The 121,896-nt window shown below is 39.7% G+C and overlaps 2 protein-coding genes and 1 long non-coding RNA gene across 4 annotated transcripts; 2 read left to right on the top strand and 1 right to left on the bottom strand.

Annotated features, from left to right (window-relative positions):
- The first annotated feature begins 8,911 nt into the window (after positions 1–8,911).
- RBM24 (RNA binding motif protein 24) lies at positions 8,912–19,600 on the top strand. Of its 2 annotated transcripts, XM_065667311.1 has the most exons (5): positions 8,912–9,354; positions 9,891–10,014; positions 11,087–11,141; positions 17,488–17,682; positions 18,308–19,600. In XM_065667311.1, exons 1-5 carry the CDS (start codon positions 9,187–9,189, stop codon positions 18,327–18,329), a joined length of 564 nt encoding a protein of 187 aa, XP_065523383.1. In that variant the 5' UTR covers positions 8,912–9,186; the 3' UTR covers positions 18,330–19,600. The 2 variants fall into 2 exon arrangements, with proteins under 2 accessions (XP_065523383.1, XP_065523382.1); XM_065667310.1 differs by having other exon boundaries at positions 17,488–19,600.
- A 22,374-nt stretch (positions 19,601–41,974) lies between these two features.
- On the bottom strand, positions 41,975–108,367 carry LOC136008293 (uncharacterized). The gene is made up of 4 exons (XR_010610045.1): positions 108,331–108,367; positions 92,762–92,868; positions 78,609–78,666; positions 41,975–42,052 (listed from the first exon to the last, which is right to left on the bottom strand). It is a non-coding gene; the product is annotated as an uncharacterized LOC136008293 (long non-coding RNA).
- Positions 48,570–118,665, top strand: CAP2 (cyclase associated actin cytoskeleton regulatory protein 2). The gene is made up of 13 exons (XM_065667312.1): positions 48,570–48,675; positions 60,387–60,511; positions 64,057–64,157; positions 80,730–80,807; positions 93,246–93,389; positions 93,622–93,707; positions 95,444–95,549; positions 109,023–109,215; positions 110,055–110,230; positions 111,388–111,511; positions 111,736–111,818; positions 115,355–115,495; positions 117,055–118,665. The coding sequence occupies exons 2-13, from the start codon at positions 60,388–60,390 to the stop codon at positions 117,136–117,138; spliced, it is 1,440 nt and encodes a 479-aa protein (XP_065523384.1). The 5' UTR covers positions 48,570–48,675; position 60,387; the 3' UTR covers positions 117,139–118,665.
- Positions 118,666–121,896: the final 3,231 nt, after the last annotated feature.

Here is a 121,896-nt window from a genome sequence, read left to right on the forward strand (position 1 = left end):
AAATTATTGCTCAGATTCTAATTTTAAAAAGTAACTAATTGGTAAACCTCAGTGAAAATAGCAAAGGTCTTTTCCAGAGGTGAAAAAGGAGGCATTAGTGTACAACACATTTTCTGTGTCCTACTTCATAACCTCACACCTTAGATGAACTGTGAAACTTAAGACTAAGGGACAAACATCACAAACCAGCCAAACAGTACTATTTTTATTCTCATGACAAACTCAGAGTCGTTTTGTTTTGTTGGGTTGGATTTTTTTTTACTTCTTTTTAAAGGCAAAAGTCTTTTCCAACTGAGGACAATAAGGGCTGTAAGAACGCTTAAAAACTTCACATTGCCTTACTGAGTTGCAGCAAAGAGTGTGTAGATGCTACACTGATGAAACTCCCACTGCTCAAGCAGTAACACGTCCAAACTTTCACTTGTACTGCAAAACCAAACCAAAACCAAAACAACCTGCTGCAGAGTTTTGAGGCTGTATACCTCAGAGCTAGGATCTTACAGGTTAAACAGAATTTTTGACAGAATTTTACTTCTAAATTTGTAGGATAAATATAGAAAGCAATGGTGATTCAGTGCAGGCAGAGCTCCTCCCTTCTGAGTCACTTCTGTTCTGATATCACAGGAAGGTGGGAGAAGTGCTGTGTACCTGCAGGTGTCACCTTGCCAAGAGAATGTACTACAGAGTTCCTGACCTTTTGGACGGGTACAGAGAAAGCCTGTATGATTTTTCTCAGCTGGAGGCTCATTCTACTTTAGTGTTTGGGCCAAATTATGACCTACCTCATTCTATCTACCAAAAGAATTAAAAAATACCAGCCAGAACAAAAAAAACCAACCTGCTCTGAACCAGAAAAGATAATCTGCTCTGACAGTCCTTGAAAAAGATGAATTAATTCTGTGTCACAGTGGAGAGCTAGCTGTACCACAGCAGCAGGTGGTGAGACTCAGCACAGGCTAGTAAATCCCTCCAAGATCCTTCTGGAATAAAGGCACTGAACTACCATCACATGTCACTACTTTCCCTTAACAAATTCCATCTAATCCAAAACGTGGAACCACCTAAAAGCTATTGTTGTCTTGGAGCTATTTTTAGTTGAAGAAACCAAGACTGCAAACTAAACTGGATATTAAGAAGCTCACACTAAAAATACTTGACAGCAACATATAATATCGTTGGATCAGAAAACATGGTTGAACCAGTAAACAAGCTACATACTCCTACAACACAACTCACCAGCACATTATGGGTGAGACCGACAATATAGAATCATAGAATCATAGAATAGGGTTGGAAAGGACCTCAAGATCATCCAGTTCCAACCCCCCTGCCATGGGCAGGGACACCTCACACTAAACCATCCCACCCAAGGCTTCATCCAACCTGGCCTTGAACACTGCCAGGGATGGAGCATTCACAGCCTCGCTGGGCAACCGATTCCGGTGTCTCACCGCCCTAACAGGAAAGAATTTCCTCCTTACATCCAATCTAACCTTCCCCTGTTTAAGTTTTAACCCGTTACCCCTTGTCCTGTCAATACAGTCCCTGATGAAGAGTCCCTCCCCAGCATCCCTATAGGCCCCCTTCAGGTACTGGAAGGCTGCTATGAGGTCTCCACGCAGCCTTCTCTTCTCCAGGCTGAACAGCCCCAACTTCCTCAGCCTATCTTCATACGGGAGGTGCTCCAGTCCCCTGATCATCCTCGTGGCCCTCCTCTGGACTTGTTTCAACAGTTCCATATCCTTTTTATGGTGAGGACACCAGAACTGCACACAATACTCCAGGTGAGGTCTCACAAGAGCAGAGTAGAGGGGCAGGATCACCCCTTTGACCTGCTGGTCATGCTCCTTTTGATGCAGCCCAGGATACGGTTGGTTTTCTGGGCTGCGAGTGCACACTGAAGCCAGCTCATGTTCATTTTCTCATCGACCAGCACCCCTAAGTCCTTCTCTGCAGGGCTGCTCTGAATCTCTTCTTTGCCCAACCTGTAGCTAATGCCTGGGATTGCTCCGACCCAGGTGTAGGACCATGCACTTGTCATGGTTGAACTTCATAAGGTTGGCATCAGCCCACCTCACAAGCGTGTCGAGGCCCAAGAAGAACTAATAAGTCCTTTAAGAGAAAAAAAAGTGTTGGGTTGAACTTGGCAAATGAGGATGTGGTCTCTGCTGGCCATAAATTAGAGCCTTTCAGCTCTCTGACAGAAAAAGAGCAAGTCACTCCTCTGGAGGGTTGAGAGTGCATGAGGCCACAGAGAAGGCAATTCTTGAATCCAGAGTACTGCAGTACTAGGATATTTATATGACAGGTAGTTAGTTGCTTAGTAAGAACTTTCCCCAGTAGCATTCCTCCAACATGTCTGAAGAACTGGAGGGGCTGAAATGTGTTTGAATGAGTTCTTTGCTTTTCTATTCACCTATCCTATATTGTTTTTCTTTCTACTAACCTACTTCTACTAACACATGTGCACCATTCTATGAGGCTAACGTCTAGCATACACTTGTCAACTGTCAGTTTAATCCCCCATAATAATAACTGACTAGGGTTTAGTGGCTCTGTCTTTCATCCCCATATTTCTGTTTCTTTTTTTCCCTGTTTGTATTGACTGAAGGCCAGATGTAACCTGATAGAATTTGGTTAGTTTCTTTGCTTTTAGCAGAACTCCAGCAATTTAGACTGGCTGAGATTTTTTTTTGTCAACAATATTCTTTGTACCAGGACTTCTTAATTTGTATACAAAAGAAAAGCAAGCAGTGAGTTATGTGGTTGTATCAGTCCCTGCTATGTGTATATGGCTCATTAAGCAGCTCCGAGGTTTTCTCATTAGGTATCACTATGGGGGTGGGTGTACAACATTTTAAAGATGCATGGGAGTGTGCTTAGCATAGAGTTATTCAGCTATTATGCCACACAAATCAATATCAGTGGGGTTTTGCAAGTTTGTTAGTTGTCTGTCTCTTAGTTGCCTGTAACCAGGATAGGTAAGTATGACAGTCTGGTGTTCCACACTCAAATTTCTAAGCTTCAGGGAGTCTGCAAATCCACATTTAGTCCTTCCCCTACGCAACTGCCTTGCTTGTTGTCAACATTAAGAATCATTGTTCTCCTGCCTCTGTGTGTGTCACATGGTGGTGGGGGAGCTTTGTGATTTTGGAGGTTCAGCCTCTGATGTGAGCACTCCCTCCACTACAGCAGCATAAGACAACTTCAGCTCATGTCAGGCACTAGCCCCATTCTACCTTCTGACATGTTCTAGCACTGGGAAGCTCTATTCAGTGTAACACTCACGATTTGATATTCATAAACCTTTTCCCTTGTTTGGTTGGTTGGTTGGGATTTCTACCACTCTTTTCCACCTGTTCCTCTACCAACATCATGCACTCATTGTAACCTTTATGAATGCATTCAATCTTCTGGGTACACTTACCATTCACCCCTGCTTCACTTGACGTGCCAATTACTTTCCCGTATATAGGCAATGTCTTGCATCCACAGCTTCACAAACTTTGACCATCGTTTGGTGAATCACTGAAATTCTGCATCACCTCCTTTACTGTCCTTTTAAGGGAAGAATATTCCCACCAGAAGCTATCCATGGTGGTCTACATTTGGTGATTTAATTGGGAATAAGGAGATTAAAATAGTTAAAGATCATGTAGATTAGTGCTCAAATAATACAGCGAAAGGGAGTTTGGAAAACAGTAAGGTTAATAGGTTTTGGGGGAAAAAAACAGTGATAAAATCTTTTATAATGGGGACAATGTCAGAAGAGAGGTGGTGGAAGCTTCCCCAGTTAGGAAATATTTAGGGGAAATTGACAATTCAAGAGTGAATCATAGATATAGATTGTACATCACCAAGAAGAGTGAGAAGATGATGAGGTTTCTAAGTTTCTCACATTGTGATGTTTAAGAACATAAGTGTATTACCTACTATTGTACTTCATGCTTCTCCAGACAAAGTCAAACTGTTGGCCATGTAATATACAGTGACTAGAGTAGGGGTTAGACATTCTGCTCCTCTCAGTAATGGGATGTGGTTGGTGGAAGAGCACAGATTAGCAGACAAAGACATGCCTAATGTTATTAGCTGAATGCTTTCATGGAGCTATGGCATTATGGAACTTCAGCAGACATGTAAATCTCAACAACCACATTGACGGTTTTACTAGGTTAACAGGAAAATAATTACTTTTATTTTCAGCCCTACCTAAAATTCATTAAGTTCTAGGCATTCTAATAAGATTGTTAGCAAATAAAATGTGTGTATGTGTATGTAAACATATGGAGAAATTCCAAATCCGCTTAATAGGTGGTGTACTGGATGTTCTGAAGACCACTATTATTTACCGAAATAAAGCCCTAGCAAGAACGACTGGTGTGCAATATAATCAGGGGTCTTTGTTGTTTTCAGAAGCTAATGAATGAACACATAACATCCACTGGTTTCTGACATGACAGGCATATGGTGCTCATAAATAAATAAAAAACATGGTATTACAGTTACGATGATACCAGTGATGGTAACATTTGGTAAGCTGGCACATTGTTTATTCTATCTTACCTTGACAGCAAACCCACAAAATCTCTGAGTAAAAACAATTAATTGTAAATGATGGCTTTTGGGGCTTCCTCCCATTAAGTCATTTTACTAGGTTCCTTTAGAACCCAGTAAAGAAACTAGGTTTCTTTAGAAAAGAAACTTTAGACCACTTTTCAATGTATAGCTTCAGATACATTTTTTTAAACCATTAAGATTATATAGAAGGTAATTGTCAACTACAACTGCCTTCAGCAGTAATATCGACATACCTGGAAGAGGCTCATGGCAATATAAAAGAGTGCAGCAGGACCTAGGTGCCTATATTCTACTTTGATTCAAAGTTGAGATCCTGAAAATGCCAAAATAGTCACCTACCGGACCAATACTTCTCTCAGATTTTACAGTGGTCTACTGGTTGTGGTAATTATCAGAACATGGGTGACCCAGGTTCAACTTCCAAATGTCTTTATGGGTTTAGGAACCTCAGTTCCACATCTCTCCCAGGAACACCCTACCTATACATCCTTCTTCCCACATGTTCTCACTTCTTGCTTGAACTGTCACTCTTTCACCAGTGGCATCACAACTGCAAAATTTGCAGGCTGTAGGAATAAATGTTTTTCTTTCACACTTGCATTCCAAAGTCACAACCAGTAAGCAGTAAGATGATGTACAGTCCATGACTAAATCTTCAAACCCTTTAGTCTGACTGCAAACTTAGACATCCAGCATTCCCATGTAAACACTGTCCAATCAACAACTAACTCCAGTCTTATTCTCATCTCAGAATTCATCCAGCTTTATCAGTTTCCTGTGGTATCTAGAGGTACCATAAATGAACTTCTCTCTTTAAGCTTCACTGTACTGAACCCTAGCCCTAGCACAAAGACACAAGCCCTAATCAAGCCAGAACATACCCAGACTGGGTGATCTGAAAGAACTACTCTCCTGAGGTGTTTCAGGTATTAACCTTTGTATTAAGACTAGTCCAAAATTTGGAGTTAACATATGGTTTAGGAAAGAAGTATACAATATATTCCTGAACATTAAAATGTTCAAATTATCTTAATTCACTTCCATATGACAGAGATCACCTCTCTTTGGATAAACCTAGAGTTAAAGTGATGATTAAGACTAAGAAACAGTTGGAAAATATTTTTATTTCTGAGGGCTGCTGAAGTAATATATAGACTGGTGCTGGTAGCACCAAACTGGCCCCGATTCCATCACAAGATATTAAAGATCATCCATCCAGGAGATGGAGGCCTGTGTTTGTTTTTCATAGGGTATGCCATGCAAAAAATAAAGGCTTGTGTTGGCAGTGGACTGAATGGACTAGTTAGTGGCAGAATGGCAAAGTGTCACCTCTCTGGGATTTAGGATTCCTGAGGGATCCTAAAGCAGGAAAATTGTACCCTAGAGTCTGCCAGGACCACCAAAGTAGGAAGAGACAGACCTAATGCTGGCAGGAATAAAAGTGAAACCTGAGTTTTGAGGAATCACCGCTCCTGTGACAGTGTTGGTGACACAGCTGGGTTAGAGAGAACAGTGGGCCGGAGAACTGTTCTTATTAGGATGTCTATCTTAAACTGAGAATGCTGATACAGTACTAGAATGGTTGTAGCATAGTTACAGGATATATTTTGACCTGTTAATGGCCAAGTTCACTTCTGGTTTTAGAAAAAAGGATGTGTTAGCCTGCCAGAATAGGATAAAAACTGTACTGTACAGACTTTGGATCGTAGCAGTAACAATTCTTGTGTTAAGGCTACAGTTAGTGTTTGATCTGGGGACAGAGTTAAGGTCTGAGAGAGAACTGGATGGAGAATTGTGTGACAATCTTAATTCTCTATAGAATATCAAACAAGGACAGTACTAGTGAGACTGTGCAGGATCCTCACAGGATGGCAACTCTTTAAACTATGCTTAGGTTGAAGACTGGGAGTATGTTAGGAGAAAAATGACACTACCGAATTGTGGTTCCAGGAGTTTTGCGATGGCTGTGGTACCGATGACAGTTATGGTTCTATTTCAGGTCAGGAAAAGAAGGGCAAGGACTGCTGATATTATATGTAAATCCTGTAGGTGACACTGCAATAGAATGATGATTGGCACACAGAAAAATCTAATGGGCAACAATCTGTTCTGAAGATATATTTTCAGTTCTTGTAGGGTCTGTAAGTCTGTAGCATGAAGGTAGTAGTGCATTGCAAGTTAGGTCTACTGCTGTGGGGGCTACCTGTCTTAGTTTAAGGCTATGCTTGGCTGGAATCAGGCTTGTCCCTTAGGGAAGAAGGACCAGAAAAGGCTTGTTAATTACAGAAACCTGCAAAAATAGTAAGCACATTAGAGACATCTGAGGTAAATAACTGGGGGGGGGCGGGGAGAGAGCAGTGCTTATCAAGAAATGCATCCTGGACCTCAAGGTAATGATGGTACTGTGGTTGTGTTTGGATTTGTGATGGAAGGAGGCAGACTAGAGCAAGGGCTGCCTTAAACCCTATCTAAATGCAAGAAGTTTGTCCTTTGTTCAGACATAGATGTGGAAAGTTACGGTTTGTTTCTGGATCCTGGAAGACTTGCTGTTGCTTTTAGATCAAAAGGCTAAGTTTTGGGTTTGGGTCTGTCAAAGTAATCAATTTTCTACTTTGGCTGAAAGAGGTGAACTCCTAAATACACCTACAATTAGTTTTGGGGTAGCCAAGCGTTGCTTTTCTGGCCTTACTACAGGAGTTAGTGCAATGACTGCAAAACTAAGCTAATTCATTGTTCCTGAAGATGCTACACAACATGCAGGAGAGCTGGGCACAGCAAGGGAAAAAAATGTGATAGGATGGGCTATGTGAAGTTCATCTTTTAGGTCCACAAGGAGCTGAGAAGTGAGCTGTGTGCTGCAGTGCTCTACTGAGTGATCACCTTTAGTTTGGCTAGTATTTCAGTCCAGGTCATTGGGCCAGAGTTTAAGGTTATTATTACCCCTAGCAGCTGGAGTACAGGTTTTAACACGGTGTTCTAGGCCAACATGAGAGCCATGCTGGGAGAAATTTTGGAGCAGTTAGGCTGGCCTAACTGTATTCCAGCCAAGGTTAAGGCCTTGAGCTGAAAAACAACATCTACATCTGGATCCTGCTGGGGTTGCCAGGCTTCAGCCTGAATTAGTCCTAACATATTAAACCAAATTATTTCATCTGGAGAATCTGAAGGATCAAGTAGAGTTTAGTGTCATCATAGCTTCGTATTGTATAGGCCATTAGAACTGAGAAGATGACTGCTAAAAAATCAGATGGGGCCAAGGTCAGATACGGGGCAAGCAGGGCCCAAGTTTAGGACTAAGTGTTGTCATTATGGTTAACGTTTGATAACGGAGGGGCTGAAGAACCTTGAAGTCCCTCCTGCAGCTGAGGCTTTGCTCTTTTTTCTAAAAGAGAAAGGGACTTGACAGGAAAAAGTCTAACAGAGGAAGTAGAAGAAAGCGGAAAAAGAGACACCAGTATAGTATCAAGACTTTGGGACCACAAGAGAATGGTTTAGAAGTGTATACACATGTGCACATCTGTTTTCCCCAATCTTTAACCTTCCTTCCGTCCTTCCTGTCTCCCTGAGTCTCCCTTCCCCCCAACTCCCACAGTCCTCTGCCTCTCCATGTCACACAGACCTTCCTTTTTGTTTCTCTGAATCCTTCCCAGTTCCAGAACAGAGCAGAGGCAGCGAGAGAAAACCAAGGGAACCAGCTTTACCATATTGTGGCCAAGCCAATTACAAGAACCATAACCACCATCAGCACTGCAACAATAATGGCATTCCTGCCGCACGGTAGCCTTGCTGGCCTGGTAAGTGAGGGTGGCAGGGGTTTCACTACAAGTCTGCAGGGAGGAATGGAAGCATTTGCGGACTGCCAGCTCCCAGTGAGCAGGCTCTGCCCGCAGGCTCTCCTGCTGGCGGGGCGGCTGTGACCCCACAAGACCCTGCCTCCCGGCACCTCCTCTTCGCAGAGACCCGGGGCAAAGGTGCCTCGGAGGCACCAAGCCTCCCCGCGGGCCCTTCTGGAGCAGCGCCTTTGCCCGGCGGCTCTAGGTGCCGGCTCCCGCCGCACCGGGGGGCACCCAGCTGTTGCCAACAGCTGTGTGTCAGCCCCGGCTGGGCCGCTACCGAGCGCGAGGTCCGCCCCGCCGCCGTCCCCGCCCCTGAGAGAAGGAGGAGGAACCGAGAGTGCCCGACCCGGTGGCTTTTAGGGGGGGAGGCCACTCAGTTGTTAGAGCCCAGGCCCTGCGCTCATCTTCCAGCGGCTGCTTCTGTTCACTTCCAGCGCTATTCTCGCCAGGCTGGCTGCTGCCCGGCCTCTCCTCCTCCTTTTTCTGGTACCTACCTCAAAACCTCCGGAGGCTGCGGGGCTCTGCTCTTGAAGGAGGAAGAAGCTGGGTTTGCAAAAGCAAAAGGGAATTGCATTGTAGCTGGGTAGCGGGGGGGCGGGGGGGAGGGGGGGGGGGGGGAACGGGAGGGTGGAAGAGAGGAGGAAAAGAAAAATAGGAAAGGCAACAAGAGCGGGGCGGACTCTGGGAGCGGGTCTCGCCGCGCAGGACCCGCACGCCCCGGCAGCCACGCGTGGGTGCAGAGCGCGGCGCGGCGAGCAGGGCCGGGCGGAAGATGCACACCACGCAGAAGGACACCACTTACACCAAGATCTTCGTCGGGGGCTTGCCCTACCACACCACCGATTCCAGCCTGCGCAAGTACTTCGAGGTCTTCGGGGACATCGAGGAGGCGGTGGTCATCACCGACCGGCAGACGGGCAAGTCCCGGGGATACGGCTTTGTAAGTGCTGGGGCGCTGCTGCGGAGCGCGGCCGGGCAGGGGGCAGGTGGACCGGGACCGGCTGCACGGGCGTTGCGGAGAAACTTCTGCGGGGCCGCTGAAAGGAGCCGGGCACCACGGGGGATGGTGGGGTGGGGAAGGGGATCGGGCGTTTGGGTTATTGCTTTTCTCTTTCTTTCTTTTCCCCCTCCTCTCTCTGCTGGGGAGTTTGAGAGAGGCGGGGGGGAGGTTACTGGAAAGGAGATTGAGGGGGGAATTGCCTCATTTCTCCCAGCGCCGCCAGCGCGCCTGTTGCTCCCTGATACGGCCGCGGCGGGGGTTATCGGCCGGCGGCGGAGCTCTGCCCGCGTCCTCCGCCCTTCCCCGGCCTCGGTGCCCCGCGCCCCTCGGCGGGCGGGAAGCGGACGGGGCCGGGGTCCCCTCGCCGCCCCAGCTGTCCCCCAGCGCCGCCCGGGGGTTAGCTGAGCTGCTGCGGCGGGTGGGAGGCTTCTCCTGCCCCGCGGAGAGGGACCTAATTCACAGCATCGCCCGTTAAGGTCACCATGGCTGACAGAGCTGCTGCGGAAAGGGCGTGCAAAGACCCCAACCCCATCATCGACGGCAGGAAAGCCAACGTGAACCTGGCGTACCTGGGTGCCAAGCCGCGGATAATGCAGCCAGGTGAGGAAGCAGCCCTTAGTGGCTTTTCTGCCCGTGCCTCAGATTTCCAGAGGGACTAGAACTTTAAAAAGATCATGCTGCCCTGCATTCCCTGAAGTACGCACTGTTTGTTGGGTGGGCTTGGTTTTGATTTTTAAATGCAGCATGTAGTGACTTTCGGGCTATTTTGTACATGTGCCTCATTTAAAAACCAAAAGCAAACAGAGATAAAATATCTGTGGTTCTCTGGGAACACTTGCACAGCTCAGACACTTCATTGGTTATTCCAACTGCTGGGAATGTGGCAGCACTGACCATTTACAGTATCGTTGCAGGGAAAGATTGGCCTAGGAATGAATCGCTTCCAATGTGTGCGGTCTTATTAATACAAACAAGATCTTAATGCAAACTCCTCAAACAGATGGGATCTATTATGCAGGCTTTAAAATGAAATAGCTCTTCCTAAGACCACATCTGAGCCAATGTGATGTCCTAGCCACTTCCCAAACTGCTGCTTTGCAGTAGGAGCAACAGGACCCCAAAACACGTGCACGTTTGTGCTCTGAAGAATGCTGCTCTGAATTCCCCTGTGCTTCACCTGAGGAACACTTGTGTGAGTAATTAAGTGCCCACTGCAGAAAGAAGAGGTTCATGCTTGAGGAACAGAAATGAAGTTAGAATTTGACCCCCATGCTAAGTCCTCACAAGTAGAGATGGCTCAAATTTAAGGCTGTACAAAATAGACATATACACTGATGCACAGAAAGTACCATCTAGTCCTTCAGAGGCTAAAGTTAGGAACCAGAATGGAGCACAAAATAAAATTTGAAGAAAACCTTGAGCTTGTTTTTTAGAAAAAGACATTCTTCTAAACATCTCTAGGAAGGTGTGCAGTTCACTGGTTTAAGTTTTGGATGCACATGTGTGTGCATGGATTGATACATTTTGCTTTTTAATTTTTGGTTCTAAGAGCCTTCCAGACATTATCACTGGAGGTTGTTAGTGAAGGCTGCTACTCTGCATTTGTATGCATGTGTATATCAGTGGTCAAAAGAACATCAATACAGAGACTGTCATATGGTTTTGTTGGTAGGTTTTGCCTTTGGTGTCCAGCAGCTTCATCCAGCTCTCATACAAAGACCCTTTGGGTAAGTCTGTTCAATGGGACCTCAAACAGGGGTGGAAAACTCTTCTTTTTTCTTTTTCTCTTTTTTTTTTTTTTTTAAAAAAGGAATGAAAAAGTATGATTCTTGAAGGCCTTTTGCAGTAGCATCCTTAAAACTGACCAGCAATGATGAAGTTCTGATACTTATGAATGAATTCCCATAAATGCACTCACCTTTTCAGTCACGTTCTAAATGCCACAGCTGAGTCAAGTTGTGTGGGATGTTTCCCTTCCACCTAGGCAGTCCAGTCCCATATGACCCTATGATAAAACAAGGAGGTATGACTTGATGCAAGATTGCTGTGCCCCATTTCTCTTTTTTCAGCTTGACTCAATGTTATTTATCTCTTTCTAATCTGACAGGGATCGTTTACAGTTAAGATAACTGATCAGAAGGATATGATGATAAGAGGTGGAATAGTTCTGTTTGGAATTAAACTCTGTAACCAGTAGACTCAAACACAAACAAGCTAAAATGGTGATTAACGATGCATGTATGTTTTTTTTCATATAGTCAATAGACCTCCGTGTGCTTTTTATTTATTTATTGATTTATTACAGTAATGAAGTGGTGTTGATAGCTAAACTGTGTGCTTTTCTTTAATTGAAAGAGCTGTAGTGAAAGTTTTTTGGGGGGCTCTTTTTAATTTTGTTTTTGTTGTTGAGGAGTGACTTTGCCATGGGGAGCAAAGGGCCTTTTGTTTTGTTTTTTTCCTTGCTTTCAAGCTGTAGCCTGTGACTTTTTTAACCGTATTTTGTAGTGAGTGCTAAATTGTGTGACTTCTTGGTTTTTTAAGTGAATCAGCTTATTGCTTGCATGTTCATAATTGGGGGGGGGGGTGTTCTTCTTGGGAGGGGTGTGGAGCTCCTTATTAACAATGTGAGTCTATTTGGGCTTTCTAATGTGAAATTATTTTCCTCAATCTCTTTAATATGTAGCGCGTTTCTCCTTTACTTGAGTATGCTATTTCAAAGTAGAGCTAACTCTTGCTTCTTACAGGCACGTAATTAGGAGGTGAAGTCTGCTTTAAACTTTCCATACAGTGTCACTTCACTAATGCACACTGACTGAGAAACTCATTGCAAAATAATGTATTTTGCTAATTAATAAGTAAGCTAACAGTAAAGTAGGGAAAATGTGTAACAGATGTATTTTATTTGACTAGATTAGCTTTAGAATATTGTACCTATCTGTTATTGAGCAATGGTAGTTTGATTTGTCAAATTGGTAGGAAACAGTTCCTGTCCTCAAAACTGTAGGAAAAAAGTTTTCCTGGGAGCTTTATGTACTTTTAAAAGAGCGTGTTGATTCTTCTGAGGCACCTAGGGAGGATGTGGAAAACATTTTGACTTCTTTTAATCTACTTACAATTATCCTCTATCGTATTTTGTTTAACATCTTTGAAGTATAAGGAGATGATGGCGTATATGCAGTGATCAGTTTGTGATCAGGCAGGAGGTGCAGCGCGCTGTCTCCAGAGCTGTTAAAAGCACTTCTTGCAAAGAGGAACCAGTGGATTGCATGGGGATCAGCCATGGAGAGGCTGAGTATTTGCTGAGCACAGTAGAAAGGGAGAACCTGTAGGTAGCAATGCCTTGCGTAAAGGACTGTGCAAATGTAGAGCTTGCTCTTGCTTTCCTTACCCATAACCAACAATAGATCATGTAAAATGTGTTTAAGTAAGGGAAACTCTTCCAGGAGGGTGAATAAGGTTTTATATCTAATGCAATGTACATAAATATGAAGAAAATTAATGTTGGTGGCATTTTTAATCCTTGGCTTTTGCATTTCTCTCACTATGTGCAAACAAAGATTACTAATCCTGCTTCCTCCTCAAAATTTCCAGTGTACCTTTTCTGAAGAATGTAGATCAGATTAAGAAGAACAGCATTCATTAGGATGAATGAACATCTTCGTTCACTATATTCCTTGACAGTAAGAGGGCTTGATTCAGTGGAGTTCATTCTTAGAGGATGATACATGGATTGCATTGAAATACATGGTCACCTTAAAGCCTTTTCTCTTCCTCTTGTGCAGTTGCACTTTTCAAAGCACACTTTACTAACATGCTGTGTTAAATGGGTTGTACCGGTGATTCACTACCAATACTTTGCTAATCCATACAGAAAGCCTCCAAATGGTTGGACTTTTTGTTTCTTGTTTTGGTTTTGTTTTTTTTTTTTACTACCAGAGTGCGGGTTAGTGAGGTGCTGCCATGCTCTGGTATGGGCAGCAGTGTTTTGATACAGTTCCCCACCTACCAAAGAAGAAACTGAAAATAACTGGATTATGCTACATTACTTTCATTACCTTTACTGAGAAGATGCAGAAGTACAATATTCTGAATTAAGTACAACATTATTTTGGTGGAGGGAGACAGAAAGTAGATTAGCTTCCACGAATGAAGCATTTGAAATGCTGGGAATTTTTCTTTATTCAGTGCTGCAGAGATTAGTTTATCCCCCAAATAACACATCTCCCTGCTCTTTACATTCAGCATCTATCTTTACTGTCGATGTGCTTCATAGAAAGCTGTTTGATCACAGCACTGGTTATCTATACAGCTCTGTTTTCAGGATTGTTTATTAAAGTACTATCTCAGGAGTCAGTAGGAATTTATGGAGGGGAAAGATGACTTTGCCTCCAAAGATAGCTTTTCTCATTTTGCTTATGTAATTTTTACTTTAATATTGGTGGGAAAATATGGGGTTATACAGAGGTGCTGGTGTAGGATGCAACTTGTTATGTTTGAGAGATTTTTTTCCCTTTATTTTCTGTCTAAAACTTGTTCCTCAATCAAAATGAGAACATCCCTGCTGATTTTAGTAAGACCAGAGTTAAATTAAAAGTTACTAAGTTCATTATCAAATGGTTAGCTGATACTATCCACTTGGTATTATCTTCAAAGAGACAGGCAATTCTGCCTTTCCTAAGCAAGAAGGAAAAGCCTTATCTTGAGTTTATGATCAAAATACCTGCATAATGATTAATACTAAACTATAGATAATCTGGAAAGAGAGAATGAAGCCAGAATGGTCGGAAGTTAACATGCCGAATGCTAAACGTCCTCTTAGTGATACCAGACACAAATTTAAAAGGAAACATATGAAGGGTCTTGAATGTCTTGATGTTTATGTAACCTATTTCAGCTATAAGGAAAGCTGTGCATTGGTGAAAATTTACTCCTTAACTGTGCTTACAAAACCAGATGATGCCAATGAAGAGCCAAAGCAAAACAGTCTGATCAAAGTTAAATATCTAATTTCACAAGAATTTAACACTGAAAGTTAATGATGTGCTACTACTGAGAAATTTCTTCCATTGAAACATAGCTCTCACTTTATTATTGCTTGTAGTATTATTTTTGAGGTCTTAGTTAAACATAAATCTTCTGTTATAACAACAATGAAGGTCTTAAGGCACACAGCATGAGTGTATGTTATTTGATTTTGAATATCCCAAAGCTACAGTTACTGCTAAAGTTAAATATGGCTTCCCTTTTCCTTTCTTGCAAAAGTATAAAGCAGTAAATACACATTCCAAAATAAAAACTAGTGCCCAGAAAGAAAGCTTAAACCATGTGTAATTCTCCCACTCTTACTCTCAAAAGTAAAGCAGCAGATTTTATTTAAAATTAAGGATACTAAGGATATCTAGGGTAATTGGGAATTGCTTTTTCAGCTTTTGACCTGGCAGAGCATAAAAGCAGTTGGGATCTGAATGGCTGAGATCTACATGTGCTGGCCTGTGCAGTAGGTAAAAATTTACTTTGGCCATATAAAGCCATTTTACTTGACTCAAAACAGTTGTAGCATGACAGATGATCAAAAATAGCACCACTGCAGCTTATGCTGTCAATCATCATGTGTGAAATGGCATGGTGGTGAGGAGCCTGCACAGGTTTTATGTTTATTGTAGGGTAAGATGTGGCAAACAGATAATGTTTCATAACTTCACCACCTGTTGGTTTCTTGGCTTAAATAAAATAAGTCACAAGAGTGTGAGTGGGAGCACATGTATCTTTCTTTCTTGTTCAAGGATATGGCCAAGTGACCTAATGTCTTCCGAAAATCTTACTAACATCAGTTCAAGACAGCACAAGCGGCTAGATAAGCTTGCTTACTGTCTCTTCCGTTAAAATTACCCTCTTTTATAAATGCTGTATGTAAAGATTCCTTTGATGTGGTGTTAAATGGACTTTTAATGATGCAGAAGAGGCTCTTGGTGACTTCAGATTTGGTTTTATACCTCTTTCCTTAATACTTAAAAAAATTGTTGTTATATTTATTAGAATTGTACTTGATTGGTGACCAATACAAACCACTTGTTTACGCACATCCATTTTGTATGGAGAGCTCAGGTAACGATGTGTATTTAAATGCACAGAGCCAGCTTTTTAGTATGCTTCAAATGCACTTCTGGCTAATCACTTCATAAATTAGGTGAGTGTTAAAAACCCAATTTATGGTTTTGTTTTATGTTTTCTTTCCTTTCCCAATCCCTATTTGTCACTCCTTTTTTTTTTTTTTTTTTCTTTTTATTTCATTTCTCCCTTTACACAGTAAGAAATTAATTTCATTGACGTGGGGTTTTTATGATTGTGGTGTTCATGTCTTAAACACGAAAAGTGAACACTTCTCTCTGATAATATTCCTAGTCCATCAACTAAGCTCCTTTTTTTCTTAAAAAGAAAACTACTCTGTTCTAAAGCCTGACTATCACTTACTTTAAACTATGTTTTGGTATGAATCTAACAGTGTCCCTTCTGATTGAAATGTTTCTTTGTTGACCATTTAAGTAAATCTTGAAGTTATTTTAAAAATGAAACAAACAAAAAAAGCCCTCTTTCCATAAATCTTGAATTTGGAGAAAAGACGTCAGTTTTTACCGTTGCAATTTGCATCTGTGCTTACAGTGCGCTAAAAGGTTGCTGCAGTCTTCAGAGTTGTCTGTAAAGTTCAGTATGAAAGAGTAGTAAATCTGCACAAGCAGTTTTTCGTGGATTTATAAAGATTCATTGACTGAAAAAGAGTTGTATGTATGAAGGACTTCTCTGTGGAAATCCAGATGCAAGACAGGGTTATGAATGTAAAATGAGAATTGAGTGTATTATTTTTAAAAATCATATTATATGCTAAAATGTAACTATGAGATGAACTTGTATGTACACTTATGTGCTAAGACAATGATATGATGAATTTCAAAACTGAAGGGCTAAGTAAAGAAGCCAAGGCAGCAAGTTTTGTGACTTGGAGAAGATGGGAAAAGTGTGTATTGATCTGTTCAGAATGGTTATTTCTTAAGCTGTAATTTTATCTATTTTTTTTTTCTGCTTTTGTTAAGCACCAGATCTATTTAAACTTAATCCTATGCCCACCTCCCAAAAAACTCTATGCTGTATGTCTTGCATAGAAATAAACAAGCTGGCACAAAACAGGACATCAGTGGCCTGATAATCAAACAGGTTTGACCCTTGTGTCCTTACCAACTTTTATAAAAGTGTGATGCACATGTACTTAGGAGTCACTGTTATGGATTTTAATAGCATCTATGTAGCTTCCCCTCAATGGCCTCTTGTGACGGAGTGAGCTGCACTATCATTCGTTTGGAAAGTGTGATTCTTGCTGTGTTTACCACACTTGTGAACTTTATTTAAACTCCTTTGCCGCCTGTGTTGGTTTTTTTCTTATTTTTAATAAGGGTGACTGAGGTTGCAGAGAAATTAATGTGTGCTGAGTCTGCATAGCAACTGAAGTAGGGTTGCCACAATACACTCTGTCCCTGCCTCCCTGAGACGGCTTTACATAAAGTCAGGGTTCAAGCATTTTGTTGCCTTGCTGGCTATTGTCAAACTCATTATACTGATGCTGTCAAACCGCTTAGTTACTAATAACGAAAGTATTGCAGGAAATAATTTTACTAAGAGACAAGTAGTTAAGTGAGAAGCAGCATAATAAAAATTACTTGCAGGTGATTTGAAAAACAAGTACCACAATTTTCCAGATGGAATAATCAAGCTAATCCTTTAGAGTTGTCTTAAAACTGGTATCAGTAATCCTGGCCCATCTAACACTTTTAATAGCATTAAACATAATATCCTCAAGGAATATTAAACACTCCTATTTAATTCAGCTTTAATGCTGTGCTTTGGAGCGATGCATCTCTTTGGGCCAGTGAACTGATAATTGGTCCATTAAGTCTAGCTATTGTGGCAACCCTATGCACATAACAACAACTAAATTGAGTTTGTTTTAGTTCGGAGTATGGATATGATGCTTAGGCACTGACTCATGTATCGACTCTAACTCCCTCTCCCATCTTTCAACAGGATACCTGCTCACTATGTCTATCCACAGGCTTTTGTGCAGCCTGGAGTGGTAATTCCCCACGTGCAGCCCGCAGCAGCCGCTGCTTCCACAGCGCCCTACATCGATTACACCGGAGCTGCGTATGCCCAGTACTCAGCCGCTGCGGCCGCCTATGAGCAGTACCCGTACGCTGCCTCGCCGGCTGCTGCTGCCGGGTATGTGGCAGCGGGGGGCTATGGCTACGCAGTGCAGCAGCCCATCACCGCAGCAGCGCCTGGGACGGCTGCTGCGGCCGCTGCTGCTTTTGGCCAGTACCAGCCCCAACAGCTGCAGACAGACCGTATGCAATAGCAGGTGGACTCCAGAAGGAAGCTCTTTCTTTCTCTTCCTCTTTTCAGCCTTCCAGTATAGTAGTTAATCAGAGACAATTGGTATTAAGTAAGGAGCTTTAAGGAAAGCGATGCTATTGCAAAACTAAAGATTTTTATTCCACTGTCTTCATACAGTATGCATCCAAATCATGTTGCTAGAGGGGAGGGGTAGTGCGGCATGTGTAGTTTCAAGTATCGAGCCAGAAGAAAATGAGTAAAACAATACTGTACTGTCATGAAAGAGTGGCAGGAGTAACAATGGGACTTCATATTTTCAAACAAAAAAAGAACCAAGAACCAAAAAAAGCAAAGGTGTATTTCTTACAGTATCAGGGAAGCAAAACTGCCTTTTATAAGTAAGAAAATGGTATTTGAAAACTTTGAACCAGGGAAAAAACTGAGTCAGCAATATGTAATCTCTATCCATTTTAAGAGGAAACAAGCTTAAAGCACTGATTGTCCTTTCTAGCTTTCAGAAATTGTCTTCGTGAGATAGTACGTTCTCTCTGTCTCACTAATGGGCATCGAACAACCCAAGGAAGATGGCCGGCTAGTAAGATGGCGGACAGGCACCAAAGTTATTTTCTTCTCTGTCCTCTGGATGAGTGGAACTATGGAGCAAGTGATGTGGAAGTAAGGGGTGCAACAGCTGTAGAGACAATCAATAACACAGAGAGTTCTGGACAGAACACATCACTCGTGCTCATGTGATGAGCTTGTCACATCCTAATCCCTCCTCCCATCCCGTTTCACTTTTGGGAAACTTTAACTGCTGGTGTCAGCTATTCTGATTCTAAAATAGGATCAGCCCTTTACTACAACAGCCTTCTCTATTTATTGCATCTATTCGTAACATGTGAATAAAGGCAGGAAGAAGCTTAATGAATTAAAACCTTTTAAGAACTGTTTTAAGGGAATTCTAGTTTCTGAAACCATTTGTACAATTTTATTATCTTTTTCAGGATTATATTTAAAATATTTATTAGCAAACATACAGTACACAAGCAGCGACTTTTGTTACCAAGACTGCAGTTCTTGAAGGGTTAATGGTATGTGATTTATACTGTGCCTTAATTGTTATGCTATTTAAAAAGAAATATTTATTTTGAAAGTTTTACTATGCTGCACTCTAAAGAAAGCGACTTTAGATGTGACACTGTAAAATTATGTATTCATCTCATGGCATAAATTATTTAGTAGGCTTAGATGTAGCATATTAAATATTAACCTAATTAACTAAGGATGTTGACTTGGATTTATTTAAATTCAGTATGTGCACTGTATGAGGGTACTCTTAAATTAACACTTTTTTAGGTTTTTACATAAAAAAATTCTAGTTCATTCTTTTTCCCTCTACTAGTCTTTCATGTAGACCTCTCAAACACATTAGTGCTTTTTTCTCACTCATCTGTATGTAGACTGACTATTTTCCCCGTTGCTAGAAAATGCTGCTTTACATTGTCCTGTGAAACTACAATACTTGCAATTTTTATTCTTGACCGAAATGGAATTTAATATTTTACACTGTATTGGATTTTTTTATACTTGAACAATTTCATACAAGGGAAGACAGGATAGCATTTTTATGGACTTTATCCAATGTCACTGGATTTATTTTAAGTATTCGGAATACTAGCCAGTGTTATAATGTAGACATGACTCTCCTGTGCATATTATTTATTCAGTATGTATATTGCTTTACAACATTTCAGATCTTTTAATCTATTCACTAGTATTAAAACAATAAAAAAATGTTGTCGCATCCGTCTAGTGATGTTCTTGCTTGAGTTGTCTTAGATCTTGTTTAGTTAAAACTAAGGGGGTGGCAACCTTTTATGTAATTTTCCTGGTCTGTGGGCTGAATAGCAGCATAGGCACTGACTTGAAATACATAGACTGATATGAACTATATTAAATGGAGGAAATCCCACAGAGAAGATCTATCCTGAGAGTTACCATAAAACAATTCAGAGTGGAAGGGACTTCAGGAGGTCCCAGGTTGCTTATCGCTTTCTCCAGTCAGGTCTTTAAAATCCTCCATGTGGAGACTGCACAACCCCTCTCGGTAATCTGTGCCACTACTTATTATTCCCATACTGTCATTTCTTTTTTTTTTTACCATCTATCTAGCCAAGCTTCTCCTGTTCTTTTATAACCTTCATCTCTCATTCTTTGGCAGAGAGCCCAGCCATATCTTCTTGGTAACCTCCTTTTAGGAACTGGAAAGTTGCTGTTCTATTCTGCAGGCTGAACAAACAGCAATGCCTCAGTCTGTCCCCACAAACCTCATACTGCAACCTCCATCCATCCATCCTGTTGGCCCTCCAATGGAGTCATTCAAGTTTATCAACTTTCATGTACTTCATGTACTTTCATGTACTTCATGTACTTTCATGTACTGAGGGACTCAAGACTGGACCCACTATGCCAGCTGCGGTCTAATGAGTACTGACTAAAAGGGAATAATCAGTTCCCTTGATCTGCCATCTGTGCTCCTGTTGACACAGTCTGATGTACTTTCATTGCTGGCAGAGTTTACCACTGACTCCTGGTCATTGCGAAAGATATTAGACAGGATAGACCCCCAAGGAACTCCACTGTAACCAGCCTCTGGAGAGAGTATGAGCCCTTTTGGCCAATGATCTGCTCAGTTTTTTGCTTATCTAGACTGGGCCATCTGAAGTTGGATACAAGGATTCTATGGGAGACTCCATCGAAAGCCTTGCTAAACTCCATGTAGACAACATTCTCTGTTTTCCCCTCATCAACAGATGAAGTCATCTCATCACAGGAGGCAATTAGGTTTGCCCTTGTAAATCCATGCTGGCTATTCCAAATCACTACCACCTCCTTCATGTGCCCAAAAATTATTTCCAACTTTATTTACTTCAGGACTGCTCTGTAGTTCCTTAGATTGTCCTTCTTACCCTTTCTGAAGCTGGATGCATTATCTGCCCTTCTTCACTCATGGAAGACCTCTCCAGTACCCCTTCAGAGACAACTGTGAGCAGCCTCACACTGACAACAACCAGCTCTCTTAGTACCCTTAGGTGCAGCCCATCTGGTTCCATGCACTTAATGGACTGATATCCCTCAGGAGGTCCCTGAATCAGTCCGCTTCCATACCTGGCAGTTTCTTTGTCCTTGAACCCTCCCTAAATGTAAGTACAAAGTGTTGCTAATAAAATCCTAAAGGCCAGGGCACCTTTTTGCATGTAGTACTTGAACTGGGAAGCACTGAAATGGCTGCTCAGATCCAGTTGATGATAAATTTGTAATCTTTAGGAATACTCAATATTGCAACATCAGTCCAAGCCACTAATGACCATAAGCAGTTGCTACCTGATGCCTGAAAGAAGCCTGTGTGAAATGCATGACAGTTTTAGCCAGCTCTTTGCAGAACTGGGGGAATATTCATATAATCTTCATACTGAAATTCATTACTGCAGCTGTCACTGTATAGAGGCTTCAGCAGAAGCACAAGCTTGACTGCAGAATCTGAGCCATTCTTTCATCCACAAAAGTGGTCTTCTGAAAAAGAGGGCAAAAGTGAAATAGAAGTGACAGAAAAGACTTCGGGTCAGACTTCATTTCACCATGGAGGATTATGAGACTCAGTTGTCCAGAACTGGTACACCCACAAACACCCTGGGCTGATGCTCTCATGTTCTGTTCTCAACAAGTGCTTAGAGCCTGCCTGCTGAGAAGCATTGCCAAACTGCCTTTTGCAATCTGACCTTAAGATCTGCAATGTTGTAGAGTGCAATGTAGTGTTCTTTCTGCTAAGCATATAAACACCCAGCAGGGAGGTGAGTAGGAAACACTTAATAAATGCCATTTTCTGCTCTGTTCTCCTATTTTCCTGCCCTGGTCTTCCCCAGAGAGGGTCTGCATACAAGACTGGATATCAAGTAGGAATTAAACCCAAAGGTCCCTCTGAATGGAAGACAGAGGATACTGATGGCTCAGAAAACCATGTAGCACAGTGACCTATTATTTGATACAGAATAGAAAAAGCATCTTTGCCTTACTTATATACAGCCCTAACAATGTCCTTGGGCCTTCTCCTTCCTCCATCTGGCAGTGACAAGACACCCCAGGGTGGGGTGTGAAAGGGAATGCTTTCTGCTCTGGAGGGGGACTGTATTGTGGTAAGCCACAACAGGAAGAGGACCAAATATAGTAACTGAGAAATAGCAGCTCTTAATTGTGAAATAGGTGACTACTCGGCAAAAAGTGTTAGCATTTTACTTCAGAGATGGCATATATGTAAGCAGTAAGAAATTGCACATGATACAATTTCCAGTTGTGTTTCCAAAACCTTCAAAAGACATTTCACACTGAAAAATGACCACTGCTGAGCACCTTGCAAGGGGAAGAGAGAGAGAAGTTGAAACTTGGAAGTACTTCAAAGGAATATGTAGATTAAAAAAAGGTGTAATACCTTGAAAGGTTATATTGATGACCTGGCTGCTAGAATTCTAGTTTTTCCTAATATTTGTATATTCCTGTTAACTAGTAAACATAGCCTGGCATTACTACAGTTTATTGCATGTAATTTTTCTTCAAACACATAAAAAGACTATATTAGGGTTAAAACAATGACGCATTATTTTATCATCAGGTGTTGAGCCATTTCAGACCAAGCAATTCCCTAGTTATGCTCAAAACTCTGTAAGAGAAAGCATTCTACTCTGAACCTGTGTTTCAGTCCTAAAGAGCCTGCATATCGTGATTTGAATTGTCTTCAGTCCAATTTCAATTTTCCAGGTTTTTAGTATAAACAAACATGTAAGCAAGTGTATTCAGATTGCAAACTATGTAACTTTTGGTTTGTGTTTTCCTGTGTGCTTGAACTTCAAACTATTAGGTTGTACTTCCTCAAACTAGCAATGAAACAGGCTCTGGGCAAAGTCTGCCTGTAAAAATCTCAGGGCCTTAGGAAAGCTTTAATGAAAAATTTTTGAGCAAGTAAAAACTGAAGATTATAATGGAATTTGGACTTGTAACTATCACCAGAATACACACTGCTGTGAATGTGATACAGTAAGAAGAATGGGAAGAATGGGATAATGCAAGAAAAGGAAAGCCACTCAGCCTTAGGTTATTAGTAATATTACCACATATCACAGCCTATTGGCTAGCAAGACCATCTTATAAGAAGCATGCTAGAAGTTTACATCCAGCTGTTCTTCATACATCCCTGAAAATAAAGAGGAAGTCCTCTTTTAAGGTACTTCTCTACATTCACGGCACCAAATTATTGGGCGTAAGGACTCCAAGGAACAGATTCATTATACTGTCATATACTATATTTAGCAAAGCCAAGAAAACACCCGACAGTAGCAGCAGCTAAACAATTTTTTAAGGACTTTGAAAATAGCATGGTTATGTGTGAAATGCTTACTATGGCTGATGATGGGCTTTGGGGGCTTGTTTGCAGATTCTACTTTTTTGTCTCCAAAGCCCAGTGTAAAATTAGGAGAAAAAAGTAAGCTTGAGATAGTGTCAAAGAATAACAAGAAAACTACAACTATGACTGTGTTCAAACATACAGATAGAACACATAGATAGTGCACATAGAACAATTATCAGCTTTTCTCAACATAAAGAAAATTAGGTCGGTAATGTTTCTCAGTTCCATGTGCCAACTTTGCTGAGATAAGCCATGAATCTGGGCTAGCTTATACTATCATTATTTTTGACCTAAACAATCTGGGAACAGGGAGGAACCACCAAAGTCTGTTTCATCACAACACATCTGAAAGTCCAAAAATGCTATCCAAATTAAATTGTGAGAGGTCTCTGAGGTATATATACTCTATAGCTCTGTACCCTCATGTTAATCTTTGGACCAGACTTCATTGTGCCTGTTGCTTCTTGTCCCCTCTCTAGATATGGCTATTGGTGGTGGTGCTCTCTCTTCTACACAGGGCAAGGGCTCTTGCAGGTGCCCACTCACTTTCTACTTGAGACTTCAACTGGGTAAAATGTTTCAGTTACAGCAAGAAAACCCCAAAGTTTTTCATCTCAAATTTTATGAAATTTGTGAAATTCTTTACAAAACAGCACTTCCTATCCACAGTTGACCTTCTTCTGAATTCACTGATGCCATTCAAACTAGAGCAAAAGATGTCAAAATACCAAAACTGACACAAGCAGATTATAAACAACTCAGTGAAGCCATCATCTGTCATTCAGCTGCTAGAAGAGTTTTGTCACTGCACTTGCAAAGGGTGTGAATCAATCTTTATCACACACTTGAAGAATAGAACACATTTTTATCCAGTACTGCAGGTAAGGCATTTTGCCACCCTGTGAAAAAACTTTAATGGGTTTGTCTTGGTTTTTTGTTTTTTTTTTTTCCCTGGATTTGTAGTGATGACAAAATTAACTTAAAGTTTAAAACACTGCAGTAAACAAAATTCCCTTCTAGAAAATAATTAGGTAATTTTTTAAAACATTTTGTGTTTGGATATTAAGAAAAACCAACAACAACAACAAAAAACACAACCAAAAAAAACCCACCACAAACCCACAACTTTTTAAAAAATCATATATTGATTAAAAAAATATATCCCTGCACTTAGAAAGTACAGAAGTAGAATGTTCTAATTTTCTCCTGAAAATTGACTAGTTTTCAGCAGAAACAGATCAGTGTATTTTTCAGCTGCTTCAAAGGGAGGACTGATATAAGGAGGTGATCCTGCCCCTCTACTCTGCTTTTGTGAGACCTCACCTGGAGTATTGTGTGCAGTTCTGGTGTGCCCAACATAAAAAGGACATGGAACTGTTGGAACAAGTCCAGATGAGGGCCATGAGGATGATCAGGGGACTGGAGCACCTCCCATATGAAGATAGGCTGAGAAAGTTGGGGCTGTTCAGCCGGGAGAAGAGAAGGCTGCGTGGAGACCTCACAGCAGCCTTCCAGTATCTGAAGGGGGCCTATAGGGATGCTGGGGAGGGACTCTTCATTAGGGGCTGTAGCGATAGGACAAGGGGGAATGGGTTTAAACTTAAACAGGCGAAGTTCAGGTTAGGTATAAGGAAGAAGTTCTTTACTGTGAGGGTGGTGAGGCACAGGAACAAGTTGCCCAGATAAGAGGTAAATGCTCCATTCCTGGCAGCGTTCAAGGCTGGACAGTGACTTGGGTGACATTGTTTAGTGTGAGGCATCCCTACCCATGGTAGGGGTTTGGAACTAGACGATCTAAGGTCCTTTCCAAGCCTAACCTTTCTATGATTCTATGATTACTTGCTCAAGGCTGCGGATACCATCCTGTTGCCAAAAATTTGGATTCCCTGGCTATTTGTTCAAACCACTGGAATCCATCTCCTAATTTGCTCATTAGTAGTATTTCTGAATGAAGACAGAAATAATGAAATTCTAGAAGCAAATCTTGTTTTCACTAAGAATAGCTGGACAGCATGGGAATGTTTTATGCAGACCTATAAACAAGTAGGCAAGAGGAACCAAAGCACAACCAAGTAGAAGCACAAGCTTTTTTTCAAGGTAAGTTTAAAGCTTTTTTAAGTGATGGCCCATCTCAACTGTATGTAATTTCTTCATTACACTAATGACGAAGGACCCTTAAAAGTGGGCTGTTCTCTTTGTCCACTATGCTCTCTTACTAGCTTGGGAAGATGTTAAGTAGCACATCAGTCCAATAAGAAATGTCCAAAAGAAAATTAATTTTTTTATATACATACTATGGAGTAGTGTGCATTCCTTGGCATGCATGTATATTATGAGCACTATCTGAGGAAAACCTGCTCTTTATAAACCAAGTCTTAGGTATCACAGTATGCAAGTTTATGTATTAGTATTTCCTGATTTTCACCAATGTTGGCTTTTTTCCATTAGAGAACAACTTTACCAAGTAAACTCTTTTTTTCATTTTCTGTAAAGTGCATCCTTTCGTTAACCTGAGTGCCATCATAATTTATACTTTTTTTCATGTAAGAGAGAATACAAAGATCTTCAGGCTTTATTCTTTTGTAAATGTCACCAGTTCCACATACACTGCTGTGTCTTGAAACTGGTTTTCCTCTGACCTTATCAAGAACAGCAATTTTCCTGTCTACTCTAACAACACCTGGGATCTTGCCAAAAGAAATCAGAATCTAACGTAAAGCTCTGAGAGCAGTGGCTGAGTGTGAAAACAGAAGCGTGCCCATCAGCCTTTGGAGGGCTTGTATCAAAAGAGAGCTGCCCCAATGTGACTGCAGTAGCTCAGCTGAGTGAGCACCTGAGAAGGGCACACCACAGTTGGAAAGCTTTATTTTGTGAATGCATTGGTTTAGCTTAATAAAGGCTAGTAGGCAAAGGGCAAACAAAACAGCACTGTAGTGTCTTTCTGAAGAAGAAAGTCTTGGTGCCCACTGGAATTTCAAAGAATGAAGCTGGCTTCAAAGATCTTGTACCTTGTCATTATATTGAAATATAATGCAAACTGTATGGACTGCCTTGGTCTGATCTCAGCAACAGCAGTGGTGCTTGCCAGCAGTTCTCTAAGAACACAGGTTGGCAGAGATACAAACACTGTGTGGAGGAGGCTCAAGGAATCTGGCTTTCCTAAACTCAGGGAATGGCAGTATTAGGGAAAAGCAGGCAGTCTCTACTCTGCACAGTCTCTACTCTGTCTTCTATTGCATTTAAGATATAGTTTATTTGAAATGCAGCTGCACTGTGTTAATGATATTTTGTTTCAGCATGGCACTTTGCGAACTGCCACAGCCATTGCTGCAGAGAAAAGAGAATAGCCAGTTTTGGTCACAGTCAAGATGAGCTTGATACCCAGGGACTGGAGCCAGAGCCCAGACTGAAAACAGAAGATCTCACAAATGCACCCTGAGAGAACTGCTGGAGGCCCAAGGGGTTTACTCTAAAGGAGTGAAAAGTACTCTCTGCTGGGTGGTGGTGGTGTTGAAAGTGCTGTTACTTGCAAACATCAAAAGATTTTCATGGATTCTTGACATTTACCATGGTACTAATGTATTTATGAGGACAGCACAATTTTTTGGAGTTTAAACAACTAAGAGCAGATCTTCCAGGTCTTAACTGGCTGAGAACAAAGGTAGTTGTTGTCCATTTGGTGACTCCTGGGGACAGTCATAAATAAGCCAACATGAAAACAAATTGTTTCTCAGTGGGATGTTATTAAATCTAGGTGGGGTTACCTGCAAAGTCTCACGTCTTATCAGTTATACAGGTAAGAGATTTAATGATACTAACTGACATTCAATTCCTAATTCAGCAATGATCTCAAGAAAGGAACTATTTTACTGTACTGATCACAGATCCTGGTATTTAGAGGATTACCTGGTTTTGCAAGACCATGTGGCTACCCCAGAGAACAACCCGCAAAGGCCTTGTTATTGAACAGAGCAAGCTGCATGTAAACCCTCCAAACAGCGCTTTGCTCTGCTGGGCATTGACTTGCTCTGAAATTTATAGCAGGGGAACACACTCCAGCACCTGTATGTGTTTAGCAGGAAGATAATTCTGCTGCTCAATGTGATGGGCTCTTAAGAAGAAAAGGGTAGGTGCACATTCATGTTTGTGATGAACTTTGGGTCATCTTCTGATAATGACTCGGTGTAGAAAGAGAGGTGGGGAAAAAGAAAGATTAAAGTGATGCTCAGCTTATTCCCCAGAGTCTGAATAAAAATCAGTGGTGAAATCTCTCACGCCATTCTCATTCTTGAGAAGTGGCAGAAAGCACCCCACCTTGGGATTTTTTGAGCAACAATATGGAGTAAGATCACTCAAAGAGCAGCATGTGGGGGAACCATGCCAACTATGAAATTGAAATACTGTACTCTGTTTAGATGGAGCCTCCCAGGTGCATCTCTAGTTTGTAGATTTCACAGCACCCTGTCTGGATTTACAGGTTCATGCTCCTGCTGCAGGAGGCCCTGCAAATTCAGACTCTCCACCACTGAAGTAAAAATATAACTGACCAAACCATTCTTCTTTCTGCAACCAAAATCCACCTTCTTTCTCAAATTCTACAGCTACATGAACCTTGACAGCTTTCTGGGGGGGAAATTCTCCTAAGTCACAAGGTGACGCAAAGCCACTTGCAAAGATCTTCTTAACCTACACACTGCAAAGCAGGACATGTAGAAGGCAGAGTTATTTCAACTATCAAAGACAATGCATTAAAAAAAACCAATGGTTGGACAGTGCCTCCCCCATTATTTCTCAAATGCATTATCTCACTTCTTTTTAGATAAGGGCACCTGCACTCATTTCTCATAAACTCTTTTTTTTTTTTTTCTTTAAACAGAGGCCATCTATATTTACACCAGAATGTAGAATAATAAATTGCCCTGTCTGCTGCTAACCATGGAGAAAATGAGGAAGGGAAGTTGAAATTTCAAATTCTGAGACAGAAACTTACTTAAGCGTAAGAATTGCATGTAGAATTTCTGGTAAGTTTATGCTTTTGTTTAACTGTTCCTTTTAGGGGAATATAATGTCAAGGGCTTTCAAGACAAAAGATCTTCTTTTAAAAAACACAGTCAAAGGCTTTAACGTATCTGAAAAGTTAACCCAAATGTTTTCTTTAAAAGCAATTAGTTTACACCATGATAATTTCTTCTCACTCAGTCCAAGTTTTTTTCCCTGTGCCAGACATGCATAACTTTCCTTGGCAAATGTTCTAGATCTCTCTGTCTCATTTGGTATTTTATCAGAATGGATTGTAAACATTCTGACCTGATGCTTTTATTTTATTTAAATTATTTAGCATATAGAATAGTTAGGATTGGAAAGGACCTTAAGATCATCTGGTTCCAACCCCCTGCCCTGGGCAGGGACACCTCACACTAAACCATGTCACCCAAACACTAATGTCACACATGTATGATTTTGTACACATGAATCCATATTTTGTGGCATATAAAAATCCTGTTCTGACAAAACAGTAAAGGGCACTGTGAGAAAGGTTTTTAGTTCTGAAGTAGTCCTCTGCAGACTCACAGCTTCTCTGGGCAACTTACTCCAGTGCCTCACCACTCTCACACGGAAGAATTTCTTCCTCATGTCTTATCTGAACCTATCCTCTTTCAGTTTAAAACCACTCCACATGTTACACAATGAATTGCATTTCACCAATAATAAGTGGTAAACATTCAGATGTCTTCTGTCAAATGTCCAATTTAACGTATTTTAATTTGCATTTTCATGCCCTCTCCCCCTTTCAATTTGCTCTCCTATTTTATTCTGTGAGTCTACTTTCATGCCCCCCAAAAACGTGTTGCTCTTCCTGGACATAGCAGTGTAGCTCAGGCAGCCTGAAAGCTATCAAATATTTCCTGCCTGATTAGAGTTTTGTTGTTGTTGTAAAGTGATTATTGATTCTCTCCATTCCCTCTTTCACTTTCTTTGCATCCTTCTCTCTGCCTGCTATTTCTTTTTCTCTTGGGCTTCAAGCTGAGGCTACACTCTCTAACATTTTCTAGTTCACTGGAGGTCATTAGCAAACAGCTTTAGAGAAGCTAAACAGCATATCTGCTCTTTTCATGTTGCTGTATTTCTGGTTTTGATGGGACAGAATCTATTAAGATCTGTTCCTGTACTCTTCTTCTTTTCACATAAGCTCTTTGTTCCTTATGATCTGTGAGGGAAAAAAGGACATACATACTGTCTCCTGCTTTCACAGCTAAAAAACAGCAGAGCCACAATTTCAAAGGTAAAGAACATGGTACTGTATACCGATATTGGCATACGTCTTTACATCACTATGATGCACACACCCATGCTAGATTCAAATATGTGATCAGATGCAAGTAAACTATAAGCTATATATAGAATAAAACAGATGCAAAAATGCAGATGCAATTGTAATGCATAAAGCTCTGAAAATCTGCCCCACTGTGCTTTTCTATAGTTTACTTTCCAAAGACACCATGTTCTTATTACAAACTTGTTCTAGACCCTGCCAAATTCTAGAGACTGTTTGTCAGATCCTTCAAGCCTGCCAACTCCTCCAGCTAGCCCTCTGGAATACAAAGGCATCTAAATCTTTTAGATCCTACCCAGAATGAGATTTGAAACTATTAAAATCAACAGCTACCTGCACGTATTCTTCACAGAGAATTGTATTCCACTGAGGGGTTTTCACATTCAGAATGAGTTTCAGGGGAAGTCTTTATAAGGTCAGGAAGCAGAAAAATAAACAGTTAAAATAGTGGCTTAAGAAACTATTAACAAGTGAAGAGTATTGTTCAGAGATACCTATTTTCTGTGGAGGAAACAACCGAAAACCAAAAGATCAAGAGGAGGAGGAGGCAGAAGAAAATTACTCTTGCAGATTCTGCGGAAAGAGGTTTTTTTGTGAAAACAAGAGAAACTTATGAAAGCAGGGAGGAAAAAAAAATCCATTTACTCAGAAGTGTTAGCAGAATCTGCATATCCATCCCTGTTTCAGAGGGTTTGGAATTTTGTTTTTCTCCATCTGTTTGTCTTATCATTTTGTCATGTTTTATCATCACACACAGCCACTTAGCTCTCAGACACTCTCACTAACAGGCTGCTGGCATCTTTCAGCTGCTCTCAGGCCTTCCCTTTTACATCTCCCAGCTGCCTCTCTTACCCCACATAACATGACTGGATACCCGTCTTGAGTACTTTTTAAAAATCATTTCCAGATGCCACATTTAGTGCTCTAGATACTTTCCATTCTATCCCCCAGAATATGGTATTTTGGGGTGTTTCTGTGGGCTGATGGAATGGGACCAGCCTTCCAATGCCTTTTTCTGCCCTAATAGGAATCTCATCCAAGTCCTCTCAAGATTTTCATGCACCAAACTAAAAATTTCTTTCGACTACTGGCAAATGCTGTGAAGCTGAGATGAGGAGGAGAGCATGGTGCTAAATCACCAGGGTGGTAAAAATGCAATGATCAGGTAATCAAATCTCATCTCTTGCTGTTTCACAGTTCTCATGTATGTTGATCTCTATTCTATTAAGCATTGCCCAATCTCTCATGATGTGTGCAAATTCCCTGAAGTTTAGGAGAAATTTCAGCTAATTTCAGCTTGCAATTTGAAATCACTAGCCTAACACCATCCCTAATCTTTACACAGACTGCAGTCTCTGGAACTGACATGGAGAAGTCTCTATGCTTAAGAAACATACTTTGATTTTCATAGTCAAGAGAAAAGCTTTATACACAGATTCCTCTCAACTGTGTAAATGACAGTTTAAACACACACCTCGTGGTTATTCTCATGCATTCTTTAGCACTTTAAGAATAGGGTAGTACTTTCATGTTATGTTGGCTTTGCAGAATTTTGCCCTGAACCTGTATGGTTGTAGGAAAATCTAATTGCTATCTAATTAAATGTACTCAATATTAAATTTCAAAGCCATTTGCTTTTCTTTCTTCCATGTTTTGGCAAAAGTAAAATGAAATCTGGCTATGTAAGGCACTTCAAAGTTACAGAATCCTAACTGGGTTTTCTACAAGCTCCCTTTTAACAATGTCACTTGAATAAACATTCTTGAAGGTTCAGAAAATAATTAACACAACCCCAAACAACAAAAACCCCAAAGATGCTGTGTGCATGTCATTAAGTTTCTACCTGATTCACCCAGAGCTTTTTATTCAAGACCTCTTCTTATCCAGACAGAAGCTTAGATTTACTCATTGGAGAGGCTTGGGTGGAGAACCTGCTCTGCAACAGCTGCTCGCTGTCCACAGATGAGCCAGGACAAAATGTGTTGGCATAAAGCACTTGCTTCGAAATAGGTCATGAACTCATAAAATCCATTTATAAATATTCACCAGTCTGCAGAATGGGGCACATATCTTGAGAAAGGAACCTCCTCTACCACTGTGGAGGAAAGATCATCTTCCTTTCTCCTCTCTGAATCTCCCGGCACATGGAGAGGAAAAAGGACTTCTGGATCTCCTGCTCATTTTAAAATTGTTAGAAGGAAAAAGGAACTGTATCCTGAGGCTTTGAAAAACAACAAGAGGAGCTTGCAGTTTGAGTTTAAGAACCAGTTTGGTCACTACAGTGGTCAGGAGAGAAGTGAGCACAGAACTGGCAGGATGAAGTGGAGGAGAGACTGGAAGAGAGGTTTTAAACAGAATCACAGTCATTTTGTACTGACTGAAAATGGTTTCCTTCTCAAAGAGTCTAAGGCCCTTCTGTATTGCACAGTGAAATCACTGAAAGCTCCCCAGACACTTTCAGAGAACTTTGGGTTAGGTCTTGTGGTCTTGTCTTCAGAGTAGATGGTTTTAATAAAGTGCACTAACAGATGTTTTCAAACACTCCTAAAGTCAGTTCAGCTGTGGGATCTTTGCAAGACATGGGATTGTTACCAGACTTGAGAATAAAAACTACAGGTCCCTCCCCAGTTTAATTTCTGGTGCCTGCAAAAAGCTTCTGTGATTAAAAGAGAAAGAATTTGCAAGTCATCTTATGAAATAAAGGAGAATCTAATTCCACAATTAATTAGGCCATCATCTAGCACATGCAGTTCTCCACTCCTGCCAAGTACTATCAATACTCTAAAAAGAACCCTATTAATAAGAAATGTTGTTATTTGGAATACACTGGGGTTGCCTAGTTCCAAAGAAACCAAATATGCTGACCATGACACAGCACTCTGAACTTTCCACATGAGATCACTAGATATCTTTGACAGTGAGAAATGAGAAAGGGATTACATACTCAGCATACAAAATACAGAATCACTTTCTATATCTGGGGTTGCCTCAAGTTAAATGGCAAGAATGGGCTGAAGTACTTTCCCTCTTAAAAAGGAAAGGGAACAAAAAAGATAGCAGGATATATGTCCTCCCTTTCCTGCATTATCTGATAATGCCAAACACTTGTAATTCTCTATTTTGTGTTTTACCAGCACAGAATACTGTAGTCTGATGCAAAACAGAACTTGTTTCTAATACAGAAAATTGAAAGTAATTTCTACAGGCCCAACTTCAGAAAAATTAATCTCCCTAGTCTTGTTCTATGGTTAAGAGACACATCTGAATTACTGTCAGAAGGAGTCTCTTTCTGCTGAATTACTCCGAATTACTGTCAGAAGGAGTCTCTTTCTGCTACTTGTAAAATGGTGCAAGGGGGACTAGTTTACCTGAGCTAAAGCTTGCTTCTGTAGATTTTTCACCCAGTTTCACTGCATTCTGTGTAGAAGTTTTTCTACTGATGTTTTGGTTTTCAAGTAGAAACATAAGACAGGCATGCCTAGCTTTGCCTCTGATTAAAACTGAACTAAATCCTGAGGATAGTTCATCGCAACAATCATACAAGCAATATAGAAACACGATACTGTGCTACTAACTCACAGAACAATTGCTATCAGCTTGAAAGATGATACAGCCTTAACTATGATATCAAATATTGGCAGTAAGGAATAACAGTGAACATAGCCTGTATTTAGACCATTTGAAACCACTAGAGGAAAATGTTAACAATATACTTCAAATTGTTTCCATTTCAAGAAAATCAAGATGATTTTGTGAAAATTTGTATCTGAAATTAACAAAATGTCTGTTGTAAAAAGTGTCACTTCCAGTAATGAGTTTATTAAACAAGAAAAAATTGTCTAAGAAGAAATAAAAAACAGAAGGAATATATTCCACTACATCCTTCATTGTTTGAAACAAAATTTTCTCTGAAAAAAAATGATTATACCAAAATTATAGTCAATTTAAGTGTTCTTTTATAAGGGCAGATGTTAATGCATAAGGAACTCTAAGTGCTTGGAGAGGAGGACTGTATTTTTGTTTTGGTGAGTTTTCAAGTCTTCCAATAAATCTAGTGTCAGTATCTAGTTAACAGAGCTAACACAGCGTGGATGCTGTACAACATTTATGTTACATGTGATACATATTTCCATGTAGCTTTTGCAAACGAACATTTGTAACTCTCTAAAAGCCACAGACTGTAAGTCAGGAACAGATGTCACAGACTTGAATCCCTATCATCGAACACTAAGGTACAAAAGAATGGGAAGAATTAACCAACTATAGTAAACAATTTCACACAATTGCATATTGAATTTTATTTCACATATGCTATGGAATAGCAAATGCGTATGTAACACATTCACTTTATTCATACAACACGAGGGTTTTGCATATTGGTTATCTTCTTTTAACCAACAAATTCTTTCAGTGTTGAGATGAAGTTGCCTGTTTTCACTTACAGACGCGAAGATGAACACAGTTGTCTAAAAGTCGTTTCTCTCCTCAACATTTGTACTGTGTTTTGTTGCATAATGTTGAGGACAAAGTTCTGTTTGGTCACTTCTGCTCACTGTGGTATAAATTATGTGCATGCGTATGTGTGTGGATTGAAAGCCAGACAATGTGTGGCATGTAAAAGATGCGCTCCACAGGTAACTAACACAAGTGGGGTAGCTTCCACTGAGTTTGTCTATTGACATTCTGTTGTGGTTGTTCTGTGAAAAAAAACCAAACAACTGCTAGAAAAATACAGACATTTTTTCCCAAGGCCAGGTTGGATGGGGCTCGGAGCAACCTGATGTATTGGAAGGTGTCTCTGCCCATGGAGGGGGTTTGGAACTAGATGATCTTTAGGGTCCCTTCCAACCCAAACCATTCTATGATTCAATGATTAAGAGAGAGGAGCAGATTATACATGAACTTTCAAATACTTGATCTGGAATTATTGCTGTTTTAATGGCCATTTTTACCTGGCCAAGACATTGGATCAACACAGAATGTCCATTAAACAACTTCTCTTCAGACAAAAGGCTTTTTATGAATGACTAGTCATAGTAGATCCACAATCTTTAAAAGATGGGTTACTTAAGAACTTGTGAAATAGTGTAAAAAGTTGTGGCATGTATGCAAAATGATTGCTAGAAAGTTTCAGTTCTTCATAAAGCTGCACCAGAATTTGGCAGCTCATCAAGGACCATGCTATACAATTCAGCATTCACTCAGTAACTGAAACACAGCAATTGTAAGCATTATGTCATGCATCACTACTAATATCCCTCTTTTTGCACAGCACCACAAGTGTATTGTCAGTAGATACAACCCACGGAGACAACAAAATGTTTGCTGCTACAACACATCTGTGGAGGTAGTAATGCCCAATCCCATCTCATCCTGCACACCACCAGCCAAAACAGCCAATGGTGCTGCCAGACTCAAAATACCTAACTATGTCCTTCTGATAATACCAAAGGACAGCAGTCCCACAAATTCTGATCTGTCACCTTTCTGAAACAGATGGAACTTGATAGGGAAAGTATCAAAAAATAACCAAAGTGCCAGCTGCATCACAAAACTTGATTTGAGTCAACTGAGCCAACTGAATTGTACAACAACTAAACAGCCAACTGACATATATTCCCTTACTCTTTTATCATGGACAAGAGCAATCTCTTTATTCACTACATACAGAGCTACTGCTATGCAGGTTTGACGACAGGTAGAGCACATAAAAAACTCTAGATGAATGTATCTGTGCTAAGCTACAACACTGCTGAACTGTCCAAACACAGAACCCACAGCAGCAACAGTTATTACTGGGACTCACAAGTGCAAGTTATTCTTACGAAGCCCAGTGCAAAGTTCAGGCACTGAGCTTTTGATCCACAGCATTTTGTCTGTGACTCACACAGGAATCTGACCTATTCATACTTTACTCAGCTGTAAGTTCCTCAACTGAGCCCTCTCAGGTTAACAAAAAATTGAAAGTAACATCTTTGACTCAGATCAGTCCATGATTCACCGATCCCTGTCAGTGCAACCTCAAAGCTCCCACTTACCAATACCACATCTGTGTCCAGTGTCTGAATTTTAGGTCTATTAGGGAGTCTGGCATGACAATGACCTGACAATAATCAGTATAGAAGCCACTGTCGATCAGTATATATTTTTGCTACAGTAGTCACATAAATAAAGTTTTAAATCAGCAGCAGCATACACAGTCCTAGTTTCAGATTATATTTCAGTGAAATAACTGCATGAATGCTGGGTCAGATGTGCTGTGGCTATAAATCAGCAGATCTCTGCAGCTTTCTGTACAGGTCTGGAGACCTGGAAGAACCAAAAATTTGAACTGAAACATGTACTAGGTAAAAATAAGTGTTGCAGGTAAGAGTCTATTTCTAAAATATTAACAGAAATATTCACAAGTCTCCAAAGATTTATTAGCTGACTAATGCTACCCAAAGACATAGTTCTTACCCTAAACAGGTACCCTAATCTAAGATGCAAAGGGACAGACATCAAGGAAAATAGGGGGAAATAGGATACTGGAGAGATTTAATACAATAAAATCTTCAGCTTTTACAGTCTTCTCAGTATTAACACCCATTTCTCACAAAAAGAAGTTTGAAGAAAGAGTATGGGAAGAGTACATATTTGTTCTGACCCAATTTAATCCTCGGTTAAAATGGAAAAGCCCCAAGCCACTGTCAAAGCAAAGCTTCCATCCCAAGCCACTTGCAACTGTCAAAACATTTCTATGACTGTGTTTAAAATAACTGGTAATGGACTGTCCAGATTTTCTATCCCCAAAATATTCCCCTAAAATAAAGGAAATAAACCCCTGATCTTAAAAGCTTAGAAAGAAATAATAAGGTAGCAATAACGAGCTGGCAGTAATGAGGCTATTTTTTGAACCCAAGTTAATTCAAACCGATGGAAGATCATTCCCTACTGTAGCAAATGCATCCCACTCCCCCTCAGCTCTGAGAACAAAAGAAAAAACATGAAAATGGGAGAGTGAGTTTGTACAGAATCAAATCCTATGAATTAATCTAGGAAACCTGCATTCAAACCATTACAATTTGGAGATAAAGTAGAGGGAGCCACAGGATGAATTTGAAGCACTTTTAATACTAAGTTTACTTCCATTGTACTGAAATCACTCTCACTTAGTATGAAACTCCATTCAACACACAAATTGTGCCTGACACAACAAAAAGCCATAGCTTGGCCAAGTTTCCTGAGAGATCTATGGATAAGACCACAAAGCTTTAGTCTACAGGGAAAAGCAGTTGACTTGGCAAGTCTGTCTGCAGCATGCTGACCTTTTTTCAGAAAAGGTCACCACGGAGTCAGGTTCCTGAACTTCCCAGGGATTCTGCAGCTCTAAAGCGAGGGATCTTTTAGACTGTAGCATCATGATAGCCTAAAGCAACATGAATTAATAAGACACTATTTTTCTTTTAGTTTGCACAAAACCTTTTCTAGTCTAGGAGCAATCAGAAGTGATATCACTCCAGTTCTTGGTTAGCAACAACAGTGACCACTGCTGAAAACCTCAGCAAGAGCACATAAAACCAGCTAGCTGCATGGAGGTGAAAGGCTGAAGGTTTCTGGGTTTATGTGAGGAGGTCCGATCATCTGTTGTCTGCCCTGAGTTTAGCTTACAGTGCTATTAAGCTGGCTCTTTTTATTACATTCAATGAACTTGAAAAGAAAAAAAAAACAAAACCCAACAACATGAATGTTTTTTCCCAATGGTTTTTAGTGAAAGAAAAGCACACTATTACACCTCAGACTGCGGGAATCATGATCTAAGCCATGGCAGATTACAATAAATTGCTTTGCTAAACAAGCAAATAGAAACCCTTGAGCTCCACAGCATTTTAAGCAAGAGAATGCCAGACTGAAACAGGTTTAACACTGATACTAGGTTAAATCTTAAATTAGGCGTGCAAAGCCTTTTGGTTTTTCAGGGTGTGACTCACACGTGAAACAGCCAAACCAGTTTTCAAAGAGGTAAAAACCCCATAATTAGAATGATTATTTTAAAGAATCACAGAATAACTCAGATACAGAATTGTAGATGCTATATATCATATTATTATTAATAATTCCAAAGGAATTATAGCTGCTTATACTGTTGAATTTTGTGTCATTCTTTTGGATTAAATGATTTAAAAAATTTTAGAAGTGCATTTATTTTATATACTTATATATATAATTTAGATATCTCTTTGGTTTTTTTCAGGATGTGTCATATAAATGGTTTAAATAAGGCAGAAGAAACTGCATTAAAAGATCCCCTTGTTGAAATGAAAAATAATTTTTGAAAAAAAAAAATTAATTACTAGAATTAATTATTAGAAAAAAAATTAAGAGGTGGGTGGACTAGAGGACTCCAAGAGGTCCCAACAGGAACAATTCTGTGATTCTCTGATAGGTATTTTTATATATTATATGTTGCACATTATATATCTTCTGGTCTATACCACTATATAATATATATTATAAAATATATAATTATGATATAATTATTACACATATTTTTTATATTCTATATATCATGCAAAGAAAATGTAAAGAAAGCTAATGTGGTTATTTTCTTTAAATGAAATTAAAAATTAAAACAGTATCAGCAAAGAAAACTAGTAAGAGAGAAAAAGGGATATTTCTGTGTTCTTGATCAAGTGTATTAACAGCACACTCTGCAATTCAATGTATATAACAACAGAGAAGTAACTACTATGACTACTATGACGGCAATGCCTTACATAAAATAGATCACATGACAAACCAGTCCTAATATAACACTAGCTCATTATATTTATCATTCTCATGTAATCGGGCCTTTCCAGCTATTCTGAAGCTCATGAATACTGCATAAGGAGGTCTGGAAGTGCATTCCTAGCATCCAAAGATTCTGAAAAAGAGAGACTGCAACCACTTTTCACCCAAGTATTAACATCAGGCTGAATCTACTGCTGCTGTATAGAAACTGAGAAATCATGCCCTGTGAAGGTGGACTGTGGGAGGTGAAATCCAGTGAATGAAGTTGCTGGGCAAGACACATGCACCCACACCCACAGAGCAGCTGCCACTGCTGTTCTGTCAATAGCCCAAACATCTGAAGCTTTCTTCAAAGGTGAGCTGATTCAGCTGCACAAAGGTTTAAAGACATTTTTACTGACATTTTTTGCTAATTATTTGCTGAATCACAGCAATTTCCTATTAAATAAAGGTATTGACTCAGTTGACTTCATAAGGTCTGCCACCTGCTCCTTCAAATCCATGGATAAACTTGTGCTGACTTCAATCATCCCAGAACAAGCACACCTTTAAACCTGAGGCTCTCCCTCAAACAAAACTGGACTAAAATCAGCAGGTGTTTTGCTTAGAAAAGCTCCTGTATGAACTCCCAATTGCTGAAACAGTCCTGGGACACATACAGATGTGTATTGGCACTGACAACTGTCTAGTGTCTGTACTGAAATGTACTTTCCTAAAAGACCTAAACACCTCTGAGGATTTGAGTTATTTATCATCCTCTTCCTGGCCAGTATCAGGAAACGTGAATATACATGTGTATTTTAACTTATACATGAAACTAACTGTTCTAATGCTTGTTATTTGTTGGCATCTGACCAACAGCGACATGTTAACTTTCAATTCTAGGTTTTGGTTGTGCTCCCAAGTATGAATATTTGCATTTCAGAAGATGAAGACATTAGAAAGGTTGTAATCAATGCCCTAGAACTGACATCCAAAATGACGAGAGTGGAAAAGGTAGTAACAAATATCAAAATTACTAGCAAAAGCAAACAAATCATAATCCCTTCTGTTCTGCTTTTAACAATTCAAGTAAATGATCATGCAAGACATACAACCTTTTGGCTGGGTACCTGTATCACACAAAAATCAGAACAACCAATGAACAAATCAACCTTGAACAACTCTTGTATGTGGAGCACATCAGGTTCTCTACCAAATTTGTTCAATGGCGCTAAAAAAAGGATTTAAGGAAGATCCACTATGAATATCATGAGGATTACTGAGAAAGCTACACTTCAGAAATATTCCAACTTCTTAAACATTAGCACATTAACACTGGTGAACTGTTATAAATACTGATGGATTACTTGGGAAGAAGGGATTGTATGTGTTGCTCACCATGACTGCTGATGTTGGTCAGCTTATGGTTCCGATGTGGGAACCATTTTCTTTTTCGTATCCCAAAAGGATTTCAGTCCACTGTTCCTCTAACACATTTTATTTTAGTGTTTTTATTAAGTACTATACAAAAGAATACTCAACAATTCATTCCTTGCTGCTGATGAAATGGAGCCCCTGAGGTCCCCTGATGTAGCCCCTAACTTTGCTTGTTACTGAGGTGCATGCAGGAAGTCAACAGAAGCCACAAACAAACCACTCAACCACGCTGAGGCAACCAACCACAGGTAAGCATATTAGGTAGGGCTGATTATTGAAGGCTGAATGAAGCTGGCGGCTGGAAGAGGACGACTTTTCAGGATCGGTCAGCTCAGATACACGTAACAACCTTTTATATGCTGTGTCACAGATGTGCTCTTTTAATACTGGTTTGACTTTGTAAATACATTTTTCATGGCGATACACAACTATTACTATTTATTATTTTATAAACACCACAAGATACACAGCTTTTAAACACTTTATACAAGCTGTAATGCCTACCTTATACTGGAAAAATGAGTGGAGCTGCTTACAACAAAGTTTTTGAGCTATCACAGCTCAGCAGCTGGGCAGTACAGTCAGGTGACCTCCTACACATCAGGGGGACAAGATGGAGATGAACCTCGCTGGGATGCTGAAAGGGCTCTCACTAATCTGACCAGTACATCAAATGTAATCTAATAAAAGACTGTGCAAGTGCTCGTGGGCCACAGATTCTCTGTAAAGGTACTCCTGGGTTCTTTCCTTTGTATTTAAAGTACTTTATTTTAACCTAACAGGATATATAGGAAATTGTATTAAAGGCTCTTTTATCAACTATTTGTTTGTTTCACAAATATTATAAATTGCATTGTATTTACTGTTGAATCTATCTTGTATTCTAAGTATTTCTGTTTTCTTTCAAATCCTACATAGTCAGCAATATTAGCTCAAGGCTAAATATCTTAATCTTCATCCTATTTCTCTCATATACTCCTTTTTTCATACTCTGTGATGGCTGTCACGTTAGTGGAAATCTGGATACAACAAATAGTACTGCTTCAGAGGTACTGATATAACTGAACCAGAATGTAAACTGAAGTTCTTATTTATACCAAGGCTTTATATATTTTTAATGTTCATGGTCTAATTCATAAACAAGCCTTAGAGTGTTGTTTTCCTTTCTTTCCCTTTATGAAGATACAGGAATGGCACATTTGATGGAAGATTAAAAGAGAACTCCATGATGAATTATTCAGGACAGCAAACAATATTCTTTCCTAAAGAAAATGATAGCTCTTAGAAATACAGTGCAGTATGTACAGAGCTATGCAAATACGGGAAAGCAAGAAAATAAGAATGAAATAAACAACTGGACTTGAAACAAAAAGAACATTTCTGAGACTTAAATCACTGGCCTACATTTATTCAAGTGAAACATTAATTCAGAAATGTATGGTGCAGTGCTGACCCTGTTAGTCAGTGACAAGACACTTGCTGACTTGAGGGGAACCAGCATTTCACCCCATCAGTGTGAAATATTTATAGTTCCTTCTAATCGATTTTAGGCATTAAGTTTAAATAATTTGCTCTTCCTTTCCTTTTGGGGAAACAAAAAAAAAAAAAAAGAAAGACAGGAAGATAATCTGGCTACTTGGAGTAGATGATCACTGTAGGCCCCTTCCAACCAAAATTATGTCATGTATTCTAGTCTAGTCTAGTCTAGGCTACTCCACTCTAGTCTAGTCTATGTTATAATTGTGTTATATTGTATTAGCCTAGCCTAGCCTAGCCTACTCCGGTATTCGTCTTGACTAAAACCCTTTTTGGCTTTATATTTACAAAGCTCTAAAAGAACAAACCCTTCCTTACTCAACAGAGGAAATCCTTTTGCCACATCTGTATGGGAAACACATGTATTGAGAAGGACAGATTTTAGAAAATGGGGGCTGGTCTTAAAAAGGTCTGAGAATACTGTGAAATAAAAAGATGCCACTTCATGTGCCATGGAGAATATGAAAGGTAAATGACTGTGCCAGGCTCTGTACTGTTGTGCCTGATCAGCTCCTTGTACCAAATCTAGGTAGTCATCATTTGTAAAATAATAATTTAGGCTGACAAAACTGCATATTAATATAAGTAATGTACTGTACCTAGGGATCCTTGCCAGCAGTCTCATTTTGCAGGTGGATACAAAACCAAGATATCCACAGTCTTCAAGTCCTCAGCTGAAGGAGGAGTTGAAGGAGCAGATGAAATTTCATGCCGCTGTCGCCTCTGGCATTCCAGTTCTGTGTTGGAAAAGCATATATCACCTCAGTATCTTTCAAGAACTAAGTAAAAGATTTCAAAGACTCACATTCAAAACTCTTGGTCTTTCCCCCTCTATTCTATATTAGGGTAGAAAGTGCATTTACAGAAGGTATCAGCAGTCAATAGCTAAATGGCTCCTTACAGGACAAGCACAAGCATGGTGAATATGACCTAAGTGAACTGACCTAAAAAGGACTGAGTGCTTATCTTGCTTTCCCCTCACCCATTCAATGCAAAGGAGCTTGGAGATAAACAAAACCAGGTAGATACAGCATTGGCAGAAGCGGGTAGCAAACTGTTGTGAAAGAACAGGAATTCTGCCTCTGACTGACCTGGCCTGCAAGGACTGCCACTGAGGTTAAGCTACTTATGAACCACTCTCTGGATAAGACACAGTCTAGCTAAGTGCTTGGAACAACACTAAATATATAACTGTCACAATACACACTGGTTATCTGCCCACACTGCTATTTGATTATAACCCACAAAGTGTTCTCTCAGAAAAAAATTATGTCACCAAGTTATCTATCTATCTCTGTGATTCTAACACAAATTTTTCACAATTTGGTGTTTTCCTTAAAGCACCATTTCATAGAATCAAGTGATTGTGTAATTATTTCAAACAAAAATCAAGACACAAGCCCAGTGGCCTGTATAGTAAACTGAATTCATTACTTGATTATCCCCCAATTTCTCAGAAATAGCATCAGAAATAATCTCAAATATCCACAACTTCTTTTTTTCTCATTGTATTTTCTGTGCATCTGGATTTTTCAGTACTTCTACTGCACCAACTATCCGGGCTTTCCTAGGCAACAAGCACATTGATCTCAGGGAATCATTAGTAAGTCATGAGATGAAAAAGTTTAGAGCTGTCTCTATACTTCCTACCTGTAGGGGCTGAAAAAATATCTGCAACCTGGATTTATTGGGAAAAAAAGTAAGTCATGGCAGAACATCCTCAGTGATAAGCAGAAATTACTCTTATTGAACACTATGAGAGGGATTTTAACCGCTAGAATAGCACATGAAAAGGGCTGATGCATTTTACTAATGATGTAGATGCAACAAGTCTTGACAAGTTCTGGTCATGACATTGATGTCATCATACACATGGTGATGAAAGAAACATAGTGGCAGACAACAAGGAAAAGAATGTCATCTAGTAAGAGAAAACTGCAGGCACAAGGAAACACAGGTTAAGGCACCAGGCTTTCATGCCTGACCCATTCTGAAAGAGACTGGAGCTCCTAAGGATGCTTGGACATTTTGAATGAGTCAAAGAAGCTGTGGCATGACGACCACAAAACATTTTTAGGTGGTTTTGACTTTTGGCAGTATTTGGGCACACTTGCATCTTCCTCAGACACAGATGGATTACAAAGTACTGACAAAGACAAGGTCAAGGGCACTGACATTTAACCAGCTGCAATTATCCTACTAAAGTGCTTCACAGCTCACATTTGAGGATAGAATGGTGGCTCAGCATCACAGTAAAGCTGTCCTGAAAATCTGTCAAAGCTGAACTGCATATTCATCTACTAAACTGGAACCAGTATCTCACTCTGTTTAGTTGTACCCATGTGTAACTCAAGGACGCTGCCAGTCTCTTAAAGGATCCCCTGCATCCTATGTTAAAAGAAAGATGAAAACAGAACTAAGAAGCTAACGATTCTAAAACAGGAAAACTAACATTGACCAATGAGTAAGACTTCATCATTCCTTTTGATTTCTGCTTCCATCAGTTTCATATATAGCAAAAGAGTAGTCCAAGGTGACATAACACTACACTTACATGCTTGAAAATTTTGCTTTCCTTCCTCCCTCGCTTAAATCATTCTCACTCTAAGTTCGTTGCAAATTTCTGCCTATAATTAAATGAAAATGTGAAACTTCACTTGAGATCCATATCAAAACTCAGTACTGTATAAAACAGGATTTTTAGCAAAAATACAACACAACCTTGTATCTCATTATTATAAATTGGGCAGCGTAAATCCTTAGGAGAACTGAAGCCCAAGCCTACAGTATTCACTGAACAGCTTTCCCAAAAGAACAGCTGCACAGAACTCAAACAGCAAAACTACCACCAGTAAAAGCAGTCACAATGTTTAGTATTTGTAAGATCAGGACATTTTCCCCTTGGATTCAGCAAGGCCCCTAAACATATACTGAATTATACACAAGTGAGTAATTCCATCCTGATGCGACAAGCTGCTTACATACAACTGGAATGCCTAAGTACTCTGCTACATGGGGATGCCATTACTCACATACTTAATGATAAGCACATGCTTATTATTTAACTTTTTATGTTGCCATGCCTAAAGAGAAGCATACAACTAATTAATGTACAGTTATGAAATGAGAATCCACCCCCCTGAGCTTACTGCATAAGAGAGAATACAGAGAAGAGATAAAAAAGCAGTGCAGTGACAACTATGAAACTAAATTTAATTTTGATCTGCCTTATTTTATAGGTGATGCAACTGAATGATGACAGATTCAGCCTTATTTCACACTAGTCTGAAAGAGGAGAAATAGACCACTTCTTTGGCAGAATCTTCCATGTTTTTCCTGTGTGTTTTGACACTTGATCTGTACAAGATACCCACAGAGTGCTCTTCATAGATTCATTTAGTCAATTAGCTATATGCCATTTTTCAAATTCTGTAGACTAAACAGTAGATTGGGTAAGCAAAATGCATCTTGAGATGTCCTGAATGCACTCCAGTATTATTGCAGCAGATCTAGCAAGTCACGTTACCAAGATATTCATGATATTCCAATTTATTTTCACATCAGTAAGTGCTTGTGCAATTTTGATTAATGTTATGATTTTCTGCATTACCCCAGCAAAAACAGACTTCATAAAATAAGGGAAATGAGTCACAATATTTGTGGTTTTCTCAAAAATCTATGGATGATATGCATGCATCTATGAATCATTTAGATGCAACTTATATCAATAGGGAAATTTTACAATCAGATATCTTAAGGTCCTTTCCAACCCTAAGTATTCTATGATTCTATGATTCTATGTTGAAAATCCATTTTCAACAAATACTGGGAAGGTAAGCATTAACATTTTCCAGAGTTCTCCTTGGTGAAAAAACATGTATGCAAATAAAAGATGTCCCAGAGTATTTTTTTCTAAGAAGATTACAATGCTGTCATTCCATAGAGATTTTGATAGCCTATCTCTACAGCATCTCACATGTACTTTGGGATCCCTGCACAACTTTAGAAATACATTCTTCTATAAAATGGAATAAAGCATGCCAGCCTTGTCACAGACTGATGGCAGCAGCAAAGTAAAAACGTAAAACAATAAAAAATTACAAAGTTATACTAAATGCCATAGACTACATTCCATGGGCTACTACATTTTAATTGGCTGACTTCCCACAAGAGGGCTATTACTGCACTTCTTGCATAAGAAGAGCTCCTCATAATTTCAGGAGGACTATAGCATACATTGGAAATGTAAGGGGTTTTTGAATGTTTGGGTCCTGAAGCTGGTGACTCTGTCCCCATTAAAAGCAAGTGTACAAATAAAACCCTTTAACTTTTAATGTTGCAATTACTGGTATCAATGTACTTTCTGCACATACATCTAAGTCAATATATTAATGCATTGTTAGACTGAGGGCAAAATGCTCAGCCCAAAGTCTGATAAACCAGCCACTCCTTGCTCAGTGTTTCACTTGATGCCAATGCCAGGCATTTGCAAAACATATTTTTCATTGCTGTCCAAGCCTTCTTTTTCCTTGATGGAATGAAACAATAGCATGGCAGCCAGTCAGTATTTTTGCACACACAGTATATTGCAAAGTCTAAAATTTGCACATCTGTCATTCCTTTCTTCTCTTTAGGGGGCTGCTGCTTGGCCTAAGTGAATAACTACAAAGTTCTTTATAGTACCACCTTTTAAGATTACCTTTACCTACATAGAACCTGCAAGGTTCTCTTCTATAATGATTTCAAGCACTGAATCTTACATCTTTACTTTCCACTGGGTTTCCTCTGTATTATAAGGTCACTTTACAATTATTGAATCTCCCTATCCTATCAATTCTTTCTGTTCCTTTTATCTGAGTCTTAGCCCTTTATGTTTGGCAACATTCTCCTGGGGAAGAGAAAAGACAACTTGTTTGTTTCCTGAAGAAAGCACTAGAAAACAGGAGCAGGGATGTATTATAGGGAACTTTAGACATGTAGGGTACCTGCCAGTTTGATAGCCTCCTAAGACTTTCCACAGACAGAATCATAGATAGAATTATAGAATCATAGTATTATTTGGGATGGATGGGACCTTCAAAGGTCACCTCGTTCAACCCCCCTGCAACAAGCCATCTTCAACTAGACCAGCTTGCCCAGAACCACATTCAGCCTGGCCTCAAATGTGTCCAGGGACTGTGCATCCATCACCTCTCTGGGCAACCTGCTCCAGTATTTTTCTACCCTCACTGTAAAGAATTTTTTCCTCATGTCCAGCCTGAATCCCTCCTCTTTTAGTTTAAAATCATTGCCCCTCATCCTATTGCAACAAGGCCTGTTTAAAGTCTCTCCCCATCATTCTTACAGGCCCCTTTTAAGAACTGAAAGGCCACAGTAAAATCTTCCTCAGGATGAACAACCCCAAATCACTCATGAAATGGCCAATGCTTTTTCCCTCTTTTCTGCAGTGCCTGTACTGTGAAAGGGTGATGTGGAGTGCTTGACTATATGCTTACAGTAAAAGCTTGTGAAACTTTTCATCAGTTAATTACAGTACATTTTTCTCAAATTAAATTGACATTCTACAGAAATTCAATTGCATGTACCACCCTAAACTTCCAACTTAACATGGTGACACTGCACAGGTGTTGGGATTTTTTCTTCTCTCTGAGCTCTATGGAATACTGCACCTTGAGTTTTAATCTAGATGTAGTAGTCTCACAGTTTCTCAATCCTTCGGGGTCTTCTTTCCAGAAAGAGTCTTTCTGGGCTTGTTTCTTGCTTTTCTTAAGTAACTTCTGTGTTCTCTGCATTTGTGCAATCATGTCTTCAATTCCGTACTACCTTTTTCTTTTCTGCAAGGTTTGGCAAGACCCTCTGGTTTAAAACCTGTACTGTTCTATTGATTTCATCTGGCTATGTGTACCTGCCAAGGAGAAGTAGTTCTTTTCACTGTGTATTGGAAGCTGTGGCAGTGAGGTTTTTTGCAAGTTCCAGTCCCAATTACATTGTCTGCACTAGTAAGTATGGCTCCCAGGCAGACCCTTGCAGTCTTTTTCTTTTCTTGCAGTCAGTTTTCTGTTGCTTGATCCTGCCTTTAGGTATGGGAGGTCCATGAGCTGCTGATAACCATGGCTTTTTTGTTAAAATACAACTTTGGCTTTCCTCAGCCCCAACTGCTGCACAATTAAAACAAATCCTTATGTTCCGGATTTTATAGTGCTGTCAAACCATCAGAAATGAAACACAAAGTCTCCTAAAATAAGCTATATATTTGATAAGGAAAAGTGACACTGAGTTTTGCACAACCACATGGTGGATGTGAAAAATACGTGGTCGTTTCTACTAGCACTAAGGAATTCTTTTTCTGTTCAAAAGCAAACTGTTCCTTCAAAGCCTGTGAATCCACGGTTTTCTCACAGGACTTCCGCGCAAAAAACCAGCTCTTTCAATACCTGGAGGTGAAGCAGATATAAGGTGGATGATCAGATGCCTTTTGGGACCATGTGGTGAAGAGCACCACGTAACTGTGAAACATTTGTACTCCCGTTCAACCATGGGCACGGATTAGTGAGAAGCCCATGGAGCCTGACAAGCGAGGCTTAGGCACTAAGGTTTGCTTGCTGGGAGAAGTCCTGATTTTGTGACCACACTGAATGAAGGAAACAACCCCTCCGTGGGCCCAGCTATGCCAGTGGCTGGTTTGGCACAGTTTAGCCTGGCTCGGAGTAGACCATGAACTACCCTGGTGTAGATGCTGCTGCCCTCAACCTTCCCTGCCCTGCGAGGGGTCTGCTGGTCTCTACAATTGGGCCACTCTCCATTCCCAGCATGGGGTGGGCTACTGTGGCATGGGGTGCTCACTGCCCACTCACCCGAGCTGTGCCTTATGGGCAAGTGGGTCTACCCCACTTGAGGCCCTGTGTGCCCCTACCCTGAGTGCCTGTGCTCTGCCCGGCTCCTTCGCCATGCTCCACCACTGCCATTTCCTCTCTAGCTCCGAGCCGCCGCACCACCACTGCCGAGACACCTCTCCCTCTCTCTCTTCATTTTCACACTCCACCCACTTTTTGCTTGCTTTCTCCATCTCTGCCGCCGTCTCTCTCTCTTTCTGGACTTGTCTTTATTTGGCACTCCCGGAACCTGCTGGGCATTTCTGTCGCTGCCTGGCCGGGCAGCTGATGTGACTGACACCGGCTCCAGCTGAGAAGAAGGAGGAGAAGCAGGAGAAGGAAGAGGAGGAGGAGGAGAAGGAGGAGGAGGAAAAGGAGGAGGGAGAACAGCGGCGAGGCGAGGGAGGGGGGAGCGAGTGACCGGCCACGGATTTTCATTGCAGAGAGGAGGGGAAGGGAAAAAAAGCCTACACGGGTCATCAAAACAGGTAACTCAAGAGCAGACAGCGGCTGGAGGGGCGGGATGCGGGGAGCGGCCCGACCCCTCTGCCCCGGGCAGGCTGGGGCGGGCCCGGCCCGGCGCGGTGGGGTCGGGGGTGCGCTGGAGCTGGTGGTGGGGCGGCGGGGCCCGGCCGCAGCGACAGCGGACATCTTGGGGAGGGGGTGGTGGGGAGGGGACGCCCGCGGGCTCGGGCCGGGGCTGCAGGGCGGCGGCGCGGGTGGTTGAGCGCCCGTGCCCTGGGTGCTATGTGGGTCAGGACTCGGGTCCCGCTGCTCCCCTCCGCTCCCCTCCTGTCACCTGGAAAGCCTCAACCCCAATCCCTCCGGATGATAAGTGCCAAGAGCCGCGGGGAGGAATTAATCGGAGGTGGGAGAAACCCGAGCAAAATAACACAGCAGGTGAGGGACCCTCTCTAGGACTGAACCCGGACCTCTGCCGCGGAGCCGTCCCCGGCTCCCGGGGGGTGCTTTGGCCTTTGCTCCAGCCCCGGGCCCGCAGCCCGCAGCCCAGCTTTGCGACAGGTTATTAAGAATGCCCCCCGTTTGTTTATGCAGACCTGGCTGTGTCAAGCGATGCCAACCTTGAACTCTCTTTATCAGCGTGCCGTTGAGGCAGAATTCTGAGGGAGGCAGCTGCAGGGCTGGTGGGCAGCTGGGTTCAGAGTCCTTGGTTCCCCCCACCCTCGGAGCCAGAGGTGTGTTTGTGTGAGTGTGCGTGTGTGGTGGAGGTGACTGAGGAGCCTACGGGTTTAGCCCAGAGTAAAGGGTTAAACAGCATCCTTGGGTAGGACACCTGAGGACAGAATACAAATATATAAGGGATTCTGCAAACACAAGGCGACATTCAGTGGGGCAATAAGAAGGCAGAGATGAAGAACTGTGAAGCTGAGATGCTGCATTTTGCAATAGCTTGACATCTGAAAGGGGTACTCCCCCAGAGATACAGCCAGCACAAAGCTGAGGAGAACTTGTGACCCCACCTAAAAACGTGAACCCTGTCCTTTGCTCCGGGCATTGCTATAGATCTGTGTCTTAGCATTACAGCACAACAGCGAGGATTTTTACCAAGTAAATCCAGATTTCATAACGCATAGGGGCAGTCTTAAAGACAAAGACCATCTGGGGGAAGCAAGCTTTCTTCATATGCATTACCTAAATGTGGTTATTTTTCCAATGATGGAAAATGTTTTGTTTTGTTTTGTTTTTTTTCCAGAAGAACACCAATGGAGGCCAGCCCATTAGGAAAGAGTGGGAAGGAGTCTGCTTAGCAGGAGGGCTGGCTGGGATCAATACTGCAAATTATATTTATTTATTACTAAGCCAGGCAAAAGTGGCAGTGGTCCATGGACTACCTTGTTTCATTGTTCTGTGAGACTGGAATCACAACACCAGTCCTACTTCAGAAATATAACTTTACAAACTATTTAGAATAGGAAACTGGTCAAAGCTGGCCTCTTAAGACATTACTACGAGTTGGATATCCAAATTTTATGGAAATTTTATCCTAACATTTCTTTTTAACTACTTATTATGCAAATGATAAACTTTTTTTCTGATGCTATACATTTTCAACACAAGGATTTCATAACACATATTCTATTTTGAGCATGTTTGCACCTTCTGTAGCAAAGCCAGGTACATACAACAGTATGGCCCATTTAAGGCTTGGGCATAACCAAAATGCCAGTCTTCAGAATATTCTTATGATTCATTTGCATCTTCCCCCTCAAATGGATGCTGCGCAGATGTGGAAGGTGGATAGGCACAACTCCAAATTTAATGAATAAAATACATTTTCTTAATTAAATAAAAATGAAGAGGATGTGCATTATTTACTATTATGGCAGAACTAATCTATAAGTTTTCATTATTCTTGGTCAGCTGTGGTACTCACTTTAGCAGAGAGGAGTGCTTCTTGATATACCATAAGGAGCAAGGATACAAAGATTACATGTATTAGACCCCTTTATAGATTTTCTAATCCCACCGCATATTTTTTATTAACCATGTAAAATATATTTGGAACCCTAAGTTAGGGAAAAAAAAAAGGAATGAAAATTCCCCCAGGACTGAAATTCATGGGAATCTAAATTAGTAGGTACTGGAAAGGAAGCAGAGTGCAGCAAGGAAGACTGGAAACTAGAATTGTATTCAGCTCCCAGCTTTGACATTGACTTGCAACATTACCTGCAGCAATCACATAATCTTTCCATGTTTCAGTCTGGCCTGTCAGTGACAATAACGTTGCCAGTGCTTTGTAGTTGAGAGAGAAAAATGGTGAACTGCCAAATATGTTAAAGAAATATTCTTTGTGGTTCTGCAAGAGTTTTAACATCATGTGCAACAGGAACAAACTTAATAGCTGCAGTTGCTGCCCAGTAGAACATCTGACTACATGAAAGAGAACATTCTGTACTTATCATGCTTATTGGGGCAAAACCAAAGCAACACCTACAATAAATCAGATATAAATGATCACAATTATTTAGACAACTGTTTTGTTATGAATTGGTTAAAAGATTTTGCTTGATGAAGCACCCCTAATATATATATAAATAATTTTAATTCCTTTCTCTAAATTTTAAGTGAGTATTTTACAATAGTGGGAGCAGTTGGGAACTTGTCATTTTGCTGAGGTACAGAATCAGCTCCAGTTGCTTGTGTATTTCTGAATAATGAGTAATTTTGGCAGATGTGGTTTACTGACCCTTCAAATAAGACATGCTTTGAACTGTAAGCTGTTCTTCAGTATGTCACCACTAGAACTATACCAGAATCAATACTTTTACTAAGCAGTGCACATTGAAATGACAAAAGCACACATAAGCACAGGTGCATAAATGGCAGAGATTATGCCAGTTCAGCTAGTTCAGCAAGAATATGGGTTTTGGTGCTTAATCTTGAACCTCTCAACATAAAAAGGACATGGAACTGTTGGAACAAGTCCAGAGGAGGGCCACGAGGATGATCAGGGGGCTGGAGCACCTCCCATGTGAAGACAGGCTGAGGAAGTTGGGGCTGTTCAGCCTGGAGAAGAGAAGGCTGCGTGGAGACCTCATAGCAGCCTTCCAGTACTTGAAGGGGGCCTATAGGGATGCTGGGGAGGGATTCTTCATCAGGGACTGTAGTGACGGGACAAGGGGTAATGGGTTCAGAGTTAAACAGGGGAAGTTTAGATTGGATATAAGGAGGAAATTCTTTCTTGTTAGGGTGGTGAGGCACTGGAATGGGTTGCCCAGGGAGGTTGTGAGTGCTCCATCCCTGGCAGTGTTCAAGGCCAGGTTGGATGAAGCCTTGGGTGGGATGGTTTCGTGTGAGGTGTCCCTGCCTATGGCAGGGGGTTTGGAACTAGATGATCTTGAGGTCCTTTCCAACCCTAACTATTCTATGATTCTGTGATTTTAGCCAGACTTTATGGCATAGACATGGCCTTAGTGCATACACATACTACCTACTCTTGTCTTCATTTCACCTGTGTATGTAACATGTTCTGACTGTCAAATTTCAGGGACTCTGTTACTAAAAAAAGGCCCATTAAGACTATTTTCCTGAGTATGGAACTAGATGATCTTGAGGTCCTTTCCAACCCTAACTATTCTATGATTCTGTGATTCTATGATTCTATGATTCTGTGATTCTATGATATGCTAATGGAAATGGTGATGTGACCCACAATTTTTCACAGAACAGCCAGCTAAAGAAATGGCTTGCAAAATCCAAAATACCAGTAGTAGTATGCTAGTAGTAGAATGATGGGAATCAAAGGCTTGATGCTTTTGTAGCATATATTAAAAAAAAGGTAAATGCTCAAGTACATAATGGAATAGTGTCATATTCTTCCAAGAAGACATGCTGAGGTCTTACTCATTAATGTTATGTTTTGTATTAGTTTAAATATTCAACTGCTTTTTGGAAGGAATGCAAAGAATGATTTACATTTCTGTGTGTAATTTGGCATTGTTTAGAGAGAAGAAAAAGCAGAGTAATTCACCTAACAGCTCTGGATCCTCTAAAGTAACCATCATAGCAAAGGCTAACTTTACAAGCATCTAGGATGTGTTGAGTTTGATCTTTCTGGGTTTCACAATACCTCACAATGAAACAGAGGAGGGATAAAGAGCTGAATGTCTCAGATCTTGTAAATGAGCAAGGTTGCATGGGTTATCATTAAAACTCAGGACTTCGAAGTAGTAACCAGGTTATAGCAGGAAATAGAAAGGTCTTTTTTAGTAGCAGGTGGCCCATTTCATCCTGAATCAGAAGCAAAGGCACATCTCATTGCAATGCTAGCAGTATTGCAGTATTGCAGAATCAGTGGGTTGAATTTTAAAATGGTTGATTTTAAAATGGCCAAAGGCCTTGAGTTTTTCTGATGAATAAAGATTGCAAATGAGCTGCAGAGAAAAGGGAGTAATAAAGTGGCTGCTGCCATACTGGAGGAAGGGCCACAGGGTGATCAGGGAAGCCACGAAGAGCCTGACACCATCAGACACTGAGTGCATCTCACTAACTTGTCTGAGAAACAGCAGAGCTGTTCAGGCTTTGTTGTCATATGGATATGCATGAGAAGTAGGGTGTGGAAGTATGAAAGGCCATGCAAACAAAACCATTACTAACCTTGGTACTGAATAGTCTCATCTTTTCTGCAGAAGTCATTTCATAGTTTGTGTTTTTAGAGCTTCCAGCACTGTCTGCTTAGTTTTAACTTCTCCCTTTGCTTTGCTTTTCTCCTTTCACATCCCGTAAGTACTGAAACCCCACGAGGTTTTGTACTTTGTGGAGTTTACTCTTTCAAAGAGTGCAAATTCAATTTGCTTGGAACTGTAGCATAAAGAATCTTCCTGTTCAGTTACTATGAACTGAACTGAAGCGCTAATAAAATCAATGCCTGCATGCAGTATTTTCTTGGTTCAGCAAGGCAGTGTCCTTACATACAGTAACTGGACTTGTGGTAGGTAATTAAATGGCTTGAAGGCCTTCAGAATGCTTGATTACATGAAGAATACCACACTAATACATAGTAAACGAGGTAGCTAAGAACATTGTGTTTCTGTTGATTGCAGAGAACATGGGAGGGAGAGAAGAGAATAAAACCTAGACAAAGGACTATGAGCAATGGTGACATAAAAAGGAAGCATAAGAAGAAGAAGAAGAGAATGTACTTAGAAACTGGGTTGCTTTGGTTATTTTAAGTCAATCATGCTTACACAGACTGTCAAGTCTTGACTGCTTCAGTACATCATTAAATGATGAACTTGTTCTTTGTGATCACAAAGTTGGTAAGACAGTTAAAATTATTCAGCAAGGGATAGGAGCTCTTCACAGAACTTACACATAATTAGAAACTGAACCGATATTTCAGAAGATACTAAGCGTATACATGAACACATTACATATTCTAAATAATTCTTATTAAATTATGAGAGGTCTTACCACAGTCCATGCTATTATTACATTCACTTGTAGACACAGCTTGACGTGTGCAGTTGCTCACCCATAATTATGGGACTAAACTGGGATGTGATAAGAAATCTGAAATGTGTCGGCAGTCTTAAGGGTACTTGTCAAAATAGAGACTATTTTACAAAGCAGGTTTGTAATGTTTTTTAAACAGTGGGGTAGAAAAATGCCTCCATTCCTTTCCTGCACGTTTTTGTAGACAGCAACCTGACTACTGGGAGAGGGAGAGAAGCAGAGTGCAAACAGAAAAGTATGTTTTGTGGTACCAACAACATAAAGCCAGACAAAGGAAAAAACTTAGGTTAAATGAAGGAGGTTCAACGTGAACCTGCTTGTCCCTCTTCTACACAAAAATCTTTTTGCTTATAAAAAATAACCCTTTAAAAACACATAGGGTATGTTAAAGAGTGAAGTCCACAGACAAGATAATCTAGGTAGCACATTCTTATGCACAGCAGTAGAGAACTCAGCATATCAGTAGTTGTAGCACACACATTGAGCCACAGACAGAAATATTTTATAATGAGTATACTAGAGCCAGCCAAGACTTCAAACCAACCTATCAGTCAAAATGGTGCACCCATCCACAAAAAGTACAAGTCACACTGACATTTTTGTCTTTTTGCTATTCCAGCTATAACGTGCATTTGGACAAAATAAGGGGGAAAAAAAAACTTCAAAGTTTTAATACTGTTAGATATACAAGACTATCTTTTACTAGGATAAAAAAATGTATTTTTTTAATATGTACTTAAAAGAGCATTGCTTCCAAAGGATCTTGTAGCAGATTTGGGGGGAAAAAAGAACTAAAAGGTCACCAAAGGCTCTGATTTGAACCCTGGATCATTCTCCTCACACAGAGCTTTACTGAGAGGTTTTCTGGTTTAATCCGATTTGACAACAGCTTGACCAGCTTCTGTTTACATTCCTCCCATACAGCTAATGGGAAACAAACCACAAACCATACAAGGTAATGTTTCTGCCTGTCTACCAACACATGCTGTCTACCAACATGCTAACCAATACTCCTTTGCTTTGCATTCTCCACTCAAAATCTTTTATGGTAATAACCCAGATAGCTTCAGGGGCTCTTTGTTACCACTCAGCCAGTACCTGACTGCTTCTGTGCTCTGCCTGGGAAGAAGAACTCCAAATGGGAGTTCCTCTGAGAATGAGGCTCCAAGCCAGTGGGTCTTCATTGTCTGGACCAGAATGGCGCGCAGCAGGGATTTGGGTCTGATGCCAAAGGTGACAAAAAGACTGCCCACTCAGCACAGGTTGGAGTTGATACATATGTTTGAATGGTGGTGTAGGAAAGCCAGTCATTTCAGGCTCAAGCTGGCTGTGTCTTTTTCAGAATTTAGGTGCCTTAAGATGCTTTTGTAATTTGAGGGGATGTTTTAAGAATGCATATAATTTTCCCCTCCCTTGATAAATGCTGCTATATATTATACAGAGGAACTCATAGAGGACACGGTCCTTTGGATCCATAAAACATTCATGACTGGCTCTCTGATAGTACCAGCTGGCAATCATTGTTTTTGTATATTTAATTTTGTATCTCAGTACCAATTTATTAAAAGACTAGGAGAGAAAGCACATATGCAGGCTGCTATACTTTGAATAAGACTGTGATCTTCCAGGTGGTGTAGGAATGTTAGATAGAATTAAAATGCCACAGTGCTGCCTGTATTCTGTTTTAGGCATCTGCCCTTTTTTTGGCATAGAAATGAAAAGCAAAATCTGGCCTGTAGAATGTCAGGATGATGAGCGTGAGTGAGATGTGGCTTAGTTTTTCAGATGCTAGGTGAATGTGGAAGGACTGGTACTCAGGGGGTAAAAAAACCCCTAACAAGTTGCTGCTTTTTCTTCTAAACCAAAATTGTGCTAGGAAGTAAAACAAACTTTATACTATCTCTTGCTGATGTTTGTCAGAATAATACCACACTTTACAGGGTGGCAGCATTCCTGTGTTCAAAACTGCCATTTTTACATGACTAGTAAGTCATCATGTGTTTACTTTTTCTCCTTATGCTACTGCACAGCTTCTCCCTGTGGGCTTGTTACAGCTTGTTTCTTCTTGAGACGGAGCAATATGGTCCTCTGTTGTAAGGCACATTCAGTGATAACAGGAATAATACCCGTGTTTTGGCTTCTAGTTTGATTGCTGTTTGGGATGAGTATGTCAGGGAATTTTAGTCTATAGACGAAGGGTTTTTTTCCCCTTGATAATAGATAAAAGATGCTTTGAGAGAGCTGGAGAGAAAAGCAGTGATCTCCCAAGGTCTGTCTATAAAAAGGGATCTTCTTTTTGGTGTTCAGCATGCCCTGTTCTACCTGATTTTGGCTTCACAGCTCTTGGGAAAGAAACAACAGATGGTAGAATTACCACATACCTTTAACACTCCCAAAAAAGATATCACCAACAGTAACCAGAACAGATCTGTGGATCCTCCCTCTTATTTTTTGTGCACAAGAGACTGCTAACAATGTCAACTTTTAAATAATTGTCAGTAGATATGGGTTAACACCTTTCCTGGCTCTCAGTTGACCTTATTTTCAATGAAGGACAGCATACTTCCCCACCAAGAAAGCATCCGAATACAGGATTATATGGGAGTTGAAGCACTGTTGTTTTTAACTCCTTATAGGCAGTAAGGATCAGCTCTGGGAAAGATACATGATTAACCCAAATAATCCACTTTGAGATCAAAGCTTTAATTAAAACCCCAGTAGAAATGAGGTAGAGAATCTATCTTGATGTAAAAATGTGTTTTTTGGGAGCGGAAGCATCCCATAGATGTATTTACATCCCCTTTACTTTTCATTGACACAGGTTTTATTTGGCTCTGTAAGTAGCCCAGTCTTATTATTTATTTATATTATGAGCTCTGATGCTATATCACACAGACAGGATCTTCTCACAGTCAAGCTGTACCATTTGTGTTCTGACTCCTTTTGAGCTGTGGCTTTGTGATGTCAGTTTGACCACGGAGAGTGCAGTGTGGAATGATAAGTAATCAGAGGAACAGCTGAATATAGGCCAAGAAAATACTGAAGGTTGTCATAATATGAGCCAAATATATGAATCCCTAAATATAGGCAAAGTTGTCAATGTTAAGATTAAGAACAGATGAAGAGAGTTGTTCAGTGAAGTCTTCAGAACAGTAGCATTAATTCCAGTCTTATTTGTAAGATAGTAAATTGATGGTAAAGCAAAGTGTAAATGTAAGGTTATTACATGTACAATTGATTTGCTCTTGTAGTGTTATATACAGTAATGGCAAAAGTATACTTGCACGTCATTCGTGCATTCATATACGTGCATGCATATATAAAAGTATATATACAAACACCATTTAGTTGTGAATATATAAGTACACAAATAAAAAGGTATGTTCAGTGTAAGCATAATGTTTGAGGGGTTTTTAAGTACAACATTCCTTATAAAAACAATAAACCCCTGGCAGCCCTAATTTTGTGGTAAAAATGATTCCTACTTCTGTCTAAAAAGGTTTTCACAATATATTATTTTGTGACTGCCTTGCTGGTGATACCTGCTTTTGGAAGAGTAACATTGTAGTTCTCCAGTTAATGGAAACAGAATAAAGCTGTGAAGAATACAGGGAGTAAAACACTGTTGCAACTGGCAAGTGTTATGTAAAAAGTCCATAGGGTTATTCAGTTGGCTTATTCCTTTGAACTACTGACACTGTAATCCATATTCTTATCATTTTGCAGAGGGTAGTTTGTTGGGTAGAATTACATGTCTGTTCATTTGTGAGATTCCTCAGACCTTCAAGCGTGTGCAAACACAGTGGGTTTGTAATCAAACAGTTGGGTCCTTCCACAGGCAAAATCAGGCTGAAGAATCAAAAAGGAACAGGTCTTCCAAAGAAATGTGTACATACCATCAAGGAAAATTTTGAGGCAGGTGAGAAAAAAACCCAATCTATCAGACTGTATCTTCACATAAAGACAGGAACAGGAACTATGCTGGAAATACATGTTTATATACTGATGAAATGAGTTGACTGTTAGTATACTGTGTTAGACTAGCCTGACTTTAGACTGGTTTAAACATAACTCTTAAAACAGATACCATTTTAGGTTTTTATGTAGCAGGGTAAAATGTGAAAAAAATGTGTCCATAGTATTTTTGAGGATTAACAGTGCATTGTTTTAAGAAAAGGTTTAGTATTCTCACAAAACTTTAAACATTTCAGAAGTTCTCCTGAAACCTTCATCTCGTTCCTGCCAAGATGTTTGTGCTTACAAGTTAAGGGCTTTTTCTGAAGAAAAAAAGAAAAGGAAAAAAGAAAAGAAAAAAAGAAAAGAAAAAAAGAAAAATCATTGATTTTTCAGACCGAATAGTGTGAGAGCCCCTCTGAATTTTGACAGTGTTTATATGCCCACTGTCTGATGTCATCCTCTTTTGCAGGTTTGCTTTTTGTTTAATGTAAATAGGAAAACCCCATAAATTCCAGATAAAGGCTTTCTCATGAGAATGGTTCTCCAAAGGGTTTCTCACTAAAATCTTCTGCTTCACTTTCAGGTCAAACACAAACCTCATTATATTTATAGGGTGAAGTCTGAAGGTCCCACCTTGTTTGACAGGCAGCATGACTCAGCGCAAGCGCAAGAGCTTTGCATGTGTTTCCACAGTCCTAGTAGCTAATCTTTTCTCACATGTACATGTCAAAAAAAAATTACTATTATTATTTTTATGCATAAGATTTATTAATACTAATCTGTAAATAAACCCCTTTCTTTTCACGTTACTTTACTTTTTAATTATAATACTTAGGAACTAGATAATCTTAAGGTCCTTTACAACCCTAACTATTCTATGGTTCTATGACTCTCCCCTGAGCATGGGGACACTGAGGCGCAATGTTTGTTCTCATTGCTACTATTGCACAATTTATTGGAACTCTTTGGTATCTCTGAGATACTAGCACTTTTAGCAGGATAGTTTATGAATTTATGCATATATTCCAGGTATGCTTAGCTTTTCTCATCTACAAGCCATACAGCAATCAATATCTTGTGGGTAGGGACTCCATTACTTGCTTGCCCCTGCTGGGGATGCAAGTTGCCCCATTGCCCCTACACCCCAGTGCTGGGCAGGGGATGTAGTCTAATGTAGGAGCTGAACTGGAGATGTTCACAAGGATCATGTTAACCAAGAGCCATAAATCATCCCCCCCCACTCCCCTTCTTACTTTATGTCACTTAGCAGAATAAAACACTCACAACCTTAAGTAAGGAACATGTATGTAAAACTTATACGTTAAATGATCAGGGATTTAAACATAGCTTTGTCTTTGCTTATATAACCGCTTCTCAGTCTGAGGTGTATATAGATAGAGCACTGTGTTCCCTGAGGCATCGGCCAGTATTCAAAAATGTCAATGCCTACACTTCCTCACATACAAGAGAGCAGATAATCACATTGTGGGCAAAGAAAGTAATGTGTGAGTTGCTAAAAATTTAACCTAATTTCTGTTTAAATCAAAAGCACTGTAACAGTACTGTACAAGCAGGCCCCTGGATTATTTTTTTTCTTTCCAAAAGGTCATTATTGCATGATTTAAAAACCTTGGGAAACACTGATTCACATCAGGTACTTTCCTTAGAAAAAAAATGAAGTGATGGGAAATCGTATCAGAATAAACAGAAAACCACCTTGTCTTCTTGTGGGATTCTTACTACAAAGCATAAAAGACTGAGGCAAATTTCAGAAAGTATCTTTTAAAAAATCAGGAAGTATACATTGAAAGTCTGGCTTTCAGTCAAGAATTAACTGAGTCTATGCTTTTCCCTCTGTAAATGGCTGATGCAAATCACTACAAACATTAGTTTTTACCAGTTACGTTTATAAATATTTCAGTCATCTCGATATCTGATTGGGAGCATACACAGACAATTTATTTGTCATAAATTGTCCACATATAGACTGTCCAAAGCTATGCTACCAGTGTTTTGAATCTGCAGTTTACAATGAAAAACAAGGGTTGAGTGCTGATCATGTGCCCTTTTGACAAAGCAAGTTACCGTATGTCAGCTGCTTCACCGCGGCTGCTTATATGCGAGAAAGACAGTATTTAAAAAATACAAGTTTTATCATAAAAACTGGTAAAGCCCCAAGATGAACAGAACTGTAATGTGAGGTAAGGCATTGGCTTTACTCAGAGGCACCTAACACTGTTTTTATCCTTAATGATTTTTTTTTCAGAATGGCAGAGACTCATGGTTTGATGGAGAGACTGGAGAAAGCAGTGACTCGACTTGAATCATTATTTTCAGACTCACACAGATCTGGCGGAATGGAGTGTGATGCCATCAATGGAGTCAATGGAAGTAAGTCTGGTTTTTTTGAAGTACCATCTCTCTGTTATCAAAAAATTGCAAGTAGCACGTGTTTGTCTTCTAAGAAATGTAATCCCATCCCTTACAAATTTGGTGTCAAAAGAAAGTAGTATTTTAAAAATTAATTAAAAAAGTAATGTGACAAGCTTAGTTGTATGCATAATTCGAAATTAATATAGCATGAAAGACTCAAGATTTGACGAGTCTCTAAAATATACTGTCTATATTTCAAGCTTTATCACTCTTTCCATTTTGGCATTTATATTGTTGTAGATAATTTACCAGATGAAAATGTCTGCTTGAGCCAAATGAGCAGAATAAACAAGATATCCCCAAAATTCACAGCATAAATATTCCGGAAAAGTCACCAATATAAACATTGAGTTTGTTTGCCAGCTCCCTGAATTTCTCACTGTGGACCTACTTCACTGAATTGTTTATTGTACTTAATCAAATATGAGTTTGTTCATAAGCGTTTGCTCATTAAGGGCTGCCACACATCCATGGCCTTATATTGTTATCTCTTGAGCTTTTCCTTTCTCAAGTGGATCTCCACATTGGAGAATACACCAAAAAAAATCTATCTTCATTTATTTACATCACATCACCAAATCATATTTTTTTCACTCCTTAATTTGTCATTCCTGAAATTTACAGGGTAAATAACCTTAGAAACATGGCAGTTACAATGTTGATTCAATAGAGTGCCCTCTCTTTTCTCCAGAGCTTGTTCACCCAGAACCCCAGCATATATCTCTTTATTAGATTCATGTCTTTTGCTTTCTGTATTCCTTGGCCCGTCCTGCGTTCTCCAGAGAACAGCACATCCCAGCATGGGCTCAGTTGCTGTACAGAAGCTGAAGAACAAGCAGAAAATGCAGGCAGCTCACATACTGACACACAAGCAAATCAGTATATGTCAGCAGCTTTATTGTCCCTGTATGCCAGCCCTTACCCAACAACACATGTGAGGAAGCTTCCCCAAAGTCATGTTTACCATGTGCCTATACACTGGCAGCTGCTGTAGAGCAGCTGGCTGAAAGCAGCATGTGTCTGTGGCAGGAAGGGAGCATCTTCCAGCAGGCTTCCATAGCATATGACTTAGCTTCAGTAAAAAAATGCTTACAGTCCAGAGAAGACCTAGACAGACAGCAAACCATAGCAAAGTCATGGAGAGACACGATCCATGTACAAACTGACAATTAAATCAATCACCACTAGGAAATCTACATTTTTAAAAAATGCAGGCTTCGGTCCTATAATGAATCCATTTAGGTGCGTTTCTCTTAATCCAGAGCTCAGTACTGCAGAGCCAGGGTTGCTTTCAGAACAGGAGATGAACTCTTCAGGTGAGATACTTCCATGAAAATTGATATATCCTTGGCCTAACCTACTAGCTCAGGTGAGAAGATTCACCCCACAGGGAAACAGAGCCTTAAAACCCCAGCAGCTCCCTAGAAGAAACCACCTGACAAACCTTGCTGTAGTGAGATTTTAAAACACACCCACTGGGAGACGGCAGTAAGACGCTGAGACGAGCAGCACCATGGTGCACTTGCCAGCCTGCACTGTATCTCCAGGCAGAGCTGTCTCACACAGGGACTCGGGAATTAGCTTTTGCTGATGCATTTAGGACCTAAGACTGTATTGGTTCTTCTGTTTGGGCAACTGATACACATATAATGCCACAAATATCATTCCGTATGCCTGTGTTACTGTGCCTCTGAAGAGGTTCATGTGACATCCACAGCAACTGCAGAGTTGAAAGTCTTACAGAACAGGTCTCTTTTTCTCCTTTAAAATTGACACTCAGCCAGAGTGTGACCTTTTTTAAGTCTTTAGTGGAAATGGAGATACATTGCTTTCTTCTACCATAAGCCCCTCACCTAAAAGATCATTCCATAATTAGAATTGTTATTGAATTAACATAGAATTAATTACTGGGAGAACTGTACCTTTACTGTTTTCCTAAATGGTATTGCAAAGGCAGGATTGCAAACAAATCATTCAATTGCTGTGGACAGCCCACAGCAAATTCTAGTAAGTGCTCCTGGGAGTTAGCTGTATTGAATAGTAAGAAATAGCATAGTTGCTTTCTAGTTTTGCATAGGACAATTGCCATTTAGTGAACTGCTATTTAAAACTCAGCTCTAAAGTAAAAGATTACAGTGATTCTCTTGGAGGCACACAGATTTTGACAAAGAACATAAATAGGCTTTGGAAAGCATCTCCACAGCTAAAACCTTTTGTACACTAGGTCATTTGAGGGTTTTACACACAAACACTTAATATGGAAGAAAGCCCAGAAATTCCTCAGAATTGAAGGTGACATCAAGAGAACAAAAGGAGCCTTGAAATCCTGCCTAGCTGACTAGCTACATTTTTTTTTCACACAGGCCATTGCAAACTCCAATTGCCAGAGCCTTTCTTTTTTCTGTCGAGGAGCCAGATGACTCTTGTGGAATAAAGAGGGCTTTCAAAATTATGAATTTGGGCACAATTGTCATATAGTGCCAAAAGGTTAAATCAGACTCTCTGGGGAAAGCCTGGTACCTCTTCAGAGCAATCTCCAAGCTTCGTTAATGAGGGAGAGAAGCTGGGAAGAATTTTAACCTTGGTCTCTCATATCCTATAGATGCCATAAATTCACATGTGCATTGCTCATGCTGGACCTGGCAAAGGTTCTGAAGCATAGACAAGACATAAGGGTATGTTAGGGAGTAAAGGGGGGCTGGAAAGCATCCAAGGGAAGATTACTTTTGCTGCCTTAAAAGGTACCACATGAAGTCTTTTAAAAGCCAGGTGCAGAAACTGATTGTCCACTTTTGTCAGGGAACTGCTCTGTATACATACCAGAGAGAAAAAAAAGCATTTTTATTCCTCTGATAGAATATATAGCATATTTAGTCAATGGGATGTGTCATCTAGAGGACTCATTTGAGCTCTCTTTATCCAGTGGTAGTTTTGCAAGGTCAGACAACAAAGTAAGATGACAAAGCCACATTTAACTGCATAAATCCACTGTCAGCCTATTTTAAAGGCTTTTATCTAACTGGAAATGGAATTGCTTGCTACTAAAACTCACCAAACAGTGCAAAGATCTTCAGGAATGAGTGGGTTGTTCAGTACAGTGTAGATTCTTTTTTGGAGATAATACTTGTTTTATATGCAACAGCAGAGTTTTGTTAAGACAGTCATGCTTATCAGACCACTAGATCTTTGAAGGGCTGAGAAATACTTATTTTAGCGCCTGTTATTGTAAGACAAAAGAGGCTTCCCATTACTGTATACAGAATAAATTCTCTTCATGTTCCTAGCCAAGTTCTACCAAGAGCAGGGTTTTTTTTTTTTCTAGCCAGGAAAAATTCATTATACATCCTATTTCACTAATGTCACAAATCAATGAGTATGACAGAAATTAAGTTACAGCAATTTCCCCTGCTTCTATGGTATTTCTCTGCCATCTGCTACAAAAGAATGTCCTATGCATTATGTACTTTATGAACCCATTACAATGGAATGCTCTTCTTCTACAGGCATAGCACCATATGTTGAAGCCTTTGATAGGCTGCTGAATGGAAGTGTTGCTGATTTTCTCAGGTACAGCAAGATTCTTGAAGGTGATGTGAAGACACATGTGAGTATTTATTGAGATTTTCTTCCCATGATGTAAGCGTACAAGTCTTGGAATCTGTGATCAGCCTTGACTGCTGGGTAGAGCAGAATCCTAATAGCGGTACTCTGAATTATTAGTTCTTGTAGTAGTAATAACCTGGCATAACACACTGATGACGGCTGGTTCAGGAAGGGCAAAAGGCTGTATGGATCCGTAAGAAGAGACTGCTCCCCTTCAAAGGTTGAAGACCATAGTACACAAAATATGTAAACATTCTCAGTCACAAGAGATTTGAATTGACCTATTGGCTGCTAAGCCCTTTGCAGGACAGGAACACAATTGAAAACACAAGTCAAATGAGCAGCAAACAATAGGTGGGTCTGAGCAGCGAAAACTTCTTATGGTTGTCTTCTAGGCATATGTATCATCGTACCAATTAATGTAGATATTTTGTTCTTTTGATTGTTTTTATTATGTCTCTTTCAGAACAACATATCAAACTAAAAAATTATTAGGTTGCATATTTAAATTACACCGTTTTTACCATGTATGTCACAGCAAGGAAGTACTATGATATCATTTTCTTGGTGAAATTACTTTGCAACCTTATAATATCTTGTGATCAGAGCTTGTTTATTTCATTTTTTAAACCTGTCTTCTCTAAAACTGGTGGGATAGAATGATAAGGGATGGACTCGTCTTACCAATAGCTTACCAATATCGATTTTGCAAGAGAAACAAACATGAAAGAGCCAGGATCAGTCTGACCTGGATCTGAAGGAGTATGAAGCTTTTATTTTTTTCTAGTAGATGCTGTTGTGCCTTTCTCTGTGTGTAGATTTCCCAGTTCATTGCAGCTGCTACTATGCATAACAAATGCTGTAGTCAGAAAACCATGCAGTCCTACAAGCTTCTGGGACTTATGCTGCAAGGCCAGCATAAATATTTTGCAAGACAGCCAAAGTAACCAGTCTACTCACAGAGCAAGAGCTCTGGGATTATTCTGTGAACTGTGTTTTCTCTGTGGTGTTATATGTTCTTGTTGGTAGGCTAGTTTCTGACCTAGTTAGGCCTAGAAAAGTAGGAGGTGAGAAGATCAGGCAATAACAGAGGATCTTTCTGTTTCTAAGGAAATGCTGCACTTCCTTTTTATTAGAAAAAGCCTTTTTACCTTACCAGTTATACCATAAGCTACAATGTATGTACTTTTTTCTTACAGATAAATCAATAAATGGGGGTGGAGGTTGTCAATTATCAACCTAACTGAGCAGAGAATCGCTCCCTGGAAAGCATCAGTTCTAGCTTCGGTCATTATATTCATTAGACACCACTGTTTTGCAGTTGATTTCTCAACACTCTAGATCTGAGAGATACAGAAATAGCCTTAGTACCAACAGTAAGCAGGGACAAAAGTTGCATTTAACATTCTAAATGACTGAAACCACTGACCGAAATGAATTTAAATATACACTATCTGTAAATATTTAAATCACTAAATGTATTAATTTATGCATTTGCCACTGTCTGATACTCACAATTGAGTCAATACAAAAGATGATTAATAATTTATCTGCCAAGTCTGTGGATAGTCCCTAGCATATTGTTGATGATAGTGTAATGCAAACTGTGATAAGGAGTATTTGTTAGGACTGTGAGCTTAGACATGAACAACTTTTCCTTACATAAAGAAACTGGTGATTCTGGATTGCAGCCTTCTCAATATTCTGAAATCCTAGATTCTGAGTTTCCAACATGAAGCAGACTGTGGTTGCCTTATGCTCATGCTTATCACTGAAGCAACATCTGTGCTTTACCTTAACAAGTGGAACAAGGAGTATTTTTCTTCTGGGTGTCTTACAGACCATGTGTCCTCAGCATTATACTTGCAGCTGCTGCCTCTTTCACATAATGAGCTGAAGGGGAAGGTTGTATTTTATTTCAGAAAACACCTGTTGCCTAGAAAAACCTCACATACCTGACTGGGCAGAATGGTAATATGAGAGAAAGAGACTTCATATTATGCTAAAGAAATGAGGGATTTAACCTGATGTGTTTCATGATGATTGCTGTAAGGATTGTGTGGTTTGTGTTTCTGGCAAAAGGAAGAATACAGCCATAACAAATAGCTATTGAGGTGCCCCATTCCTACTTTTCAGCATGCTGTACTCTAAATAGTCTATTTAAAGAGAACAAAATATATAAAAAATACATACATAAAAGAACTAATAGCTAGCTCCTGGCTTTGTTAAATAAAGAGCACAGTGGATTTTACAAAGATTAGTTTATCAAAAAGGAGTTCTGCTTAGACTCAATCTTGAGAGCAGTACATGCAGTGGGGAATCTCTGAAGTCAACTGCATTAAAGAAACTAACCACTTTTAAAAGACAGACAGAGAGAATGTTTAGGGTTTTTACTTAGTCTATTTAAAACAAATTATCCTAAACAGCTAAGATGAGAGAGGTCCTTTTCCTGTCCCCTCACTCCGGAATAAAAATCTGGTGACTATATGCATATTTGTGTTAAATACAAAGTCCACTGCAAGCACAGATTCAATGTGTCTCACATGAGGGTTTTCAAACCACTTTCTGCTGTCCATGTCATAACTATAGAGCATGCGAAGTCAGTGAAAGAGTGAGGACTGCTGCCAACCAGCTGTCTTTGGCCTGACATACCAGTGTCTTGGATGCTGTCACCAACTATTACAGGTTATAACAGCCCTGAAGCAGACTCACCATGTGTGCCAGCACTGAACCATTCTTCTGTCAGAATCAAGGAAATTCAAAAAGACTGTAAAGCAGACTGTGGGTCTACAGCGTAAGCAGTTCTCTTATGCTCAGCTGATAGAATAGCACTGGGTGATTGCTGGATCAGAGAGACATGAGTCCCATCACTTTGCCCTGATGCATCTGCCATTACAAAAAATGGGCTGAGGATGACAAAGAGCTGCCTGTGGAAGACACAGTCTACCTTCAGATTGTGTCCCTGTGAGGAAGCTGGTCAAGCAGGTTTGATGGGCTCTTTGCCCTGTCAAAGCAGAGCCAGCAAGATTTTAGAAGGCCAAGAAGCAGGTTTTTGTGATGTGCTTATTGTAAGCTGCTTCACATTGTTTTTGTTTATGTGATATCTCAAGTGGTAGAATACTTTGGCTCGACTTTGAGTAACCTACCAGATGGGACATTATGATAAGAAGAGAATGTACTAGTTCTACAAAAGAAGGACAGATAATGTAAAATGTCCATATTTTAGTATTGCATGTGGTACAGAGCAAAGCCTAATTACAGCCTTCCTGTAAAACACATAAGCTAATACTTGCCTTTTTAAAATTGTTTATTTGTAAAAATCTCTTAACCTCCCAACACAATTAGCTGAAAGATTGGATTGTCTGAGTTATTCAGTTATGTTATCTTCTCTCATCCAAGCTATTTAGCTTGGAAAGGAAAACTATAGAAATACAGATGCCTTTTCCCTCCTCTTTTCCATCAGCTTCCAGCTGCTGAAATGCTGAGCTCAGACAGTAACCAGCTTGGAGCATTCTCCTTGTTGGAAGAGACTTGAGATACAATTCATTACATGTATGACTACATGAACAAGATAGCATGGCACAGCAATTCACAGTACATTATCTAGTCTGCAGGGTTTCTGTCTGTGTGTGCAATGATTTGTTGTCATCATGAGCAGGGGAAGCAAACGGTCATATGTAGGTACCCAGAATTTCTTTTCTTTATTACATGAAAGCAATGGCATTCTCCTCCTTCTAGGCACAGGCTGTGTAAATACTATAAGGCAGCTGAGAGCAGGAGTTATCTTTTATGAGGTGTATATGCACTTTGTAAAGTGCAGCTCTGGTTTGGCCTACTATAGAATAGTTAGGGTTGGAGAGGACCTCAAGATCATCTAGTTCCAACCCCCAGTGAAGTTAAAAAATCCTAACTTCCTCATTTTTTTCAAAGAGTAGTTATTACACATGAAATAGCTGTATCTTGTCTTTTGTTGTGAGAGAGGTTGAAGAATTAGTCAATGACTTTCATAACACTGAATGTTGAACAGGATGTGCTGCTGCCTGTGATACACAAAAATCCATTTTTGCACTTTATCTTAGCTAATCTAAACCCAGACTATCAAACCCATTATTTGACTGATTCCTCATTAACAAGGCAATTTGCTTACAGGGCAACAGAATGCACAAGTGTACTCTCGTGTTCATCTTTTGTGCCCAGAGGCTCTGCAGGTTTAGGCATTGTGTTGAAAGTTGAATTAGAGCTCAGAAAGGATGATGATGTAAACATGCCCAAAGACAAACTTGCTGTCAGGATGCCTTTGCATTTCTGTAGTAGGTATTTTCTGCTACATGAAATAAACACCCAACCAAGTAGCTGCTACAGGACTGGGAAAAACAATACATAAAAAAGAATAAAAAGACAGAGATTTTTTTACAGCATACAAGGTACACTCAGCTGAAAGAAAGAGACTGTGTGGGAAAAATGGTACTGCTATCCACCAAAAGTAAAAAAAAAAAATAATTATCATCAACCAGAAAAGCAACCTGGGAAATCTATCAATATTAAAGTTTATTTTGTAATGCTAATTCAGCTAGATTTCTTACCCTGTGTACGTACTACAAGATACTTCCCAACATAAGCAATAAAGAATGTTCACTTTAATATGACAAGAAAGATGGAGATGTAATATACACAATGTAGCCAAGTGGCTAATCCAGAAAAGAAGTATTCTTTTTAGGAGCTTTTTGATTGCTTTGTTCCTAAGGATGACTTCATTTGTGGCCTGGGCATTGGATTTGGCTTTCAAAACAAGCTGGATTTATTGGGTCAGGGGCAGTGGTGTGCAGACGTGGTTGCACCTCTCAGACTGTAAGACACCTGGAAATAAGATGGCTCCTGAGCATAAACATGAACCTGTCCATCACGAGTCTAGACAAACATCCCCTGAAAGAGTGTGAGTGTTTCCATTAATTTTGATGGGAGCTGGATCAAGCTGTTAGTTTCTTGACACTGACATTGCAGTAAATACCACTTGGTTGGCTTCTTATTTAAAAAGGAAAGGAAGACACAAAAGTAAAGCAGACTATTGAAAAATACATGAGATGGTGACCATTACTAGCCGGTTAGTTGTGTATTGCTGACGTGAGAAACATGCACCTGTAAATTTAAGGGTGGAGTGGGCTGCATGGAGACCTCACAGCAGCCTTCCAATATCTGACAGGGGCGTACAAGGTTACCTGAGAGAGACTGTAGCGATAGGACAAGGGGTAAAGAGTCCAGACTTAAACAGGGGAAGTTCAGGTTAGATATAAGGAGGAAGTTCTTTACTGTGAGGGTGATGAGGCACTGGAACAGACTGCCCAAAGAAGTGGTAAATGCTCCATCCCTGGCAGTGTTCAAGGACACTGTAGGACAGAGCCTTGGGTGGCATGGTCTAGTGTGAGGTGTCCCTGCCCATGGCAGGGGGGTTGGAACTTGGTTGTCTTAAGGTCTTTCCAACCCTAACCAATCATTCTAAGAAGTGGGTGGAGGTAGTAATATGTAATGAAAACATTCCATATGGCATTTCCTCAGAAACATAAGAAATCAGAAACACAATGAGCCAAGGCTGTCAACACTTCTTCGTAACTGGTTTTCAAGGGGCTTCTTTGTGTATGGAGTAGTTCCTGACTGAACCCCTAAGTAGCTGATTTCAAAGTAGTGCAGTTGATCAGGGACCATTTTTTGCGTAAGGGTCTAAAACTGTTGGCCCCCTAAAAGCAGGGGTTATATCTGTATGTGATTACCCAGAACAGTGGGATTTTCTGATCACCAAAGGATGCTAGGAAAACTTTATCAGAATGGTTTGAGTGGGAAACCTTACATGAAATGGCAAACCAAAGAAAACTCCATCATGTTTGCCAAGGAAATGTTAAAAGATAACTCTCTCATATGAAAAAAATTCCGATTGTGAAGGGCTCTTTAATTGGTCGGACAAGTTCAGAATAATATTCAAGTGTTCAGCTAGGCTGAAGGTTCATGTTTTTCTAATTAATTAATTTAATTAATTATTGGAGCCATTACTCAAGGCATAAATTATATTTCCGGCCATCTGAAGTCTAGATCAGAACTAATCATATGCTCTAGCTTATGCTAATTTTTCTGTCCTCTAAAAATTTTTCACTGAAGTCCTTTAAGACCAAATTTGAGTCTATTGGCAGGAAAACTGTTTTTCTTAGTGGTTTTCCAGTAGAAGTAGTGTATAGACTTAGAGGCATAAGTGTCCCACAGGTTGAAAACCACTGTGTCAGCTTAACCAAAAATTACATGATAAAATTCCTTGGCTAAATTAGCTAGCTAAATGACAGGTAGCTTTGGTGTGTGGACCAGCTATGAGTACATAGCCACAAATACAGTGTGAGAGTGTCTCTGTGAGCCTGTTGCAAAGTCACTGTGTAGGACACTTGCCCAGGGTAAAATCAGGAGGAACTTACTAGGAAGGATTGAAGACATAGAGTTGGCACAGATCTAGAGTCCATGAGGAAGCCTTGAAAAGGTAATCAGACTTCTGTTTTTCTTTCTTATTCAAAGCAACCCAGGACTGAGAGGGCATGGGTGGCAATCATCTCGAGCACTCTGCCTTAGAGCAGTGAGCTCTGTGATTCTCAAAACAGTAATTTCCAGTGAACCACTGTCAACTATCTTGGTTCATCAGGAAAACCAAGACAGAGGAGCAGTCAGGCAGTATCCCTGTTTTTATCATCAGCATGAACCTCGTATTACTGAAAACTCCCTTTTTACTGGCATTAGTCCTCATGGTTCTTATTTCTCTTGTGGGGAACTATGATTTTTCAAGTCGGAGTGGTAACACTACTTAAACCCATTTATTCCAAGCTGCGAAATACACATCCATTAATTTTTTATTACATTTTTCTATGTTTGGGACACACATCTCCTATGCTTGATTGATGGCATTTGTTGTTATCTATTATGAGAAAACCTTTTATTAATTTTCAGTCTTACTCTTTCTGAAAAGCACATGCACACTCTTTTCACTCATCCTGCCTCCCCATTCCTGACCTGCTTTTATTTTGCTAGTTGGTGGTTGCAGCTGTTTTGAGTGTATAGAAATGCTGTGCTTGGAAACTGAGAAGGCTGTTCATTGTACTCAGCAAAAAAACAAACAATGAGCTCAGAATCTGGCTCTTCAGTCAGTTTCTAGTAAAAAGGAGTTCAGTGAATAATGAGAATTAAGCCACAAGGGAAACCAATGTGCAGTTTGCATGTTGTTTTAAATAAGCTGGGAGTGCTGTCAGGAGTGATTGGGGTAGAATGTGGCCACAAACATGTATTGCCTCTTTTCATCCAGTCTGAATTGCATGATCAATATGGCTGGATTTTGGAATGTTGGAGAGTCCATTAGGATACCTTAAACTATGTCCCTATCCCTGCTAACTTATGTTCATCTATTGACATCCATAAATAGAATTATATACTTCTATAACTAATCTGAACAGCAAAGCAGTTCAATTTTTGCTATCTTGTTTTATAAGGTTAAATGTATGTTTTATTCTAAATTCCAAAGCTATAATAAAAAGATTGCTTTAGGATCTTGAAGTAGATTTTTTGGGCTGAAATATTTTTCTTGTTGCTTTAATACGTTCTGTTAAAAAAAAAAAAAACAACCCCACTGTAGGTCAGCTCTGCTCTTCAGTCACATCACTGTGCATGAGGATAACGACTTTGCCTTTCAGGGAGGCTGAGGCCCCCTCTCTACATAAATGTAGGGGTTTGGTATTTAGCATCTCTGAAAAGGAAAGCATGGTTCAGATGAGAAGAAACATTAAATACTGTTATAGATGTGTCAGCTTTAAGCTTTCTTCCACATTAGCACATTTTGGTCAGGGTCTGGGATTCTTCTGAGGTAATTAAAGTGGAAGTGAAGTTTCAAGGAGACAGATTTTGGTACCGTGCAAGTTACCTACAGGGAGGTCAGTGAGACTACTTTCAAATTGAGGTGGGCAGTGTCACTAGTTGTCCTGAAGTGTGCGAGAGGCAGAATGTACACAAAAGCATTTCAATGTCAGAACTGATTTATCCAAGCTCTTTCCCTAAATATAGTGAAATGTTTTAGAAATGGATAGTTCTCCAGTGTTTATATCAGGGAATTTGGTATTTGTCCAACACAGAAAGTCAAGAAATTGGCTCTTCAGTAGAGTGCCCAGTGAACACTGCAAGAGTATTTGGGAACTGATAACCTTACAAGTGCTATAACCTTTTTAATTTACAGATGTAAGCATCTGAACTTCCTAGAACTTGCATTTGTTAAATCAGGGTCACATGAATGACATTCTAAAGCCTGTGAAATCATAAAGCCTCTTATGAAATTTCTTCGGCATGGATTTGGACCTTTAATGAGAAGGGCTTCTGAAATAATAGCTGGGCATAGAGAGTGGGACCCCTTGGCAGCAGACCTCAGGGGCAAACCAGCCCATCAGAGAAATAACTGGAGTGCCTGCGGCCAGTGCAGGCAAAAGCTCATTTGTACAGAGGGCAATGAGACCTGCAGGTCCCTGAAATCTTTGTGGTTGCTTGATTGATGTTCTGGCTTACAGTGTCAGTTCCATGGAAGAAATGTAGGTTTGCCTTTCCTCAGGAAAATGAGGCCTCTCCGCAAAGAATTCCTTGACACAGGCAACTGAATTTTAAAAATGGCTGATCTATATAACAGCCAAAGTTTGGATTTTGTCTATTCCATACACTGTATGTGGTTCCTATTTCTTTAAAGAAGCAACGCACACTTTCAGAGATACAGAATGTAACTCCAAGTAATAGTAGAAACTAGAAGCTTTGGAAGTCTGTGAAACTCATGTACCACAGTTTCTGTTCTTTAATAGCGTTCTGAAGTGGGCTGGTTTCCTTTTCCCATCTCTCTTTGAGAAACCTGCTTGTTTTTGCAGGCTAGTCAGGATGGAAAGCTAGAAGAGCTCTCTCAGGAAGATTGAGGCTAACTTCTGTAAATGCTGTGCAGGTTAGCGTGCTTGCTATTGACTCTCCCTAATACTGAATCCAATAAATTTACAACTTTATCATGGTATAACCTTTAACATGTGATGCAAACGATATTCCTGTAATGTCATTAGTTAAATTAATTCCCCCTGGAAAATTGCACAGTTTTCTGAGTTGTCATTCATTTACAGTATAAGCCTTTCACCTCAACAGTTCCAGGGACAAATTGAAGGCACATGAAAAACACCTGATGACTATGCTGTTGGGGTTTTTTTTTTTTGTTTTTTTTTGTTGCTGTCATTCATACCCTAAAGATTATAAACTATACTGTGACAGTCTTTGGTTATTAGCAGCTCCAACCAATAATGGTGGCCTAGTATAGATTTTAAAGATGCATCCTCTGTATTGCAGAAAAGCCTTTTGTTTTTATGATGTTTTATGCCTGTTCTCAAAACATTTGGCTGTTTTTATCAGCTGTTTGTTGCTATGATTATCACTAATTGCATATTATAAAGGCAGACCATGGCAGCACAAATTCCACCAAGCTGACAATCAATTTTGGGGATTTCCAGTCCATAGATAAGCACCAGGGACTAGATCATGTGCTGCAATGTGCCAATAGCATCTTTTAATTCACTGATGTGGAGGCCATTAAATGTAGATCCATGACTGTATGCTGTGCAATGACAAGGCTTTAAATCTCCAGCAGGTGCTTGATTCTCTGCAGAAGCCAGCAGCCTGCAATGACAAAACTTGAATCCTTGAACATTTCCAAAACTTCAGAAAAGAAAGATATTGAAAACAAAACAAAAAATACCCCTTTCATCTGTAAATAGACCACATCTTCAGTTACTTGTGGACTGTTGAGTTTTGCACACAATTCTTGGTATTTTTCTGTGCTGAATCTTCTGGAATCCCTAACTATCAATACACCACACCTGGGTTTGGAACTTCCATCTCAAAGGTGAACAGAGGTCAAGAATGTTGCAGATATTTGGTCATTGTAAAAGAGATTCATGAAGAATTTGTCAATCTGGAAGACACAAAAGAAGCCTGAGCTTTGGGAGAGCTCTGGACTTGCTCTTCTTCTCTAGTAGGTGGAGATGTTTTGTGAGAATACGATCTCCTGCTTCCCCATTTGGCAGTAATCAGTAGCTAAAATGGCCCTGCAGACAAATATTTGTATCTGTTTGAAACTGTGACAGATGAACAAAATAACTGACTGCTTCTGCTAAGATTAATGATTAACTATATAACAAAGCTGACATTTAAATAGTATTAATTGCGTGGAGACCTCATAGCAGCCTTCCAGTACCTGAAGGGGGCCTATAGGGATGCTGGGGAGGGTCTCTTCGTCAGGGACTGTAGTGACAGGACAAGGGGTAATGGGTTCAGAGTTAAACAGGGGAAGTTTAGATTGGATATAAGGAGGAAATTCTTTCCTGTTAGGGTGGTGAGGCACTGGAATAGGTTGCCCAGCGAGGCTGTTAATGCTCCATCCCTGGCAGTGTTCAAGGCCAGGTTGGATGAAGCCTTGGGTGGGATGGTTTAGTGTGAGGTGTCCCTGCCCATGGCAGGGGGGTTGGAACTAGATGATCTTGAGGTCCTTTCCAACCCTAACTATTCTATGATTCTATGATTCTATAATTAGGTTTTAAAGTTAATGATCCCGTGAGATGAATTAGAACAATTCATGTCACTCAAAAGTGGGAGAGCTGAGAGGAAATTCTGGAACACTGGGGCAAATCTTATTGGAGCAAAAGATGCAGAAAATTCTTTATCCAAGGTAGTAATTTTGTAATTAATGTGAAAACAACAATCATGGCTTTAAATGCCGCTTTATTCCAGTACATATGTACAGTTCATGTATCATACAGAGAAAGAAAATGTCTGTAACAATCTACCCCAAACAACTCAATCCATGTCTTATGTCATTAGCACTGAAAGATCTGTAAGATCTTTTTGAGCTCAACCAGAGGTAAGAGCTCTGAGTGGTTTAACAGTCAGTTAAGCTTACTAAAAGATGAAGTTAATGAACCTAGATACAGATGCTACTCTGAAACAACAAATAAGTAATACTGGCTAGCACTGTGCTCAGTTACATGTGCACAGTGTTTAATACACTGGCAGATATAAACAGCTAGAGAGACTAGCACTGATATAACCTTAGATTGGTCCTGGACAAGCAGTAGCAATGCTGAGAAATTTTAGCAGAAATTCCCTAATATAGACATAGGCATGGAGGCTGGAAAACACTAAAAAAAACACTAATAGAGGACAGCTGATTGGTGGTAGTTAAATGTATCTGTCTGAAAATAGAAAAGAAAATATCTGGGGTGGTGTCTGACACCATCAAAATCAATGGCAAATCTCGCATTGACTTAAATTTTGACTAGAATTTCAACCCTGTTTTCTGCATGGCGCAGTAGGAAAAAGGTGACTTTTTTTTTGCCCTTCCCTTTCCAGTAGAAGAAGTGCTCTGTCTGGACAACTGCCACTGACTCTTCAGCATTTGGCCCAGTTTTAAAAAAATGTCTATCGGCCAATTAGCTGTACAAAATAAATACTGTCTCTCCGGCTGGTCTGGATAGTTTCTATGGTAGCTCCATACTTAATCTAAACTCTATTCTTTTTCCATTTCTTGCTTCTCCCTTCAAGCCACCAGCCACTTCACCACTTCACTTTGAAGAGGCTTTTGGAAGCAGAATGTAAAAGACAAACTGTTTCTCTTCCTCTTGCAGTACCTTCAGTTTTAGAGAAAGACTGGGGTCTTTGCTCATAACAGTGAAGTTCCATCTGTAGCTGTTACTTGCTGCCAGTCATTGTGTCTTTCGTTAGACCCAAAGGACCCAAAATCATTTCTGCAGAAACTGTGATTAGAACTCTGGACTACTTAATCCCAATTCTTTTCCCTCATGTCCTCTTCACTATTTGGTTTTGGAATAAAGTCATTATGTTTATTTTAGGAATCCAAAATGTATATAGATCTGTATTTTGATTTGCAAATTATCACTGTTACTGTTAGCGTTACATATATATAATGTTAGTATATATGTGAAGGTGCGTATTATTCTTCAACAACAAAATTCAGTGGATTCTAATATTTACATTATGCTTTTCAGTGGTATGACTCTGAGAAACTATGTTATTTAGTAACATTTGACAAATTTAGTATTTTCAGGTCAATATGGTCATTTTTTTTGACTAAATATCATGAGGAAATCCTTTATTTGTTTCTCTTCTATTTAGTTGGGTTTTTTTGGTTTTTTTTCCAAAGACTGAATTTACTTGTAACTTGAGATCTGAATGCATGTGACTGTTTCTTCTTGTAGTTTGCCAAACTGTTGTCACATAAATAACATTTGTATTTATTAGCGCTTGGATACCAGTGTGATGGGTAACTTAGACTGAATAAAACATTTAAAATGAAAAGGAGACAGATCTTAAAATCACATCTGCTCTGGAGAACTGAACTTTGCCAAAGCAAACTTTAAGCTTCAGTTTCAGTGCATCTATGTCTACTCAGCCTGAAGCAGTGCAAGTTTGGGTGGACTCTGCAGTCACTACTTCAAACAGGTCAGAAGCATGATCACCATTAGACATCTCTCATAGGGCCTGTAGCAATTTTTCAAGCAGTGGCTTCTGGAAAATATTAGTAGTTGGCATTGTATTGTGACAGAGAAAGTTAAACCAGTTGCTATTAAAAAGATGATTCTAAATATGTATGATTCCTCCATTAACTTCTGTAGGCTTAACTGTAAAGAGGCCTGTCTTTGCTGTTACTGCGAGGGCAACAGAGAAGTCACTCACTGTGGGTTAGCCACAGGTTTCAACAGGCATGGAATTAGACTGATATTGCATACATGTCAGACTTCAGCTCTTCCAACCAAATCAGTCACCTAACTCAGCTCTCAAACACATCTGAGGTAAAGGTTTGAGACACCTTATTCCACACTTTAGTGATGAGGAAACTGAGGTGGTGAATGGAATGCCACACAGTCCTGGCATTCAGGTCTACAATCACAGCCGACTCCTTCAGCCCCTGAAACAAACTGCTAAAAGCAAAGTAGGAAAGTATTTGAGGAACTTGCTTCCTTCAAGTATTCACCTTAGCTGTCTGATGATTGCTATGTCCATAGATAGTCCCAAGAATGCCAAAAGGATGACCCAAGTTGAAAATTACTGTTACTTCAAAATATGCCCATTTCTGTCTGCAGATAGAAGTGTGCAAGTTTGTGGTCTAGTCTACTCCAATAAATTTAATCATGATAACCATACATTTTTGACACTTGGGCTTCATTACTGTCATTCATTATAACTGAAAGAGTTTCAGCTGATTTATTCTGTGGCAGTCTTTTGCCTGAGCCACACAGCTGTTCAGAAAAATCCCCTGGTCCATTTTCACTCATTAGTCTTCCACTGGATGTGACGGTCTAATGAAAGAGTCATCTGCCTATAAATGATAGTGCTGTCTGCTTAGTCACACAGGCTGCCTGCTAAACAGAAGGAGGTAGCAATGAAGTGTCACATTTCAAAGACTACAAGAGAGAACTGGAATGGTAATAGACTGAACTAATGCATTCTTAATGAGAGGAAGCTCTTCTATTACTTTACTGGGATGCATGGAAAGAAGTCCTGAATGCTCAGAAACAATAAAACTTAGCCATTTTTAATGCTTTTGGTGAAAAAAGGAAGAAACTGTTGCAGAAGTCTTAACAAATTTTTGCTTGTAAATTGCAAAAACTTTTTAGCATGATCCTTTGCTTAAGATTTAAATTCAAAGGTGAGAGATACAAGTTCTCTGATCTCTACACACTGAAAGCTTTTTGGGCTAAGTTCTGGGCATACAGCACAAGCGTTGCAACCAATATGTAATCCACTGAGCACTGAATGTTTCCAACATCCTGTAGATACAGGATGATAAGAAAATGAAAAAAGCCACACTTCTGACACATCATCCTTGTCTAAGAAACTGAAAACTCTAAACAATCCCCAAAAGTACTGATTTTAACCACAGGTAGTCCCATTGTAATCTCTCCCATTTTTAATTTTCCTGTGTGTTTTTAATCACTCATTTCAAATCCATTCTAAATGTGCTGAAGTCAAACTAGCAGCCATAAAATCTCAGTGTACTTTTTCCACCTTTTCTTGGGCATATTTGCCCAATCCATCATTGCATACTTCTGTCATCTGCTACTATCTCCAAATGATACGCATTTAAAATATTTTCTACTTGTGCTTCCATCTGCCAGCATCTTCAGTACTGTAGAATGAAAATACTATGGACCCAATTATTTTGTTACTCTAAGCTACATATATTTGACTTCCATTTAAAAAGATGCAATTCCTATTGATTTATCATCGTTCTCTTTAGCCATCCTTTCAATATCTTTATGTACATCAAATTCCTTGAAATTGGGGAAAAGCATTTGTCCGACAACAGGTAAGCTATACGTCAAGAAGAATGCAGGCATGCCCAGCTTACCCTTCAGGTCACTGCCATGGTCTCACTTCATCAGTTTATTTCTTTATTGTTCCAGTAGCTAAAAAAAAAAAAAAAGGAAAAAAGCTTTGTTTTACTTTTCTATGCAAGGTACACATTAGCAAGGCCTCTACCCATCATTCCTTTTCTTCTGGATTTTATAATGCGTGAAAAAAAAGTTCTTGCTAATCAAGGCCTCTTTTCACTCTTTGGGGGTTTTGTAATTATTCTTAGTATCTTGCTTTAGTTCTTTATTCATTAGGAGACTCCAGCCCTTTCCTACAATTCCTCCTTCCTGCCCAGCAGGCATAGATTATTTCCAAAAACACTAAGCTTAAAATAGCAGACTTTGTTGTTCTATGAATTTCTGTACCAAAAAGTCTATCTTCTGAAATGCTGAAGAACATCTAAACCTTGCTGTTATTTATGTCTATGTCTGGAAGATTTAAGTTTCCTATGCTCATACAATTTTTCCCTTATTATTTATTTCTTCATTTATAGAGATGATTACCCTCTTCCAAATCTCAGCCTGTCAGACCGTAATATCCTCTTCTCCCCAAACACTGCCCAAGTTGGGCCCCCTTTAACATCTTCCTTGCAGTGATTTTCGTCCTAACAAACAGGTTATCTTTTATTCATGCCATCACATTTTAAGATGAATAAATATAATTTGGCTGTTTTACTTTGCTACAACTTCAAATTCACTGACTTTTATGTATTTTAAGTTGCACCCACATAGGCCTGTATATAAAATTTCCTTGTTTTCTTTTTAGATTTAAGAAATCCCAAGGAAAAACATCATGAGCTTCCCCAGCCTCTCACAAAACTATTATAAATGCACCCATTCATATTAGATTAACTTAACAGCATTTGGCTTGGATTGGGTTTTATTTAGCAATATACACCAGCTATGAATAGTACTTTTCTATTCCAGTAATGCTTTCTACTAGTCACTACTCATCCACCTGAATAAGGTATAGGTGATACTGAAACAGCAATTAGATTCTAACCAACATGCATCAAGTTGGGGCTGTTCAGCCTGGAGAAGAGAAGGCTGTGTGGAGACCTCATAGCAGCCTTCCAGTATCTGAAGGGGGCCTATAAGGATGCTGGGGATGGACTCTTCATTAGGGACTGTAGTGACAGGACAGCGGTAATGGGTTAAAACTTAAACAGGGCAAATTTAGATTGGATATAAGGAGGAAATTCTTTCCTGTTAGGGTGGTGAGGGACTGGAATCGGTTGCCCAGGGAGGTTGTGAATGCTCCATCCCTGGTGGTGTTTAAGGCCAGGTTGGACAGAGCCTTGGGTGAGATGGTTTAGTGTGAGGTGTCCCTGCCCATGGCAGGGGGTTGGAACTAGATGATCTTAAGGTCCTTTCCAACCCTAACTGTTCTATGATTCTATGATTCTATGATCATGTACAGAAAATGTGTAGTGTTCAGAAAAACCCCAAAAGGCCACAGATTTGAACAGTAGGGAGAACCTGTAAGTATATAGATTTACCTCCCCTCCACACTGTTAGCATGTAAACATGTTGTCACATTCAGCTTTAACCCAAATTATAGAGTTCTGTGGGGGAAAATTGTACAAAAACCTTCACCTACCATCTCTCATAGCCATTAGTCTTAGGGTGTGCTGACACAGGACAGCCAAGGAATGAATTACAGCATAGCCCCTCAGCAAATATGTCAAGCTCAACTCTTCTTAAACTTCCCTACAGCCTAAGTTACAGTTCAACAGATAGTTTGCAGGTTGCCATTCTTGACAGTAATAAATTGTTATCATGCGCTCAAGCATATACACCACCATGAAAATGCTGAGACATTTTCTGTTGTGTTAAAATTAAGTTCTGCAGCTGATCTTATAAATGATAGCCAAAAGACTGCGTATCAACTAATTTGATTTACTATCTGAAGAAGATAGGGAACTTAACCTTAAATTAAAAAAAAATATATGTAGCTGAGCCAGTACTGTAGTACATTTTTTCCAGTCAGTGTTGTTGTGATTTATATGAGAAGCAGCAAGAAAGATTTTAGCTGTCACACTTGACTTTGAGCTGCCAAGAAGAGGTATTAGAGGTTACAGGCTAAGCTTTAATTTATATTCCTCCTTTTGTTACAGGCAGAGATGGTACGTGCTGCTTTCCAAGCGCAGAGATCTTTCCTGGTGTTAGCATCCCAATGTCAAGAGCCTCAAGAGGTAAGAAAAGTGACCTAGAGTTGCAAGAGGCAATGTATTAAAAAGGCTGTGCTCCAATATGTTATCAATCCCTGTATTTGCTTTTATTTATTACTTTATTTATGCGGTGCACTTAGAGGCTTGCTTTCAGTTTTATTAGCATGGTGTTGCAATAATGAGAAAGGCATGGTGCAGAGTTAAGAACCTTTTCTGTACCGATACACATAAGATCGTTGAAGAAACCATAGGAGGTTTCCACTTCACGACTGTAAGTGGGATCAGTGTTTCCGTGGAAGCTGGAAATGCCATGGAATAGAACAGCTTTTTGCTAGCCCTACCTGGGATGCTATATGACAGACTTTGAAGTCAGGGGATAAGCTGGTGAGAGGAAAATCAATACTGGCCCATAGACTCAGTATTCTCCAAGCTGAGGTCCAGGTTAGGCCAGTTCTGGAAGGAAGGCAAAGCATATTGCCAAGAAAATAAAAAACAATTTATATCAAGTTGAGTTATATACTTATTTTAGTGTCAACTATTTAAATCCTCCCCTAGAAAACTCAGGAAAGCTGTGGAGCTTTTATGAAATCTCATTTATAGTTTCTAGAGGGCACAAGGTTTTGACCAGTAGCACCATATTATTCCTGCGAATAGCGATTATGTAGCCCTTCTGTGGGACCATCCTTGAACCTTCCTTTCTGGAGTGTGCAGAGAATGAAGACTTCACTTGCAGTGTTTCTCTGGAAGCTAGAAATATCATGGAATAGAAGAGCTTCTTGCTAGCCCCCCCGAGATGCTATATGGCCTTCAGTTGTGTCTTTTTCCACTAGCTCCCCACTCCATAGTGCATGAAACTGTATTTTCAAATCAGAACTCTCAGCAACTGGTATAAATTACTTTAATTTTGCTGTAACTATTGTTCTTAGAGACAAAAATCAAAATGTTTTCTAATCAGTATGTTTGAATGGCAAAGATACTCAAGGAAACAAAAAAAAAAACAAAACCACAGATATTCCAGGCAAGACTTTAGATTTATAGAGCTCCAAGCAAGAAGGGATCAGTTGTTTTTCCAGCTGTCCCTGATCTCAGAGAGTAAAAGTGGGTCACGGCTCATGGAGAACAGGCAAAATTCCCATTGGTACAGGCCTCAGGCAGTCATTTATATTGTCTGCAAATACAATTGCACCCAGTGGCCCACAAAACTCTTCATGCTCATAGGTAAAATATTCCCCAGTGAACAGTTTCTAATGACCCACAATGTAATGTGAGGTTCTGAAGTATTGGTATTGTCTGAGCTCTGGTAAGAGTAGAAACTATGACTTAGCTTGACCTCCTGTGCTGATGTGCTATCAGTATGATTTCTCTGCTTTTCAAGTGAGAATGACAATGGCTTCTCCCCACTTTCACCCTTACAACTTTCTGACCTCAAGGCAAAGCTTTGAGATCTTTTGAACTGTCAAGTTCAGGAACTTTCATTTAAAAATGCAACAAAACAAACAAACAAACAAACAAACAAAAATATGTAGAAAGAGTTTCTCCAGGAATCCAGAATGACAGTTGTGGAAGCATTAAGAAAAGCAATACATAATAAAAACCTTGCCCATGTGTATCCATATATCTTAGTTGCATGTTATCAGGCTTGCATAGATTTCTGCAACTTGTTAAAGGCAAGAAAGTGTACTTTTATCATCTAACTATCTTTTAGGACTGAGGAAGTGCCACATGACACATGTGTACACATCATTCCATAGTTAAAATACCAGGAATATTAAAGAGTAAAGTTTCTTTCTCACTAAGGACAATCCCAGTCCAGTTACTTAAGTTTTGTTAAAATAAAGACTGCTAGGTACACATTTTTTATAAGCAAACATATGTTGTTATTCATTCCTGTTCTCTTCTTTCCATATATTTTTTTGCGCAGGTACATTCAGCTATACTATAGATAGACTTAAAAGTAATTGAAGGCTGCCTGTTTTGTTCAACTTGAGCAGTATTTTCCACTACAGAAAGTGATAGTTCCAGGCACTAGGCTTTTTATATCTCCATAGTAGTGGGGAAAAAAGCCCTACTGTAAAGCCATATTGGTTAACCATTTTGAAAAAGCTGGTTATCATCAGCAAACCCAGAAGAAGGAAAGAAGCAGGGGTCCTTCCCCTCACCCCCAGGACCTTGGTGACATGATGTCATCTAGGTTCTGCTTGTATTTATAGCCTAGAGCCATGGAGTCAGTGTGGAATCCAAACAGGAAAGCTAATCATTAGTGTACCAGAATGCACAGAGTAGAGAAAAGCAAATGAAGATGACAGCATATCTATAAATGCAAGAGAAAAGAGAGTAATTCTGTCATTCAGCTGTCTAGACTGTTTGCTTTATAATGTAAAGCTGTGAATGAGCCAGCGAGTTGCGATTATGGCATAGTAGCTTTGTAGACATTCAGAGACAGCGGTGTGGAGACTGAGGGGATTTACTGAGTTCCTGTCATGTTGGGATGTCGTACATGATGCCTTTAAAAAAAAGAAGAGGGAGGGGAAAATGACCTGGAAAAATAAATTAGCTCAGCTCTTGCAGTTTACAAGCTAATGAATAAGGAATTCAAACAAAAAGAAAGCTCCTACATGTATAATAATCCTTAGATTTTTTTTTTTTTTGTGCTCAGCAAAGAGAGAAATGTATCTCGTACAAAAGCAGTATTTTTTCCCCTCTATGAAAATGTTGAAGCCCTAGTATTCATTTAGCTCTTTAACTCCTGCTATGAGTCACTAGCAAACATTTTCAAACAGTTAAGCTTGCTGAAGTTGCTTTGGCAGAGCTTCTTGTTAATAATGTTGATATTTTTTCATTTGGAATCTGTTGCAGTGCACAGCCTTGTATTATCAGTATATGTGAAAATAGTAGGAGCTGAGAAGGTAATTCCAGCTGGCATGCCAATCCAGCATCAACTGCAATAAATTACTTTGCAGAGAGCATGTTCTGTTACTTTTTATGGTCATGTTCTATATTTGTATGTGCAGTGGAAGAGATCACATGACAAAACCACCGGTTGATATTCCTGTTTGTGTATGTCCTAGCTAATGACTGCTGGGTACAGGCTCATTCAGCAGGATGGGATTCTTCAGTTGATCCACTTACTAAAAATCATTTTCTGATGCCAAACTTCAAACATTAAAGCCAAAAAATGTCTCTTATAAATTGTTTACTATACATAGATAGTACAGAGAAGATGGAGGAGGGAAATAAATTAGGATATTGCTGTATTCTGTGAGAAGTTGTTTAAAAGGTGTTTTGAGACCATACATTTACAAGTTGCTTGAGCAATTCAGAACATGGATTTTAACACAAGCCTTCACAAAACTTTATTCCACATACAATTCTGACTGAAACATTATTTTTTTATTGAATAATAATTGTAAAAGTTATTAGTGTCCTTGAGCAAGTTTATCTGTTTAATTTATGGTCATAAATACTAACGTACAAGATCACTGCTCAGAGTCACTGCACTGAAGTCTTTGTGAATGGTAACTTACATACTGACTTTATGAGTTGTTTCATTTCACTTTAAGAGTTCAAACAATTTTGAGAGTTGCTTGAGGGCGTGAGTGATCTATTGTTCCCATAAAGGGAACCAGTTAATGAGATAAGTTTTTCTGTGAATCAATATAAACATATCCAGATGAGCACACTTGTGGTTAAGAAATCCTACAGATTTAAATGACAGATGCAATTCAGACTATAAATGAGTATGTAAATTTCTTATTAAAAAATAATGATGAGTTCATATGACCGCCAGAGTTTATGGATTTAATTACTAACACTGTGCAGACAAACATTGCAACTATCTTAAACATCCAGATTCAACACACCGGTGGGAGGAAAGGGGTGGAAGAGAGAGGTAAAGGAGAGCTTTCCCTTTTCTTCCCAGAAAAGGGGGGGGGGGGGGGAACCACTGAAACCCAAGAAACTGCATTTGAAGTTAGACTTTGAGCCATGGGAGCAAATCCTAAGGCTTTTAATTTTTTATAGCCAAGCAAAAAATCTATTGTAGGGTAGAAAAGTTGTGGCAATTTCTTTGAATAAAGGATTCATTCTCAGAATTTCTACATAGAAATCAAAGATGAATATTTACAGTTCCCTGCTCTCTGTCAGTGTAAGATGGTTCATTTTTTTTCTCTCTTCTATTATTAAAGTATTTCAGTAACAGGACTCCTGACACTTCTTATTCTGCATCCTAGCAGCATTTTTGTTCTAATTACCTTGGCTTGTTCATGTCATTCCATTTACCACTACTTTTCCTCATATTTACTGGGATCACCCTTACTGTTTTCCAGAAATACAAAGAGCAGGATACTCCTCACATTGCTAATTTATTACTTACTCAAGCAAAAGAGTTTGAGCCAATTTTTGTTGCCATTCTACTCAGTTGACTGCTGCAAACCTGCACCTCCGTATCTAGAAATAGCTTAAGGAAGAATTTGGTCCAGTCCTTTTAAGGTCCTCAGGTTTTACAGAAGGTATCAAGAGTGACATGGTCAGAGCCTGAGAGCCCTGAGCTCCAAAGCAAGCCCCTTCCCCCTCCTTTTCTCTGAAATCTTTCCAAACCGTTAACATATTTCTGTTATCAGCAAGCCTACAACTGCACACGACGTGGTCACAGGCACAGCAAGGGACCAAGTGACATTTTTCAGTTGCTAGCCTGCTGTCTTACAGAGTTCACAGGCTCATTTTTGGATATTGTTGCAAACTCTTACTCAGTTTCAGGTCCAGACAGCCCCCTGACACCTGTTATCTCACAGTTCTGTCTCAAAGGCACTCAGCTACATTTAACCAGCCTGAAGTTCATGATATTTTCTGATCACAGAATCATAGAATCATTTAGGTTGGAAAAGACCTTTAAGATCATCAAGTCCAACCATAAACTTAACATTGCCAAGTCCACCACTAAACCATGTCTTACAAATATCTCCAGGGATGGTGACTCAACCACTTCCCTAGGCAGCCTGTTGTTTGACAACCCTTTTGGTGAAGGAATTTTTCCTAATATCCAATCTAAATCTTCCCTGGTGCAACTCGAGGCCATTTCCCCCTGTCCTTTCACTTGTTACTTGGGAGAAGAGGCTGACACCAACCTCACTGCAACCTCCTTTCAGGTAGTTGTACAGAGTGAAAAGGTCCTGCATGAGCCTTCTCTTCTCCAGACTAAACAACCCCAGTTCCCTCAGCTCCTCCCCATTAAGACTTGTGCTCTAAATCCTTCAAAAGCTTCGTTGTCCTTCTTTGGACGTGCTCCAGCACCTCAGTGTCTTTCCTATAAATCTCTGTAGGTATCCTTGTACAACTTCACTTTCCTCACTTGTGTTTGCCAAAACCCCCAGGTCAATAGCCCCTGAAATATAAAAATAGATGCATTTGAGATTCAGTTCTGCCCCAGGGCCAGTGCATTCAGCTGTAAGAAGGCCCAGAGACACCTAAGGATCCACGGAATACAGAAAACTACATCTCCCAGCCTCTATGGAAGATAAATAGAACCATAAATGCACACTATTGCACGCCTCTAGACTGGCTCACATCAACACCACCAGGCACAGACTCTCCAGCAGTTTATATTCTGTGCAAGAACCGGACTCCAGTAAGCAAAGGCTCATTGCACTTGTTTACTTCAGTACCTCTATACTTGTACTAAGAACAGCATCACCCCATAAGGAAGACATTATTGAAGATAGTACTCTGTATTTTGTATAGCTTCTCATCTGGGGATACTATGGACTCTTACTGGAATTCTGCTGTGTGCTAAAATAATGTCCTAAAATCACCAGGCTAGTTTTCAATCCCTGAGGCAGCGTTCATATTCAAACTGCACAAGGTCAGATCCCACTGAGCTATGCTGATGGAACGTTCCCTTTCCCATTTTCATATTCATTGTTTCTGCTGAACACAAATCCAAAACAGTGCACTCCTTCCTCTGTGCTATACAATTGTTCCCCAGGATTTCTGGATTGCACATTGTCTTCTAAAAGGGAAAGCACTGAGGATACAGATGACTGAAAAGCAGGGCTTTTTGGTTCACAGGTTATTTCAAGTTTTCTAATTTTCCTTTGGTCTAAATCAAACCACAACCAATGAGTTTTGAATTCTGAAAGTTAGCAGAGACAGTTTGTCTCTGGGGAGATCTCAGGTGAACCACATGAATGTCCAAAGCTGGAAGCCTGCACCATCTAACATCCCTGTCCTGGGACTTACCCCTTGTGAAATCTGCTTGGCCTTAGCAAAGATTCCTCAGATCTCAGATGCTGTGAACAAAACAATTGTGGCACAACACCATCTTCTGACAGAGCTTTGCTACCTGGAATGCCCCAGACCCCACTGACATGGACTATGATCACACAAGAGAGACTGAAGAGTAGTAAATCAAAAGGTTGGTAACAGTTCATTAGTGTAATTGTTCTTGTTGATTAGGTGTTGATTGTTGATTAGGTGTGGGATGTTGCCTGTGTGCCTAAAGCAGAAGGACCCTTCTTCTGCTAAATAGACTGCCCATGGAGAGCTGTACTGCACCGGAAGACAATACATAGAGTGTTCAAGTCCAATTAAAAACCAGCTAGAGTCCTGGCTGAAATAATTTCGTGTGATTTTGCACTGCTGTAGACTGATGCATGCAGTTCACATCAGGCCCTGGATTTGTCCACTGCTTAAAAGCTATTTGTCTTTCACTTTTCTCTCCATTTGCCCTCCCTATGAGTTTGCATTTCAAAATAAACCCACAAATGACTAAACTAGTAATCTGTGATGTGGGGTATAGTTTGGTCTTCCCTGATCTTTTTTCCACAAAGCACAAAATTGCTACAGCTAATACTGGCTGTTAGATTGAGAATTTATGTGCTATCTAAGAGGAATAAAAGCCAAATACCAATTAGGTCACTTTGGAAGCACACAAATGTGTCTGAGCTTCTGTGCTAATGAAGCTGACCAGACATTTCTGCAGATTTGTCTCTCTGGGTAGTAGTCCTACTGTTGCACAGCAATGAGTTGAAGTTGCAAAACCTGTACTATTGACAAACAAATCAAACACTTGTTACATCACTATGTTGAAAAGCTACAGTCTAAGAAAATGAGACCAGAATAAATTAATGTGTCTGTGTAGTTAGGTGGGAGGAGACTTTTGAAGACTGAAAATATCATAATACTAGAGGTACATGAATGTAATGATCTTAGAGAAAGATCTCACTGATGGTCTCTACTTCCAATCAGACAATGCTTGCAAAGCATTGGATTAAGGTGCAGTTGCTTACACTGCAAGTTTAAGAGTAAAACTGTGGTAGCAAATATGGAATACTTTCTGCAAGGAGAGATGGAGATAGGCAGTTCTAAAAGAACAGTTTGGCAGCTGCCAACAGAAGCTGGTAGTATTGCACTTAGGAAGTAATAATGAAAAGGGAAAAAAAAAGTAAGCATTTGAGGACTCTGAATGGGACACTGGGGGGCTCAAAGTTACCAACTAGCTTAGATTCACCTCTGGAAAAAAAAAATATATTTTCTCTATACTTAAAGGAAGGTTATTCCATGGCCTAATCTGAACGCTGATTCCATTCATACTGCTGACACAGCTACAACAAAAAAGACAAGTCTTTCTTAAACCACATATATACAAAAAAGGGCTAACTTAAATTTTAAAGTCTTCTTTACAGATTGCCTATTATGAAATACAAAATATGGGAAATTATAGTTAATCTAAAACTATTTTAGTTCTAGAATCATAGCCACTCAAAGCTGAAATGCATCTTACTGGTGGTCACTGAAGCTACCCGTATCTTATTCTTACAGACACAGGACTGGATTCTGCTTATCAGCTTTAACTATCAAGGCAGGCATGTTGTGTAAGGTGTCTTTCTAGGCTCTCTTTACAGTAAATGGCAGAACCTCTAGAGTACATTCTTCACATCTATTAATGTCTTATATTATCTAGTCTTCTAACATCTATTAATAGGTAGAAAGAATTCCTCAGAGGAATCTCTTTCTTAATTTACAATGAGAGAATCAAGACTCAGCTGAGAGCAGATGCTCACCTTTTACATTGTTAGAACTGAGTCTGGTGGATGCTATCCATTGCATCTTTCATCCCTTGAAAGGGTGAAATGTGGGATTGGACTGTACTAAGCGTTTGCAGAGATAATGGCTGTGTCTGCATTACTGTTTTAATTCACAGTGGGACTATATTCTTCATTTAAATCAGCCCCATTTACTATGCTGTGATTCACATTGGAGAGAAGTATTAGGGTATACAAAATGGGTAGCTTTCTGATGAAGTGAAATGGAAGATACACTCCCAGACAGCACCTAAACTGCAGTTTACAGCTAGTCCAAAATAGTCCCCAACAAACACATATAGTGTGAATGTCAGTCCTCAGCACCAACTGTTTTGCTCTACAGAACCATTCCTATTAGGCTGCACTACTTGCCAACATACACAAAGACAGCTGATTCAGATCAACTCCATGTTTCAAACTTGCTTGTGAAAAATACAGCTTAAGTATGATGGAAATTTTGAACTCACAGAAGAAAAGAACAGAAGCATAGACCCTGGAATAAAGGTTGTAGTCATGCTGTTCTGGTTGCAGCTGAGGAAAATGAAGGGGCTGCTGATGTCAAATGCTCTCAGCTTTCTTTTACTGCTCCTATGCCAAAGGTTGCCACCCCCTCAGTTAGCATAACTTAAAAGGATATTTGTTCCCTTGCCATGTTTTTTCATAATAGGTCAGGTTGATTTAAACAGTATAATAGTGAGGTCTGAATTGTGTTGCCACCCATCAACAAAAAATTCTTCAGTAAACAACCTTACCCTCAAGCCCATGCAAAATTAGCTTAAAAATACATAAGATCTTTAAAAAGTGTATTTTTATTTACCTGCTGGCTTTTGTGCCTTTGTGATTCATGCTGGCAGGTCTCTGAACAATGATTCTGAGAAAATACCGTTCTCTCAAATTAAAGCTGAGGTTTTCAAGTAATCATTACCTCAAGCAGCCAAAGTTTAAGCAAGCCACTCAGTTTAGTGTGATTTCACAGGCAAATTACAAGAATTATAACCGCCAGAAGTTTGGCCATTCTCCTGAATTAAATCCATGTGCCCCAGTCCTGCTAAACCTGCCATTTGGGGAACTTCTTATGTGAGTATTACAAAAATGAGAAGAAGAAGAATGTCTATTTGGTGCAGTCTGTTGGAATACTGGTATGCCAGGCCATTTTATGAGACTGGGCTGAGACTGTTAAGTCTCTGAAGCCAAAGCCTAAGGCAGTTCTTGTTGCTTGCTGTAACTTTCTTGGAGTGTTTTTACTAATCATTGATGTAGTCTTACTACTCTTGATTTTCTAATAAGAATTGTAAGGCTTGGATCAAAGCTGGCTGGTTGTTCAGGTATTAATATCTTAAAAGACTATCTGGTTTTAATAATTCATAGAAAAGGACAAAGGCATACTGGGAGTTACTTTCTAGATTTCTAAATTGTTCCACTGTTGCATTTTTAAACATTTCAGCAAAACTGATATTATAATAGCAGTGGTGTTTATACAAAGACTCTTAAATTTTAGTTAAACAACTGTGCTGTGTATTAAATGACAAGAAATTTTATCTAGCACATGCCAAAGGCATTCTGAAGATTTTTCCAACAGCTCTGATTCATCTCCTTGAATTCATTTTGTCTTAGAGATACGGTATAGACAATAAGGTTATTAACAATCAGCTGTTTTAATATTCATTGCAATAAGGAGATTATTCTTGTAGAACTCTCAGCACAACTGGTTCTGCATTGTAGAGCCAAATAAGACTGACTGACTGATAACTGCCAGAATTAATGAACCTTTCTACACCCATATGCCATATACACTATCATTCATCTGCAGTTTAATCACTAACTAGAAATTTAGAACGGATTGCAGGGAGACAGGACTCTATGAAGATATTCCTTGCAAGCTGGTATTCCTTGGTATCCAACCCTGACACAGAAACTTAGATCATGAGAAGCTTGCACAAAAACTCATGCACATTTTGTGCAGCCAGGCAGGCAGCAGCCATTGCAGAACAAGCTGAGGGCACAGCGAGGGGAAGGCAGGCTGGACTGATCTGCCCATCTCACATGAGACAGAGCTCAGCAAAGCCTCAAGCTCTTCGTGGCTCTTTCTGGTGTCACTGCAGTGCCAAATGAATGACTGCTTTGAGCCACTTTCCTTAGCAATATATGTATCACCTTTAAAGTTCCCATGGGACACTTTTTCTGTGAAATTACATAAATCCACTACATTTTTGTAAACAGTTGATTGACTGAACAGGCTAAGTGCTGTGTTATGAGGGATAGAAATTCTGTCTGTACCACTGATAGAAAACCCACACAAAAGTGGTTAGGAGTTTTTCTAGGAGGAGTAGAAGGAGGTGCGGGTCTTATGGCACCATTCAGGAAAACGTTTGGCCCTAATTTTGCCTTTTTATCAGTTGATATCAAAGTGTTCTACAGAATAAAACAGTTCCTTGTATGGGGAAGTTGAAACACAGAAAGGTAACAGCTTTCCTGAAACCTGATGATAATTTGGTGGGAGAGCTGCAAAGAGAACCCCCATTTATGGACTCCCACTTCTGTGCCCTGTCCACAGAAACGTGCTGCCTCACAGTGCTGTCTAGATATACCAGGCATCTGTCAAGCTGTATTTTTAGCCCTGATATTCTCTTTGGCTGGAACTGGGCCATGAAGATTCACAGTAAGCTAAGGACTGTAAATATCCCTTAGACTTTATGGGAGGAAAAATTGGCATAATATCGAACAAGCACTTTCTTAAATTTCAGTTTTGTTAACTACTGTCATACTTGAAAGATTTCCCTGCAAAATAAGAAAGAACAGACCAGCTGCAGCGTGCTGTAAACAAGCAAAAATTAGAAAGAAGAATTATTGCAGACTTTATCATGTTATGGCAACAAAATCAGCTTTTGATAACTACAAATCATGGAGGTTTCAGGGCTTTTTCAGACTTAATGACTTACGCTGGTCATTAAGCCATCAACAAAAACTCTTTAAGTCTCCCAGCAAGACTGTGAATATTTGTTTTCTTCCAATCCACTTTGTTGTAGGAAAAGACCAAGTATCCCCATGCATTACAGATGCATAGGCCTTTCTCAGAATTACATAACCACTAAAATATTTAGGCTCCATAGTTGTATTAAAATTCTTTTTAAAATGCAGATCCTCTTTTTGCCATCTTGTTTGGAGTCTTTTGACCTATGCTGAGTCATAGCAGACATGCTTATTTTAAGGTAACATAAAATTCTGAAAGCTGAGGTCTTGTGGAAGAGTGGAAAGAAATATCTTACAGATGACAGAGATGAAGCACGACATCTGTGCACATCATCTGCTATGTGTCATGACAGCATTAGTGCTCAAGAATATGAGGATTAGTCTCCAACAAGCACTTAGTTCCATTAAATAAGTAGTCCTGAGAAAAGGTGAGAAAAAACATTCTGTTCAGCTACATCCTAAGTGATTTTTAAGTGAAGTGCCAGGGAAAATCTCTTTGGTGGGACATCGTGTAGGTTCCACAGGCATCCTTTTGCAGTAAAGAACTGGACTGATTTTATAGAAACATTCTGTAGGGTTGCAGGGTACAGCAGTTGTTTTGCTTGTAAACTAATGACTCCTTGTCCCTCAGTGTGCTGTTTCTGAGTGGTGGCAGAATTCTTCCCTGTAAGTTAGTGCTCTGAATTGTTTTTTCCAGTGTGATTAACATTCACTTTGCACAGGAAAGAGGCTGCATAGCTTCTACGTTCATTCTGCTTTTCTCTTCACTCCAGACACTATTCCTTCCGCTCAACAGTCATTCCCCTGGATACCATTCATTTCTGTTTAATGCAGGAGAATTTCCCCAAGCCATAGCTTGCAGGCAGTATGTTTCCCGTGAAATCTTTCCACAGTACTTGCAGCCAAAGGAAACCAAACCTTAAAACTTACCAATAGGGAAAGCTGAAATTGGTATTGCCTTCAGTGTATTACTTGCTCAGTCTTGTTGCCAGATGATAACAGGCCACTTACTAAACCCACCAAGTAGTTTGTGTTTCCTATAGAAAGAACAACTTGGTTAATAACTTAAAAACTCAAGCCAGTATAAAGCCTCCCCAAAAGTTCCAGGGATATCAGACGAAAAATACAAGCATTCTGCTAACTCTGAGCTATGGGGTCTCTACGGGTCTTAAGCTGAGCAGCATGTAAAAATGGTGCCAGTGCTGAGAAAAATTTTTCCTGTAGCACATTATTAATAGTTAATGTTTGTGCATTTGCCACTGCAACCAGAGGAAGATAATTAAATTGTTACTTTAATGTAGAGAATATGCTGACCTTTCTTTCCAGCTGTTAAATCAATGGGCAGGAGGACAATGTTAAACCACAGGGTGGTTTTGGACCACCCATTGTAACAGCAGTGTCTTTTTTTCCCCAGAACGAGGTGGCAATGCTTCTCAAGCCAATATCAGAGAAGATTCAGGAAATCCAGAACTTCAGAGAAAGGAACAGAGGGAGTAAAATGTTCAACCACCTCTCAGCTGTCAGTGAAAGCATACCTGCCCTTGGGTGGATAGCAGTGGTGAGTGACACACGGGATGATTGGAAGGGTTGTAAATGTGCTTCTGGATGGTGTGGCCCAGAATAGTTTCAAATCTTGCAGAACTCTGCAGTCTCATCTGCATAGTTCTTCAGTCTACTACACCCAAGAAGGTGTTCTGTAATATACCTAATACATCAGGGAAAGTATCTGACTAATGTTTTACTTCTTTCTCCTTCTGTTATTTCCTGCTACCATGGTTTGATGGTCCTAGTCTCCTAAACCAGGCCCTTATGTCAAGGAGATGAATGATGCTGCTACCTTTTATACTAACAGGGTATTAAAGGACTACAAGCACAGGTATGTTGCCAAGCCCCAGTATCTAGTAGCCAGAGAACAGAACATTAACCATACAGACAAGGGTCACAATGCCATTACAGAAAGCATTTTGTAAACTAAAAAGCATTTGATAAAATCTGCTTGCAGTAGTATATTTTCTCCTCCTCATCTTTGACCCACAGCATATTGCAGTGAGAATGGCAGCAGCACCAGCAGTGTTGGTTTTCAGTCTCTGCAAGTGACAGGATTATATTTAATTTTCTGGCATTACAGCATCATAAGCTTATATGCAAATGTATATTTACGTATCAGTAAATGGCCAACTAGCTGCTGTGCATCCTTGTCTCATTTGTGCACTCATACTGTGGCTGTTCTTGCTCTTTGCTTGAAAGTGTGCATTTAGGTGGTAGATATATAACTTGAGCATCTAATTTCATAGCTACCAATTTGATTGGTTTTTTTCTGTACCACTGGATTGTTTTTAAGAGCACAAGGAATTCATTAAAAAGTTCTGTGAATGAGATTTGTGAGCTGACAGCAAAAAAGAAAAAAATACAGGTCCTTTCTATGCCCTCTTAGAAAAGTCATATATAAATCATGTTGATTTGGTACTTTTGGAAGCCACATTTTGGCTCTTGGTTTTTCTGTCCCAGTGAAGAACAGTATTTGCTATTGAGTTTTTCCTCTTTAGTGAGGAAAACTTCATCTATATAAAACCCGGTTGTATAGATTTCTATTTGTTGTCTAGGTTTAAATATATATTATGTATTATATATAGTATTTTATATTTTATATATATTATGTATTATTCTTAAAGCCTTAGTTTACCTACTGAAGGTAGTACCCACTAGAGTTGCTGAAGATATTTAGAATACAGCTTTAGTACTTCTGAAGAAGAAAATGTCTTACCTAACACTATAAACAGAGTACATTATTTAGGTATTTAGTTCTTCCCCTAATAAGGAATTCACTTTCTGCTTTTCACAATGTCTTCCAAAGTAGTGCAAGGCTTTCCCTTGACTTCAGTAGGCTTTGGATTAAACCTGTTGACTCAGATCCTCAGCAGTATTAAGAGTCAAACTCCAAAGGAAATAAATATGAGGTAGACACCCAAATCCTTGTAAACATCCAGTCCATAGCCATCACTACTCAGTAATAATTTTTCATAACTAAGGACTTAATCTTGCAAGCAGTTTCTCTCTCTCTACGTATTTCTTGTTTTCACTTACTGTCCCATAAGAAGACTAAGCATTCCAGATAATGTTTCCAGAGCCAACTGTGACTTGTACTTGAAAAATTCTTGATGGATAAATATTTTAGTCTGATGACTATAACATGATCCAGTATTACCCTGGCTACATTTGAACTTGAAAACCAGAACGTTTTACAGAACCCATGGATGTTTAATTTTCTAAAATTCAGCACCCTGAAACTGAGTCTGAGAGGCTGCTGCACAGCTCCATGTACCTTTAGTGCTTCTTCAGTTGACTTGGAACCTGATTGGAATGATGATGTACCTTCATGAATCACACTGTGCTAGAGGCATCCTTTGCCTTTGTTTGTCTATGGAAGGATCTAAAAGCTTTCTAGTGTAGTAGACTTCAGTATTTTCAGCACTGGGCTGGCTGGCTGGCTGCTAACTGATTTGTCCTTGGCTTTAAGGCAGACATTGGGTTTTACCTGCTTTAAGCAAGAATAGCAATGCTTTCAGGTTTAAAGTACATTCACACATGTAAGTATTGTCTCTGTTTTTACAGTGACACACGCCATGTTGATTGGGTGAAGTCATATCTGAACATCTGGTCTGAGCTTCAAGCTTATATCAAAGAGCATCATACCACAGGTCTCACCTGGAGTAAAACTGTAAGTACTCTTTCCTTCTTCATGATGACCGTAAAATGCCAGTAACCAAATCGACTTTTAATGCAGGTCATTAGCTCAGGAAAAATAAATATAGAGGCCAGGGCAAAAGTTATGGTCCATGGACTTCCCAGACAAGACAGTAAAATTTTGAAAGACGTGGAGATGTGTCAGGCCATTAAGGTACAGGTTTGGCAGAAGAGGGAAGAATGATTTGGGATGATTATAGCCATAACTTCCAGCTGCAGATGGTGAGGAGAGGAAGACAATTCTCCAGGCCTGCTCCAGTATAAGGTAGAAACAAAAACAAACTCCAGAAATTTGAAGGATATGCCAGACTAAAGGAAAACCGGGGGAACATGACAGGGAAATGAGAAGAAGGGTAGAAAGAATCTAAAGAAAAGAGAGACAGCAACAGGAAAAAGGAGCACAAGGGATACATACCGATTTCTTACTTCATAGCTAGCTATCTGTTTAAAACTTCTTTTATGCATACAGAAACAATTTCTGAAATACATATAAAGTAAATATAACTGTATGCCTAATTATGCTCTCTATTTTATAAACATCTTTATATAAACATCTTTTGTGTGTTACATGTGAGATGCATAGAAAGATGATGGCCATGAATACTGTTCTCTAAGAGATGTATAAACATGAAGAATTAATTTTCTTTTGGGTATAAAAGTAACAGCTTATGTCCACTGTCTACACTGATGCAATATTCTGTATCATCCTAGTAACATGCTCATGTGTGTGATCAGGTTAGGAGAATTGCTGAAGTATATTAAAATGTAATCACCAAGCTCTTTGCTGTTACCAGCTCCTAAACTTTCTAGTGCACTCACATACATGCACATATGCAGCCTTTCACCCCAAGTTTATAATTTCTTATACATAGGCAAATTTTTTAATTTTTTTTTTTAATTGAACGACTATTCAGGGGACTGGTATAGGCCACCAGCTAATTTAATTTCCAGACTAACCTATTGTAAGAACTCACGAATGTAGGGAAGTGAGGTAGAGCTTTTGGATGGAATGTATTTTAACATGGAATAAGGGATGGAAGATTTCTCCTATGAAGAAAGGTTGAGAGACTTAGGCTTGTTCAGCCTGGAGAAGAGAAGGATCCAGGAAGGCCTTATTGCAGCCTTTCAATATACAAAGGGAGCTTATGAGAAAGATGGAGAAAGACTTTACCAGGTCCTGTAGTGACAGGACAAGGAGCAACAGTTTTAAACTGAAAGAGGGTAGGTGCAGATTGAATATAAGGAAGGAATTTTTTATTATGAGGATGGTGAGGCAGTGGCACAGGTTGCCCGAAGAAGCTGTGGCTGCCCCATCCTTTGGAGTGGTCAAAGCCAGTCTGGATGAGTCTTTGAACAACCTGGTCTAGTGAAAGGTGGCCCTGTCCATGGCAGGGGGATTGAACTGGTGATCTTTAAAGGTTCCTTCAAACTGAAACTGTTCTGTCATTCTATGGTACCTGGAAAAGTTACTGTATCTCCCCATGTATGGAGCTGATAGCCATGTAAGAGAATGTATGCTGGGGAGATAACCATGTAAGAAAATGTATGTTATTTGTACTCAGCAACAGATTATGCAACTTCCTCTTCACATCTTCTACACTTAGATATTGTACTAGGCCTTATAGTACTCAAGAATTCAAGTGCAAGTTCAAACACAGGAGAGACGATAATCTGTACTTCTTAGTTTGAAGTAATGCAGAAATGCTTAAACATGATAAATTAGAAGACTGGAATTATCTGCTTCTTTGTAGGTTTCTGTAGTAAAAGATTAAAATATAAAACGTGATTCTCTTCCTTAATTTAGTACAAAATTTCACGCTTGCTATATCCTACTCTATTATAATCAGCAATGTGAGAAGACTTAATGATTTTTAAATTATTAGATAAGGAAAAGAAGTTGTAGTACCCTGTTAGCCGAATTAACCTGAGAATCTGGGACAGATTTAGTTTTGCTAATAGAGAAGGAATCCTCTTCACCTTTAATGGAACTTTACATGTATGGAAATGGTGTTGTAAGATAAAGATTTGTTATAGCCATTTGATTAAACTGGAGGAACTCTCAGTGCTGATGGGTACTGGTAAGTCTTACTCAGAAGTGTAACTGTTGCAAATTGTATTTGACTGGTCTTATCTTTCTATTTCCCATTCTTTCCCATTATTATTATACAGTGTTACATAATTCTCATCTTATCTTATACCCATTTCTATTTCCTATTATTTCCCATTCATCTTTCTATTTCCCCATTGCATCTTTCTATTTCCCTCTCTTCAGTTTCGCAAAAAATTGCTGAATACAAATCTGGGTGTGAGTTGTTTATATTAAGCATAGCTTCCCACCAGCAGTGCTCATTCCATCATGAGTGATAAGCCCGTTACAGCATCTGAAGTATTGATTTCACTCCCTTCAGATATCACTCAGATCTGGAAGTTGACTTGGAAGTATGGCTCATTTAAATTACCATTCATATAATGTGTATCAGAAATATTAAATTCAATTACTAACACATTTTTATGGATGTATTTTTAAGTTTTACTTCATGTAAAATTACATGGGTTTTTAACTTCATGATTTTTTTCATGTTTTACTTCATAATTCTATGCGAATTTAAGGAAATTAGAATCCAGTAAATTAGCAGGTTGTTTAAATAGCTTGCTGTTTAAATGTTGTTTAAATATTCCTCTGAAGCTTGGTAGCAAATATATTTAAGAAAGCAAGAGTTAACCAAGTGATCATTTCATTTTTACTGTACATTCTAAAGTGAGAGTGAAAGTTGCAGATTCATGCTGTGTGAAGTGAGGCATAAAGGTCTGCAGAATCAGGGCCTAAACAGAAATAGATGTAAAAGCTGTAGATATATTCCAGACACAGTTGTTAATCATTGCACACAGCAGCTTCTACTTACATGCATAAAAGGAAAAAGCAGGCATTTGGCAAAGCATTAAGAAAGTGGCACATTTATGAAAGGGAAAGGTTGATGCAGAAATGCTATTTTACTGGAAAGCGAGAAAGAAAGTCAGGTTTTGGCCTGTATAAAAGATATAAAAGTACATTATACCAATAGTTTACCCTTCACAGCTGCAGAAGTCAACAAAGCATTGCTTGAAACTTTATATAAAAAACTATTAAGTAACGTATTTGGCTGTTTCTAAAGAGAGTAAAGAGTCAGGGGGAACAATAACTACAGCTTCTTTCAGAGCTGTATTCTCATAGCTTGAACTGCAACAAAACCCCAGGAGCATCTGTCTGCACGCAACTATGCTTGGTTTCCAAACAGTAGGGGACAGGAGTTTTTAATGGGCAGTTGGCCTCTTTACCTATAGGTTCTGTATACAATGGTGCACACAGTTCTGGACATGCTTTATGGCAGTATCCCAAAGCTGTGCCATTTCCAGCCCTCCTGTACTCACCCTTCCATCAAGCTGCACAGGGCAGCTGCAGCTAACCTTGGGACAGATCGCTAGTGCATACAGTAAAGTGTTCCTGGATCTGGCAGTAAGCACGCAGGCAGACACTTTACAAGAAAGTGAAAGAAATGTCTTAATAAATTAAAAGACAGATACTAAAACAGATGTGAAAGCTTCAAATAATAGCTAAGCAGTTGGCTCTGGCAATAATGGTTACCTCTATCAGCTTCATAATAAATTTGTGATAAAAGCAGATGCTTACAGATCTTTGAACCTAACACAATGCTTTCTCCTTATTCACTTTGGAGTGAATAAGGTGTGTGACAATATTTTACTCCTTGAGAACATCCCATTGAAATGTGTGGGACTGTGTGAGGAGAAAGCCAAGAATTCAGTGCAGTTAAGGACCTTGAGACCTTTGTGTATCAGAGCATGTTTTGCTACCCATATGAAATAGTGGTACAAAACTGGGCCTAAAGTAAATTACAGGCATTTCAAGACATGATGGATACAGTTAGGGTATTTGTTGGTACAGTGCTCACAGAAGGAAACTACATATTTAAAGTATGTATGTTTGCAAGGAGGATTGTCCCAGAGAGTAAAAGGTTCCATTCTGTATTTTCACCATGATCTGAAGTATTCATTTCCATTAACTGATTGTACATATGTCAGAAAACATATGCTTGTCAGTAGAAGTCAGATGGATCTACAGTATTTCCTTAAAGTGTAATTTTGTAGTTCATTACTTCAAATTTAAATGTGAGCCACCTTCTGCTGCACATACTCTGTGGTGAGTGGCAGCTCACTATACTAGCTATGCTCACTAAATCTCAAGTTAGCCATCCTGAAAATGGGAACAGCAGCAATTACCAACCTAATGGAAATTTGCAGATTTTAATTTGCTACCAGATACGATATTCTCAGATGTCAATGAGTCCTATGCAAAAGCTGTTATTATGATGAAATGTTTCAAATGCCCAGTGTAGCATTTTACCCATGCAGTAACTGTCATTTTTTCTTGCTACAACCTTGACTTCACATGATACCTACAGCTGTAACAGTAATCTATGTCTTTTTTCAGTTCTTACTGATAAACAGCAAGTGCCCTGTCTTTTTGTTTGTTGGTGTTTTTTCTTTTTTTTTTTTCCCCTACAGAAGGGACTCTATTGAAGCATGGCTTTTTTCCCCTCTCTACTGTTTTTTGGTGGTCCAAAGAAATGAACAGCTGTAATATAAGTTCACAAGAATGCCTAATAAAAGTTTGTTTGCTACAAGGACTGCATGAGTAAGCTGGAGGAAGTGAAACTTTTGCTCCTATTTCTCCAGGTTAACTTTGCAGCAAGAAAACAACCAGTGATAATGGGAGATTGCTGTAGTTTCCTGTAAATAAGTGTTAAGAAACAAATCTTGCTCAAGGATAATTGTCTGAATGTTTCTGTCAGTTGCAGGTAGATCTGCAGTTAGATTCTTTGTATACAATAGACATTTAGGACAAATTTTGCCAGCAGGATTTTTTACAAAGAGGAAATATTTACAAACTAGCAGTGAATTTCATTACAGTGTTTAGTTTCCAATATAGAATTTCACTCAAGTGACAAATGTCTCCCCCTGTTTAAAAATCAAAATAAATTCTTAGGTGGAAGCCTGCATCTGTAGATCTCAGAAGCAGCTGAGATTCATTTATACCCTGTTCCCATTTAAGCTGATACAGTATCTTCCAGTCTTTTTTTCCTGAAACATCTTTTAGAAACATTTCTAACTCATTAGATAGCACTCTAAAAACACTTTTTAAAAACTGAAATTCTCCATAGGCTGCACACCAAGAAGCACCATCCTAATTGCTGGAAAGTAGTGAAGGGGAAAGGGACCTGGGGGTCCTGGTGGATAGGAGGATGACCATGAGCCAGCAATGTGCTCTTGTGGCCAAGAAGGCAAATGGCATCTTAGGGTGCATTAGAAAGGGAGTGGTTAGTAGGTCAAGAGAGGTTCTCCTCCCCCTCTACTCAGCCTTGGTGAGGCCGCATCTGGAATATTGCGTCCAGTTCTGGGCCCCTCTGTTCAAGAAGGACAGGGAATTGCTTGAAGGAGTCCAGCGCAGAGCCACAAAGATGATTAAGGGAGTGGAACATCTCCCTTATGAGGAGAGGCTGAGGGAGCTGGGTCTCTTTAGCTTGCAAAAGAGGAGACTGAGGGGTGACCTCATCAATGTTTACAAATATGTGAAGGGTAGGTGTCAGGATGATGGAGCTAGGCTTTTTTCAGTGATATCCAGTGATAGGACAAGGGGCAATGGGTGTAAACTGGAACATAGGAAGTTCCACGTTAACATCAGGAAGAACTTCTTTACTGTAAGAGTGACAGAGCACTGGAACAGGTTGCCCAGGGGGGTTGTGGAGTCTCCTACACTGGAGATATTCAAGGCCCGCCTGGACAAGTTCCTGTGTGATGTACTGTAGGTTACCCTGCTCTTGCAGGGGGGTTGGACTAGATGATCTTTTTAGGTCCCTTCCAACCCTTGGGATTCTGTGATTCTGTGATTCCTACATTAGCCTTATCGAGTAATTTATACTAGTATCAGTACAGACTGGCTATTTCATTCTAAATAATCACCTCCAGGCATTTTCTTACAAAATGGCCCTGTCTCCCTCCTGTACTATCAAAATATTTCCCAGAAATACATCATCTCACTACATAGTGAGGTGAACAAGCTGCAAAAGACCAACTTCTGCAGGCAAAAGCCTCCTATTATCCTTCCAGTATCTTTGCTATGTTTAGTTTGACCCACTTATCAAGCAGCCACTGTCTGAGCCACCTCACTAAAGCTAAAGGTCAAAACTGTAGTGCCAAATTCCAGCCACAGCCACAACTGCACTCCCAGGGACCTTATTCAGATAGAAGTAAGGGCAGCACAGATATACTGATTTAAATGCCTATATCTTGGATAAGATGTAGACATTTTCAGAGTGCTCAATTTTTCTTAGTCGTAGCCTTTCCTTTCTTTTCCTGTGCCCTTCCATTCCTTTCTCTATTTCCATATACTTTTTAGTTGAAAAATTTGCATCCTTTAACCTCTGCTGTTTCTTTCTCGGACAATAGGCAATGCTCAGGTTTTGGTACACTGTCAATTAAGAAACTGGCTATCCTGGCAACTCTGCAATAGTTGCCTCTTTGGTGGAGACTGCCTCAACTATATCCAAGTCCCTTTGAAAGAAAGCAGTTTTACTCCCTTACCCCAACAATGGCTGACAATGTTTGTCTTTACTGGGTATCAGTGGTGTCCTTTTAACATCAGTGACCAAACACCATTCAGACACCTTAAGGGAGAAACTAGGAGAGGCTTGTTTGACAACAGCTGTCAAATGCAACCTGACCTGTAACATAATGCAACCTAGTTCCAGCAGAAGAGGAAAACTGCAAGTATGTAAAATAGATAAAAAAGGAAGAGGTACATCTATTAAAACTTTACTACATTGCTAAAGGGATTGATCTTTTAACTGAATGTTTATGTAACTAAAAGATGCTTTAGTATGTCTGTTGGAGTACAGTACTTGTTGACAATTACATTATCAGTTCTCAAATGATTTAGAAGACCTTAGCTGTGTAAAACATTGGGTAGCTGTGAAGATGTAAGCACCATTTTAAATCCTGAACAGGTGATAAATGGCAGAAGGTTTCAAAGTTTGAAAACTCAAAAGATAAATAATTCTCCTGAGGCCCGGTAACTAGAAAAGAGCTTGGCCTGGTTTTTGTGGTTTTGTGTTTTAACTCACAGAGATTACAGGCCCTGTAAGTCAGCTGTTTCATCTGCTAAATTGCAGATCTCAGGGCAGCATAACCCCTTGCAGACAGGTGGCTTAAATACAGTAGGTAATAGAACTGTTGTGCTAAGCTACTTTTACACAAAAAAACACCTGAACAAGAGCTCTGTGCCCCTGAGTCACAGTCCACCTGTTCCCAGAGGCTGATATGTGATATTTTGAGCTTCATGATTCTTCTCTTTGGCTGTGCATATGTATAGAAAGAACAATACAGAATGCTGTAATAATTTGAGGTGTGAAACTAGGATTACTGTAAAGGGGAGAGAGAGAAACCAGGGGTATCTTTTTTTTTTTTTTTTAGAAGAATGTAGTTCCCATTAGGATTCCTGATCATCTGCTCCCATGAAAAGAAGGCTTTTCAATAAATCAGGGAAGGGATTTTATGCCTCTGTCTAAGCCACAAACAGATACTTCCCTCTTAATAGGAATGACTAATAAAATAGGTACTATATATTACACACATGCATATGTAATATATTTATATGCATTATACAGATGCTTATAATCTGTTTGTCTTGAGTAAAAATTACCATTCCGCTACAAGAAATGTATATTCATTCAAATAGTGCTGAGCAGGTTCCCACCACAAGAACTCTGCTCCCCCAGTTTCTGTACTGCACTGTCAGCCTAAAACTGGACAAAGACAGAGGAACATCGCAGGTGTTTGTACTGGGCCTGGCACATAAGTCCCTCATATCCCCAGAGATACGAGCCTCTGAGTAGGGCTCCATGTTGCTACAATACTACAAGTATAATAACAGTGACACGGAAGGCTAACCCAGGGAATTGTTCAGCAAGAGTGGCTCAGGAAATAGTAACATCTGTGATAAGACATAAAAAGAAATTCTTACTGTTTCTCAGTAGCTGAGTTTAGACCTAAAGACATGTCAAGCTGCATATGGCCACCAAAATTTACTGACTGTATGGCATTCAGAGCACTTGTGTTACGTACAGACAGCATTTTATTTCTCTAACAGCAAGACTGGCTGTTGCCCTGTGACCTAGGGGAAGCCTTTAGGAGAAATGTGCTGTAACAATGCTCAGCTTCTCAGAAGCAAAGGGCTTCACTCATCGTTATTGTAATTTCAAGGGAATTAAATGAGATTCAAAATAGATGATTTTTAACAGCCAGCTGCCTTAACATAAACACTCCTTTCTTCCAGTGAGCCAGCTAGGTAGCCAGCAAAGAGAAAGAGTACCCTTCTGCCAGTTGTACAAGATAAAGATAGAACGACAACATATTTTGAGGCTGTACTGCATCCTTGCAAACCCTTGCACAGTGATAATAACACATTAGAGAGAAGAAATAGTACACATCTATCAGATCCAGCTCCATGAACAGCTTCAAACACTGTCACTACAGGAAGCTACTGAGCCACAGTCAATGGGAGGCCCTTGGGTCCCTCTGCAGGTGGTTCTGGGCTATCCAGCAAGGAGCAAACCCTGACCTGTTCCTGTCACCCCCTTCAGAGCATGATTTAGTTGGAGGCTGAAAACATTTTTTTATCCCGGGAGGAAATTTCTGGCATGTTCCATCCCCCACAGATCCGTAACTACATGGCTGCAGGAGCTGCATCTCCTATTCTTGATAGGACCTTACTCAGAGAATTACATTTCCCCATATCAGAAAGCTGCAGGAGCAAGGTTTAAGGCACATCAAGTGCACTATGATACAAAGCTAGCAGATTAAAAGTTAATGGCTTATTTTTGTGTTACATTCTCACCAAGTAAGGCCGAAGCTATCTATTCCCCTGATAAATTTTACAAGTGGCGTATTTGAAAACGATGGAAAGATGGCCACACCAACATGTTAATGGGAGCTGTTGGCTGTCAGCATAACTTGACATGATGTCTGTAGACACCACAGCACTGAGAGCAGCAGCTGCTACCGAGGCAAACAGCTGAAATAAAAGGAAGAAAGGCGGCTTGCAAACAACCCCCTCTGCTAGTCCAAATGGCTCTTAACACTCTTTGTATAAAGATACACTGTTGTTAACATCTGCTTGAAGTTAATCTGAAGAGTTGTTTGCAGATAGCAAAGCTGGTAAGCACCTGCTGCTTTAGGATAGATGAACTTTTGTGGGCATATAACATGCTATTTTATTCCCAGCAGCTCTCACAACCACCGCCCTATAAAGAACAGAAATGAATGGACTTTGTGAAGGGCACTCTAGTTGAAATTGAATAGGACTATACACAAGTATTGCCAGATACCAGAACAGTCTGAGTCTGGTTCAGAAATATTCTAGAGCCTGAGGATCTAAGTGGTCTTAGAAGGGTGGCTGAGGAAAGCAAACCAATTGCTAGTGACTTAGGTTGGTAACTTGGAGGTCTGTGTATTAACAGAAATCAAAACTAATGAGAAAAGAAAGTTCCTGGAACTGCTTCACTGAGCTGACTTGCAAAATGCCTTTGCATCAGCATGTTTGAGTGCAGCACAGGTCCCATCTTTATGGCATAAAGGAAATGCAAGAAGTGCAACGTGTTTTCTGCATTTCCAGTTCACTTTTGTGCTTTCTGTCCCCTTGTTAGATTGTCCCTGAGCCACTCTTCCCATAAAGAATTCCATCTCACTTGAACATTTGTTTGATTTCAGTCAGGTAAATCAAAATGGCAAAGAAAAGATGACAAAAGCCAGAGTGAGACTGAACCCCTCTTTAAAGCAAATTTCTGTATGCCTCCTTATTAGTGAAACTTGTCTATCTTTTCCATGCCATTCTATTTCAGTGGGGAATTGTCCTACTGGATGTGCCCATGCTATAAGATGGTAGCTCTGCCGTGGACCAATTAGTTCCTCCTTGTACTTTAGCAAACTTTTTTGCCTCGATTTTTCCTTCAATTTTGCCTTGGTCTAATTTATGACTGAAACTGTTTCCAGTTTCCAGAATGGCTGTAAATATTCAGACAACAATTGAAGATGCTGTGGTACAGTATATGTTTGTTTGTGTAGCTGTAGCTCAGGTCATAAACTAAACAAGAATTTGTCATACAGGACAACAATTAACAACAGCAGTTCAGTCCATCTCTTATTTCTGTGACTGCCCACAATTAAGAGGAAAAGTGCGAAGGGTGACTGAATCCCACACATATCTTCTGAAACCTTGTGACAGCTCCTGTATTCTTAATTAGATCTCACTCATCATCTTTTGAGCTCAGTGGAGCTAGCTACTGATTTTGGTGGAGGGACCAGGCTTTTAAAGGAAAGAGGAGGAAGCTTCAGTGAAAGGGATGATTTTTTTTCCTACTCTTGAAACCCACTCAAAAGACTAGAATGTCTTCACTTCTTGGGTCAAGGACTGAGATTTTTCACTAGAGTTGTCTTTTAATCAGTATTGCTTTGGAAGGGAAAGATGCTTCTATTTTCCCAGACTCCTTCCCACCTCTGCTCTTTCTTGAAAAGTAAGACATTCTTCAGTCATACAAAACCACATCCAAGCTTATTGATGTATTTAAAATCCTTCCTTTCTGTCTGTACTTTCACAAGATAGTTCTTTTGGAGGTTTGGGAGAGAGATCATCCACTTCCAAAGATAAATCCCTCTGAATTTTGCTTTCCCTGTTACACAGACATTCCCATACTTTCACTGCCATTTGGGACACTGCCTTTGAAGCACCATCCAGCAACATCAGCTGGGCCTGCATGATCTGTGATTGCCTTCCATTTGACACTTTAAGCAAAGAGACTGGCAGAGTGACCCACCACTCTGTGTTGTACACTGAATACCCAGATAACTTCTACATCTTTTTTTCTCTAATGCATCTTTGCAGCTTTTGCAGAATTTAATTGATAGTGGTTCTAAATGAATATGGGAGTCTTACACACACAAGTTTCTAGAAAATCAGAGCACTGTATTTATGCAGATGGCAGCAATAAGGTATGTTTGGGAAATCAGATGTTGACCTGGAATTCAGAAAATCAGATTTTTATCTCAGACTATAAGTTATTAACCACTACCACTACTCCTCCTATAAAGCATACACTGTACTGTGAATGATGAGCGCCATTTCTGGGTATCCTGTGTATTTTAAAAAGCCCTGCAAATGCAGTGTTCATAATCCTGAATAACCAGGACAAAGTGGATTCAGTTGCTATGGTTGCAGGCAACAGATAGGGAAGATCTCTATTGCACCTCAGGCAGCAACAACTGATTGTGCCACTAAATTCACTTACATTCTTTTGGGGGGTTTTATTATAATAATTCACAGTTGTGCTGACTTTGCTGCAGGTAACATCACTGGCATTAGTAGAGGCAGAAAGACCGGCACTATAATTTGAAAGCCCAGTGAATAAGTTGTCCCTAGCCTAAACCAATGACCTACAGCTACTAAATATGTAAGCAGAAACACTCTGAGTCAAATGTATCCATGCAACAATGAAATGTGTCTAAAAGCAATCCAATCAGTTCCGGTACATCTTGACAATAAATGATAATCAATTCCAAAAGGAGATTCTTATATGTTTATAATTGATCAAATAGATTTACTAGCATAGAAGAGAGTTCATTCAAAACAATCAAACTGTACCACTACACCAATTTCATTACTCACCAAAGTACCGGGAATTCAACAGTCTTTTTATGTGCAATGCAGTTTTAATGTCACTAATGTGGCAAAGAATTTTGCTATGTATTCATCACTAACATATTCCATAAACAGCTCCTTCAAATGCAACAGTATTTATATGCTGAAGATGTATGTGCCAAAAGGGGGGGTACATTAAGAGATTAACTAATATTATTCCTTTTCCATCGTACTCTAATTAGGGTCATAATGATTAAGAGGTTTGAATGCAGTTACTTACTCAAATGTGCCAAGATTTTTTTTTTTATTTTATTTTTACATAAATATAAGAGTATGTGTGAAGAATAAAACCACAAAGAGCATGTTCACCTCAGGCCCTTTCCCATTATCAGTTTGGGATCACAGGCCAGAACAAGTTTACTTTTTAAAAAATAGCTACAGTTTTCACTCATGTGAGATGCATGAACCAGATGGATACTTTGCTGTTTCAGTTTAGTGGAAAGCAGAAAGGAATGGCATCATCAATGGTTAAATACATCCTCTGAGTCCAGTTAAGCAGTATCTATTTACAGTATAGATTACCAGGGATGCACTTCTAACAACCTGTGTCTCTTAACAAAGGAAGCCAATTAGAGGAGCTGTGACTCTGTAAGTCACTGACATTTTCCCATTGTATCTGCCCATCTAATATATATGTACTGGTGTTGTGCATAATGTCCGTATAGCCATCTGAATGCATCAGAGCCAATGTAATTTTTCACAACAGTTCTTTTAAAAGAGTCCCTGATCCGCTGTAGAGAGGTAGGATCAGAGTGACACTCAGTGGCAAGAGAGAAAAAGCGATTCTCAGTTTCTCAGTTCTATTTAACATATTACTAGGATGCATAAAATTTTAATCAGATCATTATTTGTATTTTCTGCCTGTTTGATATTATTCTATGTAAGCATCATAATTCAGATCTAAAGATGTACTTTAGGTTGTGCAAACTGAAAGAAAGACTGGATTACTTACTTTACCAAGGGTGCCCTCACTCGTAACTTGTATGCTGTGATCTCCTGCAACTGAAAAAAAGAAAAACGAATTTGAGAAATTGAACTGATATCTCAAAAAACGAATTTCAGAAATGAGACTTGAATTGCCATAGTTTTACATTCTGTTGTATATGAAGCTTTGCAGATGACTGGAACAGTCTGAAGAATAACATTTTACATCTTGCCTACAATTTAGCATGCTGCATATGTATAACTGACAGTTCATGACCCTCACAGTTATTTGGGTTAGATCAAAACATTTTTTGTATGTTTCTGAAAGCAGACCAAGCTATTGCTAACTGGATTTGGTATCTGAAATAAAGGGAGACATTTTCCCTTTCGTGTAAGAACACATTGGAATAAATTATGGAATCTTTACTATTAAAGATTTCTAACATGTCTTGACAACTATTTTGAGAAATATTTTAGGTAGAGTAGTTCTGCAGTAAGATAGTGCTGTGGACTGTCAGTCCTTCCAGCCTTGCCTGCTTGAGAGCAGGGGAAGATTCACAGTATTATGTCTGATTATGGCGCCAGAAATTCTTCTGAGCCGGCAGCTGCCTAGAGTCAGGCAAACTCACAGCATTCAAGGATGTTAGTAAATAAGAGTTATCATAATACAATGTTCCTTGAAACACTGTATGTAAAATAATTTCCATCTATCTCAAACAGGGTCCTGTAGCATCATCCATGTCTATGCGGTCTGTTCTAACAAGCAGCTCATGCCTCTCCCCACCACCACCACCACCACCGCCACCACCTGGACCTCCCCCCATCTTCGATACAGAAACTGTAAAGGATGAAGGAACTGCATCTCGCTCTGCCCTATTTGCACAGCTTAACCAGGGAGAGGCAATTACCAAAGGTCAGGAGAAATCAAATTTTGGTCCATGAATCAAACTATATCAAGAGCTGCCATATGTATTAACCTAACTTCCACTGCATTTTCAAATTACATTTGAGCAACTTCTGAGGCTTCCAGGGAGTCTGATGAATGAGGCTGCATACCAAAACCTCCTTCAGGAACAATAGCACCCAAATACATTAACATGCCCAAAATTCACACCATATATTTAGAAGCATCCTTTAAATTTTAAGGCAGCCAAGCTGGACATCTTCAGTCCCTAGTAGCTGGTGAACCTCTAAGTTGCAATTGCAATAAAAATTTATCCCCCTTTCTGACTCACATTCAGTGTCCCAACCTGTGGCACAATGTGTTAAATGCTAGGTGAAAAAGTATGGCTCATAGATCAGCATGGACTACAATAATAAAGCTTTTTGTAATAACACTGGACAGTTGTACCTACAGTGGATGGCTGTGATTTTAAATACGTAGGATTGACATATCTGCCTTTCATGCTGCAGGGATATGTCAAATATTGTCATAAATTAGAAAAAGAATCTCATTTTTATGGATGAAAAAGTATGATATAACAAGCTCTCAGAGCTCGCTACAGAGAGGGACTAGAAGACATTGGGGCATTTCCTGTTATAGCTCATGCACAGAAAAAGAGGTTTTATAGAAACTGCTAAAAAATGTAGGCAGTTACACTTTAGATCATTACCCAGACAACCTTGAGGAAATAAAGAATTTAAATTCACAGAATAATTTAACACAATTACAAATGAACCCTTCCTGCTTAAATATGAACACCCTTAGGACTGGAAAACAGACTCTCCTTCATAAACACCCTTTCTTTTTAGGGCTTCGGCATGTTTCTGATGACCAGAAGACTCACAAGAACCCCAGCCTACGTGCCCAAGGTCCGTCTGTTCGTTCTCCAACAAAAAGCCATACTCCAAGTCCCACCTCTCCCAAGAATTCCCCGCAGCAGAGCCATGCCCCTGTCTTGGAGCTAGAGGGAAAGAAGTGGAGAGTGGTAAGTTCCAGTCACACCTCTGAACTGCAGCCTGCATGTTGCAAACTGGGTTGAGCACTGAAACGAGTTGCAAGAAGCTCTCCATAATCTAGGTGCAACAAGTCAAAGTTGCAGCTAAAATGGGCTGAGTCTTGCATTGCTCTGCCTTGCTACAGTTTAGTTTTTACTATTCTGTAGCATCTAAAATTAATTCATTTATCTCTGAAAATCATATGCTAATTCATCTGAAGAATGCTGGAACCAGCATATAAATTCCTTGCAAAATCAGACAGTTCTCTAGAAACAAGTCCAGTGGAGAACTTCAGTTAAAATCCCTTCTTACAGTCCATTTGTGAGAGTGAGAGATAAAGGTATTATCACAGAGCACTTTCTCCAGCTTTGTTAACCAATGCAATTACACATTTCTTTTTCATCACCCATTCCAAGCAAGTATGTCTCCCATGCTTAAAAGTCAAGAAGTGTTTTCCATTTGCTCAGTCTACAGATGGAAAAGGTAGAATGTATGAGCGAAAATTCATGTGACTGTGTGATTAAAAGAGGGGGAAAACAATATGCAGTTTAGTCATGAAGAAGTGTGTACACACAGTGATTACTGGGGAGCTCAGTTTGCCAGAGTTATGTTGCCTTACAGTTACAGTACCTGGAACTTTCCTTATGCATCCATAGTCTTTCCTGGACATCCATGGAGTGTAAATTTCCTTTCATGCTTCATAATGAAATGAAATTTCTTCACCTATTACTCTTTATTGTACATGGTAATGCCCTCACCAGTTCATAACACCCTGTATAGAGCATTTTATAACATGTGGGAGAACAAAAGCTTTCTCCGTTCTTCGTGGTGATGGTCTAAATTGAGTGGGAGCTAAGCAACAGTTTTGTGAGTACATTTTTAAATTGTCTTTCTTTGCTGCAAAATCGATAGATTTTGTCATGGCCTATGCTAAGTTCTTCAGTTCTGCAGCTCTGAAATATCCTTGTGTCATCTATGGGTGAATTAGGTGAAATACCCAGTCACCAAGCAGATTGCATTTTTAAGCCACGGGAAGGATATTGCTCTGTTGTAACTGAAGATGCAATGACTTGAGGATAAGTTGTTCTAAATTCTGACTGTTAGCAAGTTAAAGACAACCAATTAAATAAACTTTATTTTGAAATAGGAATATCAAGAGGATAAGAATGACCTGGTCATTACCAACACTGAACTCAAGCAAGTGGCCTACATTTTTAAGTGTAACAAATCTACACTTCAGATAAAAGGAAAAATCAATTCAATTACTCTTGGTGAGTGGAGAGCTCAGCTGGGTTTTAAATGCTAGTCTTGAAAAAACTGACTTCTGTGATTAATAATGCATCTGAATCATGCCATTCGATGCAACGGATTGGTCACGTGAGTAAAGTCTCTCAGCTATGCAGTGCAAGACTGGGGATTTTCATAGTTAATGCAGCAGGTGTGCATATATTTGCTTTTATCTTGCCTTTCTTATTTATGACTGCTTTTATTTTAGACAACTGTAAAAAGTTTGGCCTTGTGTTTGACAACGTTGTGGGAATCGTGGAAGTGATCAATTCCAGGGATATTCAGATTCAGGTAAGTATCTATTTGAAAAAACAAAGATAGAGAACAAGCAGGCAAAAAGTAAAGCCCAACATGTAGCAACAAGAGATTTTAAAACCTCATGGGAGCACAACAAAAACAAGAGATTGATGCATCCAAATATATCTTTATATGCATTAAATTTTTATGATCTGTTCAGAAAATGCCTATGAAAATTATTGACCCTCACTGAGCAAACCTCCCTTAGCCCAGTCCCTTCTGGTTCCAGTGAAGCTGAGAGATCTGTATACACTGTAAGAACTGTTACTTCTGGCCCTGATTTTCTTGCTTTCATGCTAAACAGCTCCTAATACTTGAAAGTTCAGTGGTGCTTATGGAACAAATCCTGGCAGTTAGCTAATTGATTTCTAAGACCAGAAGATGGTTATTTCTTTTTCTTACTCTCTCAGTGGAAATGCTGAGATAGACTGTCAAAGGGCAACTACATGACATAAAGTAAAAGTAGGTGCCAGGGTTTTGAAAATCCCCCCTGCCAGTGATGTGACACATTACAAGAGTAAGTAATGTAGTCACTTGCCTACAAATGGGCTATGAGCCTCTACTGATTTTGTCTTTGATAACTAGTAAACAAAGCTTCATCAAACATCATCTTCCTTGGGGTTCTCATGAAAAGAAGATACATGTATTTTAAATCCATACGTTGCCCTCCCTACTGGGGACACTTGCCTCATCCAAAATACAGCAATCATCCCATTCCAAAAACATCTAACTATACATGCTTTAATACTGGGTTGTGTCCAAGATACATGACCTAGTCTCAACAGGGACTTTAGGATGTATTCTTTCAAGTGAAAAAGAAATGAGATGCTTATTAAATTATATCAAACTGCTGGTCTTCAAAGTGAGGTCTTTGCTTAAAAGGTTGTGCCTGCTGTATGACATTACATGTAGACAGTCCTGCTCCATACATCAGAAATGCTCGTCACAGCCACCACATGGAATAATGGGAAGATACCTCTTTATATTTTGAACTTCATGCAAATGGCTGACATTGCTACTAGCTGTGCATCATCTGCTGAACTGTAACAAGCAGGTTTATTCATGATCCCTATGTGACTTCTTATGGCAGAGGCAGTTAGTTAAAGATCCCAGGCATCTGAGTGCTTGTTAAAATAGATTATTTTTATCATTACCTCTAAAACTATTCATGGGAGCTGAAAAATTCTTATGTAACGAATAGTGAAACCACATCTTGCTAATACTCAAATAAAAGGGAAATATTTTTTCTAAGAATCCAAATTCTTTTGATTAGCAGGTTCTATGAATATTACATAAAACTACTATGCCATAGAGTAGAGTGGAGTTCCACTTAAGAAGGCAGAGTCTGGCTATGTGCTATATGCCACTTGAAGCAGGCAGTTTCTGTAGGGTTTGACTATGACAAGTGCTGACCACCTCAATTTTCTCAATATTTTGAAGACCTGGTCTTATAATTTCCAAATACATGATACGTTAATGAACAAATCTCAGTAAGTTCGTCCTACAGATTTTGCTATAGGTACTTCAGTGCCATATTGCTTGGCTCTCCTTTCTCTCATTTATTACTATCTCTCATTTGTTATTATACTCTCATGGTATTTCTTGCCAGATGTTTACAAATTTTTTTAAACACACCCTCCTTTTGTTCTCTATTACATGAGAACCCATTAAAGACAAGACAGTTTAAGATGCACTAATCCACTACATAGATCAGACTTCAGGATCAGGGTGAGATGCAAGAGAACAGACCACTTGTTCTTTGGTTGCTGTCACATTTAAGGAACTGAAACTGAAAATATATTCTTACCTTGAATGATGGGAGACACTTTTTCATTAACAAGTACATATCTATCACACGCTGTTACTGTTTTATGGCTTGGAGTAACCTCAGCCCTTTTGATGCATTGTCCATAGTATGTTGCTGTCCCTGCTTAGAGAGGGCAGAAGGAGAGGCAGGATTTTTTACTGACAACCAGCCAGTCAGCCAGTCAGCCATGAAGAAACCTTTTTATCCGTAGAATTGTAAACAAGAGAAGATATCTTTTTCCCCTCAAGTAAATCTTGCGCTTGCTTTTAAAGTGACATAAGAAATACCTTTAGGGATTTAATTAAATTGATCTCAGTACATTTTCAGAACTGTAGCTTGCCTGAAGGATATAAAACCAGTTTCCTATTTTATGCTGTAAAACCTGAAAGAGCTTTGAAGTCTTTAGAACATACTACAAATCACTTGTTGAATACTGCTGTATGCTGGGATCTTTCATTTGCCCTTACAGGGTTGGAGCTGACATGTTTGATTTCTTAACCAGTTCTCACTGATGAGGAAGGTGAACATCATTGGCCTAAACATCAGCACAAAAGTGTCACTGAAATTAGAGAGAATTAGGGAAGCACTTTCATCAAATGGAATATTAAAAGCTTGCTGTATATAAGTTTGCTGTTGTGTATAGATCTTTGCTACCACCACCAAGAATTTTCACCGTGTCTAACAAATGAAATACAAGCATCATGCAGGCAGCTGACACACAGATCAGATGTGTGCAGATTAGTTTGCCGATGACACCAAGCTGTGTGGTTCAGTTGATAGGCTGGAGGGAAGGAATGCCATCCAGAGGGACCTCAAAACGCTTGTAAGGTGGGCTGATGCCAACCTTATGAAGTTTAACCATGACAAGTGCAAGGTCCTACACCTGGGTCAGAGCAATTCCAGGCCTGGCTAAAGGTTGGGCAGAGAAGAGATTCAGAGCAGCCCTGCGGAGAAGAACTTGGGGGTGTTGGTTGATGAGAAAATGAACATGAGCCAGCTTCAGTGTGTGCTTGCAGCCCAGAAAGCCAACCGTATCCTGGGCTGCATCAAAAGGAGCATGACCAGCAGGTTGAAGGAGGTGATCCTGCCCCTCTACTCTGCTCTCGTGAGACCTCACTTGGAGTATTGTGTGCAGTTCTGGTGTCCTCAAAATAAAAGGGACATGGAACTGCTGGAACAAGTCCAGAGGAGGGCCATGAGGATGATCAGGGGACTGGAGCACCTCCCGTATGAAGATAGGCTGAGAAAGTTGGGACTGTTCAGCCTGGAGAAGGCAAGGCTGCGTGGAGACCTCATAGCAGCCTTCCAGTACCTGAAGGGGCCTATAGGGATGCTGGGGAGGGACTCTTCATCAAGGACTGTAGTGACAGGACAAGGGGTAACTGGTTAAAACTTAAAAAGGGGAAGTTTAGATTGGATACGAGGAAGAAGTTCTTTACTGTAAGGGTGGTGAGGCACTGGAATGGGTTGCCCAGGGAAGTTGTGAATGCTCCATCCCTGGTGGTGTTCAAGGACAGGTTGGACGTAGCCTTGGGTGACATGTTTTAGTGTGAGGTGTCCCTGCCCATGGCAGAGGAGTTTTAACTAGATGATCTTAAGATCCTTTCCAACCCTAACTATTCTATGTTGTTGGCCAAAATTAGACCTGGAGGCAATGAGAATTTTATTAACAGTATCTTTGTGTGCATTTTAAGTTTGCTATTAAGTAGATTTTATTTTGCAGGTGATGGGGAAAGTGCCAACCATTTCTATTAACAAAACAGAGGGCTGCCACATCTACCTCAGTGAGGAATCATTAGATTGTGAGATTGTGAGTGCCAAGTCATCCGAAATGAACATACTCATTCCCCAAGATGGTGATTATGTAAGTGAGATATTTTAAAGCTTTCCTCCCCCTTCCCCAGCAGTCTTGGTAGTTAACAGCACTTAAAATGCTAGGAAATAGACTAATACACATACCACATCACAAAATAATTATCTAAAACAGTTGAATTTCTATGTACAGCTATCTCAGCTATCAGTGCAGGAAGAACTCATTTTCTGGGGCATAAAAGAATTTCAAAGATCAGACATGATGTTCTTTCTTTCCATTTTGATAGCTAATGCCTTCATCTCCTGTCCATTTAATTTTCTTTTTTGACATCTAAACATAATTTCCCAAAGAAACTCACCTCACACAAGAGCACTCAAACCTGAAGGTGGTGATGCTAAGATAACAAAGATAAATATAATACTACTACAGATTAAATAATACAATATACATTTTTCTTTTTCCAGAGCTGTTGGTAGATGGCTAGCATCTGTAGTACATCTTAGTATTTTTAACATACATCCTTAAAAGACACTTAAACACGTGCATTTTCCTGGCTCCTTTTCTGTTCTAGTAAGATTTTCATACTATGCCCACTGGCAGTTCTAGTAAAGTCCTGCTCTGTCACTTCACACACTTGCAAGGGATCATGCAGGCAGAGGACACTTTTAATAGTTTCCTAGTTACCTCAACAGAGCAGTGTTGAAATTGCACTGAATTGCCATAGACAGAATTTAAATTTCTCGTTACTCTTTCGGGCTGGAATTTTGTTTGGTAAAGGGGTTTAAGCTTTATAAAAGAAGACACATATCAGAGAATTCTCATGCTCTGCATTTCCAAAAGTGACAGCTGTGTGGCAGCTTCAGATATCTAAAAAGGGAATGATTTTCAGTGGGTGCATATTCACCTGTTTCTTAAAAAAAAAGTCCTTTTGACCAGTCTCACCTCAAATCACCATAACATCTGAAATTATTAGCTATGGAAACAACTATTTGAGGTCTGAATTAAAAATAATATCCTTCTCTTCACATTGTATTTTGTTTACTGGGAACAGAGAAAGACCCAACAACATCTCCCATCCTTTCATCAAATACACGGAATAGATTTTCTTAGATACTCTGCTTCTGTTTGTGTACTTCACAAGGGATGCTGAATCTTTCTAAGTGTATCACATTTAAAATGATAGCTGGGGGGGTGGGGGGGTGGTGTTATTTTATTCTTCCATATTGTAATATTGCTTTCATCCTTAAAATTAGGTTCCTCACTAAATGTCCATATCTAAATCCTTCCTACTGTCTTCCAAACCAGCCACTGACGGAATCTAAACTCATTTCTGAGGCTTATTTACTTAGTTGTTCCAAATAATGGTGTGAGAGGGATTATTGCAAAATAGTACCCTAGTGAGACTATTTGGAACTGGGTAGCAGTAAGGCTTTTTCCTGTGTGGCATTGTAAAATAGCTTCCTAGGGTAATGAAGAAGGCTTCTCTCTAATCCTGGCATGTCTGAGCTATCAATGCTTTCTCAGTCATGTAGCACTAATAGTATTCTGCCAGTTTTCATGAGGTATCCACTGTTTATTTAACCACCATTGTTGCTTTTGTTTCTTACCAGAAAGAATTTCCGGTTCCTGAACAGTTCAAGACAGCATGGGATGGATCTAAGTTGGTCACTGAACCTGCAGAGATTGTGGGTTAACTTCCTAACACCATACAGCACTTGCTGACTGTGACCAGCCCCAGCCAGCATGAACAAACCAGTAATGTAAAGAACTAGAAATAGCAGGAGCTCATACTGCTGTGATAGGCCTTCAAGCGTTAGCTCTGCATGCTAGATACAATAACACATCTGGCACCCTTTTGTTAGGCATCCCAGTACTCTTCACGTTTACACAGTTTGCCTTCACATACATTTTTAATTCTCCATGATTTCATGTGAATGTAATAGACTAAAACCCCCACCCTCCAGTCATATCATTGGTTTGAAACACTGTATGCATTAAGCCAAAATACTGCATGATACACTTCGTTATCATCTTGCTTCACTGCATTCCTTTTCATGTTTCTGCTAATCAAAAACATCATTAAGACTTTAAGATGTTTATTTTTACCTATGAAGCAATTTCTGTATGATGCAGTAAAAATGCACCCCTAGAAAGTATGCAGTTCCTTGTAGTTCTGTGGCAATCATAATGGGGTTTGTTTTAAACAAGCAAAAAAAGGACAACTTTCAGCAATACATTTTGCTAACAGAAGATTAAAGAAAATCTGGTATTTTAATCAAACACTTTTCTAATATGGATATTTATCTTCCCTGTGCGAAGTAAGATTATTGTGTGAAGTAAGATTATTATGGTCCACACAGACTTGTTGTTGCCTTCTCATTTCTTGCAAATTAGTAATTCTTTTTAACCTAAAACTTCGTTTAAGCTAAAACCTCATTTAAGCTAAAACCTCATTTAAGCTAAAACTTTGCAGCAAATCACTTGAAGATTTTTTGCTCCTTGGATTTCTTTTTTATTTTTTTCTGTGAGATAGTCTCTCATTCTTTAAAATTTCACACTGTATCTTGCATCCTATTCAGAAGCCTGAGGGAGGCGTCTATGTCAGGTACCAGCTAGTTTCCTTATTAACAATGTTGCTTTCAAATATTGCTCTTGTAGCTCATATTCATTTAAAATACCTTCCTGTTTCTTCCCCTCTTTTGTAGGACTTTCTCAATTTCAAATATGCCCACAAACCAAAGCCATACATTTATGTCGTACTAATTCTGAGCCCAAATAAAGGGGTAATTTCCTGGTTAGCCCTTTGATGCTACTTTATAGTCCCTATTAGAGATGCTTTTTTAACAAAGGTGAGTGTTGTATACATTTGTACTATTTCAGCACATAGTATGAACAAAATTTTAACAATTTTAAAAGTCAGCTTATGTTTTTGATCACTTATAATACTTTGTACCAGTGGAATCAGTGAGATGCTTGCAGAGCTAGTTACAAGCTAAATTTTGTGCCTAATTTACCTTGAAAAGTACATTAATTCTTGACGGGTTCTAAGTATATCTTTGATTGTAAACTCTATACAATGCAACTAGTAGTGCTCATTCCGTAAGGTTTTACTATCTAATGTTTAATCTATGTGTATAATGTGTTTGCTTTAATACATACCATTTTTTCAACAGTAAACTTCTTATAAAATAAAAAGGAAAATGTACTTGTTTAAATACAAAGTTGTTCAGAGCTTGCTTCATTGCCATGTTTGTCCTATCTGCTTTTTCCTTAAATGCTGTTTCAAAAGCAAATGCTGTTTCAAAAGCTCCTCCTCCCATTTCATTAAACATTTATCACTTTTGCTGCCATAAGCCACCTGATGGTGGACAGTGGGTATTCTGCACACTAGCAGATAACTTGAAGTTTTGTGCATGTGACTTTGGTGACAGCCACAGAATTGAGCTTTTTATGATACTCACTTTTAGGTACACCTGTACCTTCCAGAGATTATGCCTAGGGAGATGATCTTTAAGGTGAATGTTTATAAAGTTAGCCGCCTGTTTTTAGCTTTTCCCCTTGTTTCCTTATATGGCTTTGGATATGTCCCTCCTGTGTTAACAAACCATGAGTGATCAACTCCCTATTTCACTTGGATGTGCTTCGTATCTGAAAAATGGGCATCGCATACTTGTAATGGTAAAAGGATTATTGAAGGATTGTTTAATCCTTAAATCATCATCTGTTCCATAAAATAATCTCATTCTGGAACACTGACCTGAAATCCTGACTCTTGGTTTGATCCAGCATCTAATAGGGATCAAGTCATTATGCATCAACAGGAAGCCACTTAATGCTTTGGAGGTGTGATGCAAAACAAATGTCAAATGCTTGATGATAAACAGAAAGCAGCAAGACAGTCCTGAATCACTATGTGGGCAAGTGATTTTAGTTCCTCATAGGGATTCAGCTCCTCCCTCAACACCAGTGTGAAGGCCACTCTGATTCTTCTTTCAGATGTTTGAAAACAAACTCCCTTGTGGCTAGACGTTCTCTCTACCACTCATGTTCCTGCAACATGCAAGACCCACATACAATTTTTGACTGGTTTCTTTACAGGAAGAAGTCTTATGCAGTAACATTGTGTGCCTGAGAGTCTGAACACACCTGAGAACTTTTGTCAGAGGGCAGAGGTTTAAAAGGCCTTGCAGGGACATACCCAAGGTAATTGCATCAAGTGGAGAAAAGGCTAAGGCTAACAAGTGCATGCATTATTGGGTCGCCAGAAAAATAGGAAAGAGACTTTTAAAATATAAAAGTATCTTTTATCCAGTATTTTTAGTCAGCCACATGACAAAAAATAATCTGTAACTAGCTGTCAATCACCCAGTAAAATACATGTAAGAGAGTGAGATTATTAAGTGTCCAAATGTGAAAAGCTTTTTCTGTTTTTCCTATGAAAAGCTTCAACAGATCTCATACTTTCTTAAATAGAACCTCTGTAAAAGTACTCATGAGTTACTCCCTATGAGTACCTCATGAATTTCAACAAAGGAGACTGCAAGGGCCTGCATCTGAGTAACAACAGCCCCATGCACCAGTGCATACTGAAGGCTGTCCAAATGGAGAGCTGCTTGGCAGAAAAAGACCTGAGAGGTTTTGTGGACACCAAGTTGAACATGAGCCAGTGATATGCACCTGTGGCAAGGAAGGCTGATTGTATCCTGGGCTGCATAAGGAGAAGCACTGCCAGTAGGTCAAGGAAGGTGATCCTTTCCTTCTACTCAACATTGCTGAGGCCACATCTGGAGTGCTGTGTTCAGATCTGGGCTCTGCAGTACAAGAGAGACATGGAGACACTGAAGAGTGTCCAGGTGGAGGGCCATGATGATCAAGGGACTGGACCATCTCTACTATGAGGAAAGACTGAAATTGCTGGGGCTGTTCAGCCTGGAGAAGAAAAGGCCCAGGGGAGATCTGTTAATATGTATAAATATCTGAATGGAGAGTGCAAAGAGGACAGAGGCAGGCTCTTCTCAGTGGTGCCCAGTGACAGGACCAGAAGGACAAACTGAAACACAGAAGGTTCCCTTTGAATACCAGGAAACACTTTTTCACTGTGCAAGTAACCAAGCACTGGCATGGGCTGCCCAGAGAGCTGGTGGAGTCTCCCTCCTTGGAGACATTCAGAAGCTGTCTGGACATGGTCCAAGGCAACTTGCTGCTTCAAGAGAGGGCCCAGACAGACCAGATGACATCCAGAGGTCCCTGCCAACCTCTCTGTGACTCAGTGATCTTGCTTAGTTATTCAGAATACTTGTTACTAAGAATTAGTGGGAATTAGAAGCATTGAGGTAGTGACTCCATGTAGCCACGAGATGGCAGAAACCAGCTGAGGCCCAGGCCCTCGCAAATCCTTACTGTTAAACGCTGGACTACCGTATTTACAAAGGACGTGTACACTGTTTGTCAAAAAACTGTGAATTCTACTCTCTAAAAGTCACTATAAAACATTTAAAGATTACTTAGACCTTGAAAATACCATCTTGGTAAAGGAACAGGTTTGATTATGATGAACAAGGAAGAAAGAAAACAATTATTTGTCATCAATGATTCATTTGATCTTTTGGGTTTTTGAACACTGCTAAACATATGTCGATTAAAAGCACGTTAAAAAAAAAACACGTGATTGAATTTAAAACTAATATTTAACAGAGCTATTGAAGAAAAAGGAGTAAATAATTTCAAGCCTGCAGTTGAAAATCAGAAATCTTTTCAGTGTCCTAGAGCATTAGAAACTTGCTAAAGCTTCCCAGTATCACAGTTATTACCCAGACAAACCATTCTTGTTCTTACTCTCTTCTGAGTCCTCAGTGTATCTGCATGAGTTCCTTCAGTGCTAGTGTACTATGTCCATATTCATAAACCTGTGCATCACGTTTCTTTCCCAGAGATCAAGCATTAGTCCATTTGAAATCCTCCAGGAGCCCTATTCAGGACGCACCTTGTGCACACTCTCCTGATGCACTGTTCAGCTGGGCTTCTTCTAAAATGTGGAAGCAGCTGTTCCTGGACAAATGGAGGCAATGTTCACTTGATTACATGGTATGCCAAGAAGCAGAGCAGTTATCAAGAGCATACAAGACAGATTCTGTTCCCTTGCTGAAGGTGATATGAGCCCACTGCCATGAAAATATTGCCCAGAAGTAGATACTGTCCTCAGAAGGTGCCTATAAACAGGCTCCTGACATAAAAAGCAGTCATCAGATAAAAACTGTAAATAACCCTCCCCAGGGAACATACTGACTACCAGAAAACAAGAACCTGCTGCTTCTTTATGGTTGAAACAATCGTGAAAAATCTTTTTGGGCACCAAATTTTTGTAGAAGAACAGACAATCATAGAATATGAGAATAAGAGAATGGTTTGGATTGGAAAGGACCTTAAGATCACCTAGTTCCAACCCCCCTGCC

This window comes from Lathamus discolor, chromosome 2 (genome assembly GCF_037157495.1).
Source record: "Lathamus discolor isolate bLatDis1 chromosome 2, bLatDis1.hap1, whole genome shotgun sequence".
NCBI lineage: Eukaryota > Metazoa > Chordata > Aves > Psittaciformes > Psittacidae > Lathamus > Lathamus discolor.

Bases quoted from the DNA above. Each gene is read 5' to 3' on its own strand.
- RBM24 (XM_065667310.1), top strand. From the start codon at position 9,187: ATGCACACCACGCAGAAGGACACCACTTACACCAAGATCTTCGTCGGG. The intron at 9,355-9,890 runs GTAAGTGCTGGG...TCGCCCGTTAAG, and splicing joins AGTCCCGGGGATACGGCTTT to GTCACCATGGCTGACAGAGC. The intron at 11,142-17,487 runs GTAAGTCTGTTC...ATCTTTCAACAG, and splicing joins CTCATACAAAGACCCTTTGG to GATACCTGCTCACTATGTCT.
- CAP2 (XM_065667312.1), top strand. From the start codon at position 60,388: ATGGCAGAGACTCATGGTTTGATGGAGAGACTGGAGAAAGCAGTGACT. The intron at 60,512-64,056 runs GTAAGTCTGGTT...CTTCTTCTACAG, and splicing joins CATCAATGGAGTCAATGGAA to GCATAGCACCATATGTTGAA. The intron at 115,496-117,054 runs GTAAGTGAGATA...GTTTCTTACCAG, and splicing joins TTCCCCAAGATGGTGATTAT to AAAGAATTTCCGGTTCCTGA.